We start from the raw sequence: 136,889 nt of genomic DNA on the forward strand, positions 1-136,889 counted from the left end.
AAGGTATGTATTGAGCTGGGTAGGATAGCTGAAGGGATTCTTTCAAAGGTTGATTGGATCCAATGGCCTATATACAGCATATATTTCCAATTCTAAAAAATAAAACAGAACTATCATGATCTGTGGTGACTTCAAAGATACTTAGATGTCCTCACTATGACTGTACAAAATGATAGGGTGCATCTGCAAATTTCAAGGAATTGCTTTTAGAGGGGGAATGACTAAAGCCTTAGAACTTAATATGACAAATATGAGTTCTTTAAAACTGGAATTACATATTGCAATGATATCATTGATCACATGACCTATACAAATATACAGAGAAAGCTTAAGAAGTTATGAATGCCCAAAGGCTGCAATATGTCAGGTACAATGCTTTTTCGTGTTTATCAATTATAACAGATTTCTGTCAAGCTTAGCCACTGCAATTAATATGTACTACCATTTGAACACTTTACTTCATGTGGGGAAGACACAATAATAGTGTAAACAAGTTTTCATGGAAGCAAAGAAATCAGTGATATTAGGTACAGTGGTCACAATTATAAACCACACTTACCAATGACATTGGCTTGTGATGCCTCATAATATAACTCTGCAGTAGATATGTTACACTTTATAAAAGGCAGCAATGAACACCCAATAGCTTTTGCATAATGCTCACTCACAGCTGCAAAGCAAAAAAATGCACTATGTTTAGTTAAATGTTTGAAGCAGTATTTGTACAGAAGGGAGTCTACCCTCATCACTGGTCATCAGCCACTACTGTCAATCTTTTGAGTCCACAAAAAGGATTCCTCTTACAGCAGCTGCTCAACTGCAGTGTTGGGTTTTGTTCCTTGAAGGGCACATTCAGAACAATATTCAAAAAGCTGCATAATCCCCATACCTGTGAGATAGGATAGGGAGAGAGAAAAAAAGGTGGGGGGGAGAGACAAACAGAGAGTCCTGGTCCAATAACTTCACCAATACAATACATATTGGTTCAAACAAATTTGTACTGGTATTACTAATGTACATTAGTTGTTCCCTTTCTTCTCATGTCAAGCAAGAAATCTTTTCATTATGCTATTTTGGTATCGTACAATAATTACACATTTTCTAAACTACAAGGTTCAGTTCCTGCTGCCAGAAGTACTCTTTTTTTTTTCCCTTTTCAAGGACACACTGATCATAGCCCTGAAGTTACCCTCACGTCCTTAGCAATGTATCCTTTCAGTAGATGATGCTGAACTGCTACTGGCAAAGCCCCACCCCTATTTCAGCAGCAGCATCCCTGCCTCCCTCCCTCCATCCCTGAGAAGGTTTTCATTCGAATTGTGCTAAATTGTGCTTAAAAATGCTGCAACTTGATGGGATGGCTTTCAGCACTATTTCAGAATTCTTTTCCTGATTGATCACGGCCTGCTTGAATGTACACATGAAATATGCATTTTGTACACCCACATATATCAATCTGCACTTCTTATAGTGAACTTCATTTGCCATTTTGAGGCTGTTTCCCAGTTTGGAGCAAGAGCGTGGAATGATAGGTAATCCTTTTTGATTTTTACTACCCAGAAAAGTTTGAAACAGCCAACAAGTTTTTTTAATCATACCACTCACCACTCCAGATTCCTTATAAACAATTTATTACAAAATACTCTTTGTAAAGGTAGTTTCAGCTTGTTTAAAAATGCAACAAAGATTAGAAATTCAGTATCAGATGTCAGCAAAAGGACATTCTGCTCCTTGGAGCAATGCAAAATGTTATTAGAATAACTCTCTATGCTGTGATGACATCCAAGACTGGTCTATATAAGTAATACAAGAGCACAGAATGAACCCCAGCCACAAATCCAATCTAGTCAGATGCAAGGAGTTTTCACACATTTTGGGACACTTTTCATGATTAAAGTAAAAATAATTTAATCTTAATTTTGAAAGAAGTTTTAATTTTCATTCTTAAGCAAGTTTTTTTAAAATATAATGTATTTCAAGTCAGAAAAACATGGTACTTTCTTCAACAATGATTTCAGGGAGAAACTGAACAAACTAAGGAATACAACTGGCTTCAATTACAGAATAAGAGAGGTAACCTTGACTGAAATATGCAAGAACCATTATCTAGGCCAGGGGTGTCAAACTCACGAGGACACGTTGTCATCAAATGACGTATCATTTTCCCCCTTCGCTAAACTGGGGGTGAGAGTGCCCCATGCATGACACATCCAGCCCTTGGGCCATGAGTTTGACACCCCTGATCTAGGCAAAGAATGCTGAACCATTCTTTTTTATCTTGGGAAACAAGATAACATTCAGAAGCAACTTGGACAAATCCCTCCTTGATTCACTGAGGTAGAAGAAGAAGGGAAGTACAGCACAACAAGATTTGCAAGATTCTGTTATTATGATCTATCTCAACAAAATAAAATTCTAATCTTCCTATGGGAGTGATTTTCTGATGTGATCTACATAGTAGTAGTAGAAGTAGTAGTAGTAGTAAGAGTAATAGTAGTAGCAGTATCAGGTCCTCACAAAATTTCTTCTTTTGCTCATTAAAATTGTTTGTCTAAACTTATACTCTGTCCTGATAGTAAAGGGGCATCTCTTATGCCCTGGCCATACAGTCCTGTCTCTCCCTATTTCTCTCTACAATTGAACCCTGCTTTACCATGAGTACAGAAACAGTACAGCAATTTCTGTGTCAGTTGCTCCTCCTCTGCTTTGAGAGAAGAGAGAGGGTGGGAAACCATTTAAATATGCAACTGCTATCTGCAATTCTACAGCAGAAGCAGATCGATCTCTAAGCCAAATGACCGCCACCCTATTTCCCAGGGTCATGACAAAAAGGGAGGGGCCAGAGAAGGAATCATTTGATTCAGTTCTCTATTATGGCAGCAACAGAGAAGCAACTACTGTGGTGATGTGTGAGCCAATGCTCTCTCTCTCTCTCTCTCTCTCCCCCCCTCTCTCTCCCCCTCTCTCTTTCCCCAAGACGAATAGAGGCAGAAGCTGAATTACTGAAAAATACAGGGCCTTTTCCTTTGCTGAGTGCTATCCATCCATATTTCAGTTGGCACAAATTATACTGACATGAAATTTCATGTCTGCACTAATATCTGTCTTACTTGCATTGTTTTCGTTGTGACTCACTGCCAAATAGTTATGTCCTTATCATGCATGTACAGGACATATAAAGTAAAGCTATTAGTTTAATTCAATGATTTTGCAGTCTCACCCATCTCAATCATTACCAGCTGGTAAGGAAACATCCAACAATCACTACGATGATGTGGAAATAGGGTGGGGTTTGATGTTTCGGAGAAATGAAGGTTAACCCCAGGGTAGCTATCATATTTGTGAAGGATGTTGAATCACACATGCATATATCTCACGAACATATCCCATGAGCTTCATATTTCAATAGCCACAACAGCACAATCACTAAACTACTCATCTCACACATCCATCATGATGCAGGAGGGAAGGAAAGAAACATTAAAAAAAATATTGGGTTGTGGCAGCAGTGCAGAAAGCTGTTGATTTCTAGTATGTATTAGAAAGGGATTTCGTAGCAGGATTTGAAAATTGGGGCAGACATGGCTCAATCAAAACTGTTCGTGGTTATGTAATATAGTTAGTGCTCAAATCACATTGTAATGGGCCTGTCATAATGGTTGTAAAAATCACACCAAAAGATTTTACAACTATTTCGTGATGGCTGCTAATTGAACATGGTGGTTATAACTGCAAACCCCTTGTTTACTATGGGAGCAGTTTTGCCAAACTACTTTTCCCAGAAGTTTTCAGCAAAACTGCCATAAAATGTGGTCATGTAACAATGGGATGCTGTAAATGGCCACAAATATAGCCATGTTGCTGAACATCTGAAGTGTAGTCATATGACTATAGCAACAACAGTCAGAAGTTTGGATCTGGGTCATAAGTCCCCTTTTTTCAAGTAGGTCATAACTTTGAATTGTCGCTAAGTGACTGGTTGTACATAAAGACTACCTGTAAACTATCAAGGTCTTTCATTTTTCTCCAAAGGACTCAAGTGTGGTTCTTCTTCAGACGAATCAGGAAGTGCTTAAAAAGTTATCTGGATTGAAACCACCGTTTTTCCATGAGAGCTCCAGTACAACAGAGCAAGGCAACTTATGGCCTTCGTGTTTCTTGCAGTTCCTAGAGCATTTTTTTGCAAACGCCAGAGCTTTCTCTTTCATCACAACACACTACTGAAATGTGTTAGCAAACCACCAAATAGAAGCACATTTTCCCACCAATTTTAGTGGGAATTCAATTAAAATAAATCATACTGTATTGAACTTTCCACTAGCCCCCCCCCCCCCCCCCCCTGCAGTACTACAGCTTATATTCTTGGATTTTCTTCTTCTCACCACCAATGTGATTTTCTGGAATGGAGCAGCTGGGTGTCTGTCTAAACTTATATTGTCTTGTTGGCAGCTAAAAGTGCCTACAGATTTAGTGCCTTCCCATTCCATACTGTGCTGCTAATCTTAACTTGGGGCATTCATGTCAACAGGTGCCTTCAAGAAAAGGAGGGATGTGGGATATTGGTACAGCTGGGGCAAGTATTTATAGGCTCTGTGTTGTTTTTAAAGAGTAAGCTTCTAGATCATATCTCTGTTAATATATGAAACTTAATCAGGGAAAATCCCTGTTTTTTTAATATATTCCACTGATACAGAATTTCCTGTGGAATCTTCTTCAGACCACAAACTTAAAACTAAAAATAAAAATAAACATCATTGAAAGCTACATGTGAAGTGAAAGATTGCAAACATGAAGGTTTAAAAATAATCTATCTTAAGCAAAATACTGATGAATTAATGATGAATCAGCAACCACTGTGTATGAAGTACAATTGATCATTTCCTGCCTTATTAGCATACTACTGAAGTTTTTGTCAAATCTATTCGCTAGCAAATGCTAAACGTTTCAAAATTGGAGCTGACTAGCATCAGCATCTTAATCTGTCTGTTCAAACTCAATTAAATAAGATGCAATTCCATTGCAGTCCATTATTCTACAAGTCCTTGGAAATCGTTTGGCATCTTTGTACAACTGTTTACAACACCGGAATAGGCTCAGAGTTTGGTGGGCAAGTATATCCAGTGGTGGGATTCAAGTAATTTAACAACTGGTTCTCTGCCCTAATGATATCTTCCAACAACCAGTTTGCCAAACTGCTCAGAAAGTTAACAACCGGTTCTCCCGAAGTAGTGCGAACTGGCTGAATCCCACCACTGAATATATCCATGTCCAATCCACAAATTGGTTTGGATCAGGGGTTCTATTCAGCAGGTTCTGACAGGTTCTGGAGAACTGGTAGCAGAAATTTTGAGTAGTTTGGCAAACAGGCAAATACCACCTCTGGCTGGCCCCAGATTGGAGTGGGAATGGAGATTTTGCAATATCCTTCCCCTGCCACACCCACCAAGCCACGCCCACCAAATCACACCACACCCACCAAACCACACCGACAGAACCAGTAGAAAAAAAATTTGAATTCCACCACTGGTTTGGATGGTCTCTAGGTTTCATTTCTAAATCAGGTTTTTTAGCTCATATATTCAGGTAGCAATGGATTTGTTCTCAGTTCTGACACGAACCTCAGTTTCAACAGATTTCTTCAGCAAAAACAGCAAAAGCACAATGCCATCCAAGGCAGCAGGCTGTCAGACTGGACATCAATTCATTTTTGTCCTCTAAGATCTTAGAGTGGTGTTGATTCAGGGAGGTGGGGATGCAGCCTGAATTTTTTGAACCTATCTTATTTTAGCTTGGAGAACATGTCCTTTGAACCTTATGTGCATGTGTATATGTGTGTGGGTGCATTATTCATACGTACAACTGTTGCTGATCTACTACGTAATTTCAGCAATGTGATCTTGGGGAACTCCAAAGGCCTCTAAAACAGGAAGTTGGAGGGTTGCAGATTGCTCTCCCATGATACACTGTCTGGCTCAAATTTGTGCAAAAAAAGCCAATTATCTCTTTCATAAATTGGTTGGTTATATTCTGTCTATTACAGAGATAAATCTCACTATGGGAATCATGTGCAGCTTTTGTCCTAGTTTCACATCGCTCATAAGAGAAGAACAGAAATTATATGAAGGAAATGACAGAGAATTTAGAGTCCCTCCCTATTTGTGGTTCTGGTTTCAGTCCCATCCACCAAAGGGGCCCCAGCTGGCCACCTCTGGGAGCATGTGGCTCTTTAAAAAGGGGCCATATTCCTTTCAATATTTTTAAAAAAACCAAAACACACACATCCAACTCTACCCCGACAGTCCCTTAAGAATATCTCCTCACATCCCATCAATATGACTTCACTGTTTCGCTAATATGTCCACTGCAGCTTTTGGCCCTCAAAATAAAAGGGTCCCCCTGGCTGCTAAAAGATTGCCTGCCCTAACATGCATGCAAGGTGGGGGATGACTAGGATAGAACTGAAATTACAGTGGTCATATGTCAGCCTTTCTGATATATTATCTTGGTTATGCCAGGAGCTGCCAGGAACTTTCTATTTCTCATGTTGGAGATTTGTTTCCCTAGATTTTTAATTGCTTTAAATTATCACAGGTTCTTCTTTTGAACCACCAATTACCAGACTGACTCAGATTCAACAAACACAAAGCATTGGAAACTTGGCAATTGATTGGGTTTTGCATCTCCCTTCAGTGGATGGATTGAGATTTTTATTTTACAAAAGGAAAGCTTACAGAATTCAATCTGTGTTTTATCTTTTTAAGTCTCTGCTTTCTATTTCGGTTCTGTCAAAGTTTTTGTTTCCTCTTCATCTTTTTTCCTTGTTTGATCCTGGCTGAGCTTCTTGATTCTTCTTCTCTTCTTCCAAATCTTTATTCTATCAGAGGGGAACCATTTGAAGAACTTTTACCTCACATCAGTCTGAGGGAAGGAGATAAATGTCTCTCTTCCCCCCAGTTTTCTCAGCTGCTGCTCCCTTTCATGTTGCCTCTTCTCATCTGGGCAGTCTATCTTTTAGTTTGCCTTTTTACTTTGACTCATGGGATTTGGCTGTGTTTATCCAGCCTATTTGTTGTGCTCATATTTGATTGTCCACTAGGACTCCAAGATTCCTCTCGCAGTTAATATTATTGAGCCAGGTACCATCTATTCTATACCTGTGCATTTGGTTTTTCTTGCCTAAATGTAGAGAGTTACTTTTCTCACTATTGAATTTCATTTTGTTAGATAGGGCCCAGTGTTCAAGTCTGTCAAGCTCCTTCTATAACTTGAGTCTGTCTTCTGGAGTGTTGGCTATTCTTGCCAGCTTGTGTTATCTGCAAATTTTATGAGTTCCCTTTCTATCCCCTCATCTAAATCATTGATGACGATATTGAAGACTGAATATTCTTTTCTATTAGATGTTTAAGCACAAAATTGCACCTGTGCATTTTCTATTTCTTCTAAAACTCATCTGCTCTTCTGCTAGTTGTGGTTCTACAATATAATTGGTCTTATTCTCATTTATATTATCTTGTTGTACATTTTCCCTATATGACTTGAGTAAGATCAGGGATGAAATCCAGCAGGTTCTGACAGGTTCTGGAGAACTGGTAGCAGAAATTTTGAGCAGTTCGGAGAACCGGTAGCGGACATTTTGAGTAGTTCAGAGAACCAGCAAATACCTCTGGCTGGCCCCAGAATGGGGTGGGAATGGAGATTTTGCAATATCCTTCCCCCAGGAGTGGGGAGGGAATAGGGATTTTGCAGTATCCTTCCCCTGCCACGCCCACCAAGCCACACCATGCCCACCAAGCCATACCCACAGAACCGGTAGTAAAAAAATTTGGATTTCACCACTGAGTAAGATGCCTCAATACTGTGTGCAATACTCAATACTCATTGCTTCCTTTGTTTTTCCACAGTGGTATTACTGCTTGTTGCCAACCAGTAAGTGCAGTTAGTTATGTCCATGCTGCGTTAAAGATTCTATGTATCTATCTGATGCTGCTTTCACCTGCTGCTTGAATTATTTCTGTTGGTAGCCCATCTATTCCTGGAACTTTGTATTTGGGTGACTTTTTAACAACTCTTACTATTTCCTCAATCAGTATTTCTGATAAGACAAATCAGTGCAGATTTCAATTTTTCAGATTGTATGTCAAGAATATGAATTAGCAGTATAAGGTTATCTGATGCTTGACAAAATTTTGTAAAACCACATTGTACTGGATTGGTAATAAAAGCAATTATCATCTACATGCGATGGTTGCAGTCAATATTTTGACATCATTTTACATTGAAATCTACTTTGCACTGTCAGCAGGAACCTTACTAGTCATCATCAGTTACACAAGCATTATTGTAGAAAGTCAGAGAAACTTTAGAGTATTTAAAAAGTCATCCTCTTGGACCTCAAATAACATTGGGACATAGAATTCTATAGATAAATTATTCTATAGGACTGGCGCATGGTTTTCTCTGTTTTCATAGATTTAACTGCAGCTAAAAAGAGTTTGATCGTATATAATTTTAGGAAGAACTAGAATATATAAAAATGAATTAATTTCTTTTTCCATTTACATTTGACTATCATAAAATAATAGACTAAACATTTAAAAGTTGATGATTGAGTCAGAATTGTTCCATATGATACCCTGCATATTCTTAAATATGCTGTACTAGAAGTGACTATTATTATATTGTGGCAAATATTTCAGTGAGATAACATTCCTAATTTTTTCTTTTTGTTTCCAATTATCTTTGCTTATATGATTCAATAAATATTTAGTTTCATATGCATGTTTTTTTTAGCACTCATAAAAATTTAATATAATTCTGGTAGGTTGTCTTGTATAATTGTGGTAACATGACAAACATTCCCACCTTAGTCTGTATAGCTTAATTTTTTCTATGTCTGAGCATATAACTTCTTCATATATCCTCTTCGTAGTCAACTGAACTGCAGGAAGATAGTAAGTTTGCTCAGTACTCTACCTCCCTGGATATATTGAAGCAGAAACTAAGTTGCTACCTATCATGGGCCTAAATGGCCTTTTCCAACTCTGTGATTTTATGGCTGATGGAGAGATAAATGTACAAAATAAGAGGTATGGGAAGGTATTTCTATACTGGTTCTTCAAATTTGTAGTACTAGTAATAATAATAATAATAATAATAATAATAATAATAATAATAATAATAATAATAATAATAATAATTATTTTATTTCTATTCCACCCTTCTCCCAAAGGACTCAGGGCGGTGTACAGCCTATTAAAACCACAAAGACAGACATCAATTAAAAATAATTAAAATTATTAAATAATTTCAGCTCAGATTTAAAACCCCCAAAATTTAAAACCCCCAATTTAAAATCATTACATTGATAGCCTGGCCTGGCAGAACAGCAGGGTCTTGAGGGCACAGCGAAATACACAGAGGTCGGAGATCTTACGCATTTCCGGGGGCAGTTCATTCCACAGAGCAGGGGCTCCCACAGAGAAGGCCTTTCCCCTGGGTGTCACCAGCCGACATAACTTGGCCGATGGCACCCTGAGGAGACCCTCTCTGTGGGAGCGGACTGGCCGGTGGGAAGCTATTGGTGGCAGAAGTCAGTCTCGAAGGTACCAGGGTCCTATGCCATGGAGCACTTTAAAGGTGGTGACCAGCACCTTGAATCGCACCCGGAAGACCACTGGGAGCCAGTGCAGCTCGCGCAGGAGGGGTGTCACGTGGGCACAACAGGTTGCGCCCATAACCACCTGCACGGCCACATTCTGGACCAGTTGGAACCTCCAAGTGCTCTTCAAGGGGAGCCCCATGTAGAGAGCATTACAGTAGTCCAGCCAGGAGGTGACAAGGGCATGAGTGACCGTGCACAAGGCATCCCGGTCCAGAAAGGGCTGCAACTGGTGAATCAGGCGAACCTGATAAAAACCTCCCCTGGCCATGGCCATCATATGCTCTTCTAAAGACAGCTGTGCATCCAGGAGGACACCCAGATTGCGAGCCCTCTCTGTGGGGGGCAGAGATTCACCCCCAATAGTCAGCGATGGCACCAGCTGACTATATCGGGATGCCGGAAGCCACAGCCATTCAGTCTTGGAAGGGTTGAGTCTGAGCCTATTCCTCCCCATCCAGACCCGCACAGCCTCCAGGCAACGAGACATCACATCAAGGGCATCGTTGGGGTGGTCTGGGGTGGAGATGTACAGCTGAGTATCATCAGCGTACTGATGGACTCTCACCCCAAAACAACGGATGATCTCACCCAGCGGCTTCACATAAATGTTGAACAGAAGGGGCGAGAGGACCGACCCTTGAGGCACTTCCCATGCGAGGCGCCTCAAGGTCGACCTCTGCCCCCCTGCCAACACAAACTGTGAACGGTCGGAGAGGAAGGAGGAGAACCACCGCAGGATGGTGCCCCCTATTCCTAACCCCCTCAACCGTTGCAGCATGATACCATGGTCGATGGTATCAAAAGCTGCTGAGAGTCTAATAGGACCAGGACAGAGGAGCAACCCGTCCTGAGCCCTCCAGAGATCATCCACCAACGCGACCAATGCCATTTCTGTGTTGTACCCTTGCCTGAAGCCCGACCGGTATGGGTCCAGATAGATAGCTTCATCCAGGTGCTGGGGAAGCTGTCATGCCACCACACTCTCAACAACCTTCGCCACAAAATGAAGGTTGGAGACCGGACAGTAGTTAGCTAATTCAGACGGGTCCAGGGAAGGCTTCTTGAGGAGGGGCCTCACCACCGCCTCTTTCAAGGCAGTGGGAAAGGCACCCTCACTCAAAGAAGCACTTATAATTCCCTGGAGCCAGCCTCGTGTAACCTCCCAGGAGGCCAGTACCAACCAGAAGGGACATGGGTCCAATAAACACTTGGCGGCACTAATCTTACCCAGAACCCTGTCCACATCCTCGGGAGCCACAGGATCAAACTCCTCCTAGATAATATTCTCAAGACCTACCCTTGTCTCCTCCCCTGGACTCATCCAGTCAGAGTCCAAGCCTTCCCGAATCTGAGTGACTTTATCATGCAGGAATTGCACAAAATCCTCAGCTCGACCCTGCAAGGGATCTTCCCGCACTCCCCCCCAAAGAAGGGAGTGGTCACCCTAAACAGAGCAGCTGGGCGGTTCTCTGCAGATGCGATAAGAGCGGAAAAATGGTTAGATTTCGCCGCTTTTATCACCACTAGGTAGGTCTTGATATAAGACCTCACCAGTGTCCGGTCAGAATCGGATTGACTAGTCCTCCAGATGCTCTCTAGGCATCTTTTCCAACGCTTCATCTCTCTCAGCTCCTTGGAGAACCAAGGAGCCAATTGAGATCAGCATCGGGTCAGAGGCCGCAAAGGCACAACGCGGTCCAAAGCTCCGGCGGCCGCACTCTCCCAGGCGGCCACCAGGTCTTCGGTCGAGTTGTGTGCCAGGGTCTCAGGAAACGGCCCAAGCTCTGTCAGGAACCTTTCGGGATCCATCAGGCGCCTGGGACGGAACCATCTGGTTGGTTCCGTCTCCCTGCGGCAGGGGGAAGTGGCTGGAAAGTCCAAGTGAAGGAGCGAATGATCTGTCCATGACAAGGGTTTAATGTCTAGGTCCCCTCTACCGAGATCATTCAACCACTGACCAGAGATGAAAATCAAGTCCAGAGTGTGTCCCCCTATGAGTGGGGCCTTGAACTAACTGGGTCAGGTCCATGGCCGCCATGGAAGCCATGAACTCCCGAGCCACCTCTGACGTCTCACCTGCGGATGGTAGGTTGAAATCCTCCATGGCAATGAGTCTGGGGGTATCAACCGCTACCCCGGCAATAATGTTGAGCAGCTCTGGCAGGGTCGCTGCCACATGGCAGGGAGCCAGGTACATAGTCAGCAAACCCATCTGCACCCCACGGCCCCACTTTACAAAAAGGGACTCACATCCGGCTATCTGAGGAACAGTGGTCTCCCTCAGACAAAGACTTTCCCTAATAATCGCCGCCACTCCCCCACCCCTCCCCTGAGCCCTTGGCTGATGAAATGCACAGAAACCTGGTGGGCACATTTCAACAAGGGGAACCCCCCCTCCTGGCCCAACCAGATCTCTGTAATACCTGCCAGGTCCGCACCCCCCTCCAAGATAAGATCACAAATGAGGGGGGCTTTGTTAAGTAGCTTTATTCATACAGTAGTATAATCAATTATAATTAAAATAAGGAGTTTCTAAACTAAAAAGTCCAGGACATATACTAATCCCTAAACATTCAAAATAAAAAATAAGAATGGATGTATTTATTTAAAAGGAATTTGTTCCTTGGGATTCAAATCATAAAAATACTGTAGATGCTCTAGATCAGGGGTCTCAAACTCACGTTGTCACGTGACGCATCGTGCCTTTTCCCCCCTTCACTAAACCGGGCGTGGGAGCGTGGCCCTGCATGACGCATCCGGCCTGCGGGCCCACAAGCTTGACAGCGCTGCTCTAGATTCTACATAACCATCTCATCTTTCATTGTCCCTCTTGTCTAGGAGATACTGTTTGTATATAGTTTTGCCCTTTTTGTTCTTTTAAACATGGAGATGTGATTGTTTATGAACTAAGGAAAATTAGTTCATAATTACGATAAGGTGGTAGATTTAAGAGGCAAAAGTATTTCTCTACCTAGGGTATGGAGTGCCTATAAAAGGCCCATCACAAAATGAAACGAAGAATAGTCTGATGTTTCTGCTTTGAAAGTTTGGCTGCTTATTAAGATTCCAACAATGCTAACTTTAGGAGAGATATGTGATTAAAAAGTTTCATTTTCAGATTTATCTAATATATAGGATGGTTTGGACTATATTGCATTACATTATATTTTTCCATTTCTTTTGGGAATAAGTAGTTTCCCCTCTGTTTCTCTTTTAACTGCATACATAATAATTGACTAAATCTCTGCACCACTACTTAAGGCTGGTGGTGATATATTAAATTGTTGGCTCCACTTCTTCAAACCATCTGGGAATCTTAGGAAATATTAAATTTCTTAAGGCAATAATAGTGCCAATTTCAATAAAGGAGACAATCAATTAAAGAATGATCATGGCATTATCCTGTTGTCAATCATGGGCAAGGTATTTATGAAAGCAGTAAAAAAATGCCTTCAGAAGAGAACAAGTCAAGAGTTTCTATCAAGAGGATGCTGTGTCCAAATTTTGTATTATAACAATTGCTTAAGGAACATACCAGAAGTGGAAAGCTCATAATTGTGTTAATGAATTGTAGGAGCCTTTGATAATGCCCATTAATCAACAGTACAGAAAGCACTCACTGCAGAACATATGCTTGCTAAAACACTATGCTTCCTGCAGCAGCTTTTTGAGGGATCATGAAATTCTCTTTGCATTAATGGCAAAATGTTTAAAGATTCACTGGTCTAAGACAAAACTGCATTGTATTTCCTTTGCTGCTCAACATCGTGATTGATAGAGTCCTACAGAAAATCCATGCCAGTTAGTGTGGTGTCAAATTTGGACAAGATGAATTCATCACAGATTGTTTGCCAATGACAATGTGATTTTTGCAGACAGTGAAAGAGATGCTTATGACATCCTACTCAGTATGGAAGCTTCTGCTTATACAGATGGCTTGACCATCAATACTGATGAGACCCACTTTGAAAGAGTTCATCTTTAGCAAGTTGAATTATTGAAATATCTTGGCTCAATTGTTCAAGAAGAGAATATAACTGCTACAGCCAATATCAGCAACTGAATCAGCCAGGTGCCTCAGCCTGTAATGGTGTCTAAACATTGTTATCAAAATGTGCATCTATCCGTGTTTCCCCGAAAATAAGACCCTGTCTTATATTTTTTTGAACCCTGAAATAAGCGCTTGGCCTTATTGCCATGTGCTCAAAAGCCCAATTGGGTTTATTATCAGGGGATGTCTTATTTTGGGGGAAACAGGGTATCAATCATTAACATTTACTGATGCTTGTATGGTGCAGGTTCTTGGATATTACGTCAAATGATTTGAAAAAGCTTGAAGCTTTCCAAATTCATTGCCTATACCTAATTCTATATAAGGAATTTAAATTTATAAGAAACTACATAATGAAATAAAGAATGGTGTTGTAACCAATTTATGATAGTTGATGAAATGTAGACGCACCAAACACACTGAATTGGATACATAAAAATCCTGCTATTATAGGTACCATTAGAGAGTTTAAATCCAAAATTGAATTGTAAGCTTTTATAAGCTCTGTAAAGACTTTTTAAAGGTGTTAAATGCAAACCTATACAAATGAAAGTTTGCTCATATTTAAAACAAATACACAAAGGAGAAAGAAAGAACACTTTAAAGCAATACCCAAGAGCATCAATGATTTTTAGAATCCATACTTTATAATTAATTTTGAAATCACATTTCTTTGTTATGTTGTATATATTTATATTTTCTTAATATAATGTTGTATATATTTATATTTTCTTTTATCAAGTAGTTTAGAATAATACAGAAGGGAAAAACATTATTCTCATGTTTTACTGTCAATTCCATCCAGTAGAAAAATCACATTATTGGTTTCAGTTGACTATTGTCAAATTATTACTCTTATTGTTATTGCTTCTTCTCTTCCTCCTCCTTTTAGCACAAAGATTGCATATTTCATTGCTGCAGAATATAGTAAGTTTCTTTCTACTAATGTTCAAGCTTATCAATAATTAATTTGTATTTAAACTCTTATATAGACTGAAATCATATCTTTCTTCCTATTATGAATGGAATCTTTGATTCCATATTAACCACACAGGAAATACAGTGTTGGTGCAATAACATGCCTGACTCAGAAGGTAGAGAATCCAAAGAGAGTGACTCGCCAAAGAGGACATGCTGTGATATGAACAGGAGACTTCTATAAAACAAGTTTGTTGTTTTTAAAACACGCTAAACAAAAATTATTGGCATGACTTCATCATCTTCAAAAGAAAAATGCTTAAGAAAAATTTAACCCATTGCTCTTAAAAGCCTTTAATTTACACAGCTTGAGTATCCTTCCTGTATATACGTTATGGGAAGTTAACAGAACATTATTAAACATCTTTAATTAAAATAATGATTTTGGTATGAAAGGAATTTATGCATAAAGTGCATGTACGAAGAGAACCGGTAGTAAAGCCGGTTAGAACCCACCACTGAAAGAGATGTATTTCAATTTACATTAGACTGCATGACAACTTATATTAGATTTACATTGAAATTTCACGCTGAAATAAAGAGGGGAACAAGTGAAATAAATATTTTTAATAGTGTATAAATATACTAAAGCAGTTATTTCACATTACTTTTGAATACTGGAAATATAAGCGTTCAGCAATTTCAATTACATTCATCTAGGTTTTAATGTCAAATTAACAAAAGTAAAGCTGGCAGACTCTTAGTGGGGATCATGTTTCTTATCTTGTATAAATTTAAGCTTTGCCAAAAAAAAAACCCTCTCTCAATCTTCATTTCTTACAATCTATATACCATGTACACCACCTTCTACTCTCAACAATATGTATTTCCAAGTATTTGATGAAATGTAGTACTGTATCCAATGTATAAAAATATACGTAAGATAAAGTAGTTAATGATGTATAATAGACCTTTTTTTCTTTTGTTGCAACAGACAACAATGTGTTTCCCTTTACTTGCCTTTGATACATCTGTTCTTGTTTGCACAGAACCAGCTATTGGCTGGGGTCATATTGTATTTCTTTTTGCCTCTGCAGTCATGGATAACTCACTATTGAGCAAGAAGGGAGAAACAAATACCTAGCAAGGTCAATATGGTAATTTTCCCTTGGGGGAAAAAGAGCCAGAGGTCCACTCTACAGAAGACCAGTTATGACTTAACAAAGTTTGAGATGAGTAAATGATTACACATTAAGAGAACTTCCTTATAAGATAATTAAGAACAGAACTGCAATTATATTTGCCTTTTTCCTCATTTGTAAAATTACATATACAGGAAAGAACAATTTCAGTAACATTTCTATTTCACTAGCTATTCTCAGAGTATGAAAACTGAATGCTGCAACCTAAATGGATGGGATATTGAGTAGTCAACTCAGCATTTCTATTCTACTAATAATTATACATATTAAACTAGCAAACTATTAAATGATACAAAAATTCAAATAGGGTGCTTGCTGGCACTATACAAATGCCAGCACTATTAATTGCCACTATTATACAATGTAGGTGGAAAAGTGTTTAAACAGATATTTCAGATGCTAGAATCACCTATGTATTTATACAAATGAATCCTTTGGTCCTTTTTTTAAAAAAAATTGCTGCGCATGAAATCAAAAGATAAAACAAATAGCCAGAGAAGGCCAGTGTGAAGAATGACGTTGGGCACTTGCATTTATAAAGCCCATTTAATAAAGCTATAGTGATAATTCACAATATGGGATTGAAAACAGAAAATGTTCCATATTTTATCTCACCTCTGCTTTTGTTCCCCAATTTTTCAAAAGCAGTATGGAGGGGATTTATGATCTTCAAATTTTGCTGACCTTAAAACATAGAACAGTAGCTAAGAGTCACTACCTCCTGACTGGATGGACATAGGGTTGCCTTCCTAATCTGTCACTGGTCTTAATTCATAGCTCCTCCAAGGACATTCTAGTATCTCTTTGATCCCATTCATCTACTTTATCCATTCTCTTCTCCATCTATTTCCCTCAACCCTGACAAGCATATTAGTTTTTCTAGGCCTTCATCTGCATCTATCACATGCCCAGATATTTGAGTTTCTACTTGTTGAGAGGTCATTCTTTATTTTTTCTAGGCTAAATTTATTCTAACTACCTTCTCTTACAATCCTGTCATTTTATAATCTAACCATTGTATATATTAAATAAAAGAGCATTTTCGTCTTGCTCCATCATCAACAATTCTTGCAACAGCTTTTCACTGTTTGCACATTCTCTTGTATCCCCCTTCTTTTGTACAGGCATATATACAAATCTTTTCCAATCTCAAAGCCAGTCATATTTTCTATGACACAGAGCTGTTAATACTTTAATTCCCTCTTCCTTTAGAGCTATAGGCATTTCAATGGGTTCTCTTCAGTAGTGGGTTGCAAATCCCGCCGCTACCGGTTCACTGGTGGGTGGTTGCGTGCTCGCGTGATGCTTCTGCACATGCACAGAAGCGTCCGGGCAGAGCCTCCCGCCACCGCCACTACTAGTTCACCCATAGCAACCCACCACTGGTTCTCTTCTATTTGACAGTATATATACAATGGTGTACTATATTTTTAAATTGCAGTAGCTTTCTGTTTGTTGCCAACACATACAGTATCTCACAAAATCTTTTTTGAGTAACATTGTCACATTACTCTTTCATGATGTGAAATGGGGTGGGGTGGGGGAGAGATATTGCCTAGGGAAGGGTCAGATAAAAGAGGGAGGAACCTGTAACTGAATGACAGAGAAAGTAAGTCAGAAAGGATCCACCCTAAATAATCAGTGGTAAAATGAAAGGTGGGAGATTTGTACTTTCAGACTTGTAAGATTCTGCTAATGCAGCCTTACAAAAAAGTAGAATTAGTTCATCTTGTGGTGTTTCCTGTCTGGTATATTTGGGAGGCTACACAGATGGACTCATGCTTTGTAGATAATAAGGACAGTGATCATGATGTAAATATGCAAGAATCGTTACTTAGACAAAGTGGTTGAAATGTTTTTTAAACCCCAGAAACAAAATAATATTCAAAAATCAAACAGACAGATTTATGAACGTCTCTGATTCATAAGGAATATCAGAAGGGAGGGAAATACAGCATAAGCAGACTTGCTAGATTCTACTGTTATAACTTGTCTCAATGAAGGTAGTTCTACTCTTCCTATGGAGTTGATCTCTGGATTTGGGTTACCTAATGCAGCTACCAGTTATGAATAGTGTATGATATTATGTAATTATTTAAATTAAAGTGGCCTATTTCAGTTTATCTAAATTATTTATTCATAAAATATCCATTTTAGCATGCTTTGCTTTTGCTTTGACAAATTCATTATTTTCTTAGTTTATGCTTCTCATATTCCATGTTCCTATTATGCGTTCTTGTAAAGAAAAAAACCTACCTTTTCAATAGTGATATGCTGAGTTGCATGATTTCTTTGTGGTTTAATATATTTTATTCCCTCCAGATCAATGTGTGGAGTTCTTCACTCTCCCCCAGCACTTAAAAGACCACTTTCCTATTGGAGGATGTCTCATCATTTACTGTCCAAATGCAAACCAAATGTTACAGCCATTTTTTTTACAATATTCTTGGCAAAGATATAGAAGTGATTTGCCATTGCTTTCTTGTGGGTTTGACTTCAGGGTTCCTTTTCATAGGTACAATGGTGTCATTCATGCCCAACATGTTATGACATATTTTTTCTTAAAAGACCAATTAAGCCCAGAAGCTGGGAAGCACAATGAAGTATAATTTAGAGGGAAAGGGGAAACCGGAGCTCCAGCATTTTAAAGCAAAGCTTCATGTAATGGCAGTTTGAAATATTCTGCAGGTGTGTCTTAAATAAATCAGATCAGCTACTGTCAAATAAGATCGAACTGAAATAGCTTTCAGAGTAGCAAATGCCTTACAATCTAGGAGTCATCAAAAACCGCTTTACATAAAAAATATTAGGATTAAGTTCAGAGTATACTTTAAAGGCTAATGTGGATCTACTTTTAATTTTTCTCCCCCCAAATTGTCATGATTTCAAGATCTACTAATAAAGTAGAGAGTGAATTTCTCAAGAGAAGGCAAAGCACTTTATACAATATGAAAAATACTTTTAACCATAGGAAGTAAATTTCTTATCTGTACACCTGCCATCCCCTTTGATAGATTCCAGAAGTCCTCAACAATTTTCAACCATAATATACTGCTACAATAGATATTATGTTCTGTTCGCTTTTATAGAGCCACCAGACACAGACTCTTGTCCGACACTGTGTTATGTTCTGTTCAAGAAAAAGCAGCTGACATTTCATTTGAAAATACGCTTTCGGGAAGAAAACGGAGCCTCTTCTAAAAGGATTCCCTTCCTCCCTGAACGGTATTGCCGATTGCAGCCACAGCTGCAACTCAGGAGAAACGGTCGTCTAACCTCGATTTAAATAATTCCAATGAAGATGAATCCACTATTCCCGAAGACGTTTGTTAGGGAACAAAAGCTGCTTTTTCCCCACTCATGGATACCGGGCTGCCCTCTGGAGCAGCGAAGACCAAGTCTGTCTTATACAAACCACCTTTTTCCAGATACTAAGAATTCCGGTACCTTTAAATTTCTCGTGTTGGAGGCTAATCATGGCTAGTTTTTGGGGGTTTTTTTCCCCACGTGCGATTTCCCCCCCCCCACTAATCATTCGCACCCAGTTCGGTTAATTAAAAAAAGGCTCGAAACCTTAAAAAGAGAATCTCAAGTTGTGCGGGTGCCTGGATAGACCTCAGAGCCTGTCAAAAAGAGGCTTCTCCTTTCCCTCCGCGCGAAAAGCGCTCCACCTCCAACGCCGCCCCCCGCCACCCCGCCAAAACACCTTAGCAACAAGAGGCGAACCAAGCACGCACGCCTGCGCTTGCGCCCTCGGCCTCCTCCTCCCCCTCCTCCCTCCTCCCCGTCGCCTGTCCCTGTGTGCAAGGGGCGGTCTCTTCCGGTTCATGTAGGAGCAGAGGAAGCCGGGCGGCCATCTTGGATCATCCGGGAGCGGCGGCGTTGTTGCCGCCGCCGCTGCTGCTGTGGCTACTGGTTGAGAGAGAGAGAGAAAGAGAGAGAGAGAGAGCCGAGGGAGCTGGTTTGGCGGCGGCAGAGGGTTCTCTTCTTACAGTGTTTCCAACCCGGCAAAGCCTCCAGGCTGTGACGGGAAGGGTCTTTCTCCTTGGGTCTTGAGCCTTCCCCTTTGGGATAGGGGATAGTAGGCAGCGAAGGAGTTGGAATTCTCCCGGAGAAGAAGGAAGAGGAGGGAGCGCGATTAAGACATGAGAGCCCGAGGCCCGGTGAAGCGATCCGTGTAGAGTTAGAAAACGGCTGAGGGCTTGGCCCGCTTCCCTTTGACCAGCTCTGGGTGGTGGTTCTTTCGCAGCCCACAGTGGTTGCGCGGAAAGCGGCGGCTGCTTTCCCACTTTTCCTTCCTCAGCAGCCTGCTAGTTGGGCTGAACCGTATTGCTGCAGCGCCCTGCACCTCTCGCCTTGCCCGCTCCCATCTCTCCCGGCTCCTCGCTTTTTCTTTCTTCTTAACGGCACCGGACAATTTTTTTGGCCCGTTTTTTTTTTTGTTTTTTGGTGCTCTGTGAGAATCTCCTCTAATCTGTCGTCCCCACCTTCTAAAGACCGTAATCTGTCTATAAGATGATACCTGAAGATTCCCAGGGGGATATAATGCTCCATTATCAGACTGGAAGATAGATGAGAAAGAGGGGGTAGCGGTGGTGGAGAAAAAAAAAATCACTCAAATTTCTCTTCCCCCCCGTACTACCTTTTCCTTTGATGGTGGCACTTGATAACTGCTATCATGCTGTAAAATCACATTTTTTTTGTAAATATATATATGTATATGTGTTCGGAGGGAGGGAGGTGTTAGGACTTTTTTATTTTATTTTTATATAATAAATAGTTGGATTTTGCCATTGCAAACGGTGCTTCAGCTAAGTGAATGAAAATGTCTACTAGAACTCCATTGCCCACGGTGAATGAACGGGACACTGAAAACGTGAGTGTGCTTAAGGATTCTTCATTAATGTGTAGTTTCATAGTAACTGAATACTATTTTAATAATTAATGTCAATAATAAGAGTATAAGTGATAATGCAGATCCTTAGATTAATGAAAAAAAACCTTTTGTCTTCAGTGGGGAAAAAAATCAACATAAAGAGATAGCATATAGAGAAATGGTCTTATGTTCATTTAAAAGGTGGCTTAATATTACATAGGGAATTTTCTACCGCAGCAACCTTTGTTTCATGGAAGCTGAAAATCTGATAATGGTTATTTTTTACAGGTTGTTTGTTGCAAAATGTCAATTGCAAGAAAAGTCTTATGAGGCCTGCCTGTTGTAATAATCTTCCTTTTCTATTGTTTTTGGAGTCCTGCTTTTTCTCTCACTTCTTTTTCAAAATAAGCCTCTCATGCTTAAAAATATGCTTTCAGAAGATAATGGAGAACATACATTCTTGGACATAAAATATATTAATTGCTAAAAAGGGATCATGAATACATATATTGTGAGAATGAATGGGTCATTTGTTCTGGCAGATAATGAACAGTATTACCTACAGTAAATAAACAACTAATTTGTATTTCCTTTAACTATTTAAACTTTGATACTGATATTCAGTTGGGTAATATTCAGTTGATTCCTTGGGTGGTAGTGAAGAGGAATTAGCCATCCTTAAATTGTACATTTCTTAATTTCATGCATATTGAAAAAAACACTATTCTGTTCTATTTTAGATAAAATCTGGTATTTTTAACAGTGTCAAGCAGCTTAGATAAAAGATGTTTTGTGGAAATTTAAAATGAAAAGCAGACTGTTGAACCCAAGCATTTGTCTTGGTCTGTCATTTTAACAGATAATCAAAGAAGTCCGGACTGTAGAAGAAACATGTTGATTGATAGAGATCTTAAGTCATAAGAAATAAATACCGGTACTTCTATCTGTATTTTGTTTGATTTCAAGTTAATAGTAAACTAGAAGCTTATTAGGTTTCAAGAAAGAAAAATGTTAAGTTCCATTAGAATTTTAAATGTAGGAATGCTAAATATAGCTGAATGTTTTATAATGGGTTTTTAATCAATTCAACTTATTAATCAATTCACTGTTATTAATTGAATGTGATTGACCCAGGTTTAGACACAAGAAGAAAATATGTTTAGAACAATTGTATTATCAAGGTTTTGTATTCACTATCATTGTTGATGAAACTTTTCTCCTTTGTTTACTTTAGCTCTTGATACAACCTGCAGAATTGTGTTCAGCAAAAGTTAAAATGCAAAAATTCAGCTATAGAACATTTTGAACTTCAGTTCAAGCTTTCAGTTTCATTTTAGATAAAATTGTTCAGAATTAGATATTTCTGTAAATGATGGACACTCTGAGAATTATTTAGTAGGATTATTCATATGGACTTTCCTTAGATCTTTCAGTGTTGTTTACATCAATCACTTAATGTAATTTAGAAGTCATGTATGAAGATTGCCCTTATTTTCTACTCCAATACAATTAATGAAGTTCCAGAGTATATGAATACTTAAATAGCTTATTAATGTACCATTGTTATTCAAAAAAGAACATTTGTCAGTCTGAAGTATGCATGTACCTTGAGAAAAAACATAGGGGTTTAGAAAATTGGGGAGCAAATTTTCTATGCTTCTTTGTTTCTCAGCATATTATCTGTAATTGTATTGTGGCCTGTATAAGAAGCAGTAGGCAAATCTGACTTGTATGAATGTAGCTAATATAATTTTAGCCTGTCTTTGATCAAACAGGAATAGAATTCACGATTCTTCTAAACACATTTTAAATTTCAGAATGTATATCTGTAATTTCAATTGTATATAAGCTTGCTTTTTTCCTTAACACCTAATGTTGAAATACTTCCTCATTGCAAATGTGGCAATTGTAGTGAAAAAGTTTTAAATGAAATGGATTTAAAATGAAAAGCACCTTATCAAATTCTTATGAATTCAGTACTTTGTTATTTAAAAGTTTGTCATCTCTGATGATACAGAAGCTATCCAATGGAGACTGGGTGGCAGTTTCCAAAATAGTATTCTGCAGCAGCTACTAGAAAATATGTTTATTACAATTGCATACTGATTTCTAAAAAAAATGCTGAATGAGCATTATTTTTGCTTCTTGTAGTACAATACTGGTAAGTAATTTTTAAAGTGAAATTGTTTATATTAGTGTAGCAGATTACTTTTTCTTAAAACATAATTATAGAAATAATTATTTCTATAAACAATTTCAGGTTTTGGTATTCTAAAATAGGATAGCTTATTCTGAACTTGTAATTTTTGACCTGACTTTCTGGAATTATTTCACTATGCTTACAAGCCAAGAAGAAACTCTTGAGTTTCTGTTTCTGGTTTCGGATTTTTATTTATGTTGTGTTGAACAAGTCTTTGTAGTATGATTCAGATATAGCATGAAATTATAATGAATAGGGTTGCACATCACACCAAGACTAAAACAAATAACATTGCTTAACACTACAAGTGAATTTGGCTTTTATTGTGAGATTCTATATTCAGTGCTTTCATTCATATTTTAACATGAATAAATGCTCATTTGTATTCTAGCAATATTTTTTCCACTTGCAACATCCATCCTGGGGGTGGCTTTCACATTTGATATTTTCCTTGCCAGCCATAGCTGTCAAACATGGGCGGGGGGGGTGTATAAAGAAACTTAAATTTAATGGCCAATCCCTCTTCCAGTTTGATACATTTTTGATACCACTGGAAACACCCCCACAAAATATTGGACATGACTATTGTATCCAAAGTAGGCTAGACAAGGCATTTTTAAAAATAGAGAACCTCCGTTATAGTTTATTCAAATGTTATTTGCATAATTATAATAAACGAGCATTTGGGAAAGATGGAGCCTCTATACATAAATGGTCTATTAGTCAAAGATTCATTTGATTGTACATGGAAATAACTCTGTTTTACACAATATTCTTAAGAATATTTAACATACCGGTACATCTATACACCCCATTGTCTTTGCACTGTTCCTAAAATAAACCTAATTTATTTTAGATTGAGTGTCAGTTTGGTGTAGTTAAAGCATCAGGCTAGAAACTAAGAAGCTGTTCCCATCTTAGGCATAAGGCCAGCTGGGTGACTTTGGGCCAGTCATTCTCTCCTAGGAAGAAGGAACTGGCAAGCTACTTCTAAAATTGTTGCCAAAAAAGTTACAGGCTGTTGCCAGGCATTCAAGACACAGATTTAGTTTGTTACTGAGTTTCTTCTAGACTATATTCTTGCAGTGGCTTGGGCCTGCTTTCCCTAGTCTGATATTTGCAGATGTTTTGCACCGCAACTACTATCAAGCCTAGTTAGCGCAATCAATAGCTATGCTGGTTGAACATAAGCAGAGTTGTAGTCTAAGACCTCTGGAGAACCCAGGTTGGATAAAATTGAATTGTGGTAATGTGGAAAACATGGTTCTTATAAGGCATGTGTTTGAATTGTATTTTTATGGGCACTGTGAAGTAACTACACATCTGGCTCAATTATTAAAAGACCCATTTGTAGTATAAAATAAACAGATGAAATCAGACTCTGCTATGGCACCATAAAATGTGCCATAGTACTGTATTTAAATTAAAAATAATAAAATGTAAGTGATTTATCAGTATTACTTTTTGAAAACAATGCATATTCCAACGTGGTGGTGCCTTTGCCGTGCCGTCTTTCTCAGTAGTCCAGAGTCTTCATAGTAAAATATATAGTATTAATTCATAAATCAAACTGCCTATGCTAAGTGACTTGTTTTAAATGATATGGTTTTAAATTATATAGTAGAGGTTAGGACATTGCTATAGAACAGTGTTTCCCAAACTTTTGACATATGTGTACCCCATCTATAATTTTCGTAACGCTGAGTACCCCTCATAAAAAACATATGCTTTAATAAAAATCAGTTACATAGTTCCCGTGTAAAAACTGCGATACGCGCCTATTTCTTTCCTTGTTCTGTGGGCGCAGCTAAGCACGGTGCAGTGGATATTCCCACATGATCCCCACCAAACTCCGGTGCAACACGTACCCCCACCAAACTCTTCCCGTACCCCTGGGGGTACGCATACCATACTTTGGGAAACACTGCTATAGAATGTGAATCAAGTGTATTTGCTGATGCATCTTTGTGAATTTATAAACTGCTTCAATCACTGGCAGTCACAACCAATAAATAATCACATATAATTTATTTTCATGATGCAGTGTTAATGGCTTTTTACTTGGAAGCAATTTCACTGGAGACCCAATTTGGTCTAATGGTTAAGGCATTAGGCTAGAAACGGGGAGATAATCAGTTCTAGCCCTTCCTTAGGCACGAATCCAGCTGGGTGACCTTGGGTCAGTCACTCTCTCAACCTTAGGAAGGAGACAGTAGTAAACCACTTCTGAAAAGCCTTGCCAAGAAAACTGCAGGGACTTGTCCAGGCAGTCTCAGAATCTGACACAATAGAACTGAAGAAAAACAATCCACTGAGTTCATTAGAGGTGGCGTTATTCTTATATAAATATTAATGCAGTTGTTTTGGGAATGAAAATCAAGCATAAATTATATCATCTTAGGGATTCTTAACAGTTATATTCACATTATCCAATTTGTATATTGGAATATGGAAGTTTCACAGCATTTTATTATTGGTGTTTTGGGTTTTTTCAAAAGCAGTTAAATAATATGAAACTCTCTCTCTCTCTCTCTCTCTCTCTCTCTCTCTCTCTCTCTCTCTCTCTCTCTCTCTCTCTCTCTCACACACACACACACACACACACACACACACATACACACACACACACACTCTTGTATAAATAAATAAAAAAATAGAGTTGACATTTGACCTTTACATTCCTAAATTCCCAAGTTAACATATCTTTGGGATTTTATCTCTAAGAGAAATTTGGGGGCAAAAATGACTTCTTAAAGTAGCCTTATGTTGCATAATGAAATTGAAATCTAAAAAAATATTTTCTAACACAAATCCCAGATCTTTGCCTATTGGATGTTATTATGGTTTCATACATAACTTCTAACAATAGCTGAATAAGAACTGACCTAGGTTGACAATATTATTGATGAATCAGGCTTGCCTATGTCTTACTCTTAAGTTACTATATTTACATTTAAGTGTTGATGACAGTAAGAATGTAGTCTGATCAGTGAACAGACTGATCAGTGAACAGACTTGGCATGATTGGGACAGTATATCAGATTGTGAAAAAAGCAGCATTTTTTTCTCTCCTGTAAGTAATAATGAAGCTAGAATGTTCTATGCAAAATAACTAATTTGTTTTAGTATTATTTATTTTGTGCAGTTGATCCCCTCAGTTCCTAACTAATTCATTATTTATTTTATGATAAATCCAAGTATCCACATCATGGGAAATGTGCATTTTGAGTATAAGAATGCCCATGGACACAATTCTTGGCATCTACCTAATCTCATTTGTTGTTGTTTTTTAATTAGAAAAATAATATTGTGAAATTGGCATGCTATAGAGCAGTGTGCCAGTATCTAGTAATATTCTAATTTGTAACATGGTTGGCATCCTTTTCCAGCATTCATGCGATTTTGCAAAATGGGGCAGTCATCCAAGTATGTAAAATTAAAAATAAAAATTATAAAAATTTCCCAAGATTTCAGTGATGAGATTCCATAGGAATATTATATTTTCATGTAAGAATGTAAAAGCCTCTTGAGAGTTCAACCACTTTTAATGGTATTTTTTATTATTCTTAAGGTGCAGGGCCCGCATACTTGAGGAGTGTTATAGAAATCTTGGTGGCTGGAGGTGCCATTCTACTGAATTGTGTCTTGAATAATGATTCTTAGCCAAACTTCCATAGAAAAAGTGAAAAGTAATAAGGTGGTCCAGAATGTTCTGTGACTCTGGAAGGGATTTCAGAGAGCACATTCATCAGCATGGTTTCTAGTAAATTGATATTATATAACTGGTCGTGCCCATTACAGTAGCCATTAACCACTCTCTGACATTGATCATGGTATGTGCTCAAATTTTCAAATACACTTCCTACCTCAAAATGGTTGCTAATTCTTAACTCAGGTATTCAGATATATGACATAATTTAAGTTTGAAATATGAGTGCTTTGTCATTAATAGTACCTAATTATTATATATTATTTATTATGACGATGTTATAGTATACCAATGACCAAAATTAAAATTGCTTCTTAGTTGTTGTAAGCCACCTAGAGTCACTTCGATAGAAAAATTTAATGAATAAATAAATTGATGCAATTAAATGAAAACTAAGAAAAGTATCTGCCATAATATGAATTTAAGGGCCATAGAAGCCCCTGGGTTATGAGGAGATACATAATGCAAATATTTAATGAATTATCACCAGTTTTTTCTCTTTGGCATAGTGATGCCCAGCTTTGTCATTCTTGTTCTGTCTCGTGATTGGCTATGGATAGTATTTTATATTTGGAATGCATGTTGTCTTTGACCTATGAAATAAAGTACACTGAGAGATGACAGGAAGGAGAACTCCATGTTGCTGAATCAGCTGCTTATTTTTATTGATCAATATTGCTAGCCTAGTGGTTGCTGAAAATGCTATTCCTCTTCTATTTTTTGTGGTAGTGCAGTAGTTTCCATTTAGATTTAAATATTTGTTGGGAAGAATTTTGTTAACATTTGAATATAGAAAAATATTAAAATATGTATTCAGAAAATTGAACTCTTGTTTTTTTTTGTTTTTTTAAAATTTGATTTATATGCTGCCCTTCTCCGGAGACTCAGGGTGGCTTACAATGCGTTAAGCAATAGCCTTCATTCTTTTGTATATTTTATACAAAGTCAGCTTATTGCCCCCACAAACTGGGTCCTCATTTCACCTACCTTAGAAAGGATGGAAGTCTGAGTCAACCTTGAGCCTTGGAGAGATTCGAACCAGCAGAAATTGCAGGCAGCTGTGTTAATAACAGGGTGCATTAAACCACTGTACCATCAAGGCTCTTTCTGTTCATAGTAAAGTGATGATCTTTTGGTAAATATTGCCTACTGAATCCGGTCAATTAGTTTAACAGTGTTTAATACTGTAGCTAATTGTACAGAAGACAGGGTGGATCCAGAGAAGGAGGTTATATTGTACTGGACATAGTTTTACTTTTTAAAATGGCTTCTGGTTACAAATTCACTGGCTGTTTCATATCTGTCTTATTTTGCTTTGTTTTCTCATTATTTAATTCCTATAGCTGCTCATCTCAAGCAAGTGAGTGTAGTGGTCCAATATGTATGCCTCTCTAGATATTTCCTTGAGAGATTACTTTATTTACAAAAGAAACTTTATTTTTATCCAAAGGGTAGATTTGCCCATGGGAAAAAGCTAAGTAGATAATTCAACTGTTCAGCAGAAATAAATAATTTAATGTTCTTCTGTATTAAATGCACCGCAAAATTTCAAGCCAGTATAGTATTTTAGTCCAACATGACTGAAGAGCACCTGATTAGAGAAGCATAATTGAATGCATAGAAATTCAAAGGTTGCATAGATTATTGCTAAAGATTATCCTACTAACATGATTCTGGTCTCATATTCTGGAGTTCAAGATAAAGATGATGATGTGCATCATTTGATTATGTTAGCAATCACATAGATTTTTTCCATAATGATCTTTCTCTAACTGATCCTTCCAAGTTCTCCAATCATGCAACCATCATTGCTGTAACTGAATCCATCCCCCCTTGCTATTGGTTGATTTCTTCTCTGATTTGCTTCTATCTTTCCTAGCATTAGAGCTTTCTTCAGAAAGCTACAGTAATATTTCATATAATGTGAAGTAGGTGAAGCCTAGCCATTTGTACCTCAAGTGAGTAAGTACTATGGGTTGATCAGGTGTGAATCTATATACTAATCCAAAACTGGCAACGTTTGATGTTATGATGTTGAAGTATCCCAGGCTTAATCCATAGCTTAAATAAATCTCACCGTCTGCTTATACAGAACATGTAAACATTGATAGATTGCTGAATGATTTGTAGTATATGGACAATGACTTCTTATTCCCAATTGTTCGGTAGGGTTATGTATGTATATGGAGGGGTGCTTCATGAAGCAACCAAACTACTCCTTTGAACCAATGTTTGAAATGTCCAGATGTCATGGCTTCAAAAGCTTGATGTAGTTGATGCAGGTCATTCTCACTGAGATTGCTCCAGAAACTGGCTCACACAATATGGGAGGTCCTTGAAGCGGCCATGGGAAACCTCTGAGAGGATATGCTGCCTCAACATTTTGAGCAGCAAGCTTGGACAAGCATTTTTATCACTTTGGAAATTACCTGCCAAATGTTTGTCACATGCCTACAATATTAAAAAGGCATCCTCTCCATTTTTTATAACCTCTCTAAAGTCAGTATTTGTAGATCCAAATAATTCCAGAATTATCTCAAAATAATAAATAATTTTGGGATTTAACAAAATAATAAAGCTGATCTCTAAAGATTGAAATCTGTCCATACCAAATCCTGGTAAGCAAGAAATGGAAATTCAGAGTAATTATATGTCTTGTAGAGCAGCGATCACCAACTGGTGGTCTGTGGACCACTGGTGGTCCGTGAGAAAATTTTGGTGATCCGCAGAAAAATTATTTGCATTTTTTATATTGCACTAAATTAGGGGTCCTCATACTACAGCCCCTGGGCCGGATACATGCAATGAACACTTGTGTTACTGCAAAGAGTCTCCCCCTTCAGGAGTGCTGCAGTGGCAGAAATTTCAAGGACCAGATCTAAGTACAATTCATTCAACAATTTCATATGATCACGGAATGAATACTTGTTCAGCGAGGACTATCTGTACCTGCTAAGGAGTTGCAATGCAAAAGAAAGGAATAATATCTAGTTCAGTATTTTTGGGACAACAGCTTTTTCCTAGAAATGTCATTTTCCATTCTTTCATGTTGCTGAGCTTATCTGCAGGAGAGACTGAGTATACAGTTCAGTAAGCAGAATGTGGGGAGGGCAAATATGGTTTTCATTGCCCAGGCAGAATGTGGAGGCACATACGCAAGATCCTTTCACAGTATTGGTATATTGATAAAAATTATCAATAATTATCATATTTTGAAGTAATTATGAACTTGACCTCTGGAGATGATTGACCATATATTCAAAGAGCTTATTATTATACCTGTATGGTTAGGATAATACATCATAGTCCAAATATATGGATTTTTTCTATCCAGCAATTTATGATAGGTAAGTGTTTTTATAAATAAAATTTTAAAGATGGACAATAAATACAAATTCCTATAAAATATAATGCATTTCCTAACCATTCTATGATAAAGTATTTTTTTTCTTTTAGCAGGTTTATAACCAACCATGTGTCTTAATTGTTAATCTCTTAGTATTTCTGTAGAATAGCCAGTAGTTTATCATACATGTTAATGATAACATCCTCTTTTAATCATTGTTAATGTGTCCTTATTATAACTTTGTGAAATATGTTTCAATAAAAAGAATATATAAATATCCCTCTAATAAAATTCAACTGCCCTTTTTGACAAGTTTATTTCTATTTATTTTTCTCTTCTTGCTTTCACTACGCCTATTTCTTAATGAAAAAGGATGCTGGAACATCTGTAGGGGAAAACTTTTGTGAAAAGGTGGGTTATATTTTTTTTGTCCAAAAAACAGGCTTTTTTCCTGTCTTTTGAATATATTAACTATCAAATTTATTTCTCTGTTCTTAGTTTGCTGATTTTATTGTAGATCACCAGAAACTAAAATTGTATCCAGTTGCTAAGAAGGAGGGAGGTAGTAAAATCACCAATCCTTTCCATGAATACTTTGTAAGCTTGGATGTTTTGAAATAGAATAGTGAAATAATTGTGAAATTTACAATTCTTATTTACCTAGGATTATATAATTTATCTACAATTTTTTACTTTGGATTCTTATAAGGGGAGTTTGTCACTTTTTATCTCAGCTACTTATGCTTCCCTACACTTTGCTGATTTCTCAATGTATGCTTACTTTAACTCATACTCTCTATACATTTTTCTGTGAAAAAATATTGTTAGAATATTACTTTTAATGTCAGTTTTCTATTCTGTATCTTGCTCTCTGCATTTTGACTTTAAGACTCTTAGATGTGCTCAAAATATTTTGTCACCGGTGGAAAAAGTTGGATAATATTTACTTAATTGAAAGTTAATAAGATCTATTGGAGGTGATAGAGATGTGCCTGAATCTTGTTATCTGGGGGGAGTTCAAGCCAGTTGTTATTGAGGAAATGGTCAGGGTCCTTGGAAACTGGTAGTTACTGGTAGTTCTGCCACCTATACTCTGAATCCATGCCCCTCCTGGTTGATTAAGGCCTCCTGGGAAATGACATGTAGTGGAGTCCAAGCAGTGATTTATGTCTCTTTGTAGGAGGAATGATACACCTCCTAAAGGACGTGGTTGTCCTTCTCAAGAAGCCATCCTTGCACCCCATAGTATTGAACAACTTTTGTCCAGTCTCCAATCTTCCTTTTTTGGGGGAAGTTGTTGAAGGGTGGTTGGTGCACAACTACAAAGGGCCCTGGATGAAGTGAATTATTTGGACCTTTTCAGTTGGGTTCAGGCCAGAGCACGGCACTGAAACGGCATTAGTCACACTTGTTGATGACCTTTGGAGGGCTTGAGATAGAGGTGGTGTGACCCTTCTGGCCCACCTGGACCTTGTAGCAACTTCCAGTATCATCAATCTTGATATCTTTCTGGATCGGCTTTAAGAGTTGGGAGTGTGAGACACTGTTATGGTGAGTCTTCTCCTTTCTCCATGGCTGGTCTCGGTGTTGGTATGGAAGGAATGGTCCCTTCAATGTGAGTTTTCCCAGGGCTCCAGCCTTTAATAGCTCCTTTTTAAAGTGAAACTACTAAAGGAGATCATCCATTGGTACAGGATTCAGTATCATCAGTATGCCAATGATATTCAATTATATATATATAATTTTGCTATATATATATATATATATATATATATATATATATATATATATATATATATATATATATATCCACCCCTAGCCAGACTAGTGATGTTAGGGCCTTTTCTATGGTAGCCCCTATACTATTCCCTGGCTTTTGGCAGGTTTCTATCCTCCTAGCTTTCCATAAAGCTTCTGAAGACCTGGTTTTTCCCTCAACTACTGGGATAAGATTAAATGATTATGCATTTAAGCTTCTGAAGACCTGGCTTTTCCCTCAATTACTGGGATAAGATTAAATGATTATGCATTAAAAGTTTGACTTGGCACCAGGTTTTGTTGTTTTAATGTTTTAATGTATTTGGTTTTATAATTTTAATATTGTACAGTGGTACCTTGGTACTCATTATTAATTGGTTACGGGAGCTGCGATAACAACTAAAAACAAGGAGTGATAAACAAATCACATGTTCTCCAGCGCGCTGCTTGGAGAATCCAAAAGCGAGGGTTATTCAACAGTCTAGCAGTCAGCCCTGAGTGTATGTGTCTTTAAATTTCTTGGACACGCCCCCTTTGCATCAGAGGCTCAGTTTTTATTCACTCAGTCAGCTAATCAGACTTGTTTTACTCATCTCTGGTGTCTAGACCTTGAATAAATTCTTTGCTTTTGGATTCTTCTATTCTGACCTTGGATTGGACTTGACTTTGATTTGGATTTCGATTTGGCACTTTCGAATTGGTTTGGAAATAAAGGGAGTTTTCCCTTTATATTGCTTCTCTTTGGCGACTGCTGGGTGAGTCTTCTGGCCTACACCCTGTCTGGCCATATATATTTACAAATAGATAAGAAGCCCTGCCTTGCCAGGGAACCTTCTTCTAGTTTAATTTTCCTGTTGTGATTGTTGGGGCAGCTATTGAGTCCCTGCCCTGCTCTCAGCGGCACATTCTTCCTACTCACTCATTTTCCTGGGGTTTCAGAGGCCGCCATTATGTCGGAGCACGCTTTCCGCTCTTTTTGACCATTTTCTGCCCGCAACAGCTTGCGCAGGTGCAGTAAGCCTCCTGATTGGTTTTTGCTCAGGAAAAGGCTGAGCAAACGCAGACTGCATTCCTATTGCAGTTCTATCCGGCAACAGCACTGCAGCTGCGCAGAGAGCTTCCCTGCGCCATTTCTTGCCCTTACAGGTCTTCTGTAATTAATCACCAGCACTTAAGAGATAACTGAAAGGGAATACTCAGTGTGTGTTAAGGGCCAGTAGTCGGTGGCAATGATTAAGCAGCCACTCTGGTGCCCTCTGCTGTTGGAAGGCTGTCTGCGAGTTACAGTCCTTCTGGTATTTCCTATATCGGAGTAATCAATGCAGCCCACCTTTATATATGATTGCTGGTTGCCTAGCTGGTGTTTTTTTTCCTTCTGGCACAGCTGCTACCCCCAAGCAACCTTCTGGAAATAAGAATAAATTACTGACATAATTAAAAAAAGGGGGGGGGAATATTAATAATAATAATATAAAATAAATAAAATAAAATAATAAGCAAAGGGAATATGGAAAACATCAATAAGAGCCTTGATAGTACAGGGGTTTAGTGCACCCTGTTATTAACACAGCTGCCTGCAATTTCTGCTGGTTCGAATCTCTCCAAGGCTCAAGGTTGACTCAGCCTTCCATCCTTTCTAAGGTAGGTGAAATGAGGACCCAGTTTGTGGGGGCAATAAGCTGACTTTGTATAAAATATACAAAAGAATGAAGGCTATTGCTTAACGCATTGTAAGCCGCCCTGAGTCTCCGGAGAAGGGCGGCATATAAATCAAATTTAAAAAAAAAAAAAATCCATAGGACATGTATTTTTTCTCATTTGTGCCAAGCACCTGCTTACCTTTTTTTCTACTCATGTCTTCAGCACTTCTCAGCATGGATGACTGTGAGCTTTCTTCCGACTTGGAGCACAGCCCTGGACCTTCTGAGGCTCCAGCTTCCCCGGGCCCTGCAAAGAAAAAGCCAAAAAAGCAGGATACGCACGAGTCTGCCACAGCTCCGGTTATTTCAGCGAGGAGCCGCACAGCCTCATCAGCTGCTGCCAAGGATGCCAACAGATGTCATAAGGCGCTCGAGCGACAATTTGATCGGGCTTAGCGACAGGCTCAGTCAACGGCCTTGCCTGCAATCATTCCAGCTGCCGGCCCTGTAGGGGTTTCTGCCCCCCCTTCAGGGATCATGCCTTCTGGGTGCCAAGGTCACTCTCTTGTGACCGGTTCTTCTCCAATGCCCGCAGCGGTGAATTCTCCCGCTGCCCTCTTGCACGGCATAGCAGTTCCGGTGGATTTGTCTCGTACACGGCCTTCTGCTCAGCGCCCTCCTCCGGAGGTTACTTACACACCCACGGCCGCGGGGCTCTGCCTGGGGGGGTCCTTCACATGTCGTGTTAGCATGTGACATAGAGAATCTCATTTCTCAAACTATATCCAGGACTTTGGCTGCTAGCGCACACCAACCTAATTTGTACAGACCGATTTCAATGGCTGCACCCCCTCCACCTCCTCCTCCTCCTCCGCCACCTTCACCGCTCCGCCTCCTCCTCCGGCTCCTCAAGTCTCTCACTATGATGATCAGGCAGACCACTGCTCGTCTCAGTTGGACTCTGCTCAAGCTGAGGACTCCTCTCTGGAGAATGAGGAGGCCCAAAGGGACATGGAGTTTTTCGACGATGATGACCTCCTTCCCGACAGGCCGGCGTTTACTGGTCTATTCCGACCATCTCTATTTAAGTCCTTATTGCACAAGGCAAAGTCATTTACTCATTTGGCCACCTCGGAGGGGCTCTCCGATCTGCCAACAATGTCGCAACTGCACGATACTCTATTTAACATTCCTAAAACGGAACAAACCTACATTCAGTGTCCTCAACTTTTCACGGAAGTTGTGCAACATTCTTGGAACCTGCCGTCTTCCTTACCGGCACCTACCAGTCTTGACCGTAAGTTATACTGTTCAGCCCCGTCTCTCCAGGACGTCTTGGCATTACCAGCAGTGGATACGCCTGTAGCGAACTTGACTTCGTCTGCCACGCTCCTGTCTCACGACATCCCCGACAGCCTTCGGACAGAGGACTGGAAGGCGGAACTCACAGTCCGCAAGACACACAACCCGGCGGCCTGGGCGGTCAAGGCGGCGACCTCGGTGTCATTTTTCAACAGGGCAACCCTCATTTGGTTGCGCCAACTCCACCTGCCACCGGAGGACACGAGGGTCCACCAAGACATTAATAAGATTGTTGCGGCCACAGAGTATTCTGCTGATGCTTCACTCAATGCCACCAAATTCGCGTCTCGTGCCCTGGTCTCGTCTGTGACTTCCAGGCGCCTGCTGTGGCTGAGGCAGTGGAGAGCGGACATGAAGTCAAAGTGGAGACTTGCATCAGCCCTATATAAAGGGACTCATCTCTTCGGGGAGGCGTTAGACCCGATTCTTGTGGAAGATAAGGACAAGCGCAAAGTCATGCCCTCATCCTACCGGCAGACCGAGTGCAAAATACCTTCATACAGCCAGAGGCAGCCCTTTCGAGCTGAACCCGGACTCAGCAGGTCCTTCGCCACAAGACAATACTCCCATGGATTTGATCGTCCCTATGACAGATCTTCCTTCCGGGATCGTGGCAGGCACTCGGCCCACCCAAACGCCCTTTCAGAGGTGCGGGGACCTGTGCTTTTCGAAGAGGCAAATGACGCTCTCCATTACCTTCCCATTGGTGGCCGCCTCCAGCACTTCGCAGCCCAATGGGAATCGATAACTTCGGACACACGGGTACTCCAGACGATCCAGTTGGGATTGATCTTGGAGCTTCGATCCTGCCCCCACAACATGTTCATCCAGTGCCCTGTGTCATCCAACCCAACCAAATGTCGACTGATGGAGGCGGAGATACAACATCTCATCGACATTTGTGCCATAGAGCCGGTTCCCACAGAACACCGTGGGACCGGTTTTTATTCAATCTTTTTCCTGGTTCCAAAACACTCCGGAGGCTGCCGGGGGATCCTGGACCTCAAAGAACTGAACAAATACATCCTCTATCATCAGTTCAAAATGCAATCCCTGAAATCTATCTTGGGATGCATCCAGGAGGGAGATTGGATGACCTCAGTGGACCTCAAGGAGGCCTATCTCCACATCCCGATCCGGCCTTCTCAACGTCGTTTCCTCCGCTTTTCTTACAATCATCGACATTTTCAATACAGGGCGATGCCTTTCAGACTTTCATCCGCACCCAGGACCTTTACAAAGCTCCTGTCGGCCATAGCTGCACATCTTCGGCAGATGCCAGTCAGAGTACTTTGTTATTTGGACGATGTGCTCATCTTGTCATCCACACAGACCCAAGCCGCACAGGATCTGGTCACAGTTTGCCACTGCCTTCAGCACCACGGCTTATCCTTGAACCTGCCGAAGAGCCACTTGTGCCCCACTACCAGGATCTTACACCTGGGCTCCGTTATAGATTCCAGCAAGGGGCTGGTCTTCCTGTCCCCAGACCGGTGCCGCAACATCCGGACACTGATTCGTCAAATTCTCTCGCTCCAATCCATCCCTCTCTTGCTCCTGTCTCGTCTTCTTGGGAAGATGATTTCCTCCATTGTCCCGTGGGCGCGTTTTCATGGTCGCTAGCTTCAATGGTTCATGCTCCCATACCAGCGTTCCCGCTGCAGCAATTCCACGGCTCGGGTATCCCTCCTGACAGAGGTTCACGGGTCTCTCTGCTGGTGGACTTTGTCGGCTCTAACGAAGGGCTGCGCCTTTTTGGAACCACATTGTCTCATGATAACGACCAATGCCAGCTTGACCGGCTGGGGCGCTCACATGCATTCCCAAGTTGCTCAGGGCAGTTGGTCGCCGGCGGATCGCCAGAATGAGATCAACTGGCTGGAACTTCGCGCGGTTCGCCTCGCCCTCCTCCAGTTCCAGTCATCGGTGGAGGGTCACCATGTGCTGGTCCAGACGGACAACGTGACAACGATGGCACACGTGAACCGCGAAGGGGGCACCCGCTTGAAACCACTCATGGACAAGGCATCCCGGTTGCTGACTTAGGCGGAGTGCCACCTCCTCTCCCTCCGGGCACAACACATCTCTGGGACGATGAACATCACCATGGACTGGTTGAGCAGAACGTAGATAGACAACTCAGAATGATGCCTTCACCCGGACATCTTCCGCGAGCTGTCCCACCACTTCGGGACCCCCATCATCGACCTGTTCGCCCATCGGGACAACGCCCAGCTCCCTCGGTTCTTCACTCACCACCCTTGTCCGCAAGCTGAGGGGATCAATGCACTCACAATTCCCTGGCCTCTGGGGCTGCTATACGCCTTTCCCCCGATTCCGCTTATTCCACGACTCGTCCGCAAGATCCCGGAAAGTACAAGGACATGTAAAATAGTATGAATTATTGTAAAATATAGGAAATTAATTGTAAAATATTTTCCCCAAGTGCTGGGATAAGATTATGACTGCACATATAGAAGTTGGACTTGTTACCAGGTTTTTGTTGTTAATGTTTTAATGTATTTAGTTTTATAGTTTTACTATGATTTTATATGTTGTTTTAATTTTTGATTGGGAGCCACCCAGAGTTGGTTAGAAGATGGGCAGCTCTATAAATGTTTTAAATAAATAAAAATATAAAGGAAATACTAAATGTAAATATAAGGAAGAATATGAAGAAACAATTATGCTAGAATATTATTGTAAAGAAAAGAAGATTCATGATATAGTACATATGGCAGTGCCACTTTATTATAATTCCAATAATAGAATCAAAATTGTAAAGTTTTGCATACGATATTGCAATGGCCAGTTATGTTTACAATAAATTATCTAATTTAGATTATTAAAAAGCTGGGGAAAATATTTTGACCATATAGGTATGTTTATTATATGTCTAAAGCAAATATTTCACTTGTAAAATAAAAAGGTGTTTAACACTATCAGTGGTAAAATGATAAATTACCAAATTATTGTTACAACACTAAAATAATTCATTAAGAGAAACTAATAGCTCCTCCTAAAATAAAACTTATTTTGTCATCTTAAAAGCAAGAGAGTTTTCTGAATAAATGTGTTTTATCCTGTCAACAGAAGGATTACATAGATGGAGCCTAGACTTCCTTGACTGGGAATAAAATAAAAATCACTTGACAAGTGGGCAACCATATAAATTGAAGGAAGGAATAAATAAATAATGTAGTGTTGATCATTAATGAAAATTCCAAAATCCAAGGTCATACAGGACATGTATTGGGACCAACCTAATGTATAAAACTGTTTCAAGATTTTGAAATTTCTTCTTTAAGCAAAGTTTTATTTAAAAGTGGTTGTGGGGAAGAAGGGAGGACTTGACTTTCTTTGGAAATCATGAAGTTTGCATATCCAATTATTTGGTTTTGGGTTTATTTCTTTTTGCAGACAGGACAAAAGTGCTATAGTTGATATTATCAAAGATTTTAAATAATTATGCAAAATATTGACTTTATGTGTTACTAAAATATGAAATATGGTGGAAACCAACAGAATCTCCATATCATTGCAAGAAATGCCTATTTTGTATTACTGATTTAAACTTTTCAACAAGTGTGTGTGTTCAGTAAAGATACTATTACGTTATACTGCATTTAAATTTTTTTTTTTTTTGTTTAGAAATCAAAGTATGAAATCCATGTGTAATCCATCTTGTTCCCAATAGCTACTGAGATTGTTCAATAGGCAGACTGCAAAAGTTGTAAAAAAAAAAAGAGAAAAAAAGAGGTGTTTGCTTTTTGGCTTTTCCAAAACTATTAACAGAAACATTTTCTGTTTAAATATCAAAGTTTTAATTTGACTGTCATAACTTATATACTTAAACTGTTTTAAAGTCACCTGAATTGATGGCTATCACCAGCTGTTAACAAAATCTGTAGTAGTTGAACATAGTGCAAAACAATATTTTGTTCTGTGTCTCTTAATCTGATATCAACTTAATTATGAGTTCTAGAGTCTATTGTGTCACAGTATATCCTAATTTTTTCTATTTTTATTATAGCATACCTCTCACAGTGAAGGACGACAGGAAATTTCCTCCCGCACTAGTCGGTCTGGGGCTCGCTGTAGGAATTCTATAGCTTCTTGTGCAGATGAGCAGCCTCATATTGGAAATTACAGACTCCTTAAGACAATTGGAAAGGGAAATTTTGCAAAAGTGAAGCTGGCCAGACACATCCTTACTGGCAGAGAGGTAAAGTCTTGTACTGGCATTTTTGTTTTTAGATTTTGCAAGATAAATTTCCTAATATAATAATTTTTAATAATTAAAATAATGTGAACTTTGCATAGAATCATATAAATTTAACAGGATGTGTTTTTTCTCTATAATTAATACTAACAAAATGTTTTTATTTATTTATTTATTTATTTATTTATTTATTTATTTATTTATTTATTTATTGGTTTGATTTATATGCCGCCCTTCTCCGGAGACTCAGGGTGGCTTATAGTGCGTTAAGCAATAGCCTTCATACTTTTGTATATACCTGCTTAGTAGGGCTTTCGCCCCCACCCCCCAGCAGTTGTCTTTTTTATACAAAGTCAGCTTATTGCCCCCACAAGCTGGTTCTTCAGTTTACCTACCTCGAAAGGATGGAAGGCTGAGTCAACCTTAAGCCTGGTGAGATTTGAACTTGCAGTAATTGCAGGCAGCTGGTGCTATTTAACAGCACTTTAGTCTGCTGCACCACTAAGTCTCTTAGCTTAAAACAGTACAACTAAAAGGTTGATTAAATGTTGCTAAATTAAACTGTGGTTGTTCAGTCGCTAAGTCATGTCTCACTCATTATGACCCCATGGACCATAGCATATCCTTCACTATCTCCTGGAGTTTGTCCAAATCTATGTTCATTGCATCAGTGACACTATCTAACCATCCTCTGCCATCCCCTTCTCCTTTTGCCTTCAATCTTTCCCAGCATCAGGATCTTTTCCAATGAGTCCTCTCTTATCATTAGGTGGCCAAAGTATTTCAGCTTCAGCTTCATTATCTGTTTTCCAAAGGACAGTCAGGTTTATTTCCTTTGGAATTCACTGATTTGCAGTCCAAGGGACTCTCAAGAGTCTTCTCCAACACTACAATTCGAAAGCATCAATTGTTCAGCACACAGCCTTATGGTCCAACTGTCATTGCCATATGTTATTACTGGGAAAACCATAGCTTTGACTATACAGACCTTTATTGGCAAGGTGATGTGACTGCTTTTTAATATGCTGTTTAGGTTTACCATAGCTTTCCTTCCAAGGAGCAAGTGTCTTTTAATTTCATGGCTGTGGTCCCCATCTGCAATGATCTTGAAGCCCAAGAAAATAAAATCTGTCATTTCTTCCATTTCTTCCCCTTCTGTTTGCTAGGAAGTGATGGGACCGGATGCCATGATCTTCGTTTTTTTAATATTATGTTTCAAGCCAACTTTTTCACTCTTTTTTTTTTCATCCTCATCAAGAGGCTCTTTAGTTCCTCTACACTGTCTGCTATAAGAGTGATATTGTCTGCATATCTGAGGTTATTGATATTTCTCCCTGTGATCTTAATTCCAGCTTGTGATTCATCCAGCCCAGCATTTCACAAGATGTACTCGGCATATAAGTTAAATTAGCAGGGTAACAATGTATAGTCTTGTCATACTCCTTTCTCTATTTTGAATCAATTAGTTGTTCCATGTCCAGTTCTAACCATTGCTTTTTGCCCCACATAGAGGTTTATCAAGAGACAGGTAAGATGATCTGGTACTCCCATCTTTTTAAGAACTTGACACAGTTTGTTGCGATCCACACAATCAAAGGTTTTAACATAGTTAATGAAACACAAGTAGATGTTTTTCTGGAACTCCCTTGCTTTTTCCATAATCCATCAAATGTTGGTAATTTTATCTGTAGTTCCACTATCTCTTCAGAACCCAGCTTGTACTTCTGGTAGTTCTTGGTTCACATATTCCTGAAGCCTAGCTTGTAGGGTTTTGAGTGTAACCTTGCTAGTGTGAAATGTGCTCAATCGTACGGTAAATTCTTTTAAGTATTCTTTGGCATTGCCCTTCTTTGGGATTGGAAAGTAAACTGATCTTTTCCTGGCATATTGAGTGCTGCACTTTAAGAGCATCATCTTTTAGATTTTTAAGTAGCTCAGTTGGAATACTATCAACTCCAGTAGTTTTGTTATTGGTAATGCTTCCTAAGGCCCACTTGACTTCGTACTCCAGGATGTCTGATTCAAGGTGAGTGATCACACCATCGTGGTTATCAGGGGCATTAAGATCTTTCTTGTATAGTTATTCTGGGTATTCTTGCCACTTTCTCTTAATCTCTATGCTTCTGTGCCCATCTTTACACGAAATGTTCCTTTGATATCTTCAATTTTCTTGAAGAGATCTCTAGTCTTTCCCATTCTATTTTTTTCCCTCCATTTCTTTGCATTGTTCATTTAAGAAGGCTTTCTCCTTGCTATTCTCTAGAAATCTCTATTCAGTTGGGTATATCTTTCCCTTTCTCCCTTGCCTTTTGCTTTCCTTCTTTTGTCAGCTATTTGTAAAGCCTCATCAGACAGCCACTTCACTGTCTTGTATTTCTTTTTCTTTGTAATGGTTTTAGTTGCTGCATCTTATACAATGTTACTAATCTCCATTCCTAGTTCTTCAGGCACTCTGTCTACCAGAACTAGTCCCTTAAATCTATTCATCACCTCCATTGTTTATTCATAAGGGAAATGCTTTATGTCATATCTGAATGGCCTAGTTGTTTTCCCTACTTTCTTCAATTTAAGCCTGAATTTTGCAATAAGAAGCTCATAATCTGAGCCACAGTCAGCTCCAGGTCTTGTTTTTACTGACTGTAAAGAACTTCACCATATTTTTGGCTACAAAGTACATAATCGATCTGATTTCTGGCAATGTCCACATGCAGAGTCAGCTCTTGGGTTATTGAAAAGTTTGCTATGACCAGCACGTCTCTTGACAAAACTCTTAACAAAAGAAAATTTGCTAGCCTTTCCCCTGTTTCACTTTGTAATCCAAGGTCAAACTTTCCTGTTATTTCAGTTACCTTTTGAAAATGTATCTCCTGCTTTAGCATTCCAATCTCCTATGATGGAAAGGACATCTTTTTTTTTTTGGTGTTAGTTCTAGAAAGTGTTGTAGGTCTTCATGGAACCAGTCAACCTCAGCCACTTCATCATCAATGTTTGGGAATAGAATTGGATTACTGTGATGTTGAATGGTTTGCCTTGGATTCAAACCAAGATCATTCTGTCATTTTTGAGCTTCTACCCCAGAACTTATTTTCCCATACTTTTATTAAGGGCTACTCCATTTCTTCTAAGGGATTCTTGCCCACAGTAATAGATAATGTTCATCTGAATTAAATTCGTCCATCCTGTCCACTTTAGTTCATTGATTCCCAAGATGTCGATGATCAATATTGTCATCTCTTGTTTGATCACATCCAGCTTATCTTGATTCATAGCTCTTATATTCAAGGTTCCTAAGCAATATTGTTCTTTATAGTATTGAACTTTCTTTTCACCATCAGATACAGCCACAGCTCAGCATTCTTTCGGCTTTGGTCTAGCTGCTTCACTCGTTCTGGAGTCACTTGTAATCACCCTCTGCTTTTCCCCAACAGCACATTGGACACCTTCCAACCTGAAGGACTCATCTTCTGGCATCATATCTTTTAACCTTTTGATACTGTCCTTGGGGTTTTCTTGGCAAGGATATTGGATTGCCATTTCCTTCCCCAGTGGACCATATTTTGTCAGAACTCTATGACCTATCCATCATGGGTAGCCCTGCACAATACAGCTCATAGCTTCATTGAGCTGCAGGAGCTCCTTTGCCATGACAAGGCAGTGAACCATGGAGGAGAATGATTGATTAAATTAAAATTTAATTAAAGTAAATTAAAGTAAAATTAAACTATTAAAATTAATGTTCTTAGAAATCCCAATAAATTGTATTCATTACGAGAAGCTAAAACATTCTCCTTTATAGAAATATTGGTTTGACATGTAGATTTCTTTATTTCATATACAGTGGGGCAAAAAAGTATTTAGTCAGCCACCAATTGTGCAAGTTCTCCCACTTAAAAAGATGAGAGAGGCCTATAATTGTCATCATAGGTAGACCTCAACTATGAGAGATAAAATGAGAAAACAAATCCAGACAATCACATTGTCTGATTTGGAAAGAATTTATTTGCAAATTATGGTGGAAAATAAGTATTTGGTCACCTACAAACAAGCAAGATTTCTGGCTCTCACAGACCTGTAACTTCTTCTTTAAGAGGCTCCTCTGTCCTCCACTCATTACCTGTATTAATGGCACCTGTTTGAACTTGTTATCAGTATAAAAGACACCTGTCCACAACCTCAAACAGTCACACTCCAAACTCCGCTATGGTGAAGACCAAAGACCTGTCGAAGGACACCAGAAACAAAATTGTAGATCTGCACCAGATTGGGAAGACTAAATCTGCAATAGGCAAGCAGCTTGGTGTAAAGAAATCAACTGTGGGAGCAATAATTAGAAAATGGAAGACATACAAGACCACTGATAATCTCCCTCGATCTGGGGCTCCACGCAAGATCTCACCCCGTGGGGTCAAAATGATCACAAGAACAGTGGAAAATAAGTATTTGATCAATATCAAAAGTTCATCTCAATACTTTGTTATATATCCTTTGTTGGCAATGACAGAGGTCAAATGTTTTCTGTAAGTCTTCACAAGGTTGGCACACACTGTTGCTGGTATGTTGGCCCATTCCCTCATGCAGATCTCCTCTAGAGCAGTGATGTTTTGGGGCTGTCGCTGGGCAACACGGAGTTTCAGCTCCCTCCAAAGGTTTTCTATGGGGTTGAGATCTGGAGACTGACTAGCCCATTCCAGGATCTTGAAATGCTTCTTACGAAGCCACTCCTTCGTTGCCCGGGCGGTGTGCTTGGGATCATTGTCATGCTGAAAGACCCAGCCACGTTTCATCTTCAATGCCCTTGCTGATGGAAGGAGGTTTGCACTCAAAATCTCACGATACATGGCCCCATTCATTCTTTCTTGTACACGGATCAGTCGTCCTGGTCCCTTTGCAGAGAATAGCCCCAAAGCATGATATTGTCACCCCCATGCTTCACAGTAGGTATGGTGTTCTTTGGATGTAACTCAGCATTCTCTCTCCTCCAAACACGATGAGTTGTGTTTCTACCAAACAGTTCTACTTTGGTTTCATCTGACCATATGACATTCTCCCAATCCTCTTCTGGATCATCCAAATGCTCTCTGGCAAACTTCAGACGGGCCCGGACATGTACTGGCTTAAGCAGGGGGACACGTCTGGCACTGCAGGATCTGAGTCCCTGGCGGCATAGTGTGTTACTGATGATAGCCTTTGTTACGTTGGTCCCAACTCTCTGCAGGCCATTCACTAGGTCCCCCCGTGTGGTTCTGGGATTTTTGCTCATCGTTCTTGTGATCATTTTGACCCCACGGGGTGAGATCTTGCGTGGAGCCCCAGATCGAGGGAGATTATCAGTGGTCTTGTATGTCTTCCATTTTCTAATTATTGCTCCCACCGTTGATTTCTTCACACCAAGCTGCTTGCCTAATGCAGATTCAGTCTTCCCAATCTGGTGCAGATCTACAATTTTGTTTCTGGTGTCCTTCGACAGGTCTTTGGTCTTCACCATAGCGGAGTTTGGAGTGTGACTGTTTGAGGTTGTGGACAGGTGTCTTTTATACTGATAACAAGTTCAAACAGGTGCCATTAATACAGGTAATGAGTGGAGGACAGAGGAGCCTCTTAAAGAAGAAGTTACAGTCTGTGAGAGCCAGAAATCTTGCTTGTTTGTAGGTGACCAAATACTTATTTTCCACCATAATTTGCAAATAAATTCTTTCCAAATCAGACAATGTGATTGTCTGGATTTGTTTTCTCATTTTGTCTCTCATAGTTGAGGTCTACCTATGATGACAATTACAGGCCTCTCTCATCTTTTTAAGTGGGAGAACTTGCACAATTGGTGGCTGACTAAATACTTTTTTGCCCCACTGTATATTCTTGGCAATATTTATGCAAAGCATCTTTATATATTCTTTAAAAATCTGCCATTAAAATGGATTTGGATTCTGTTGCTCAGTTAAGAATACAAGAGTACTTCTACATTAGGACAAGGCCATTATTCCAATATCCTCTTCTATTTTGGCCAACTAGATGCCAAAGGATCTAAAGAATATGAAGAAAGCGGCCCCCTACACAACTGTTCCCTAGCAATTATAGAATACTAGAGGTGGTTGCATATGTAGTGGACAATGTGATAGTAGCCACTATCCATTAATGACTATATCACCTATGCACTTTTATAATCGTTTTCTAAAATCATCTGTTGTAATCATTTTTCATAAACAGATGACTCCAATTCATTGTTGGTTACCCTTTTCAGCTTCTTTCTGCAGCTGTAAAATATCTTGGTGCTGCAACCAGTTAGATTCAGATATGTAATACATATACAAAGGTTGATACTTTATGTTCATTTGTCTTCTTTCTTATCTCCACAAACAACAAGCACAGTCTCTGTTGCCCAGGAATGTTTTCCAGAGCAGGCAATCATATCTGTTAATATGGGTGAGATACTTGAACCATATTACAGTATCTAAGCTGAGAAAGGCCTTTACTAGCTCAATTTAATATTCTTCCTTCAGTCATTTTGGAAGGCAGATACAAAAATATTCCATATGCTGCTTGAGTATGTCCACGTGATACAGATGCTGTAGAATAGAGTTCCCCAACCTTTCCAGCTTTGGGACCAATTGGGAGGAGGGGGGGAGGGGATGGTTTTGCGCAAGCGGTGGGCAAGCATCCATGCGCACATCTCCATTTGTGCGAGTGGCAGGCACACCTGCCATTGTCCATGTGCCCAGAATCACTGGCAGCTGAGTGCCGTATATATTTAATATATCATCATCCATTATTACTATTACTATTGACAGTACATTGATTTTGTGCACTGTTTGTTCATTTAGTAATGTGCTATTAACAATCAAATATTTCTGCTTTGTAATATAGCTACAGTTAAGAGAAATCAAACAATTGTATTTTTTCTAGGTTGCAATAAAAATAATTGACAAAACTCAATTGAATCCAACTAGTCTACAAAAGGTAAGTTCATTAGATGTTCCATCTTTTAAGTATACTACTTTGTTTAGAATATTCTTTTCTGGCACTTCTGTCTTCCATTTTTAAACATTGTGGGTTATTTTAAGAATAATGATTTCATTTTAATCATACTTATTTTCCCTCCTAATGGATAGAATGGAAGGAATCGTGTAATAAAATTAGTCTTGATCTGAGCTCAGAATTTTTATCAAAAATTTGAAATAAGTACTATACCTACATTTTCATACCCAAATCTGTGGTATAAATGGAATTGTGTCTGCCATTTTGATTAATGGACAAAAATTATAAAAACAGCATCTTCACAGATCACTTTCAAACATTTCAAACTGATTGGGAATCTGAGCAGTGGAGGAGATATAAGCTATGCCTATAACTTCCCATCACCCAAAATGTTTCCTTGAGTTATGTAGCAAATTCATATCAGGAATCTCCTCTGTAGAAAAGCAACTGGAGGAGGGAAAGATGTAGGAGGAAGTGTAGGAAAGATTAACCAGTGTATCTTGCCCATTGTTTCACTATTGAACATTCCCTGCTGCATTTTTATGTTTCCAGCACTGAGATGGATTTTCTATTGAATGTATATTTCCAAACTATGAATGATGCTATTATTTATTCAGTAAATTTTATATCTGTTTGATGATTGTTTGAATGCTAATTTCTCGTGATATTTTTCTAAAAACTCTGTTCTATCCACAATGAAATGATACTTTGGAAGCATTATCTCTGAGGCAATAAAATAAAACCATTTGATTGCTCTGCTCCTTTCTCTATTTAGAGCAGAAAATAACAAAGCAAATGTTTGGAGTGTCAACTTGAAACCTTGGTTACTTCAAAAGCAGAGAAAGGAAACCATTGTGCAGATCATGCAGTTCTTAGGAATCAGTCTTTGCTTTTGGAATCTTCCCAACTGAAAATCCCAGCTGTCAAATGAATATTGTTTACTTTATTAACACCTTGATGAAAATATCTTACTTTGAGTTGAAAATAATCTAGCAAGCAGTTTAGTTTCCCAGTTAATGTCTATATTATAATAGGTGTGAATTCAGTTTAGAACAATCCAGTTACACATTTAAATAGAATCTTACATTTTATAGGAAAAAATAAAAAAGGCATTATTTATTATACCTAAATGTCCAAAACAGTGCAAGTGCTTTCACAGAAACAAGTAAATACAAATGCAAACCTTCTGTTGTCATGTTCCTTATTAAATATATGAAATAAAATTATATAAGGGAGAAGAACAAAGCTATTATTGAGTTATTATGAACCTTTAATTAATGGTAGTCATTCCGGTGATTATAAATGTCTGCCAGTGGAATGGAGAGGTGATTTTTAGAAACCTTCTAATTCTTGCAGTGCAGTGCATATCTGTGGAATGAATGTGGACAGGTATAATGGGCTGTAGGGAAAAAAATGGCCAAGAATATTTTACAACCTTGTTTAGTTGAGGGAATTTTCCAACATTTGAATGACTGTTATAATTTACACTCTATAGACAGACTTCCCAATGTAGTGGCTAAGGGTACCAATATATCCAGGGAACTTCCTTTGCCACTCACCAGGCTCCTTCTCTCATTGAATTCTGAATTTTTCCATTAAAAATGAGAAGTTGGAGAGGAAGCTTGAGCACAAATGAACATGTACACATAAGTGAGGAAGAAATTCCCAAAGTCAAGACAAATCACCTTACTAGAGTCCCAAAGTTTTCATGTTCAAAGCGGCACACGAAAGAGTTGTCAGGGAGATCTTAGAACTAGTTTCCTGGTTTCTAGCCGGGTGCCTTAACCACTAGACTAAAGTGACTCTCTAAAGTTCTAATCTAATGTTCAGATTAAGAAAACCTGAAAGAAGATTGAATGTTCTTCTGAAATCTCTTTAGTGTTAAAACTTGGTATTCAAAGTATGCTTGCTTGTGTAGGGAGAGAAGAAAAGCTCTTATATCTTTTTTTCTAGTATACTTGTAATTTTCTAGACTCTTCAAATATGATTACAGTTGTAACACTCTTACATGCACTCTTACATGTAATACTAACTTTTTAATTTTCTTTTCTAGCTGTTTAGGGAAGTAAGGATAATGAAGATTTTAAATCATCCTAACATAGGTAGAGTATGATTTTAACGTTCTCTTTTTGCATAGATCTATTTATCCATTCAAATATGTATTTTTAAAATATATGTATAAATGTACATTTAACATCTTCATAATCCACATGATTTTTTAAAGCACATCAGTCATTCCTACTGCATTCAGTATCTTCCTACATTTTCACAGTTTCACTCAACTATACTCAAAATGTATTTTATTCATTTAAAATCTAAGGTCTTAGTATGCAGATTGATCACATAGTTATCTCCTGTATGTGAAACTTTTCTATTGGGCATGCCTCTTCCTTAATTATGTGCTGCAAGGCAGAATTAATGTACTTGTCATAATATCACCAATCGTTCTGTGGTATATTGTGAGCAGGTATCACAAATAACATTGGCTCATCATAACTCAAGTAGTTGCAGCATTCTGCAGGGGAAGGCAGTTTTCAAAGTCAGAAGCCTTCTGGATGTAAATGAATACTTTATCTTGCCTGCAGTTTGTTCCCTTTCAGAGGAAGCAATTGTATATATATCCATTATAGCTGATAATCCAAATTTCTTCTGGAGCATATTAAAGAATATTAATTGTTGAGATATGGGAACGAGTGGATTAGATAAATCTTGAAATGCTTTTCAATTGAAAAATCTGCTTTCTGTGGTTCATTCTGCCCTGGCTTTGTCTTTCGTACGGCTGTCTCCTTATCTTGGGCACTATTCTTCTTTATAAGTGCTCAGACATGCTCTATTACATTAATTCTTTCTGGAAAAGCTTGAGCTGCTCTGAGCAAACACTCAGCTATGCTTCTGTTTTCTCCACCTCCAATAAGCCCTCATTCACCTGGGTAACATATGTTGAGGAGCTTCAGACTAACAGGAGAGGGAGAGCGCACAGGAAAAAGGAGTGGGAACAATAGAGTATAAAGCAAGGAGGGGAACAGAATAAGACACTGGGGAGGGAGAAAGAAACGGATTAGAAGCATTGCTAGAAAAAAGGAGGATGAAAGAAATATGGAGGGAATTTAGGCGGAAATATGAATGGATGCAAGAAAATGGGCTTCCAGATTCGGACAGAAAAAATATATAGATGGCCACTGAATTGCAGTAAAATATTTTTTTGCAGCTCAGATCTAATAGCCTTAATAAATGGAATGGTGTGTCCCAAAGAGAGTTTGCCTTTGGTCTTGTCTGCTGCTGAGGTACAACTTCTGGAAAGAGCTGTGGTGGTGCCGTGGTTAGAATGCATTATTGCTAACTTGGCCCACTTCCAAGAGTTCGATCCTGACTGGTTCAAGGTTGACTCAGCCTTCCATCCTTCCTAGGTCGGTAAAATGAGGACCCAGATTGTTGGAGGCAATACGCTGACTTTGTAAATCACTTAGAGAGTGCTGTAAAGCACTATGGGGTGGTATATAAATCTAAGTGCTATTGTTATCCATAAAATAATTTGTCTTATTGTAAACATTTTCCTCAGCTTCAGGGGACTCATCATTTGTCCTTAAAATATTTGGATCTGCTGCAGCTCTACAGCATTCAGCAGTGTTGCACATGCTAAATTTATAACCCAAGTACACATTTATTTTCAAATGAGATTATATCAGTTTTTTGTAGTTTGGATATTGAAGAGAATAAAGCAGTAACTAGTTTGCAGCTGCTAAGGACTATTATTGTTGGACTAAATTCTGAAGATCAATCAACACTGATTACTTAAATCTCAGGATTTTTTATTGGTATGAACAGGTCAGAAAAAAAACATGCTTTTCTCTTTTTTTACCTTTTAAAGTAACATCTTTTTTCTCAAGATGTGTAACTACAACACAATTTTTTGGCACTGTCACGATAAAGAACATCTAGTTAAAAACACATACACTAAGTAATAACTCTGTTTATATGATTCTAATTTGACAGAAGCGAAGAATGTTATATATCTTTTGGGATGTCATCTGAGTATATGATTCAGCTGTGAATATTGATTTGAATAATTATTTGAGAGGAATCATTTTGAATCTTGTGTGTCTCTAATCAGCATAATTCATTAGCAATGTTTAGTTCTCAATTAGGAAGACATGATCTTTGATAAGAATTATAAGTTCACCAAAAATTGAATAAATATTGTAATCTTAGCCTGAGGCAAAGCCTTAACTAACCAAATGTAATATAGACAGAAGATCATAATTATAGAAAATTGATTTATTAATACAGAAGTCTGCCTTAATTTCTGTAAATTTCTTCCAGTAACTATATGTGCATCTCTATTCAAATTAATCTAAAAATATCTATCACTTCACTATCTAAACATAAATAATATACTAGCATGAATAATTAAATGATATTATGTACCTATACAGTATTAGGAAACTGAGTAGTAATGTTTCTTCCTGGTTTACTTCAAAGGCCATTTTGATTTCTTTCAAATGATAGTAATATGCTTTTGAAGAAGAATCCTCATGCAGCAGCTTCTAAATATTTTCCAAGAGCAGTTCCATGTAGTATAGTAATCTAAATGGGAGGTCAGTAAGGCATCAGTAATTTTGAGATCCTTCATCCAGGAATGGCTGCAATTGGTGCACAAAATGTAACTTTACAAAAGTCTTTGCCACACCTGCTGCTTGCTGATCATTTACTGAGCCCAGTAAGACTCTCAAATTACCATATGAAGCCCCTCTGAATGGAGGAATATAATTTCCATATTTTATATATATATATATATCAGCATTTTACTTTTTCCTAATTAAACTTTCTACTCAAATCCTAGTCAAGTAAATAGAACACATTTTTCTGACTTTCTTAAGAAAAAAGAGTAATAATGGTAAAGGTTAATTTTCAGATTTTAAAGTAAAACTGTTAGCATTAATCAATTTGTATGCTATCTTGAGAAGACGTAAAAGCAAATCTTGTTATTTGATTTTGATTTCAAGTGAGAATTGTGATGTATACAATGGAGAGCTGGGTTATAGTTATGTATTCCTGTATGATTGTTAATAGGTAATATCTTATTTCATTTCTATTGCTTTAGCTTGCTTATTTGAATAAATTTAACTGTCTTATATATTACAGACTATAATAAATGTTTATATATCTACTGTAGTGTATTAAATCTCCTGAATGTGACTATGAAATAACAGGATGGACTCATTTAAATGTTTCTGCATTAGCCTTTGATTTGTTGGGGGGGGGAGGTGGCTTCCTAAAATATAATCAATTGGTGCTTCCTGAAACTACTTAGAGGTCTGACCTTTAAGTGGTTTCAGTACTGCAATTTTGGTCTGCATCCCCTAATAAAATGCTATTGCTACAATGCAAAGAGCTTTTTTCAGCTGATGTTTAGCAAGGCTTTTGACATTTTTCTGTGAATACTTATCTCTGCCTGTAAACTGCTTTTGAGATTCCCCTGTGATTTTAATTATAGAATATGCAGTTCATCTTGAGAGGCTATGACTCAGTGAAAACAACATACTATGTAGATTCATTCTTTAGCATTTCTAGCCAAAGGACATTAAGTAGAAAATTGGGATGGCAATTTGCAAAAGGAGCCAGGTTTCTCATGTTTAGCAATGCCTTGCTGTTCTTGTATTCCAGGGAGAATTTGATTAAAATATGTATTTTGTATTTGATATCATTCACTGGAATATCAGATAGGAGAATGAAATATATTTATATTGTACAAGTAGATACATATATTTGATAGCATCTCTAAACTAGTTCTTTCTCTTTCTTTTTTTGGTTGCTGTTATTGTTCCAGTTAAATTATTTGAAGTAATTGAGACTGAAAAAACACTCTACTTAATCATGGAATATGCAAGTGGAGGTAAGTTCAAACACTTGCAAGCAAAACGCTTACCTAGCTTCTGTTTATATAAAATTTTATTTTTGAACAAGATATTTAAGAATTATCACTTTGTAACTATAAGAATACTTAATTATTTTCAGTAATTATTTTCCCCTTGTTATTAAGCAAGGACTATAAAGTATCTAGAATAGGAATCCAGAACTTTAGATGTCTGTGCTTTCAAAAAACACTAGTACTTGTTAATTTATTTGCCCGATTTAAATAATTATATTTTTGTTATATTAATAAACTCCCTTTCCAGCCAGTTGGGAAAATAAAAATTGTAATTCGTGAAATGTGTATTTTTCCCTCTTCTTTTTTATGTCCTTGGTGCTTTATATATTTCCCAAATAACATGTTAATTTGCAAATAAACAGTTTTTACATTGGCTTGTCCTTTGTACACAGTACAGTATATCACTTGCAACTTTCTTTTTTATCTGTACATGATAAAACATTTTATATGCAGACTGTTACGATTAGCTATCAAAATAATAAGCCTAAGAATTGTCTGCAAACAAGATAATTTTATCTTCATTACTTCCTCTTTACTTTGCATTTTGGAAAACAAAATGAAATCTCAGTCACTAAGAGTTATAAAAGAGATCTGATTGTTCATGGATACAACAATTTATTTATATTTAGCAGGTAAATACTCATAGTGTAAAAAATGGTTGGACAGATTTTTTTTATTTACATAGAATAGCTTCCTTCTACTGAATGATAAAGAACACTGGTAAAGAACACTGATTAGCTTAACTGGTGATTAAAGATTAACTATGGGAAAAGTTTATATTCATATTTAATAGATTATAAAAGAATTTTAAAATGTTTTTCAAAGCATCAGAACTTAAATTTTAACAATAGTTTGATACTTTTATCTCCTCAGGAATCAGTACTTAACAGTTGTTTATTATTTTAGAAAGAGCTTCCCCATATCCTCAGTTATTTCTTAAAATAATTTTGTGTTTGTACATTTCATAGTTAGTTTTATTTACTATTTAACTATTCTAAAAGTTATAAATGAATTAAATTTGGTCAGGATGACCTTTATATTGGGCTTCAAATCACATTTAAACCCTTGTGGTTTTACTATGATTAGGAGATTGATTAATTTAGTTGCTACTTCAATATTTTCCCCTATCTTGGCTTAGTCATACTTTTAATTTTTAATTTAATTGTTATTAATATTCTGGACAGTCCCAATATTTGATGTCATATTGTGTTCTGAAAATGAGGTGTTTTATTGCTCTGATGTTATCATGCAGTTTGTCTTGCAGATAGGAAAAGACATATTTCAGTGATAGCTACAAGCTGAAAACTATACCATGTCTTCCTTTTTTAAACAAAAACATACATACAAATCATTTCCTCTCTATAAAATCTTACTACCATCTAAATAAGGCAAAAGTTAACCTTTTCTAGACCATTGGTTGGCTAAGTCCCAACAGTCAACTTTGAACTGTGATTATCTACCAATTCCATTGATTTTCTGTTATTTTTGGGTTCGGTATGAAATACAGTAAATGTTTTTTAAAGCACTTAACGGTCTTGGGCTAGATTATCCAAGATCAATTTCAGTCCATTAACCTGAACAGCATTGAAAATAATTTCAGAGGCTTACTAGAGATAAGATGGACAGGTACACGAAGGCATCTATTTTATTGATGATGTTAACACCGAGGAATATTTTTTATGCCTGGAAAATCTATAGCTTTTCCCATTACTACTGATTAGTATTGTTTTTGTGGTGGTTGTTGTTGTTGTTGTTGTTGTTGTTGTTAAAAACCTTTGACCACTCAAAGCAGCTAATGGATTCGTCATTCTCCAAGCCCTCTTTCTATCTAGCCTTTGAATTCAGGAGTTTCTCTAACAGGGCCTCTCCAGCCAATCTTCCCATCTGGATAGATGGTAACTCAGGATTCTGTTTATCTGTATTCAGTATTTAACACATTCAATTAAATGGGGTGGGGATGTTCTGCTACATGTAAAAATTTAAAGTAGATTTGCTGTGTTTCAGTTACTGTATTGTGATTTGTTCTCTCTCCTGCTTTTGACAATAGAGCATATGGAAAAGTAAGTTATCAATAACATAATCACAGTGCCTAGTCTAAAATGAATACTAGCATTAGATTCATTAATGTTTGGCTAAGTCTAAAAACAAAATAGAACACAATTCAACCACAGTTCAGTTCTATATTTGGTTACACATTACAGACAGAATCTTGCCAGACTAAATCCTTGCTGTTCTCGGCCTAACAGATATAACCTGTGAGAATCTAAGGAGTGGCTATCTGAACACACTATCAATTTCCAGGCTCTGTTGCCTGTTGTCTCCCTCCCCCTTTCTGGAATGTACTCCCTCTTTACTGGGAGGAAGTACATATATAAATTATTTAAAATAGTTGAGCCTAGAACCTATAAAAAAGATTAGTTTCATGAACGGTTTTTAAGATTGACTATACGGATAGTTCTCTGGTATGACCATATGTTCAATAATTGTTTAAAGTTATGAGAATGTTATAATGTATTCATTATATGTTACTGGAAGTGGAAGCAATACAGGTAGTCCTTGAGTTACGAATGTAATGGAGCCTGCCTATTCCATTTGTAACCCAAGGATTCGTGGGAGTGAATCTCATACCTTGAATGAGATCACTCTAGTGGTGAAATCTGAACTGGTTTGCCAGCGGTTCACTGGCCGTGCGTGCAGTTCGCTGGCCACGTGTGTACGCATGGGCAGCGCGTGCCAAACATTCGCTTTGTGTGGAAAAAGAAGACTTCACTAGGTAAGTAGAACAGTGAGGGGGGGGAACAGCTGTGCCGTGCGATTTAGCTTCACTAGAAAGCAGGATTTCCTGCTTTCTAGCAAATATAAACCGTGCGGCACAGCTGATCGTCGGAAATACCGGTTCAGACAAATCGGTAGCTATTTTTTACTACCAGTTCACCCGAACCGGTAGTTTTTATCACTACCGGTTCGTCTGAACCAGGTAAAACCAGTAGCATTTCACCCCTGGATCACTCCCTCCTTTTGCCCACACATTTGCTAATCAAATGTGAGGCTTCTTAAGTACACATGAGGTATTTCAGGATGAGGAAGGCCATGGGGGGCCTTCCTGATGGAACAGGCCACCTGCCTAAAACCACCCAAGGCCTCCCCAGCCCACTGAAATACCTCATGCTCCCAATTGCTTCTCAAACCTGCTGTGCCGGGTCACTTACCAAGCAGTCTCCTCTCCAGCCTCTCAGCTGCTTGTGCCCCTCTGCAGTTCTGTTTGGACCTCCACAGGCTTCACCCAGCAGGTTGCCTTCCTAAATGGAGCTTCAAAGGGGAAAATTTGGCCCGCAGAAGCTCCATTTTCCTGACTCGCTGCTCCGATATTCCCACACATGGGTATTCCTCACTCCCATTGGTTCGACTGAGTGCCAATCATTTCCCTCTGTAGCTGGGGTCACGCCCACTCCGTTTCCGAATGCACAGTCTTTTCACTCAGTTGTTGGGAGTCAGACTTGAGTGCCTTTGCTCTTCACAGTTATACTATTTCTTGTTTATTCGTTTCTTTATTTTTTTCCAAATTTTGGCGCTTTGCCTTTCTCAAGAGTTGTGCTTCGTGGGAGTAGCAAAAACATCATACGTGGCGATTTGCGAGTGGGTGTTCCCGGGGCTCCGGGGCACCAGCCGCCGATACGTATATTTAAACTGCAGCGCTTCTGAGGCTTGTCTTGGGACGCCACGCACAGCCTTTTGCCGGTGGTGAAAGAGCTGGTTGTCCGGCGTGCCAGCAACCGCCTTTCCCCTTGCAGCTCTCGGCGCCTTAGTGGCATAGCAATCCCTGCCTCTTGAGGCATACTTGGCTTGTCGGGAGGACGTTTCGCGGCGGTTGAATCTTCCCACCATTTTTTCTCACCTGACAGTTCGCGGCGCAGTGGACTTGCAAGCTTGAGCAGAGCATTTTGTAACGGATTGTTTTCATTGCCTGCGGTCTGCTGAGGGGATTGCCTACTCGCGACCACCATTTTGGGCCGCTTGTCGCTCATCCCGCCATTTCATGGGCTTCGGAATTGGGCGGTTGATTTCTACAGGCTCTGGACTTGATCTATCAGAGCTGTGAGCGAAGCGACGGGCTGAGGACACGGTCCCGGCATTGCCCTGCCTCCCGCCATCGTTCTACACCTCACGCCTCTGCTACCTTCAAAGGGAAGTGTGCATTTTATTCTATTTTCTGATGGGGCCATATTGCTGTGTTAGAGAGTCCTATTTATGCTCCTTTGTCACGCATCACTACCCTTAAGGGCAATGGCAGATGCGGAGTTGTCTTCGGACATTGATCAGGATCCCTCCCCACCCAGGGCTACATCCTCCAAGCCTTTGAGGAGCAAGAGGGCACATTCGTGCTCTGCTAAGCCCGCTAGGTCAACCAGAGCAGCTACTGGGGTTGATAAGGATGCCCAACACCGGCATAATGCCTTAGAGCGTCAGTTCAACAAGGCGCAGCGACAAGCGCAGCCTGGCTCTAGCCTTACCCAACTAGAAGCTACAGTGGCTCAGCAGTCTGTGATTAACGTTTTGCTCCTCAGGAGGCTGATAATGTGGCATGGCCACTGGAGGACCTTACATACGAGACTCAGGACCATAATTTGGCCAGTGTTCAGGGAGGACCTGATCCGCCTATGCCCATTTTTCGGGTCCTACGAGCCTACCCCCTCAGATACCTCAGACTATGCCGGAGGCCATGTTCACCCCGACTGCTGCCGGTCTCCATGCAGGAGAGGGACACAGCTGTGGTCAGTCCTTGGATTTTCAATCATTAGTTTCACAAGCGATCACACACATTTTTCAGGTGGGGTTACAACAAACCAGCGGTCATATCCTGTCTGAGGGTGCACCAGGGCGCAATGTACTGTTCCCATGGCTCCACTTCTACCTTCAACCCAGTCCTATGGATACTTGGCAGAGCCTGTCCGAGATGAGGATTGCCTTGAAGACTTTGAATTCTCAGAGGATGAAGAAATAGTGCTGGATAAACCAGCCTTTCCGGGGTTATTTAGACCTGCCTTATTCAAGTCACTTCTACATAAGGCTAAAATGGCTACCAACATGGGTAAGGGGCTTGACCAGTCTTCTCCCTCCCAAACACAGGCTGATCCCAATGGGAATCTGTTCATGTTGCCTAAGGAGGATTATGACTTTGTGCCATGCCCAGACCTTTTTTCACAGGTAATTCAAAAACCATGGGGGCATCCTGGGTCCCTCTCGGGTCTTAATAGTTATGACAAGAAGCTGTACTGTCCAGCACCGGAGCTTGATGCCTTACTCCAGTTACCATCTGTGGACGAACCTGTGGCTAGTCTCACGTCATCATCGGTTCTAGTTAGTGACATTGGCGAAGTTCTCAAATTGGAGGACAAAAGAGCTGAGATGGCCTTTCGCAAAACCCACCAGGCAGCTGCCTGGGCCATTCGAGCAGCAACCTCAGCGTTGGTTTTTAACCGGGTGTCACTAATCTGGCTCCGCCAACTCCGAGACAGGTTGCCTCCAAAAGAAGCAAGATTACACCAGGATGTGACTAAGATTGTTGCAGCGGCCGAGTATTTGGCGGATGCTTCACTGGACGTGGCTCTAGCATCCATGGTGACTTCTCATCGACTTCTGTGGCTCCGACATTGGAGGGCCGATATGAAGTCCAAATGGAGGCTCACGGCGGCCCCCTATAAGGGACCTTCCCTTTTTGGGGCATCCCTGGATCCTGTATTGGTTGAAGGCCAGAATAAGGAAAAGGTGTTGCCTTCATCGTATAGGAGACCGGATCGCAGATACTCACCGTATCCGCATCAGCCCTTTCATGCCAAACCTGGGCCCAGTGGTTCCTATTTTCAACGTTCGATACCCCAAGCATATCCCCCTTCTTCAGATCGAGCTTCCTTTCGTGACCATGGCAGACGTCAGTCAAACTTCAAGCGGCCATTTCGAGGAGCGGGTTCCCATTCCTTCCATCGCGGCAAGTGACTCACCACTTCTCCTTCCCATTGGCAGCAAGCTCCAGTCCTTTTACCACCAGTGGGAACTTTCTACGATGGACACATGGATTCTCCGCACTGTCACTTGTAGCCTCACCTTGGAATTCACCTCCACCCCTCCGAACCGTTATCTCCAGTGCCCATTACCCAGTCAAGCTTGCAAATGGCACCTCATGGATCTTGAAATCCAACACTTCTTGGAGGCCATCGAGCCGGTCCCGGAAGATCAGGTACGGACCGGATTTTATTCAGTATTATTCCTGGTACCAAAGAGTTCGGGGGGCTGGAGAGGAATTCTGAATCTGAAACAACTGAACCTCCGTGTGTTGTATCAACGCTTCAAGATGCATTCGCTCAAATCCCTCCTCAGATGCATTCGCCAAGGAGATCTAATGCAATCAGTAGATCTCAAGGAGGCATATTTACATGTGCCAATTCATCCGGCACACAGGCAGTTCCTCCGGTTTGCTTATGCAGACCGCCATTTTCAATACAGGGTGATGCCTTTTGGACTCTCGTCAGCGCCGCAAACTTTCACAAAACTCTTAGCGGCTGTGGCAGCGTCGCTCCGAGAACTGCCTGTGTGTCTAGTCTGTTACCTGGACGACATCTTGATCCTCTCGTCGTCTGTGACCCAAGCAAACCAAGACAGATGGATTGTGCTTTGCGCCTTGCAGAGTCACGGGTTCACGATCAATATGGACAAAAGTTATCTCTGCCCAACGACACGCATCTTACATCTGGGTGCGATAATAGATTCTATGCAAGGGCTGGTTTACCTGTCTTCAGATCGTCAATCCAGTATAAAGGACCTGGTGACTCAGGTGCTAATGCACAAGAAGCTTCCCTTGATTCTACTGTCCCAATTACTGGGCAAACTCATTTCTTGCATTGCAATAGTGCCGTGGGCACGCCATTCACATCAACTACAATGGTTCATCTTATCGTTTCAGAGACAAGGCCGGGGTGATTCTCTAGTCAAAGTTGCAGTTCCGCCTCGGGTGAGGTTGTCTCTTCGATGGTGGCTTTCGCCAGCAATTCGAGCGGGATCACTATTTCTGGAGTCAGAACGTGTCACGTTAACCATGGACGCAAGCCTTTATGGGTGGGGTGCCCATCTGGATTCCCAATTGGCACACGGCACCTGGTCCCACTTAGAAAAAACACACAGCATCAATTGGATGAAGTTACGAGCAGTTCGCTTGGCGTTATGTCATTTCTACCTACAAGTCGTCAACAAGCATATACTGATATTGACCAACAACATGGCCATGAAGGCCCATGTCAATCGACAGGGGGGCACTCGCTCCAGATCGCTGATGGAAGAGACAGAATGGCTAATGTCCTGGGCAGAGAGACATACCCTCTCGTTGAGGGCGGAACACATTTCCGGCTCAGTTAATCTACAAATGGACTGGCTCAGCAGGGGATGCCTGGATCAGTCGGAGTGGAAGCTGCACCCGAGGTTTCAGGACCTCTCTCACAGGTTCGAGTCTCCAATTCTCGACCTTTTCGCCATGGCCCAAAACACGCAGCTACCGAGGTATTTCTCCTGTTTCCCGGCGTCAGGTGCAGAATGCCCTTCGATCTCCGTGGCCTCGAGGTCTTCTTTATGCTTTTCCTCCGATACCAATCATTCGGAAGATGATTGCGGAACAAGCGGACCTTCTGTTGGTGGCACCGCATTGGCTGCACCGGGTGTGGTTCGCTGATCTGATGGACCTATCTGTCGAGCCACGGTGGAGGATTCCTCATGACCAAATTTCTCTAAGCCAGGGAGTTGTGCAACACCCAGAGCCAGAATGGCTCCAGTTGACCGTCTGGCGCTTGAAACGATCCGCTTGACAAAAGATCACCTTTCCAGCGAAGTGATATCTACCATTCAAGCGGCCAGACATCCGTTGACAGTACACATTTACAACGCATCTTGGAAAGCCTTTGCTCAATGGTGTGCTATGAATCACGTCGATCCTACAGCTGCGACTGTTCCCAATGTTCTTCAATTTCTACAATCTGGTTTCAAAAAAGGGCTTGCGCCCTCCATGCTTTGTTCCCTCTGCAGCTTTCGGTATCCCACTACTGGTTTGGTGGGCTATTCCTAGCCGTTTGGTTCTGGTCCAGTAGTCTTCTATGGAGTACACCTTCGTGAAAAGACTGCTCATGCGGAGACGGAGTGGGCGTTACCCCAGCTACAGAGGGAAATGATTGACACTCAGTCGAACCAATGGGAGTGAGGAATACCCATGCATGGGAATGTCATCGCAGCGAGCAGAAAAGGGACGTTCAGGTAAGCCAACATCCGTTTCGGCTTGCAACAGGCCAGGGGAGGACCGAACAGAGTGTCGGAGGGCGGAATGGGATTTTTCGCCTCCTACCCTTGGCCACACCTGTTTCTCCACAGGCTTCCGCCTTGAGAGATTCTCCTTTAGCTTTTCTCCTTAGCTAACACGCTCTCGCCCATTCGCCACAGCCAGTCAGCCACAGCCCTTCAGTCCCACACGCTTCGGCATGGCCCATTCGATGCCACACTGTTCGTCCTTTTAGCCTCCCAGGACAGTTAGCCATCAGCCAGTCGTCGGCTAGTTGCCATTGCCGGCAGTGTGGGTGGGGTTTGGGGGAGTTGCTGCATCCAAACAGTCTCAGGCACTTGTTAGGAGAAGGAAGGGGAGGGATGGAAGGGAAGAGCGGGGATGGAGGTGTGGATAGCTTCATCCAAACGAGTTTTTGTTTCAGGTGGGTATCCTAGCCTTAGAAAGAGATAGGGAAGGAGGAAGGGAAGGGGGGGGGGGAGAGAGAGAGAGAAGGGAGTCAAGAAAGAAAAGAAAGAAACAAAAGGTGGGAAGGGAGCAGGGAAGGGAACTCCCCACCCCCATCTTTGCATTTCTGGCTGCCAACATTGGCAACTAGCTGATTGGCTGGTGGCTAACCGTCCTGGGAGGCTAAAAGCCTGGGAGGAACAGTGTGGCGTTGAATAGGCTATGCCGAAGGGTGTGGGATGGAAGGACCGTGGCCGACTGGCCAGGGCGAATGGGCAGGGGCATGTCAGCCGAGGAGAAAAGCTAGAGGAGAATCCTACGAGGCAGAAGCCTGGCAGAGAAGCAGGAATGGCCAAGGGTAGGAGTCGAAAAGTCGTAAACCCGTCAGAGGACTGGATTTGGCCCTCCAACGCTCTGTTCGGCCCTCCGTGGGCCTCCCCTGACCTGTTGCAGGCTGAAATGGAGCTTACGAGGACCAGATCCGGAGACACCTCTAGACCCCCAAACAGCTTCTGAGGGACGGATCCACCACCCCCTCCGAAGTTCCATTTTGACCGACAACAAGCAGGACGAATGTTACAGAGCCTCTGTTGCTTTTCATAAGGGCGAACAACTGCTGTGATGCTGCAAGATTCATAGTTTTGGACCTTGTTCGCAAACGCTAGGGGACGCTTATCGCATAACTTTGAACGTTTGCTAAGGGAACACTCGTAACCCAGGGATTACCTGTACACATCCAATTCCCTTGCTATATTGCTGCTGCAAAGAGAGAACAAATTTATTACAGACACATAAGAACAGCAAAAGTTTAGAACAAAACTCAGGTGGGGTTGTTGGGAGTGGGGGATAATCAGTAATATCCCTAATTACACCTGAGTTGTTCCTGACTTCAGTTCTCAACAGCAAATGAGTATATTCTAGTATATACTATTTATAACACAACCAATTCTTCCCTTGGAGGAGTATGTTAATAAATTATAAGTAACCTTTTCATTTTTTCACTTGCTATTTTACTTTTTATTTGCATATTATGCTATAATATACTTCATTTGCATATTAAAATAGGGAGCCTTCTTTTATTTTTTCACTGTAGCTGGCTTGAAAAGATCTTAATTTGTATAATATAGGAAAGCATGGTTTTGTTAGCATGCATGTTCACTCACTCTGAACAGATAAAAATTTCTTGTATTGCATTATAGTTAGGGTGACTTATTAATTGGATTTTCTTTAATCCGTACATAGCTTTTTGTTCAGTTGAAAGAATATTATTTTTCTTTTATTATTTAAATAGTTTCCAACCAATTTTCAGACAGTATGAAGGTATATCTTGTCTGGCCATATACTAAAAAAATAAAGTACCTGAAGATAGTAAGCAATTGACATTTTCTTACATTTCCCTTACTGCTATTCTTTGTACAGTCAACGGGGGGGGGGGGGGGGGATTTTAAAGTAGTGACACAGTGACAACAACTATATTAGTGGTTGCTGGCTGATTATTGATATGGCTGTTACAGATGCCTCAGGTGGGGGGAAGCCTAGCCCAGATCCACCTGTCCTTGGCCTCCCAAGGCTCCCCTCCCCCAGGACACTTCCTGCCCCTTGGTATCTTCACAAGTCTTGGGCCTGCTTTCCACTCCATCAGGTCCCACATTCTCCTCACCCCTTGTCACCAATCACTAACCTATTCTCTGTAGAACAGAGATTGCATTGGTGAAGGAGAGTAGGCTGTTTTGCCACCTGGCATTCCTGTTAGCTTCGTGACAATATCCAAGGATCAGGCACTATAAAATGATGTCCATTTCCAGGACAGCCATGCAGCCTAGGGATGCCAAGAAGTGAATCAGCCTGCTTTTTGCCTCCAACACAAGCTTCTGGACTTCCAGAACTCTACAGTAAATAAGTGAGCAATCAGTGATGTAGTTGGGGAGGAGGATCTGGGACTCAATGGAGTATGAAAGCAGGCCCAATGCCTGTGGAGCAGGATTGCAAGAGAAGTGAGCAGGAGGTTACTACAGATCCCTGCTGTCAATCATAAGGGAAAATATGACTGCAGGGGCGCTGCAGTGATTATAACTTTGAAACTGGGTAATGAATAGCTTTTCAGGAGTCCATTATAACTTTGAACTTAGTGACCAGTCATAACTTGTGAACTACCTGTAAACAGAAACCTAGAAACTTCTGGAGGAGAGAATGCTTAGTTGGCTTAAATCGGATCAGCCTATTTATTGTAGTAGTAGTATTTATTCTCATGCTTCCAAACTGGAACTAGTATGGAGATTTTTTTTTCTGTGGGGCCTAAATAGTTGGAAGTTAAACCACCATTTTCTAGACCCTCAAAAAATAGGGTTGTGAAGAGCTTTCCCATATTTTCCAAGATGAGGGATTGTTGCTTTGGCATAGGTTTTTCTTGAAAACTCCAAGTGTGAGAAACAGTTATAAGGATCTTCCTTGATGCAACTCTCTCAAGTACAGAAGCATACTAACCACAGTCTCTGCTTCTCTAACTGCAGAAGTAATTTCTTATATATATATACATTATGGGAGAGCTTTAAAGGAATGCATCATATGTTATCCTGAACTTCTTTCCAATTCTCTAAAAATATGTGGACTATATTTGTTATAGGTTGGGAAAGCAGCTCACATAATATCCTCAAAGCCATCTGCGGATCACTATGTGCAAAAGTTCAGGAGAGCTGGAGGCTCTAAATATGAGGCTACAGATGATGGAAAATTGCTAGTAACTGGGGAGAGGAATCTTTCTGTGGTAGTATAAGAAAATTCAATTTGATTCAGGCAATTTACCCCTTCTTATTATATTCATGTATTTACTTTTCATTCTAACACAAGATACAAGCCATTGTAAACCTCTTCAGTTTCCCACCATTATTGATCTAAATTTTTGTGATATTGCTGCAACAATAATTTTGACCTTATTTAATATGCAAACATTCTCAATATTTGAACTGTCCTATAGGCTATAGACTACAGCGTGGGAAAAAAGAAAAAGAAACATGATCATGGCTTACCGAATCATATGCAAAACTAAAACTAAATTATATGGTATAAAGAATAATAGTTTTTTCTTCCTTGTGTTACTAGAAGTTAATTACCCAATGCCATTTATTGCAGGAGATTGAGGACAGACAAAATTATCTCTTTCATGCAATATGCAGTTGAATTATGGAATATAGTAATCTAAATGAATCACCATTTTGGATCAACATTAGATATGGTGTTATTTATTATTGCTGTCATGATTATCTTGCTTCACTAAGATTACAAAAAGCACGATTGGAATACCAATTCCATTATAAGTGAGAAAGAATCTTTCTGCTCTGTTCCTGCTGTCATTTCTTGTAAATATTTGGTTTACCTAATACAATTATACTCCAATTATCCTCCACAGAGTTTCAAAATGTTCACAGTAGTTGAAAATTAATCTTAATGTAAAATGATAAAATGTAAAGCATTAAAAAATAAAACCAAAATAATAAAAGGTAAAGCAGTTTATAACAATTCTGAAGATGTTTAATAAAAGATAACATGAAATCTAGAAGATTACACATTAATGTTCTGTTTGTTTCTAATTATAAATTTATTGTCACAGTGAAGAATAACTTATTTTATCATTAAGTGGTCTGTTTTCCTTTTGTATGCCTTAATTACAGGGGAGGTATTTGATTATCTAGTTGCACATGGAAGAATGAAGGAAAAAGAAGCAAGAGCAAAATTTAGACAGGTATGAAAATACTTTGATGTAAAATATTTCAAGATGTTTTCCTGTTAGTGATTGATCTCATCCTTAGCATATAGATAGATGCATTTGTTCATGGTGGAAAATACTGATAAAATTGACTTCAGCAATGTCACTGCAGCCCACCAATTTTGATGCTTTAGTTATATGATACAGCATTAAGGGAAGGTAACTCCTACATAATTTGTTGTTTCTACAAGAAGTTAATGAAGAATAATAGAAGAATCCAATCAGAGCAGGAAGAGACTGTTTAGGCAATTAAATCTAATCTCAGTCCTATGAAGGAACCTAAAGGCATTGACAATTTATGTCTGTCTCTTTTCTGCGTTAGTATGTCAGGTAAAGGGAAGCAAAAACATTGTAGAATGTTTCCTAATATTGAATTAAGAGTGTGCATTCTTTATCTTAAATTGATGTTTATGCCCTGTGGGATGAGAACAGGTCTTGGTATCTTCTGTTTGACACTTTTTTCCAGATATTTCAGATATTTAAAGAATGCTGTCATAATTCCCTCTTGTTTTCAGGCTAAATATCTCCATTCTTTCAATATTTCTTCATAGGACTCAATTTCTAGCTCCCTGATAATTCATTTTGCTGTTCTCAGAACCTGTTCCAGTTTGTCTAATTCCTTTTTGAAGTATGATGCCCACAACTGGGCACAAGCTTTGAGAGGCGGTGTGATTAGCCTAGAAGGAAGTATTGTGATTTCAATATGTTTTTATTGCGGCTTTAAATTTCATTTTATGTTTATGCAATAATCTTATTGTTGGCTCATTCTCAGTTTGCAACCAACTTGTTTTTGAAGACTTTTTTCACAAGTGCTATTACCATACCAGATGTTCCTCATCTTATACTTGTGCACTGATTTGTTTTCCTAAGTGAAGAATTTTACTTTTGTCTCTATTATATTTCAATCTGTTAAATTTTAGCTCATTTTTGTAAGTTGTGAAAATAGTTTGTGAATGGGATATTAATATTCCATCCAATGTGTCATCTGCAGATTTGATAAGCATTTTGTTCATTTGCTCAGTCAGATAATTAATAAAAATATTAAAAGAATAGGGAACCCAAAACAGTTCCTTTGTGGCATTCCACATGATTTCTGTCTCCTGTTTGATGAGCACTATCTCTGCACCACTCCCTTCAGAGGGTTATCCACAAATGTGACCAACTTCACTCCCACATTCTAGCCTAAAACCCAGCTGGAAGAGATTCTATAGACCTTCCTATTTCTTTTTTGAGCAACGTTTGTTCTCTACATTCATCTGATACTTCACTACCTGATCAGGATTTCTCCAGCAGAATTCATAGAGTTTCAACTGGATTATCAATAAATTCCCTTACTTTGCATCTGGCTCTACAGAGTTCAAGTTATTCATATTACACTTCTTCAGTTCCATGCTTTTGACTTGCCCCTTCATTCTGCTCTTTGTAATTGCCAAGAGGAACACATCCCATCTTACTGAGGAAGATTGAGCAGAAGCTAAAATTGAGTAATTTATGTTTTCCTTCACTTTTTTTTGTCTGCTAGTACTTTATAGTCTTAATTAAGCAGATGATATGCTATTTTTTTCTTGGTTTTGAATATTTCTGAATGAGTTCTTTTTAATTGTTCTTATTATTTGCCAATCCGTGCTCAGTGTAATATCAACTTTATGGACTGTCTCTGTGCACTCTTCCTTGGTGGTACATTGCTCTTTCCTCCACCTATATGTGTCTTTTATATGTGCTGTTTTAATTTTCAAATTTTCACTGAGCATTTTGTCATGTAGGCTTCTTGTGCAATCATGCAAATTTGCTTTCCTCCTTAAAACTGGTTGTCTTGGGTTTTTTGTTATAAATCCTTGTTTATATTATTGAAACAGTTTTTTTGAACTCTACAATGAATTACTTTTGTATAACTATGTTATCACCATTACAATCTGCAAAATAACTTTCTTAGCACCCAGATTCCTAGTTTCACTTCATTTTTAAAAATAGATTTTTATTTTTGAATATGGGGACTAACATGCTACAGAGCAAAGGATGAACCTTCATCATTTTATTTCAAGAATACCTTTGGGCACATTGGGACCCATGGGAATTACTTAGAACATTTTTTAAAAAATTCCATTGGGTTGCTAATGAAGGATTAACATTAGGCAATGTAAATAATAGGCTTGCCTTCAGTCTTGTAGTAAATACTACTATTTGAATAATTCTTACTAATTTTGACAATATATTTGAACCAGCACCCTTTAGCATTCATAATATGTCTTGTATTGCCTTTATAACTTTTCTTAATTTTAAGCACAGTTGCTAGAATATATGACTGCAAAATCTGATTCTATAAACAATATTTTTATCATTGAACTTGTTTTCTATCCAGATAGTATCTGCAGTGCAATATTGCCACCAAAAGCATATTGTTCACAGAGATCTCAAGGTAAGAGAACTATAAAGAATTTTATGTGACAATAATTTGCATTTTAGCTCATATTTTTTTACTCTTGCATTTAACTTTGGTTTAGTCTGAAAAAATAATGGATTACATTCTGTGCAAAAATGAACTATTGGCATGTTATTGGCATGTTATTAAGGCAAATATTTGGCTGGCATTTTGAACATGTTTTGAACATAGAAATAAGTATGGTTTTTAATACTAAATAAGGCTCTGTTGTACAAGTACAAGATGATTGTAAATGCAAAAGTAGAAGCAACACATCTAATTTCTCACTTTAAGCTTTACATAGCCTCACACTGTCTATGTTTCTTATTCCATCACTCCTTGTCTCTAGGAAAAGTTGTTCATACTCAATGTGATATGATCTATTTCCAGACCATAACAGCAGCAACATTCCACATTGCGCATATTTTAATATCCTCATAATTCCATCTTTGTTTGGACTTTCAGCATCTTTGTTTAATTTCCCTTATTTCTTCAGTTCTTCATGTGCTGTTCCAAGATTTTAAACCTGTTTCCTGGCTTTCCTTTCCTTCTTCAATGTCCACATTTAAAACTCTGTTTAACTGTTTCATTTTAATTTCTCACTGCCAAAAGCATATGGTATAAAGAATAATAGTTTTAACCCTTAACTTTCCTTTTTTCCTCAATTCTAAACAATATTAATTCGAAAAAGTCATTATGAAACTTCAGGTTTTGAAAAAATCAGCTCTTTTTGCTATCTTTTCATAAAGATGATCGATCAATATGAAGCAATAAATATAATTGGGTATATTTTACGTTCCTTATTTGTTTTCAGTTTCCAGATAATGTTCAGCTGTTTATCTATTAAACGTTTAACCGTTACACCAATTACATAAACTACATCTTGAAAACCAGCAAATAGAGGAAGCTGTTTATTTTTTGTGGCAAGAACACCTCCCCCCGCCCCTCCTGCACAAATCTTATCGCATTATTTTTCCCCTCTAGGCTGAAAATCTATTACTTGATGCAGACATGAACATTAAAATAGCCGATTTTGGTTTTAGTAACGAGTTTACAGTTGGTAATAAACTGGACACATTTTGTGGCAGCCCTCCCTATGCTGCTCCAGAACTCTTCCAAGGCAAGAAATATGATGGACCTGAAGTAGACGTTTGGAGCTTAGGTGTCATTCTATATACTCTTGTGAGTGGATCTCTGCCTTTTGATGGGCAGAACCTAAAGGTACGTATCTAATTTATATTTAAAAAATGAGGGAGGGGAGACACTTCTTATGTCATTTCTCATCTGTATCAGCCTACTGACTGCTTTTTGTAATTTTCTATCACTATTGATTTAAGGAACTCAGAGAGAGAGTGTTAAGAGGAAAATACAGGATTCCTTTCTACATGTCAACAGATTGTGAAAACCTGCTAAAACGTTTCCTGGTGCTAAATCCAACTAAAAGAGGCACTCTTGAGGTAATAGCATACTCAATAAACTTACTCTTATTTCACTGTAGCACATTTAGTAGACTTACTAATTTTTACATTCATTTTTGCATAGATTATATTCCTTGCTAACTTTTCATCTGCTGGATCTCCCAAGTTGTTTTTCAATTGCAGAAAGAGAAAACATATTAGGTATATTAAAATGCATGCAGCATATTTTATACCAGATATAATTAATCTACCTCCCATGCCCTCTCCATTACATGAGAAACTCAAATCTTGTTGCTGCCTTATTGCATATTGCATGATGCCCCGAAAATCGGGGCACCATGCAGTTGACTGAAATCATTGTATTAACAGTAGTAAACTCTGTCTTGGTGTTTTTTAAAGAGGTTTGTGAATTTTAAAGAGGAAATTTAAAGGGGTTTGTGAATTTTAAAGAGGTTGTGTTCCACCTGAAATGTTCTTTGTTAGTCTGAATATAACTGAATGACTTATAACAATAATTTATATGCCGATGTTGTCCTTTCTCCCTTAGAAAGCGCTTGTTTAAAACAAAAATCAAAGTGATTTGTGAACATGCTTTTAGAATCAAAGCAGAGATCTATTTAAAGTATTTGTTTCAATGGTAGCCAGCAGTCTGTCTCTGAGAAGCCCACACGCAGGACACAAATCACTTTGATGTTTGTTTTAACCAATTTTTCCTTTGGTTTCTCAACAACTAGTTCTGATATGTTAGAAATAATATATAACCAACTTGATGAATCTGTTTTGTTAGCCGTTTCTTTAGTCTAATGAACCTGGATTGTAGAAATTCAGAAAGTATCTACTCCATTAGTGAACCCATCTGGTTGTCCAAATTTCTGCAACCGAAATACTATTCTTCATGTTAGTTATATTATGTGAAGGAATCTTAAGTACCAATTATGTGGTATACTGGTAATTGTTTAACAACTGGCTCTGCTAGATCCATTGCTGCCATTGCTACACTGAACAGCTGATCTGCATGCTTGGCATAGTAGCTTAGCTCTGCTCTCGGTCAACTAACAAAATTCCAGAAAATTTAACAATCACCTCTTGTGAGCTGGAACAACCTGGCTCTACCACACCACTATACCATACTATCTAAGAATTGAGGAGAAAAATGTAATAAGCTAATTTCCTCCACAATACCAATCGTATTGGTAAGCTGTTGGTGAAAACAATGTCTGGTAAAATGTCTGGTAAAATACCCTTGGATACAGCCTTTAGTGTTTTAGAGCAATGGGAAAAAGGCATACATGACATTATATAGTGAATCAGCAGACTTTTTGAGACTCCTTGTGAGAGAAATGTCCCTATTCTTTTGTACAAATTCGCCATTATGCAAATAGCAAAAAAGAGAAAAAGTTACAGATAGAAAATATTTAAGGAAAGGACTATAGCATACCTGAAATTATAGTGAGTCTCTTTGATTGAAGCCAATCTTTTAACTCTCTACTATATAATGATAGAGGGTTCTTATTAGTATGCCTCTCCTACTTTCTTTTGTACTGTGAACACAGACATTATAATCACTAAGACTTGTCTGTTTTAGCAGCAAGCATCTATCCCATCTTATTCCTAGGAAGAAGTCAAAGATTGCTTAGATAACCATACTTTCCCCTATTTCCTTTGAGGGGACCACTTCTTTCTTTCTTTGGATCAATGTAAGCCTATATACCAGAAACATCCTATACTATCCTTCCTTCTTCAGTAAGTGTCCGATAGAAGGTGATTCAGTAATTAAATTCATGGGGGGGGGGGGATGTTATGGATTGTAATAGAAAGGCTAGGTCACAGAATCATGATAATTTCAATATAGCCTGAACTAGTTCTTAATATGGACTTACTTTAGATATTCTAGCTTTCCATTGCTAGAATTTAAAATTTACATCTGGTGCGTTGTATGCAGAATGAGAAAGTAAGATTTGGCAAAAATAATTTTGCCACATGTTAAAAAGATATACTATTCATTTTGCTGTATAAAGGACGAGGGCAGTGTTAGTATTGGAAGGAAAGGCAAGTGCCAGTACTTATTTCTCAAATAAGGCAAGCTTACTTGCCTTCAGTTATCTAAAGTATTAAGATGTGAGCTTTACTAGAGATGTTTGTTGCTGTTGGAATAATATAAAAAATATAAAAACTTTTTATTTGCAGCAAATAATGAAGGACAGATGGATCAATGCAGGACACGAGGATGATGAACTTAAACCTTTTGTGGAACCAGAATTAGACATCGCAGACCAGAAGAGAATAGGTAACTAATGAATTGAGATAGGAAGCATCAATAATTAATAAAATAAATAGAGTACATTGTAATACGGGTACTGCTTTGTTTAATGGGCAGATTTATACAGGACAAAGATATTTGCCATAATATGTCTGTAAATTGAGTTAAATGTTTTATTATACATCTATAATTAATTTAATATGCCAATCAAGCTTGAAAATTCCTTTTTTAGATATTATGGTTGGAATGGGATATTCTCAAGAAGAAATTCAGGAATCTCTCAGTAAAATGAAATATGATGAAATCACTGCTACATACCTACTACTGGGGAGGAAATCATCAGAGGTAAGTAAATTTTGCAAACTAACATTATAAGCTGAATATAATCACAAAGCATATTATTTTATTAATATTTCATTAAAATTAGTATCATGTGTGTGGTCTATGCGTGTGTTCAGTATTTAGCAGCACAAGTTGATTCCCATATCAGTTGTGCAGCAGTTCTTTTTAAATAGATGCATGAATTTAAAACTTGAAACAGCTTGTTCTCATCGTAAAAAACTAGGATGTAAGATATCTTAATTGGCTTATATACCCTTGAATATAAAAACAAATAATAGTTTCCAGATGCTTACATAACAAGCATCTTAATACACTTGAAGTAGTAAATTTAGGAGAGACAGTTTGGTGTTATGGTTGAGGCATAAGGCAGGAAATAATCCCTTCTGGAACAGTGGTGCTTCCATTTAAGCAAGATTTTACATTTTCTCTCTATGCTTCTGTTATTTTACACGTATTTGTTTTCTTTTTATAAAATGGAAGAGAAAGGAAATCACACACACACACATACACACAAAGCATTTTCAGTATTAATAAAGTAAAGATAATAGTTCTAGAAAGAAATTACCAGAATTATTTACTGATAAATAAATATTTACTCTTTACATTGAGTCTGTGATCAGGGGAGATGCAGATGCAAATAAAAGGTGGCCATCTTCATTTTAGTGCTATTGAAGTATTATAAGCTCTGAATATTCATTGGCAGTTGCCAACTGATACCAAACATGCAATGATAGCGGAAGCACTAGAGAATTTTATATTTCTCTTATAGCGGCCAACATTTTTAAATGAAATCTGTCTTCCCCCTCCCTTGTTTCTAATTGGAATTAGGGAAAAAGAAAATAACCATAGCAGCTAAAAATGTTGAATCAAATTATTGATTATGCACCATCAAATCACTGTAGACTTTTAGCAACTACATAAATAGATTTTCTCCTTGACGAACTGTCTACCCTAGTTTTTCATGTCTTTCAGTGATACACTGATCACTATGGAACTGAATCCATCTAGCTTGCTGGTAGTCATCCTGGGTTTTTTTTTCCCTTTTATCTTTTTTAATATTAGAGTCTTCTTCAGAGATTTGTATAATGCAGGTGAAGGTTTGTTCTCTGAGCTTGTGGGTTGGTTTCTGAAGGTTTCATTAACCAGGCTAGGTAACCCCTAAACTCCACTGAAGATATTAGCCTGGTAACAAAACCTTCGGAAACCAACCCACAAGCTCGTAGAATGAACCTTTACCTTTATCCTACACCCAATCTACAGATATTCACAATTTGTATTATGTATCCAAAGTAGGATAATTTGAGCCTGGTCATTTGTGCCTAAAGTGAGAACACTGGGTTGATTTATTCAATGAGTCTTTGATTCTCAGGAGTTTTCTCCAACATTATCAATATTCTTCCCATCCTGCTTCTTCAAAGTCCAACTTTCATTTCTCTAGAATGTCACAGGGAATCCCATGATTCTGATCTTAAAATGCTGGATAGCTTTGGAAACTGATAATTCTGGGCTTTGTCAGTTTGAATTAATTTCAGCTGAATGAATTATGGTAGAATGTCTAAAGACTGCTTGCAGCCTCCCACCACACTGCAGTTGTGTAATCAGAATCCAAAATGGCCTGTTTGCAGCTTTTTTTTTCCAGATTTAAGATAGGAAGTAGAGCAGGAAACTCTGGCAGGCAAAACACTCATATCCCCATTTTTGATCTTCCCAACCACACCCAACCAGTAGCTAGGAATAGAATCACAAATAGTAATTTTAATCTGATTGTTTTTTTCAGGAGTATTAAGGTTGAGAAAATTCTTACAATACGAACATTTTCTACCCCATCTTGAATTATTTTAACTATGTTTGGTGGAATAAGCTATAATGACTAGCTTCATACATCACACTAATCCAAACCCCCTTCCTCCCTGTATTATAATTCAGCATGATGTGTAAAGACAGCCACAAAAAACTAGATTTAGTTTTCTTTATATTCTTATTGAATGCTGATCCACATTGCTAATGACCTAACTTTGTCCTCTCTATTTATATTTAGTTGGATGCTAGTGACTCAAGCTCTAGCAGCAACCTTTCTCTTGCTAAAGTCAGGCCAAGTAGCGATCTCAACAATAGCACTGGACAGTCTCCACATCACAAAGTTCAAAGAAATATATCTTCTAGCCAGAAGCAGCGAAGGTACAGCGACCATGGTGAGTGACTTTTCATTGTCTCAGAACTCTTCTGCTCTAGAAAACCAACACATAGATGTAGAGGTTGAGTCTCTGCCTCCAGAGAAAAAGAAAAGACTGTGCCAACAATGAAGAATTTAGCATATGGCTAATCAGAAAGTTTTGAATTTAATGGTGGAGGCCAATTATGTACTACAGCTTCTTTGGCTGCAGATTTAACTATTATTCAAGACAATGGATTATAAATGTTGATGCCAAATAAATTCTAAAAACTAATAAAGGGATGTTTGATGAATTTCTATTCATTATGAAATACATATTGGGACACATTGCTATATATTTACACCCAAATACCTTTCCATTATAGGAGTTTATTAGATATGGTCTATTAGCTTATCTCTTGCTATTTCCATTATCCACAGCACAATTTTAAAACAGTTTTTTTTATACTATATAATTTTACTTAAAGCTTATCAATAAGAAAAAAAATATCGAATAGCATTCTTACCTAATGGATACGTTTAATGAGCACATTTTTTTCAAGATTTCTTCCCACAAAACATGTTTCCTTCTAGTTCTGTTGTCTGATGGTATATGTGTATGCATGCACATTTGTGTTTTTGTTTTCATGAAGAACTTCATATTTACTCTTACTTGCAGAGAGTAAGTAAGTAAGTAAATGACAGATTTACTTTGTGAAATAAAGTAAATTTATTTACTTTATTTACTGTCATTTATTTCACAAAGTTTCTAATTATATATGGGGTGGTGCAGTGGCTCATTGGTTAAGATGCTCCATTGTCTGCTGGAAAGCTGGCAACCAAGTTTCAATACCCGAGTGCCACACACCAGGGTGAACTCCCATCCTTGCCCCAGCTCCTGCCAACCTACAGTTTGCAAGCATATAAATGAAAGTAGATAAATAGGTACCAGTTCACTCCGTGATGTCATGCTAGCCACATGACTGCGGAAATGTCTTTGGACAGTGCTGACTCAAGGGCCTTGAAACGGAAATGAGCCCTATAATTAGCAACAACTAGCAGAGTAAAATCCACCGAAATTCCTTTACCTTTTTTTACCTTTTTATATAGAGCAGCAATTCAATCAAATTTGCTCTGTATGATGTAATAAAAGCAGTTACTTCATTTTTTAAGACAAGGGTATGTTGAAGTTTTTAAACTAAGAAAAGAGTAGATATATTTAGATTCGATGGGAAAGCATATGTTCTTTTGTTGCAAAAATTGTGTGTCTTTGAACATGGGGATGATATGTGTGTGTGTGTCTGTGTGCAGATTAAGTTATAATAACCACCATTACTGACTGCATAAAAGCAAAATTATGTTTAATTGTATAACATTTTAGCTTTGCTCCATCTGAGAATGAGATGAGTGGCACCTAAATTTGACAAATAAATAAATAAATCCTCATTGTTTTAAAAGAAAATAGCTGCAGATTCTGTGACAAGTTAATTTGCAGCAGAAAGAAAAATCTGTAATAGTCATCCTGGATACAAAGTGGAAAAAAGGTTGCATTATTTTTTGTGTGATGTAATAGTTAGGATGTTGTACTCGCATTGAAAGTCCCAGGCTCTAATCTACTCTTAGTCACAGAAGTGCTGTAGGACAGTCATTTTCCCAGCCTACTACAAAGGACTGTTGTTGTGGAAAAAGGGGAAAACTCTATATACTACTTTAAGCTTTTGAATAAAAGGAATGGTACAAATTTCACAAATACATAAATTATTAAATTCTTTCTGAAGCTCTTGCTAACAGCTGCAAAAAAATAAACATAGCTTACTTCTTTTCTTCCAAAAGAGCTAATGCAATCAGGTGTCTAAGAGTGTTTGAAAATTAACACACACACACACACACACACACACACACACACCTTCGTCCATCAAGTGATTGCTAGGAGCACTACTCCAATGCTGGCATCACTAGAGGTCACCAACAAGAGTGACAGTGACGTTTCTGTTAAGCATCTAGGCCTGAATCTTGGATGGAAAGGGCCCAGCAAGTACATTTTATGCAGGAATCTGTGAAGCTGTAGTGCAACAACCTTACTAAACAGGAAAAGTTGGAGAATGGCTGATAGTTGTCTAAAACAGAGGAGTCAAATGATAGCATCTTAAAATGGGGAAGGACATAATAATACCCCTTCCAAAGCAGGAGGTAACACACACACCCTCACCCACATTCAAGCTTGTTCTTAATTGAAACTATCTTCAATCTTACAAGAATTAGAACATGTCTCTAATTTTTTTCACTTGGGTTTCAGAAAGAAATGCTGCACTAGTAGTAAAAAACAAAAGAATTGCCCTAGAGAGTGGGCAAGTTAAGAAAAGTAGATGTATTGTTGGTAATGTCTTCACTGAATATTTCTTAGAATATAGGTGCTTATTTCTTAGGTATTACATTTTCACGGATATTTTGCAATCATAAAATACAACAATTCTATGTTGTTTTTTTCAGCCGGTCCATCTATTCCTCCAGTAGTAGCATATCCTAAAAGGAGCCAGACGAGTACTACTGACAATGACCTCAAAGAAGAAGGGATTCCATCAAGGAAGTCCAGCAGCAGTGCAGCTGGAGGAAAAGGAATTGCTCCTGCTAGCCCTATGCTTGGGAATGCAAGCAATCCAAATAAAGCTGATATACCTGAGCGTAAAAGAAGTTCTGTTACACCCAATGTAAGTTGTGGATTTTCTTTAAATTATAAGACTATCTTACTCTTCAATCAACCTTATTTATTAGGGGTAAATTTGGGGCAAAACACATTTTTTTTATCAGTAAGAAACATGGTATCTCAGGTCTATTCTGTGCTGTATTTAATTCTGAACTATCTCACCATAGATTCTTAGTGTGGGTATGATTGTGAGAATCTATTGATTAGGTATTTTTCCTCCTGAGTCAACTTTGAGCTTAGGGTGAACTAAGTCATTGTTATGGTACTGACACAATGTTTTTAATTATTTTTGGACTGGCTATTAATGTGGAATTCTGTAAGGGAAATGGACATTGACCCATTTCAGATACATGATATAGTTTTCCAAAAGTTGGAGAATTACTACCTTGTATGTTGAAACTTTGATTGTGGAAAGTGAAAATGCTTCTGGTAATTAAATGTGTTGCTTTAGAGTCAGGTAAGCTTTCAGATTTAACAGGTGAAAGAGGTGAATGAAATAGAAATGGGGAAAAATGCTCAGCTTAGTATCATCTGGAGATCTGATCTATGACAGTGAAGACATCCTAGTCATGTCCTCACAAAATCAAGTGCACCTTCTCTCTTTCCCAGTTCTGGCTTTCTCAAACATAATCAGTCTGGCCATCAGCAAATTTCCAGTCTGAGTTACAATATATTTAGTCCCATAAATTTAAACTCATTTATAGTAATACTGAGAACTAGTTTGGTGTAGTGGTTAAGGTCTCAGGCTAGAGACACGATTAGTTCTAGCCCTGTCTTAGGTACAAAACCTAAGAATGCAGTGACAAACCAGTTCTGAAAAATCCTGCCAAGAAGGCTGAAGGGAGCTATCTAGGCAGTCCTTGAGAATCAGATATAATTGAACAGAAATACATACATACATACATACATACATACATACATACATACATACATACATACATACATCTTAAGCTTCATTCCTGGGAAGTTGCATACCATTTTGTTTGAAGAAAGCAAGTCAAAATAAGAATTTAATAGCTGTGCCTTTTCTTTGTATTTTTTGTATTCTTATTATTTTACCATTTTCAGTGAGTAGCTGTACACGTTTTTTTTTTAATTTGGCACATAGTTGAACAATGTTTTCATTAAAATCCACTGTTTCGAATTACAAGATTCAGGTGTGATTCAGCTTGAATATCCCTTAAAATCAAGGACTACAAAATTAGCATGGTCATTTTTCCCTGGCATTCCTGCTTCTCCTATAAGTCAACAAAAAAAATGTCCCATCTGTTAATACCCAGTTATGGATAGATGATCTTCTTGTAGTTTCCTCTATCTTCTGAAAGAAAAAGTTGTCAGCAAAATTAGTTAAGAATTCTTGAAAGGTCATGCTTACAGATTTTATTTTCCAATCAATGTTAGAATAATTTTCTATGGAGATTCTCAATCATCCAGATCATGGTTGTCCCAAAGGTACTTTTTCAAGACCTAACTGGACTTTCTGGTTTTTCTTTGAAGATGTTTCGCTTCTCATCCAAGAAGTTTCTAATTATCCTAATTATTTTCCTTAATTATTCAGTTAGAACAGAAGAGAAAATACATACGGATGTTTTGTGTTCTTAATTATTCAGTTAGAATAATTAAGAACACAAAACATCCTTAACATATACATCTTCCACATCTAAATTCTCTCCCTGATTAACAAGCAGTAATCAACAATATTGCTTTTATTCATTCTTCCACTTATTTTAATTCAGATACTTTCCATGGTATCACTAGATTGTTTGGCTTTTTGAGCAAGAGTGGGTGGCGGAGTGGTTAGAATGCAGTATTGCAGGCTTCCTCACTGCCCGGAGTTCGATACAGACTAACTCAAGAATGACTCAGTCTTCCATCCTTCCGAAGTTGGTAAAACGAGGACCCAAATTTTGGGGGGCAATATGCTGACTTTAAACCGCTTAGAGAGGACTGTAAAGCATTGTGAAGCACTATGAAGTGGTATATAAGTCTAAGTGCTATTGGCTATTTTTAACATATAGAGCAAGTCCTCCTCCCATCACTTTTGTTCTTTTTTAACACATGCTCTTCAATTGCTATCTTCCAATCATGAATGCCATACCCTCAGGTCTCCATTATAGCTATTAAATCATATTTGCCTTCCTTTACTAAGAGTTCAAGCTCATTTAGTGTGCATTTAGATTATTTCATCTTGACTTTACTTGGGGTGATTCTTGAAAATGCTTGGATCTAAGCTGCTGAAAAATACAGAATAGCATTATCATTTTTCCTTAATAATGAAACAAACACAAACAAAATGTTATTTATAACATTCACATATATTATAAAATGGTAATTAAGACCCATCTTTTTAACCTTTACTTTTAAAATGCATTTGTTTTCTGCTGCTATCATGATTGTTTTGTTGTTGTCAGCATGGCATTTTTTTCATTATCTGTTTTAGTAACTTTTATATGAAAGCTGTATAAAAATAATAATAATAAATGAAATCCATTAAATCAATAAGCTTCCATCACAGTTCTGTATAGAATAGCTGTCTGTTACAACTCCTGATTTTATTCTTCCAAAAACATCTATCTCCATCTTTGTCCAGTTATAAACTGCCTTGAGATTTTTCATTTGAATCAGCAACATTGTTCAAATAAATACATAATGCAAGATACTGAGTATTGTGTCAATGTTTTGCATTGCTTAGCTTATCCAAGCCTACTAGGCAATCATAGAATTATGAAGTTGGAAGAGGATCATGTAGTCCAAATTCTTCTTGAAAAACCTTCAGAGTTGGAGAAGAAGTCCATAGATTGGTTCATACTATACTGTCATGAAGTTCTTCCTAATTTAAACAAAATCTGTTCTAAAATTTAATTTATTCTATTTCCATAGCTACCCATCTGTCAGGTGCAAACAAGCAGACCCATAATTGAGTTCAGTTAGCTGTTTTATTGCTAAAGCCTCTCACCTGGATGACACTAGACAAAGTTCAAGGGCTTTTGGGGGGGCAGTTCTGACTTTCACCCTTTTGTGCCCACATACGGATTCCGACAATTCCCCATTTGACCCACTTCCCTTGGGTGGACTAATATCTATACTAGCTCATAAAAAAGACTATAGATAGATACATACTTTCAATGTGCTGCTATATTATACATCTAATTTTCCTTGTCTTAACAATGATATTAAAAAAAAAAAACTTCCCACAGTTAAATGGAAATTACAGTTTCTGTAATCTGTTAAAAGTCCTACAGTAGATTGTATCTATACATTAATTAGTGTATAGCTTAAGCAAATTCTTAGTGAAAACAGCCATTGCAAAGCCATTGCATTTGTGACTTCATAATTTCTCGAAATTTAAACAGTTAAAGGGAATCATAATGGAATGGCTTATGACATTTCTGGCCCACATTCTTAATTAATTGCATTACTCAGAGGGGGAAAAATCAAAACTTTCCAGCTATTATTGTTTCCTCTTAAGTCACAATGAGTGCATGTTGATTCCTGATAAATAAGCCCAATAAGCATTGTTTATTTGCTGCATATCTCTTTTTAAACAGTCATATCTGATAATTCCAAGCTCGTTGATGGAAAACTGTTCATGACTTGGACACATTGTTTCTTTGGAAAGTAAGAGGCAAAATAATTGTTTAATTTTTGCTTTTGTACTGTTGTCCCTAAACAAAATATTTTAAATGGGCTTGTGGTTATTTTTTCTTTCTGTATATTTGCATCCATATTTCATCATGTATTGTCCAGTATTTTTGCCTAAATCCTTTCTGTTCTTACTTTCTTTTCTATTTAACTAGACTTTCTTTGCAGCTGTTACAAGTAGACATTATATTTGTATTTTAATCTAAGTTACATTTTATACTAAGATTCTGCAATGATCTCTTCCTTAGGTAATCAATACAAATATGCTTTTTCTTTATCTAGAGCAACACTACACCTGGAGCTATGACACGGCGAAACACTTATGTTTGTAGTGAACGAACTGCTGCAGACAGACACTCGGTAATTCAAAATGGCAAAGAAAGCAGGTAAGAGTTTCTGAAAGGAGGCTTAGGTTACTATTTCAGGATTATTGAAAGCATACCGGTAAAGGCATGCTTTTTAGTGAAGAAGATAAGCATGAAAAAAGCAAATAATACAGAGACAAAATTCTATCCTAGGCATACGTAGAATGTTCTGGTGTTTCCCAGAATGTTCTATTTTTCTCCTGGAATATGCCAGATTGGGAAATTCCAGGGGAAGAACAGAATACTGTTGAGAACTTTAGAATATTTGGTGCTTGGAATGCAGTTTTGCATTAAATTAATAGCTGAGTTATTTAATTTTGTGATTATATACTTTAGTGTTTCCTGATTTGTCGTCATTGAAAATAAAATACCTTATTACTGTACATATATTAAAAAGAATTATTACTGTAGGATAGTAAAATATAAATATTTACAAAAATGTCTGCCTTTGAAGACTAACATGCATATTATACCTCACCATATATTTATTTTCAGTCTCTTCTGAACTTTCAAAACATTTGAATAATTGTTTTCTCTGTGAGTTCACGTTCTATTATGTATCAATATATAATACAATATGCTGTTTTTTATCTCTACCTAAGTTTAGAATGTAACTAAACGTTTTAATATTTATATTGGCTCATAAATTCTAAAGTGTAAAAACAGGTGACAAGTAGTCCCCCCTTTCTCTCTTAGCATATTGTCTAGAACCGTGATGGCGAACCTATGGCACGCATGCCCGAAGTGGCACCCGGAGCCAGGTCGCCTGGTACATGTGGCGCCGCCCGTTCCTCTTCCGGGTTTCTGGCACATATGCACACGCGACGATCAGCTGGCCTTTGTGTGTGTGGCAGTGCCGGAAACTGGATGAGCTGGTCTGTGAGCCGGGAATGGGGCTTCTTCGAACTTCGGAATTGGGAGTGTCCAGAAAGAAGGAGAACCAATGGGAATTCTTCATTCTTCAGCGTCATCGGTCTCCAAGGAGAGTTTCATTTGACTTCACCCACTGGAGGAGAGAGTTCCGTGCAGAAAATAAGCCCAAGTTGGTTATTCATGTCAAGATCCCCACTCCCACTTTCTCTGCTTCTCTCTCCCCGCAGAACTGTCTCTCCTCCTTTAGGTGAAGTCCCAAAGGACTCTGCCCAGAGACCGATGATGCTCAAGCAGGGAGAATTCTCATTGGTGCTGCCCCTCGTTCTGGCCCCTCCCATCTCAAAAGTCCAAGATAAACACTTGTTTTCTCCACAATCTTCTGTCTTATATATGTATAGGGTGTGTGTGTGTGTTTTTGTTTGTTTCCTTACTTGCTTTTTGCAACTCAATAGCTTGCATGTTTATAACTAGTTAGTTGTATTCTTTCTGGCTGTGACCAGCTCTTTATACAGCTTGCCCTGATACATATTCCTATTTTTGACTGTGACACCACAAGTCCTTGTCAACATTAACTTTTTTCTGCATGTAAAAACAGTTTTTTCCTCCAGTAAAGAATAACAGGGATAACTTCAGATGAATATACTAAACATTTCTTTAATATCAAACTAATTGGCATCCATTATCTAACAACTCCCCACCACCACCATTTTACAGTTGCCTTGTGGAATAATCTTTTCTTGATCAATATTTTAAGTATTCCTTACTCCTTTAGGATTGACAAAAATCCTTTTAGCCTTCTATTATAGCCAACTTTTAGAAAATATTAGAATTAACATTTTCAATTAAAATGTCTGATGTATTTTTCTTCTTCAAAAATACTTTGAAAATCATTTAAGAGTTTTCTTTGTATTCTTTTTAGCCTGTTTTTAATCTATATAAAACCTTTTTTTCCTCTAGATACAGATTTTTATTACCATTTTGCAATATGTTTGTGTTGTAAAATGTACAGTATATAACAATATAGAAAAATAATTTTCTACAGTATAATCTACAAATCTTTGTATGCTATAGTAGTATATTATGCTGTTTGTAAACACAGCTTTGTAAATGATTGAGGTTATACAGTTGAAATGTTTAAGATCCCTTTGGCTTTATTCTAGTACCATTCCTGATCAGAGAACACCAGTTGCTTCAACTCACAGTATCAGCAGTGCAACAACACCCGATCGTATCCGATTCCCAAGAGGAACTGCCAGCCGTAGTACTTTCCATGGTCAGCTTAGAGAAAGGCGCACTGCCACCTATAATGGACCTCCTGCGTCACCTAGTTTATCTCATGAGGCAACACCACTTTCACAGACACGAAGTAGGGGCTCCACTAATTTGTTCAGTAAATTGACTTCAAAGCTGACTAGAAGGTATGTATTTTTTAAAGAATCACAAACTGAGTTATAATTACTACAGGAATTTTCAGTACTGAATAGTTACACTTATATACATGTGGCATTTTTATGTGTCAAATGATTTTTTTTCTGTAACTATTTTTAACAATTAAATATTGACTATAAAAGTATCGAAATGATAGATCCGGTTTAGGAGCATTGCTTTGTAAGGAGCTGCCTGCATTTTCTCTCAAACAAATGTTACCCTAAAATGGATAACACAGTAGGTTTTCATCCTGCAAAGAGAAGTGTAGTTGTGGAAGCCAATTAAAACGACCCTTTTAAACAGTGTGAACTATGATGTAGAACATCTGCTGTAATGCGGCGTATTTTAATGAATAGGAGTATAGAAACTGTTCCATGTGCCTGGATCAGTTGGATTCAGGATTAGCTTTGACGGAACTGATTGAAACATGCACGTTTCCGATACTTTGGTTCATGCACAGTCAACAGTTGATCAGGATAGAACTGTATAGTTCCAGATAAGGAGAATACTGTTCATTAAAGAGAGGTAGGAGGAGAAAGTGCTGAGAAGATTGGGGGATGGCAGGGCAGGGAGACATACCAAGTGGTGATATTGGTGTTGGCTGAAGGGAATCCCTAGTGAGATTGGGAAGCAGACAGGTAAGGGAAATACGTGTGCCAAGTTGTAACAGGAAATCTTACCAACAGAACTTTTTTTCGGCTAACGTTTCTGAAACGTTGCCTCTTTGCTGTTTATCTATTTAGTGGTTTTATTGTGATTCAGCTCTAGCATATCACAAGAGAATGAGAAGCATTCTTTATAGGAACTTTTCTCAAAATGCACAACATACAGGACACAAAGAATTAACTATAGGTACCATGTTAATCTTCAGTGCTTTAACCTTGTAGAGACAGAAGCAGATGGATTGGACAGTATAGATGCTATATAGCCTCAAAATGAAAATTTGTATGTTCCAAACAACATATTTTACACCTTTTTGTCTGCTTTCAAATAATTAAAGTTACAGTTGCAGATTTTACAAGAAATGTGAGAAAGGATTGTTTCTGTGGACATTTATCTTTGTTTGGAATTATTGATTACTAGGAGTTGCACCTCCAATGTTTCAGGGGATCCCAGTTGCAATTAATTAAGCAAAAGGGTAAAGTACATTCCTTAGTTGTAGAACAGGGCTGTCAAACTCCCAGCCCGCAGGCCAGATGCGTCATGCACTGGCCTCACCCACGCCCAGTTTAACAAAGGGGAATAAAGTCCCGATACATCACACGATGCCACCGTGACGACTTGAGTTTGACACCCCTGTTGTAGAAGATGTTTTGCAAGCAGAAGATACCAAGTTCTACCTTTAATACTTCCATGTAAATTTGGATGTCTGGGATACTGCATATAATTTGATTAACTGAAGTTCTTGTGTTTTTTTCACTGAAAAATCTCTGACTGCTCCTCAGCTGTTTTCTGTAAGAGAGGTTTACTGTTCCACCATTGCTTAGATCATTTTTATGATGCCTGATTAGGGTTTAAACCAGATGTGCAATATTAATCTTTGCCTGTACTAATGCATTAGATATCCAATACAAATCTTATGACTATTCATTTGGTAGAGGGAATTTGGACATGGAGTATGGATAAAGGAGAATGTTTCGAGTTCTGTTAACAAAAATTAAGAGCTCTGTGGAGGATTTTTTGGGCCATCTAGTTAATTTCTTTCACTGAATACCAGAGGTTTTACTTTTTAAAAGTCATTTTAGTCCAAAACTGGAATGTGCAAAATTCAACAATTTGGGAATTAAATGTTTTGTTCCTGAGTAGGCAAATATTGTACATCCCTAGTCCAAAATATTCAAATACTTACGTGCGTTTCCATTGTATCTGAATTTTTTGAAGAATGTCTGTAAACATCCTGAAATGTGCATGATAGTTACCTATCTGCTCAGTATTTCAATCCACATATACACTCTTGAATCATACGTAAATAGTTCTATAATTTATTGGCATACTTTTTAAGCAAAGTCCTTTTGACTAGTTAATCATATTTGTAGAACCTTGTTTATAATGTACATATATGTTGCCATGTTCAGAACGGATTCCTAAAATATGTACATTCAGAAAGTAGTATTTTTTATATGTAGTTACTAAAGATGTAATATGTGCATTATTTCTGCAAGTGATCAGAGTTATTTATACAACTGACCAAATATTTAACTTTCACTCCAGAATGTAGTATTTTTATGCTTGGAATGATCTGTACATATTTCCCAAACCATCATCCTTTGCTTATGTATTTTTACCCTACAATAATGTTGTTTAGGCATTTAAAGTATTAAACAAAATATGGGTGTTTTATCTTATTTGAAATATTTGTGATTCTGTCCTTGGAAAAATAGAAAAAAGTAGTAGATTTAGGTCATCTAATGGGGAAATAAATTGGAAAAATACATTCTTCTTTTTTTTTCAAGTCCCCAGTGCTTTAAAATATACTGCTTTAAATGTAGATATTCGCTTATAGGGAGAAGCAGGCAGAAATGATTAAATCACTCCTATTAAATCACCTGATTATTTGTCTCAAGCTCAGGGAATGTAGAGGAAATTCAGAAAAAAACTGGCAAAACTACTTGTCAGTTTTTTCCATCCAGTTTTTGATGACCTTTTTCTTCTTGAATGCCTAGTGAGATCTTCTGTTCTGATAATATTGTAGAGAGAATCCGCATTTGTGGGTTGGTGAAGCAAGTCGTCTTCCACCTGCCCCCTCTGAGGGCTGATATCCTTTGTTTTTATATTGTCTTCCAGAACATGTGCATACTGTCAACGGTGATCTATTACAATAGTATATAGTAATACACTGTCCTAATTTAGCTGTTTTTGGTTAATGATAAAATGTAGAAAGCAGAAGTGACATGAAAGGATTCTCTGCTGCCCAGAAGATGTCCCAGATCAACTGTTAATAAGTACTAGGAGCACACAGAGAAGGAAAATGTTGAATTCCTCTTATTGAAAGGTTGTCCATTTCAATAACTATTTTTAATTTAATTAATGAATTTGAAGTGTTTCCATATTTCATTCAGCTAGACTTATTCTGTGTCTCACACAATGAATAGATTTTCAGTTTATTTCATAATAACCCATTTGTTAATTATTATTTTGGCTTTAATTTCTTTTAGAAACATGTCATTCAGGTTTATCAAAAGGTAGGATTTTATTCATATTTTAAGAACCAGCTCTTGCAATTAACACCGAATTTGGCTTTCTAGCCTTGATTTTTCTTTTTTAAAATGAAACAACACTAAACCTTCTGCTGAGAACTAAATACTTTTCATGAACCCAAGAAAATAAAATAAAAAACTTCATATTAACTAATGATAATCCCTGTGGACTCCTGAGTAATGAGATGCAAAGCATGCCTTGTGCGCTTTACTTACTTCAATAGTTCCAAAAATAATTTTATTCTTTATACTAATACACTTAGCATGCTTGTGATTGGAGAGTGATGTTTGGTGATACTGATTTAAACGAGTAGTGTACAAGAAACAGGTAAGTAACTCAGAACTTGCTTTATTATTCACATTTTAGTTTCAGTACCTTGCAAATTTCCACTAATAATACATTCAGAAGCGATTTATGATTTGCAAATAAACTATTAATATTGATAATGACAGTATTAAATATCTTCAAGATTTTCAGAAAGTAAGTGTGTGTGTGTGTGTGTGTGTGTGTGTGTGTGTGTGTGTGTGTGTGTCGGTAAAAATGGAAGGTGGTATTTCTGCTGTTTGTTTGTTTGATATTGATGAATATGTTGATAGAAAAGGAGAAATAAAGAAGCTGTTGCTTCCTATTTTAAAAGTGGAATGTAGCTTACTGCATATATGTGTAATTAGAGCTGGTTAATTCACAGTCTTTGCCATTTGCAAAATTAGTCATCAGTTAGCCCGTACTTGTATTTTTTTGTTACTACCTTCATTCTCTTCAGCCTCTCTTCATACGCTTTGCTTCATGTTCTTCTCACTGAGAGCTTCTCCACTTTCATATGGATTGCACCCACCCAGTCCATATGCATTATAAGCAGAGTTTTCTTATGCAATAGGAGTTGCCTTTGCTTTATTTCCCTTCTCCTGGCTGCTAGATAGCCTCCCAAGTACTACTGAATAGGAAGAAGGGAAAATTCATTCTATTGGCAAATACACATCCAGTGTTTGATAGATACAATATTAAGACTGTTAGACTATTTTGCATGTATACTTGTCAGCTTGCAGTGGTCTGTATTGTTAGCCCTTGAGGTTTTCAGCTAAACGTAGGTAGTTTAGTGACTATTCAAAGTTACAACAGTGCTGGAAAAAAGTTACTTACAACAGGTCCTTGCACTTCCAATCGTCACAGTATCCCTGCAGTCAAGTGATAGCAATCCAAGCAACTGGCAACCTCCTCGGATCGAGCGATTGCCATTTTTGACCACCTTAGCTGCCTTCCAACAGGCAAAAACTACAAGGAAGCCAGTGGCAAGGTTGCATGTCAATCATGTGATGTCTCACTTAACTATCACAATGATTCACTTCATGACTATGGCAAAAAATGTAAAATTGGGTGCAGTCACATTGATGCCTCACTTAACCACACCACTTAACAGCAAATTTTCTGGTCCCAATTGTGGTCATCAGTTGAGGACCACCTATAGATTGAATTCAGCCATTGTTCTTGCAGGCCCAGATAACGCTGTAAGAGTTGGATAATTAAAGTTGTTGTCAATGTGTATCCCAAGAGGTATAGGTGTTGCTCATTTCACACAAGAAATGAAATGCACAAGTCTTCAGTAAGAACAGTATTCCCCAATATTTGCAGTTCCATTCAAAGTCGAACTTAAGTGGCAGCATGTTTTCTGTAGACATTGCCTACTTTTATTTTTCTATGAGAACACCTTGGTTAATTAGGCCACTGGGTTTTTGGAATAATCTTGAATGAAAGTATATGATCTTTTTGAGACATTTCATTTCAGTTTTTGAGACAAAAATATACAAATGTAATGTTACATTCCTGCACATAAAACTGCTACTTCTTTCTGTAAAATTACTTAAGACCTCTCCCCAGTAGCAGAACCATTTCAAATACAATTAAAATTTATTTTGCTTTAATTTGTGTTGTCTTCCATATATTTCCCCAGTGGTGTCTACATCATAACAGCCTTGTCTGACTTTTAGTGTAGTTTTATACAGCTGTTTTGGTAGTAGCAAATAGAGGCATATTTGTTTTGACTTAAAAATAATACATTTTATTTTGTTAATAGAGTTTAAACCCAGTGAATATTTTTGCTTTGTTTATAACTTTCTAGTACTCTTTTCCAACCACCACCCCCAAATGAAGTAATAAAAATATAAAAATCTATTAAAACATCTTTTTTAAAAGAAGCAACAGAACAGCAGTAGAAACAATTCAGGCACTGATATCACCAAGAGAAAAAACTGTCTAAAAAGCACTTTTGATTATGTATTGATTATTTATAACTTTAATTTTAGTACCTTCTGCTTGCATTGGTGTCAATTGCAGCTTAATTGACAGCATAAAAGCCATCTGGTTTTGTGGCTGCCATATGCCAGTTTTTCAATTATAAATTCCTATTAGGTTGTTCTTACCATGTGAGTTTACTGCTTAATTTATAATGTTTAGGATATATCTTGTATCACTATTTTAACAAACTAACAGAATTTACCGGTACAAGTGCTCTTGCATAACACAGTGCCAAAACAATAAATTAAAGCCAAAGTTATATATCTTATTTCACTTTTGCTATCTTTCAGTATATTTTCCTTTTCTAAGACACAGTGCAAATTAATGGAAGAAGTTATATTCCTATTGTTATGTTATGTTATTAAAGTACTTCTAATATTAAAACATTAATTAGCCTTTTAATTGTTCTATAGAATGCTACTTTCAAATGGTATATAGCTGCAGAATTGGACTTCACATTTTTATGGAGTTCTAGATTATATAATTATAAATCGTTATAGATGAAATACATAGTGCACTGAACTGCAAAAAGAAATAAGTTTATTTTTCACAGATTTGTGAAATAATTCAGACTTTCATATCAATCAGCTTTATTTTCATACAGCAGCCAGCCAGCCTCTTTAAAATATATTTAGACACTGCCTTGCAGCCTTGTTTCCTGTACAGAATATAATGTAGAATTTCACCTGAATATGTTGAGCCAATCAAATATATATTTTATTGTTACTATATTTTATACTGACTTTTGAGGTAAAACTTTCTATATCAGTCTGACTAAAATTCCACACAAAGCTGTGGCAATTCCACAATTAGGGATTCAGATAAGTTCTGTATAAAGACTTTGCCAGCATACTTTCAGTCCAGTATCTCAGACTTCTAAAAATGATATAGATAGCTCTGAACTTACAGTGCCAAGAAAGGATTTCTTTTTATTACTCTGTTAGCTATTTATCTATCCATTGACAGCAATTTTGTCATAGAAATTTATTTTGAAAACTAGTTTAAGTATATGTCTTTTTAAAACCATACATTAATTAGAAAATATAGGTTAGTTGAGATTCTTTTCACATCTAGTTTATTTTCATATCTTCCTGAGAGTATTTATCTTGTATTATTTCTATTTTCTTTAAAGATTTATTGTTAACAAATATGCTAAGTACATGAAATTACAGAATAATAAAATTTCTAGCTGAAAATATGGATACTGTGAACAGCAATTATCAAATTGGCTTAAAATTTTCTTTACCAAAGAAATGCTGCTAAAATCCTGGGAAGAATAAAACACAAATATAAGGTGTTTCTATTAGCTTATCTTAAACTGAAATTAATTTTTATTGCTTTAATTTTTTTCCTTCCTATCTAGCATCTTCCTGCAAGTAATTGAAATCTTTCACAACCAGCTTGTTTCTAATATCTCTAGAATATCTCAAACAGCAAATGTCTGAGGCTTCTCAATATATTTGAACAGACAAAGACATGCTTTATATCCTGAATGTACTGATTATTTCAGTGAATTGCAATTAAATTGAATGAGATTTCAGTGTGCAGTGTTCTGCAATCATTATTTGTGCTAGTGTAAGATTTGTCTTCTCTTTCCTGCTTTCTTTGTGCTTCGGCATTGTTTTCATTGAGGCTCCCGACTGAATATGAGAGGAATGGGAGATATGAGGGCTCAAGGTGAGGGAAAAAAATGTTTTTTGCTTAAAATTTTAACTTAGATTAGTATGTCTCGTTCTCCCCTCCTTCAAGATATGTAAGGGTGTTGGTGGTGTTGGTGGCAGTGACTTAAGTATTTGAAACCCAAAATGCCTCATATCTGCAAAACTGTGATTGAGTCATTCAAAGTACATGATTCTGATTTCTCATGCAGGTCTAGACCTACTTCCACATCCTTAGAAAGAATCCATGATCTTAGCTGCAATGTAATAAATCAGCTCTAAGAGATCCAGCAGGTAGTTTGCTGCTAAAGAATACTCTCTTATTTAGCTTCAGATTGTCCCAAAAGGATGCTACTTTCATTGCCAGATAAAGAAGGAGCTACATGCTGAAATTGCCAGTTCAGATCCTAGGATGGGAAAACATCCTGCTATAGAAGCAGTTTCATGTGACTAGGACTTAATCACAGAAATTTCTGTTACAAGGGCGTTGAATAATGAGCTAATATTTTTTACATAAATTCATAGATTTTATTGGCCTTAAAAAAACCCAACCATCACCACTTCTGGGATCCTGTTAGAAAATACCACATGCTGGGAAATTAAATGAAATGTAGTTGTTTTCTTGAATGCCACAGTGTTATCTCCAAAGCATTTGATGTAAGTTTGATTCCATGCACAAAACTTAACAGTACTAGATTAACTTTATTTTTTAGAATTTAGGTGATTAATACTTTTCAGAAGGGCATGGCAATTTTTCACAGGATCAAGAAGCAGAAGAGTATGAACTTCTAAAAATTCCTGTGACCTCATTTTCTCTTAGTTTATCCCCAAAGAGTAAGGGAATTGGGTTGGGAAAGGAATGAGGCCATTTGTCATACAGAACTAAATGTATTTTTACCCAGAAGACTGTAGTCCAATAAACAAAAATCTTAACAGCTGCTGGTGTAAATTGAACCAGATCACAGTTTATAACTTTAATTCTAATCTATCTGTATATACAGTAATACAGTTTTGGAATATCTGTTAATTTTGCTGTTTTTCTGGAGCAAAACATAAATGGCAATTTTGACCAATACAAATTATGAGTGATAATTTATAAAATAATATGATGAACCTGTATTACTAACGTAAAACATGGAAAATTATCTGTTTATTTTTTTTAAAGAAAATATAAATTTTTTAAGTCTGAAGTCATCTTCTAGCAATTACAAACTTTTAAGGAGTCTTTTCTAATAGGTTCAAAGTGCAGCACCAACTTATTGTGCTCTCCCTAAAGAGTTGTTCCTTAAAAACCCCAATTCCCAATGTTGTATATTTCCTTCAGTATACTCTATAAAATTTAGCATAGGCAAGCCTACTTGTTTGGTATTTTGTGAGGATAGGAATATGACCAATAAGGGGAAAAGATTTGGAGCAGAGAAGTGGCAGCAAAGTAATATGCAATACCATAGTCACACTTCCATTTGCAGCCCCCAGCCCACCCCCATAACATCTGCTTTCGGGAGGAAGTAACTGTGGCTTTAGCTTTATAAGGCTCTGTCTAATTCATGTGTTTGCTAAACACTAACCTAAGCTTTTTAATACTGATAGAAGAATGTTTTTAATAATGCATGCCTCAAAAGACAATAACTTTTACTAACAGCAATTTCCAGGTTCATCCATGAATACTGAAACTTGATTTCATTTCAGTCGTAACGTGGCTGTTGATCAGAAGGATGACAGCAAGGAAGCCAAACCCCGTTCACTACGATTTACTTGGAGCATGAAAACTACCAGTTCAATGGATCCTAATGATATGATGAGGGAAATTCGCAAGGTCCTGGATGCCAATAATTGTGACTATGAACAGAGGGAACGTTTCTTGCTTTTCTGTGTCCATGGGGATGGCCATGCAGAAAACCTTGTGCAATGGGAGATGGAGGTGTGTAAGCTACCCAGACTGTCCCTGAACGGAGTTCGCTTTAAACGGATATCGGGAACATCCATAGCTTTTAAAAACATTGCTTCCAAAATTGCCAATGAATTAAAGCTGTAATGAGAAGAGCAATCGAGTTTGTAAATTAAGTAGCAAATTCAAGTGTTTTTGTTTTGTTTTTGAGGACACCAATGGTCATGTATAGAATACTTAGGGCAATAACTTCTGCATCTTCTGGATCGTGATATTAAAACAAAACAGTTCAGACAAGCTGCTGAGCTGGGAGGGAAGTTGGACTCTTTTTTTATAAGTGCACTACAGCATTAAAGTTGCCTATGTAAAATATTCCCTTCTGCTTTATTTCCATTGCTTTGAGTCTTGACAAACAATCTGAAACACACCATGTATACATTTGGATATTCCTCCTGTTGTGTGGATGTGTGAATGTACAGTATGTGTGTATAATTATAATATAAAAGTATTATATGTAAACAATTCATTTATAGCATCAGAACTGTATCAGTACCTCTTCCAGGTTAATTTTGGTGCTAAAATTGAAATGGCCAAGGTGAAAGCCCTTAAAAATACTAAATAATCGGTAAACACAAGTTTCACAGTTCACTGTTGTGTTTAAGATTATGAAGGTTTGGTTTGTGGGTATGAACATTATTCCTGTGTTTTTTAAAATTAATTTTCATGACATTTTAATCCCCCCCCATTCATTCTTTTCTTTTGCCTATTTATTATTATTTAAGTCTGAAATCAATTTAAATTACGTAATTATGATAATGAAAATTGTCGGGGAGATGCTTCAAGGTTACATGTTTTTTCCTTTGCTAAATTGGTTGAGCATTTTATCCTCACCTTTTTTTTTCTAGTACACATTATAATTTTACTTGAAAAGTTTGTTCTCAACTCCTATTCATTTCAGTGGAGCTGGTGCAGGGAAAATTTGTTGCTAATGAAATACTGTAGAAACAGCCTGAACAATTGATATAAATTTTGCATTCAGGCTACCTTATAATAATGTATTTTGAAGTAAAATAACATATTCAGGCATTTCTAGTGTGAAAAAAAATCCTATGGCAAAATAACTGGGCCAGATCAACAAAACAAAAGAGAGAAAATTCTTGAATTCCAGTAATTTAACTTTCTTGTATGTATTGTACAATGACTGATAATGTTAATCATAAACAAAACACTATCAGCATAGTTTATAAAAGTGAGAAAGTATGACCTGTCCAGTCAGAATTTATATTTTATTTTGTCTTTCCCAATTGTTTGCTGTCCAGATTTTAAAATTGGTTATGCAGGCTGGGAATTATGGGAATGGTAAAAAAATTTTTTAGCGAGATTAGAGGATTAAGTCTATCTCATGTTTCAATTTTGTCAGAGGCTTAAACTTCCTTAAAGCCTTGTTGCTGGTCCAGTCTTCCTTTATCATCAATTGCATCTATATAGCAAATTCTGCCCTTAGAGACAAAAAGCTGTTGAAAACAGGGTGGGTGGGTGGGTGGAGAGGATTGCCTGCCAAGTGACATGATAGCTCATAATTTTCATTTGGAAATGCTTCTGTAAATCCAGACAGGTTTATATGCTTTCTTGCACAGCTTCATATTTAAAAATATTTTAGTCACAATGCATTGGAGTTTAGAAGGGGGTTGTAAATGGCTTAAATCTTTGTTGTTATGCTGGCTACATAAATCCAATCCCTGAACCTTTATCTAAACTTCTATTTTCTAAGCTTGTGACAAAGCTTCAGACATTCAGTGTAATTATGATGACTAAAACACTTTTCAAGAAGGCTTGCCGATCCTGCATTGCAGGTGATACTAAACAATTTTAGGGTGTACTCTACATGAATTGGCTGTAACTATCTGCCTTTTTCAAACTGCTATCTCCACTCCTGGTCCTTACTAAACTGGATATGATTTGTCTAAATCAAATCATAGGATGATATAATCTTCTGCTGCTGACTGAATCAATGCCTTTTGATTCAAATTTGATAGGAGCTTAAATTATCATGTTAATGATAATTTTAGATATTAGATATATGATCTGGCAAAAAACTTCATTTAAAATGTAGTGAATTGAATTATAATATTTCATTTGGAGGCATCCAACTAAAATTCTCTCCAGAATGGTAATACAGAATACTGAATGTTCCAGACATTTTTCATCTATGTGTAATTCTCCCTTGAAACTTTGTAAAGATGTTATATTAATCCTACATTGCTGTAGTATAGCACAAAGTGACTGACTTTTGTTTTTGTTTTTGTTTTTTTAAAAAGAAAAGAACAGTATTCTGTATAGAGATATAATTATAACAATTGTTCAACAGTGGCTGTAGCAAGTACTGATTCTCCATTTTGTCAAAGCAATAAATAACATTTCAGGGCAATTATTTAAAATTTCAGGTGAGTATCCATCTGTCCTGTTATCTTTCCTGTTTAAATCTTTTTAAGCTAATTGAACTTTTTAATGCATAAAAATTGCCCATTTTTATATTGTTCTGAAGAGAGACAGGCCAAAAGTGAGAAGTAAAAAGGATGTTTCAAGATGATAATATATATTCTTTAGAGTCTGCAGACTTGCTGAATGAGATTTTACCATGTTCATAATTTCTGTGCTGAAAGGTATTCTGCAATACAAACCTTCCGGTGATGCTATAGGTTTTCTAATAAATTTGTCACCTGCCATAACTTGTTTCTATTTGTCAGTAACATATATTGTACTCATCTTAATTTTGAATTCATTCAAAGGTTTAGAATTTTAAAGCACCTAATTAACTAAAGGTTCTATTGTTTACTTCATAATTCACCCAATGTACTAGCTACTGTTTATTCTACCAGGGGATACATTGGGATGCAGTATGATGGAGTCATCTTATATACATAGACATTGGAAAGGAAAATAGCTTCTGCCTATTGTAAGAGCATTCTTGCTGAGGCACTTTTTTGGAAATGCTATTATTGCCAGAGAAACTCAAAATCTTGCTTACACTACCACTGTACTTTCTTTTTCTGGGCTTCCTGTTTCCAATTGAATCCTAAGTGTAGTTCAAATGTTAATAATAATTTCCAATTTGCTGTTTGAATATGTGTTAAATGCCTATGTTTAGTTGATCCATACCTGATACTGCTTGGGATATATAATTTTCAGAACAATGAGATAATATTGCTTGAAACAAATAATTACACTAAGCCAAACATTTCTTAATACTATTTCTACTTTAACTTTATACTGTAGCTATATAGAAGTATTGTTTCCTATAAAATATGAAAAGCTCTGAGGTATTCAGTCAAGAAACTTACCTAGTTTAGTTTCCCACAGTGGTCAATCAATTGTATAAATCTCAGTGGCAGGTATAAAAACAACAAATGTTGATCACTATCTATTAAGTGCTGGTATTCTGAAGCGCTGCCTGTCTCAATTTAGTTTTTATTAGACACTATGACTATTAGAATATTCTGAACAGTATATTGAACATAACAATATACTTGTTTTTTTAATGCAATCATAGCACTAGAATGCAGAAATGAATGCAAAAACCCAGTATATTCCAGAATTTAAATACCTATCTCCTAGTGTTAAGGCTAATGAAGGTTTATGCAAAAAATCCAAAACACCTGAATACTGCAAGTTGTCCCTAGGTATCATAATGCTTAAGTGAAAATGGATTTTTCTTATAAATCTGCACTTTATAGGTTTCTTGTTCAAAGTCAGTTTGGATTTTACCTTTTTAAATAGGTGTCCTTCAATGATTTGGTTACATCACTACTCATTTCCAAATTCATGTGGAAGCTGGATGGCTTCCACATGTAGAACTACAGTAGCATAGTCAGTGATCCAGGTCTCAACACATGAATTAGAAAATTTTACATTTATGTTGTAGCATCTACTTAATTACTCCGTCTACATGTTCCTTAGATATTGCTTTCTTGGCAGAAACTACTCCAATTCCTTTTCAGCAGATCTTGTGTATTGTACCAATAAAAGAGAATATAAGTAGCTCAGGGTTGAACTATGGGGTCCTTGGCACTCTCTGAGCTTGGTTGTTTGCTAGTAGACATTTCATTGACTATTACTAGCACTGATAATAGCTAGTCTCAACATCTCAAGCAAACAACCCAGCTCAGCAAGCATCAAGTATTCCACTCATATATTGTGTTTTTCCAGAAACTTATGTAGAGCAGGCTGGAATATTTTTAAGGACAAGATATTTTTCAAAAGATGTATCTTTTTATTATATATGCAGATCTGTTGTGTCTATGAATAGCAGTAAACCCTATGCATCTTGATTTAAAAATAAATGTTATTAAATTCAGGATAAATAGGATAAATCGACTGAAAGGGCGAGAATAAATCCTTAAAATCCCAGCTATTAACCTGGAGGCAGGGAGAGGATGCTCCCAAAAAAGATATTGAAGACTTTTGAAAATGAATGGTATAATCAGTCTGTTGTGAAGTTTTTAAGAAGTCTATGCATTTGGAAAGATGTCAGAGGGATCATTTAAGTGTTCTTGTAACAGACATAAAGTAATATAGTAACTCTGGAATTTATACCTAACTGAGGAACAAAGCTAGGTCCACAAAATTGTAATGACCTTGGTGGCCACACGATGTCTCTCAGGTGCAGAAATAGAAAAAAAAATTACATATACATTCTGGTGGTTATCATCAATAGACAGATCTGCTGAAAGATGAATGATGAAATAATAAATAACAGATTCGTGGTTAATTTGGTTTGATGACAGATCTGTTAGTTTATTTTTAAGACTTGTGGGCTTTTTTTTCAGAAGAGCTCTAAGGCAGCATGCAAATAAAAACAGAAAAATAAAGCACGCAAAAGAAAAGCCTAATTTTATATTTAAAATTAAATATACAGTAAAATCCTCAAGTATTAATAAGTGGCCCTGCTGTATTTCAATACAACTCAAAAGGAATGCCATTACCAAGAAAACCTGAAGGTATTTAATTCGTTTTTATTCTATTTTAAATTTTTGTATTTATGTGTTTTATTCTGTGGCTGTACACCGCACTGAGTCCTTCGGGAGTAGGGCAGTATATAAATCCAATAAAAATAAAAATAAAATAAAGGTCATATCTACAAGCAGCAGAACCTTCCAAATAGATGTCAACCCACATATTGGTTAATAGTAAGATCACTCCCCTTTTAATTACTTGGAGGCTAAAACCTTGAAGGCTTTATAAATTTGACATGACCTCTGTAGCTCAGTAAGAAAAATGTTAGGGCTAACACACTGCAGTTGCATTTATGGGCACTGTAGTCCAGTATATCTGGAAGATGTCAGCTTGTGGAAAGCCATTTCTACAATGTTTCAAGAACTCAGGAAAAGTAAATATGCTTAGTCTCAGCAAGGCATCTTTTAAATTCCAGTCTGGTGTTAGCCTTTGCAAAAGTCTCTACTATTAGGACTTAGGAAATGTAATTGCACAGGAAGTCAAGATAACTACCCACAGACACAAAAAGCTTCAAGTGAGGGTTACAGGAAAGACTGGCTTGATACTAAAACCACAAAGTCTGCCTTTAGTCACTTTCTTAAAATGGAAGGCAGGAAGTGGAGCCTTACAAACAAAAAGTTGCAGTATATCTCCTTAACAGCTATGTAATTATGTGAAGGTGTGACTGAAAAGAGTAACGTAAGAAAAAAAAGCAGCTTCAAATTTTTGCTCTGCATGTGAATTTGTTTATTTAAAACATTTATATAAGTTGCCCATCTAAGGTCAAATTCTGAGTAGCTCCTAATCATTTAAGACAACATCAGTAAAAACAACATAACATAAATCTATTAAAGCCATAAACATTAATAACTTGACACCAAAATTAAACTTCCAACATTCTTATGAAATCTCTGATCCACTTCACCATATTCTAGTGCAGGGGTGTCAAATTCACGTCATGGTAGCGTCACATGATGTATTGGGACTTTTCCCCCCTTTGCTAAACGGTGTGGGTGTGGCCAGCACGTGATGCATCCGGCCCATGGGCCAGGAGTTTGACAGCCCTGTTCTAATGATTGGAGGAAAAAGCCAGGTCTTTAAAAGTGCCTTGCAAAAGGCTAAAAAGATGGAGACCTGCTGGACTTCATCAAGGGAAAGGGTATTCCAAGGCCACGGCTGCCACAGTAAAGGCCTGCTTTATAGATTTCATGAGGTGGCAATGTTTAAGGGAAAGGACTAGGAGTTGTGCCCATTCTTTCTGATCTGATAGGAAGGGTAGATGTGCCTAGGGAGAGGCAGTGATGGTGGAGATGAGAGAGAGAAATGGAGGATTTATAAATGCAGTCAGTCTCTATGCAAGTAATTACAGCTCACTTTGGCTAAGAGGACATCTAAGGAGCATTTGCTTTGCTACCATGGGGGGAGGAAGAGACAACTGACTTTTATTGGGAATTAAAGCTGATCTCAGCATTGCTGCTGCCTAATAAGTTTAACAATGGATTCTATTACAAGTCTCTGTAATTAACTCTTGTTTATAGCATAGTCATCCAATCTGCCACTGAATATAATGTTCCACTAGCTTGCCTTTTATTCTCTCCACCTGTCTTACACTGCTGTAATGAAAGCAAGCATTAGGATTGCAAAATTGTTTTACTCCTGCCATTGCAGTCCCAGCCTACAAATTGCAATGGGGGGAGAGGGTCTAATTCCTTCAGATATATTATAAACCATTGGAGACTGGACTGTTATATTTAGTGTATTGCCAAATAACCACTATTTGTTTTCGAATTTCCATTATCAGAGTTATTTTTAAAATGTCTCATGCTGTGGAGGAATCTCCCTCTAGAGTAGGGGGAGGAGTGAAAAGACCGGTGAACTTGGACAGAATAAAATGATTTTTCTTCATCTTGGCAAAATCAGGTAAGTGCATACTGAAGTAGGGAGACTCTTTTGATCTTTAACCTGATTAAAACCAGTATCTTAAGACAGCAAATTGCCAACAACTAAAATGTGTCTTTTAGCTCTTAAGATCCTAGCTGCTTCATTTTAAAGTAGCCCAGTTTAGTGTAGTGGTTAAGATACTGGCCTAGAAGCCAAGAGACGCACATTCTGGTCCTGCCTTAGGCATAAAAGCTGGCTGGGTGACCTGGTTCAATCAGTCTGTCAGCTCAACTCACCTAACAGGGTTGTTATTGGAGAGAAAATAGGAGGCGGAAGGACCAATGTTGCTTTTGTGATGTCTACCTGGGGATCTAGGACTACAAAGGAGCACAAAAGATTCTTGTGGATCAATCTGAATATCAACCTGTTCAGCTTTTTAATGACGCCCTAAACAGTTCACAACTAAGTCAATGTGCAAATAGCAGGAAGAGATTCCCAAGAGTAAAACTGTCAACAATAAGAGAAATAGCATTTGATAATTTAATTTAAGATCCCCTAGTCCCAACTCTGATTGCAAAATAATAAAAATAAGACTGCAGGGGGGCTAACTCAGGGCCAGCTAAGCACTAGGGGATGTAAGCATTGTCCCTTTGCAAACAAAACAATTGGTCTGAAATGGGTCTTATTTGTCTAGTTCCCATAGAAACAAAAGCTGCACCCTCTGGCTTCTCTGTTTCTTCAGATGATTAAAAAGTAAAAAATCTAGCTCTTGTTCACTCACATGTTCCCGACAACTATGAGTCAGTCAAATGAGAATCAGTTGGCATTCCCAGTGCATCTGCTCCGTACTATTCCTGCTATGCAGTTGAAGAAAAAATGCAGCCACACAATTGGGTGTGTGCTTCAAAATGTCTGTTTTCTATTATGAAGCTAGTCAGCTACCAGCTAAGGCCACATCTGATCAGACAGCAGAACTGAAAGTTATAGATGGGGGAAGCAAGGACAAGTTTGGGCTGGTTCGCTGGAAAAGAAACCATGACCACAGGAGGGCTGTAACTTCTGGTTCAGAAAGCAGAGGCTGATTTGCTGAAATGAGGCTAGCAAAGAAAATGCACCCAAATGCAATTATTTTCTGTTGTATGAGAAAAAAATTGGAGAAAAGGGCATCCACAAAAGATGTTCTGACCTGGGTCCCCCGGCAAGTGCAGGTATCAATAAAGTCTGTCTGTTGCACAGCTACTGTGACAAGACAGCCCTCGAATGGTGTAAGTAAAGCTCTACCCCCAATTTTCCCTGAAGGCAATCATCCATAGTCGGGGCAACCCGGTCCCACAAACTAGATCCAACAATCACCAGCATCAATTCACAAGGCAAGGAGGAAGTCCACAAACAAGGTTCAGAGTTCACAAAGCACTGTCCAAAGTCCACAAAACACAATCCGAAGTCCATGAAGCAGGGTTTATGAGAGCCATAGAAGTGTTTGCTGAAGGAAATGGCTGTTCCCAACAAATGTGAGGAGGGGCGGGGCTTTCTGCTTACCTGATAGCTGTTCATGTTCGCAAACCTTACACATTTTTGCTCCATCTAAAACCTAAGAAGGCTTTCTGTCAAGGCTTTTCCCGAGCATCTTCCTGACTTTTTCATGGAATTTTACAGGGAATCCAGAGGATGTGCTTCAACAGCTGAGTTCAGACCAGAGATCTAACCAAAACTATGCAGAGCTTTGATTTGGCCTTTACTGCCCCTGCCTCATTTACTATCAATCTGGTAATATGGGGAAACGGACCTAAATAAATGAGCATCTCTACTTGTTGACAAGAAAAGAAACACCAATTCAGCTTTGTTTAATACAATGCAGTTCATGCTAATGACCTTGAGGAATGATCCGTTCCCTTTGTGAGGCCTTGTGTTTTGGAGATTAATTGGTCTCTTTCTGTAAACGGTGTGAACAGCTCTCAGTTCTACAAATCATTTTGGCATATAAATTACTTCCACCTAGGGAGCTTGTATAGTTTTTTTGAGTTCCCATTAATTTTAATTTACTTGTGATTAATTTTACAAGTGAACTAAAGCATTATTCAATTCAATCTAGTAAAAAGGACAAAAACAATGGGTGTGGGGTTTTTTTGGAGCGTAGCAAAGAGACCTTTTGAGTACTGTGTGATATCCTATATCTCAGAAATCAGTGAAATTAAGATTTGTGTATGTTCTGAAACTAAGCTAGGCAAAAATTACATTTTCATTCCAAATGAAACTGATTTCCAGGTTATGTTTCTTGTGGAAAAAGAAATGATGATCTTCAGAGATTAATGTCTGTTGCTTAATATTTGTTTCTTGAATATATCTGTCTGTATTTTCCATTCCTAGTGTTAGTCCATTCGTTCATTTTTAGTGGTCCCTACATTCTGTTCCATAATTAATTGTTCATAATTCTTACTGCCTTCTGAAGTTCAATTATTTTTTTATAATAATAGTTTATTAAACAATTGTACAGAGAAAATTAATACAAAGTATAACAAAGAAAAAAGGAAAAGTCCAAAGAGAGGAGATGAAGATTTTCCTCTTCATTCCAGCAAGTATAAACAACTTTAAACTGATCACCATATCTTAAAATACAACTAACAGTCTTTTCATTCCATATCTCACCACATTGCTTATAAATCTTTAAAACCTCATCAATCCTAATCAGCAAGGATCCATTAAGGGTTACCAAAAATAACCTATTTTAAAAACCTGATCTTATAAACCCACTTGACTTTTTTCCTTTTCCATTTGTATCTCCTTTTCTGTGATTATACATCTCTTTTTCTATCATTAAACAAGTCTCCCAAACATTATCTTTCAACTCTAATCTGTAAAAATCCAATAAAAGTTTACTGAACAACACAACTGTTTTAACTATTTAGATAAATTTAAAAGACAAAAAATAAGTCTCTTGTAAATCTAATTTAGAAAAGTTATCCAAGACTCTCTTCTAGTTCATCATTTGTATGTTCTTTTTAGTTACCAAACATTCACTGGTTTCATTTGTATAGCCAACATTTCATCTTTTTCCACATCCTTCTTGTAGGCAGTCATTTTTAAACACACATTTAAATTAACTTCAGTCTTATCCAGTAATACTTGTTCCTCTTCCATAGCATTATCAATAATAGCAGAGACCTTTAAAACTAACTTCTGAACCCATTGTTCACAAATATCTCTCAATTATCTATTGTTAAAAGATTTTGCTTCATTCTGCATCATCAGCTCACATTTAAGTGTTCTTCCCCTCTAATTATAATTATTTCTTCTGTTAGCATGTCTTTCCTCTGAATGCAAAAACATGAATAATTCATGTTTTTAAAATCTTTTATTTAATTTCAGAATCTTATTACATTCAATTTGGACCCTGTTTATAACTTTATGAAATCAGCTCTCTAGTTATTCTTTTGCTATTAATTCTAAAAAAAAACCTTAAACGTAGTTAAAATTCATTTTACAAAGGACGGATGGAAGCTCACCCAGTGAATGCCATGAAGCTTGCCATTGCCGAAGGGTCTCATTATTTAAAGAGCAATAAAAAAAATAATTCCAAAATGATTAAGAAATGAGGATTGGCTGAACCTCATGTTCTTAAATATTACATTTTGCCTATGAGCTTCAAATGAGGACATGGTGAACTGAAGATGTTCCTTAAAAAAGTAGAGAGGACATTTCAGCTGAAATTGCTGGTCAGAGAAAAGAGAGATTGTGAGATTACCCGCATGTACTCCAGTGAGTGATTCCTCATTAATAAATGGCAGGAACTGATGTTTTTGCAATTTGTTTGTAAGTTGAGCAGTTGGGGAATTGGAGATTCCATCAAAACTCAACTCACTTCTTCAGGAAAATTAATATATTTGTTTAACAAATAAATATTCATCAAGAGGTAAAGAGAAATCTAAATTGATTCAGCTCTTAGGAAGGAACACTCTTCACTTTCATTAAAACTTACTGTCCATACTAAAGTGTGAGACATTTTTTGTTCTTAAGATTTGGCAACTAATATTAAAAAAAACTTGGCACAATGCTGTGTCATTATGGACATTTTCAATCTGCCCATGTGTCAGCCCTTCCAGGGAGTCCAGACAGAAAACCAAAATCATGAATATGAATACTACCTTCATTATAAGGTTACAGTAATAGTCTTGCAAGTCTGTATGTTTCTCTCCCTTCTCTGCCTTTATGTTCCACAGAACTAGGGAGGGCCAGTTCAAATACACTTATTCAGATTATATCCTTGCTTTGGGCTCAGATTTCATTTTATCAGATTGGCCCCAACCCTGCTGGCTGGGTTTCACTTAAGACATGGCTATTTGTCTAGCCATGAAGATCATGAACCAAGTACACTAGCCTACTATTTCTCTTTTTAATTTGACATAGAGGTTGATATTCAATACCATGGGAGAGTTCATGCGGTTTTCCAATATGCTATTGAATGGGTTGATTCTTTCTTGACTACAATCCTGTTGTAGGGTTAAAAACTTAGTGTCTATGGAGATTTTTGGTCATCCAGGTCATGGTTGTCTCCCAAAGGTGCTTTTTCAAGAGGCAACTGGACTTTCTGGTTTTCCTTTGAAGACATTTCACTTTCCATCCCAGAAGCTTCTTCAGCTCTGCCTGGATGATGGGGAATGGAAGGATTTATACTCCTTGCAGACAGCTGGAGGTTTATCTGTGTCATCACCTGTGCCCCTGAGTGGTGCAAATGAAAAAGCACCTTTGGGATTAAAAATTTAGATTGTTGGTACAACATAAGATGCAGTGTCCCTTATTAGAAATCTTACTCTGTGAGAGAATATTGGGTAAAAGTACTAGAGGAATTAATGAAGTACCTGTCACAGGCAACCCTTAAGTTCTAGAATCCACTATAGCTTTCAAGAACCACTAAAAGTCAATATCTAGGCATTTTATGCCCAGGTTTTGGAACCTGAGGCACAACATTCTCTTGGGTTAAAATAATGGGCAAAATTCATGACTCCTATATATCTTCTTGATTTGTTCCTAGAACAATATTCATTCCTCCAGTTAGCAGATGTGGAGATCCTCAGATTCCATTATTGTTGTCCATGTCTGAGTATTTATTTATTTATTTATTTATTTATTTATTTATTTATTTTTATTTCTATACCGCCCTTCTCCTGCGGGACTCAGGGCGGTATACAGCTGAGATAAAACATTGCATATAAAATTTGGTATTACTAGGATTATAGAGAGATTTGTAGTAAAAACAATGATCCAGCATTACTTCTCAAGCATTTACAAACTAGACCATGAGCAATTGAGGAAGCATGGCAATTCATATAAAATTTGGAGCTAAGCTTCTGGGGGGGGGGAAGCAAAATAATGAGGAACCGGGTGTCAAAAATGCAAGCCAGGTGGAATCTTCTTAAGGGTTTAAGTGGATCCAGTGAAAGAGATACAAGGCTTGGACTGGTGCACTTTTTAATTAATTCTACTTTTTTGGAAGTCTTGTATGAGCCATGGGCCTTTACAGCTTCCCTTCTGACCCATTTGAGCAATCCATCCTGTTATGACTCAGAATTTCTTGTTAGAGACACCAAAACAAGGGTGGGGGATATTCCCAGGATGCTAACCATCAGCAATGATCAATGATATAATTGCACCATCTTTGTTAAAAAGTCAGTCCCTTGGCACTCATTAGACATGAGCAAGAAAGGGAAGATAGTTGGAAGAAAAATCCAGCAGCTATAGATATGCTTATGTAATACATCCACAGTGAGATAGGCAGCAAATACAAATGTAACAAATTTTCATATAATCATTTAGTAAAGTGGTTGCACGAGTTTAGGCCTTGCCCCCTTCTCAGCTCAACAAATATGAAGTTTGTGCAACATCTGAATCTATCTCCAGAAAGTATTTTGGAAAATGCAGGAGTACAAAAAAAGCATCTGCTTTAAGGAATGCAGACATGAGCTATTTCTCCTCTTCCTCTCCCCCTCTATAATGGGACTGGTCACCACTGAGTAAAAGAATATTGGATAAACGTGGTATACATTTATTTTATTTATTTATTTTATTTTATTCATATTTATATGCTGCCCTTCTCCCGAAGGACTCGGGGCGGCTTACAACAATAAAACAACAAAACAATAAATTAATGCTAAAATAATCCAATTAAAATCCCCAACAGTTAAAACTAAAAACTGCCAGCAGATCAGGAGATTTGCTGAAAAATGTCTTCAGGCCACCGCGGAAAGAGCGGAGGTCGGAGGCTGTCCGGAGCTCAGTGGGTAATTCATTCCAGAGGGTCGGTGCGGCCACAGAGAACGCCCTCATCCTGGGCGCCACCAGCTGACATTGTCTGGCCGATGGCACCCGGAGCAAAGCAGCCCTATGTGAACGCACTGGGTGGTGGGAGGCCGGTAGAAGGTGATCCTGCAAGTACCCCGGGCCCATGCCATGTAGGGCTTTATAGGTAAGTACCAGCACCTTGAAGCGGATCCGAAGGACCACCGGCAACCAGTGCAGCTCGCGCAGGAGAGGTGTAATACGGGAGTAATGGGAGGCTCCCATAACAGCCCATGCAGCCGCATTCTGGACCAGTTGGAGCCTCCGGGTGCACCACAAGGGCAGCCCCATGTAGAGGGCATTGCAGTAGCCCAGGCGAGAGATGACGAGAGCATGAGTGACTGTACGGAAGGCAACCCCATCTAGGAAAGGTCGCAACTGGCGCACCAGGCGAACCTGTGCAAAAGCCCCCCTGCTCATGGCCGTCAGATGGTCAACTAAGGATAGCCGCGAATCCAGGAGGATGCCAAGATTGCGAGCCCTTTCCGAGGGAGTAAGCAACTCCCCTCCCATCAAAAGCGATGGGGATGCTAGATCAAGGGATGCCGGGATCCACAGCCACTCCGTCTTGGAGGGGTTGAGTCTGAGCCTGTTCCTGCCCATCCAGACCTGCACCGCCTCCAGGCACTTAGACATCACGGAAAGGGCATTCCTGGGTTGGTCTGGGGTGGAGATGTAAAGATCAGCGTACTGGTGATACCTCACCCCGAAACTACGAATGATCTCACCCAGCGACATACATGATGTCCATCCTAGGGGGTGGGGGGGTGGAAAGCAATAGGGAAAATAGTTGTGTTTTTAAAAGACCTACCTTTGGTAGCTGCTTGAACTTGTCTAAAGGACAAGCGACAGGCCTTATAGTGAGAAACCTTCCACTGAGAACCCTTCTATAATGAATATTTTCTGATTGGAAATAAGACCAAAACAGCAACTCACGAAGAAATACCACAGATGTTTTCGTGATCCTAAGATTATCCTGCAGAATTCTTAAGATATACAGGCTGACTAGGCAATTCTGGGAGTTAAGTCCACACATCTTAAAGCTGTCAAGTTTAAAAAAAAAAAAAAAGCTATCGCTATAGACATTGGCCCACTCATGGCGGTCAGTTGACGTAACGCTTAGTCTGTGCTGCTTCTGAGAATCTTCCTTTAAGCTCTTGCAGCTTTAAGGCAGCTGTAAGAGTGTAGCTTTAGCTACCTTTTATCATTCTTTTTTAACCCAATAACAAAATCAAGATACTTTTCAGGCCAAATGATTTTTTTTTATTTCAGTTTCTCAGTGATATTTCAGCCATCAAAAAAATAAACTCTAACACATGTGGATGGAAGACTTTCTACAATGTTACTAAGTGGGGAAAAAATCTCTTGTGACTCCATGATTTTGATCGGAGCGTCATCTTATTTTTGTGTGTATAATTCATCCAATAAGTTAGGAAGAAGCATGAGGAGCTAGAACATTAAAGTGCTTTTCATTTCTGAGCTGGGATCATATCATTAATGCACTGGCCCTTTTCAAGGCGTTTCTCCATTTCAATCAGCAGCTTTACTCCGTCCACTACCATCTGCACCAGCTCGACTTCAGAGAAACCCAGACGGTCAGCATTGGAGATATCAAATACTCCCCCCACAGCCGCTGTGTCCACACCACCTAAAACAAACCAAAACAGAAGTTAGGAACCCAAATTAAATGTTCTATGACAGGGGTCTCCAACCTTGGCAACTTTAAGACTTGTGGACTTCAACTCCCAGAATTCCTGGGAGTTGAAGTCCACAAGTCTTAGTTGCCAAGGTTGGAGACCCCTGCTCTACAATACCATGAATATACTGTTAAGTTGGGATCAGAATTCAAATTCAAATAATTACAGTATACACACATACACATTTCATTCCAGCATGTTTGAACAGCGCTCCTTTACAAACATCCAGTCAGCATATTTATCTTAAAAATTCTGCAAGATTGTCTTAAGATCACAAAATGAGGATTAAATCCAATTAAATTGCTTATCTAGGATGTGCCTCCTTTCAAACGGCTTCTAGTAAGGAAAAGCAACATGTAGTCCCTAAATTCCAGAAGTGAATTGTGCATGTGAACTATCGGACACTATGGGAGTCGTATCATTTGGGCCATGCCTTTGAAATATCCGACATCAAAACTAAGCTGCCTTAGAATAGACCTCGCCTCCACAACAGCGATCTTGGAAAGTCAACCTTTATGTTTTTTCAGTAGACTCTACTTGCCAGATAGGGTCATTCCTGCTATGAGGCAGAATGCAACACTAAATTGAGTCACGTTCTTTTTTTCCTGTATTCTCACAATCTACCACCAGCAGCGCTGTTTCACTCTGCCTAAAGTATTTGGTTCTCCATAGCAGTTCTGCAGTCCAGTCCTAAACAGCTGCCCTTCATGCGTCACTGGAGTGATTTCTCAGAATGTTGGACACCGTGAAAAAAAAACCACGGAGGCTGCCTGAACATGTAGCCGACATAGCTACCTCGCAACATGGCATAAAGTCTGGTTGCCTGGGGGACTATTTACCTTTGATACCACTGCTTAGTATCTGCCTGGCTAATTTAATCTGACTGGGGTGGCCTGTATTATAGATTCCTTCAATTAAACCGTTTCAGTATGCTAGAAGCTTCGGAGCACCACTTGCCCTGCAGAATAAGGTTGCTCCCCGAGATCTGGATGGCTCTCGCTCTACTAGTGTTTCAATTCTAACCCTGCCTGTTCTTCCAGGCCTTTGGGAAGAGCGGGTGAAACCCCCTGGACTCTTTCTTTCCATTCCAGTCAGGTTCTGTCATCTTTTTATCTTTTCTTTCTTATTTTTGTTTTTAACTGTTTTAGTGTTTATCTGTAAGCCACCAAGAGTCATTGGGAGTAGACTCTTGACCAGGGGTCTCCAACCTTGGCAACTTTAAGACTTGTGGACTTCAACTCCTAGAATTCTTTGCTGACTGAGGAACTCAGCTTTGCTGGCTGAGGAACTCTGGGACTTGAAGTTCACAAGTCTTAAAGTTGCCAAGGTTGGAGACTCCTGCTCTTGACAAACTAGATATAGAGAGATAGTGATAAACAGATCCTGCTCAGAATGATGCCTAACTAGTGCGAACAGCAATGCTGTTACTGCTGTCTCAGGAAGGCAAAAAAATTGTCTTCCTGTCTTAAGTGGGGATTCATTTCCATGGACTTGGAGAGCACATTTCTTTGGGCAGCTACATTACCAAATATATTGGGGCTACAGAATCCCCAGAATTCTTGGCCAACATATCAAAATTCTTGTTGTAAAAATCTGCCTAATGTCTGCTAAGATTTCAAAATTGAGGGCTGTCGGAATGAGATTCTAAGACAATCTGTGCTTAACTATTAATATCTTGGCTCGGCTGAATAAGTATCAGTCAGATGGCATTTGCCAACTGGAGGAGCAGAAATATTTCTTAAATACAGAGGTATGACATTTTTCAAAATTAGGGATGTCACCCAAAGCCAAACTCTCAAAGTTAGAGAGAAAGAAACTGATTATAACTCAAAGTGATGCCAGGATTTTGCACTTTGTAGCTTTTACATGGGAAAAAAGTATTCCCTGCATACAAAAGCAAGATTGAAAGAGAATATTTATCTTTTAAAAATCTGCATCAAAGGCTCATTTGTTTGTACTATGACCTTCCCCCAGCCATTTTGTTTAAACTTTTTGTTACGTTTTAAAATGCCTCTCAGAAGTTGTTTAAATGGGTTTTATTGTATGTTTATCATTCATCATAATCTGGCCCATGAGTCCTGGACAAAATGGTTCACTGATTTCAATCAAATAAAACAAGCACCACCCATGCTTCCTTTCTCACCTGTACCACGTTTCTGCAGCCTAAGCCTTTTGAGGATATCTCCAAATTTCTCATGTTTGCTAAGATTCGGCAATTTAACATGAACTCCACCCCGGAGACCTGTGCCAAGGTTGGATGGGCAAGTCAAGATGTATCCCAGATGGGAATTCCACATATATTCATAGTTTTGGGCTTTGAAGAGTGATTCAAGCTAGAGAGAAATACATATAGTTATAAAGAGCTTCTTCATTTCACAAGTTGAAGAAAACTGAAGAGATCTTTCATCGTCAACAACACAACTTAAAGATATCTGCAGATTCCAACATTAAATAATGTCAGCCCTGAAGCTGGTCTGATTGAGGCCATTTTGAGACTTCAGCACTGACACACTGTAGAAGAGGGACAGGGAGGGGGGAATAGAGATAGTTGGGGTTTGTAGTCAAAACAAAATACTTTCTCTTGGGAACCAAGGACATTCCTGCAGGTGCTCAGGAGGAGGAGACTGGAGTCACCTAGCCGTATCCTGATTGGACCATGTGACTGATTGTTTAGAGAAAGTGAAAAACTTTTATTTTTAATTAGGTGAAACCCATGGGAATAGTCAAGAGTCTGTTTTCACCAGCCTGTGCCAATATGACATATCCAATAAACTTATTCTTTGAGGAATTCAGGAGTTTTGTTTGTTACGAGTATGTTACTTGGAACCCTGACAAACTATGGCCATCACATTTATATGAGATTAGACAAGAATCCATGTAAAAATAATTGAATCTTTGGCATTGTCATGCAACAATCAGTGGCTCAGCAGTGGGATTGTCATGATCATATAAAAGATTGTTTTATAGGATGAAGGTAATTTAGTTCTTTCAGTTCTCAAACATAAAAGTGGAAGGAGAGATAAAGCCTGCACCATACAGTAAGAGCAAGACATGCAGCAAGGTTCTTCGTGAAAAATAGGTCTCCCACTCTGCATTTCTCCAAAGTAGAACCTCAACTTGATGAAAAGCAATACTATTGGCATAGGATGGCCCAAATCAAGGTCTCCGGCTTAAATGAAGACCTCAAATCTTTGGTGAAACCTACAGAGTGGATTCAAAGACTGCCATCAAAATGTAATCACTTTAATATGCCATATATAGTATATGTATGGGAAGTAAATTATATCACTTTGTTTCTGAATTTAAATAATCAAAAGTACTACTTCCCCTCCTTTCTCTCTGTCCATTTGCTGAAATGCAGTTCCCAGTATATCACTAGAAAGTAAGCAGAGCCCCCCCCACACACACAAAGCAAATACAATATAGAGTTTCTTGTTTTATCCTTAATAGATGGCTAGAGCTAATACACTTTCATCTTAAATGAATGAAAGATGAAATTTTGATTCTGTGATTCACTAATTGCTATTTCTTTACTGTTTAGAAACATATTACCATTTTAGGCAACCTAATGTGCCCAGAGAATTTAGGAAGTTACTGTATAGATTACAAATAATTAAAGAGACTTCCCCCAACTTCAACTATGGTGGCATACCACAGCATAGACACCATTATGTTAGAAAAAGCAATGGCCAAACCTTATTATAAACTATGCTGGGACTGGAGACATGCTGCGACTGGCCCTCTCTGCTCTTAGAAACTCATTTCTGAATTTGCATATAACTATCTGTTAGTACAAGACAGGCTACTGAGTTACAGAATGGCTTAAATCTGCAAGTCTTTCAAGATTTCTGGCCAGAGACATAAGGGAATATATACATTATACATCACTATTATTTGACCTCTGTTCCTTCAATAAACAGGGAGAGTGATATCCAAGAAGTCTCCATGGCAGGAAGGATCTGTATTTGTATTTTCAAGATCACTGTACCGCTACTTCTGCCTAAACAGATAATTTGAAACACATCCTGATATGTTTGTCCTAAAGTCTGTACTGTATTTAAATCAGCACTTTGAGTTGGATATTGTAGAGAAGGCTGCACCAACTTAGATCCCTGGGCAAAGTCCACGTGCCTCCATTATATTTACCTGGGTTAGCCCAGAACAGAAGCGAGCAAAAACTTCTTTCATATTTCCACCCTTTTGCATGGAAATAATTCTAAGGTGATCTTCCTCATTGATCCACACAAGGAAAGTCTTACTGTCATTATGCCTAAGAAGACAAAAATGAGTAAGTTCCACACTCCTTTATGTCAAACATAGAATAAACATATATAAGTTTACATACCAAAAAAGCTTCCAAAGCTTCTATAACTTTTAACTACTTGCAATCCCTTCTTTCCCCACCCAACATCAGCCACCTGCTTGCTGGAAGGGAAGCCAATTTCAAATACTTCCTGCTAGATTCTCACTAGGGATCTCAATGGGGAAGCTAGCAGGAATTCAGAAGTCACTCCTGCTCCCACTGCATTTTTGCCCACCCTTGGATTATTCTGTTTCTCTGAAAGGTAAGAAAATATGTCTGAAACGCTAATTCAATCGACTAGGCACAGGTTGCCTAGTAGATTAACAAAATATACTAAACACTTCCAAGCTTGTAACTATAAATGGGAAATCTGCACTCACTACAATTATGCATTTGTTCAGAAATGGGTATATCAATAGTGAGCAATAGCAATAGCACTTAGACTTTACAGCTCTAAGCGGTTTAGAATCAGCATATTGCTCCCAACAATCTGAGCCCTCATTTTACCGACCTCAGAAGGATGGAAGGCTGAGTCAACCTTGAGCAGGTGAGAATCGAACCCCTGACAGTCGGCAGAATTAGCCTGCAATACTCCATTCTAACCACTGTGCCACCATGGCTCCTTGAAATGTTATACTGCCCAAGAATAGTTAGTCATCAATCAATTCTTTCATCAGAATATAAAACCAATTCATTAGGAGTTAATGAATACATGCAACAAATGAAGGCATATGTTAACTGGGAATGAAACAACTGATGTCTAAGTATGAAATGTGGTATCTACATTGATAAAGGTGTGCATTAATGTAGGAATCCATAGCCTGTTGATATTTGCATGTAATGTTCCAAGGAATAGAGACAATAGGAAAAACCAGCTATGAATTATGGAAAAAACTCTATATTTTTAATTCATGTGATCCAGGAAGAAAAAAATATTCTTCTAGGTGACCTGGATGGATGAGTAGGAAAATATATATAAGAAAAATGATTGCTGCAAAAAATGAGGGATGAGAGACATATGTGTAAAGGATATGGAGAGCACAAATATTTATTTGCAAATGTAACCAAAGACAGCAAGATAAATTAAATGAAGTAAATTAAAATATCAATATATGAGAATCAATAGGTGCTGAATTATTTGAATTTAATACAAAATGAATGATTGGCCTGAAAAAAAATATGGTGAGGGAATGAATGAAACCTGAACTGGAAAACAAACATGAGAAGAAAGAATGAACAGGTTAGGGTAAAGAACCTGAAAAAAGTCATGGTTGGATAGAATAAATGAGGTCTTGAGAAAGCAACAGGTAAGAAGTTAAGAACAAAAGGTTCTTTAAAGCGTGAAAGGATTGTTTACAAGGGCAGAAAGGAAAGAAGAGAAATAATTAATGATGTTAATATAAGCTAGCTTTAATTATGTTTCTTTATATCATTCATGCCTTTAACTTCTTTGGTTAACACCAAGTTATTGTGACAAGTATTATTTTGCACTGCAGGGATTTTTAATTAATTTAAAAAAAAAATTCATCAGAAAAAAGTATGGGTCAGGAGAGAGAATCCAAGTTAATTCTACAGAACTACGGGATCTTATCAGGTAACATGAGCTGCATCTTACGTTAAAAGAGCTTCTGTCTTCCAGCAAGTCTCTAATATTAAATTACACATGTTGCTGATCAACTCACTGACCAGTTTCACACGTAGTTGGAATCCACAATATTGTGAAGCCACCTTTATTGAATAAGCCACAACTGGATGGCTATAAGAATTTACAAATCGCAATATCAAGGTTAAATGAACGGCTCAATGTTCAAGACGCAACTTTGCCTGGCAATACTCACCAGATGCCCCTTCCATCAGGCCAGTCACGGGCCATTCCAGAAGCCAAGAGCAAAGGGGAAACTGGTTTATCGAAAAGGAAGTGATCATCAATGAGCTGCTGCTGTTCGGCGTCTGTCATATTCTTCAAAGCATAGTACTTCCCACTGAAGTCCCCTTCCAGGCTGGCCAAAGCTGAAGGAAGAATAGGGAGGCTTGTAGCATTGAGATTGTTTTAAATGAGTTATTTAATAGAATATGCATTTTCTGGCCTACCATTCATTAATGCCAAGACAGCAAAAAAGGGTAGTTTCGGCTTGACATGCTAACTTTTAACAATTTTCTAGCAGAGCAAGGCACTGGGCTGTTTTCCAGAGTCTTGAGGCAGGAATGGGTAGAAGAATGCACCCTTCACTCAATGTAGCTGCTTTTTAGCTGCTCCATTAATTAACATGCAGTTATTTGATACGCATGAAGTAGTATTTATTTTCAGGAACATCTTCCAGCAGGGTTATCTGCAAAACACACTCATGTCAAGATGGTGGCTGCAACAATGTGTTTAAAGCTCCCCACATGAGAACACTTAAAAAACAGAGAGGAGCTGTAACTGTAGTTACTCTGTTTCCCTTGCATTTACTTGAATAAATACAAGTAAATGCAAGGGAAACAGAGTAACTACAGTTCAATTTTCTGCTGCAGGCAAGACTTTTTCAAAGGTGCATTCAGCTACAGCAGTGGTGGGTTGCCCCCGGTTCGGTCTAGTTCTATAGAATCGGTAGTAAAACCAGCGGGAGGCTCCGCCCATCTGCCACCCATCATCATGGGTGATCTGCGCATGCGCAGAAGCTTTTGCACATGCTCCCGTTGCAAACCGGTAGTAAAGGTAAGTAGAACCCACCCCTGAGCTACAGGTATGGTACATCTTTCTAGCTGACACAAAGGAGTTTAATATGAAACAGCCGAGAGATAGTTCAATCATACTCACCAAGTGTCTTATTAAACAAAACAGTCCTCAATTTATGACAATTGAGACCAAAATCTTGGTTGTTGAGCGAGGCAGTTAAGTGAGATAGCATGTGACTGTTCACATGACTGCTTTGCTCAATGACTGCAATCCCAACACTCATGGTTGTGATTGTTAAGTGATTGCACAGGTCATTAGGTAGATAGGATCCCAGGTAAGGAGTGTGGGGTGCTTGTGGGGGGGAAATAGGGAAGTCCTGGGAGGTTCTGCTCAGGAGCTGAAAATCCTCCCTGCCCATATCCAAACAGGATTTTCAACCCAAGTAGAGAGAGACTTACATGTGTTTCTGCACTGGGCCTTCCTCCCTCATCTAGGGTATCTCATGCTTCTTATTTTACCATGCACTCTGCTTAGTTTTCAGCTCCATCTTGTCTCTGACTGAAAAATCTGCCTACCAAAGCAGTTCAGCTCCCCTTCATGCACAGAAGAGAATTCATTCAGTGGTATGCGAAAAAGGGGCTAAAATCTATAGGATTTTAGCTCCGTTTCTGCACCCCATTAAAGGAGTTCAGCTCCTCGGGAGGCAGCTATTTCAGCCAGCCCCTAAAGCTAGGAGTCCTCTCAGCAGGAGTGGTGATGCAACATTTTGTGATGTCCAGATGTGCTTTATGGGCCATAAAGCACCCTTTCAGAGGCCATAATTCCAAATCATTGTCAACAGTTATAAGTTAAGGACTACCAATAATGCAAAAGGCATGGGTAGTTCTACCCTATTATATATCTATTTGTTCTTTTTGATTATCAGACCAATTCTACTTGTTTTGGGATTTATACAAAAGCAATGCTGAATTTTACCTTCCACAGAAAGTTTTTCAATTGCACGTCTCTCTCCTCTGCTACAGTGGGGGGGCAGACAGAAGCCACGAATGCTCCTACCAGTTCGGACACGTGAACTCAGAACATAGTTGGGGTCCAAATCATCACCACCCTATAAAAAGAAAGAGCTTCATTATAGTAGTAAGAGATCCAATAGCAAATTCCATCTAGACTTACTCTGTAAATGAATGGCAAACTCAGAGTTACATTGGACACATATTTAAATGCAAGTGATATTAAATCTGTATTTTCATTTAAATTTTATCAAGAGAGAAGCAACCTGGAATTAAGTATATATTTCCTAACAGTGAGAACAGTTAACCAGTGGAAGAGCTTGCTTTCAGAAGTTGTGGATGTCTTATCACTGGAGGTTTTTAAGTAAAGACTGGACTGTCATTTGTCTGAAATGATATAGGGTCTCCTGCTTGAGCCGGAGGTTGGACTAGAAGACCTCCAAGGTCCCTTCCAGCTCTATTCTGATTGATTTATTGACTTGGCTGTACAAATTGCAGCCAGTACCCAGTTCCCAACTGCTTCTACTTCAACCTTTTACAGCCAGCCTTGCTGATAAACAACGCCATTCCATAATTTTCCTAGCAGATGTATTAAGCAAGGTCAGGACTTATGCTGAAAGAAGCATTTTAAACCAACTCTTGTCATTCCTATAGATAAAGGAAGTGTGAGATATTGTCTTGGAGAGAAAAGCCCATTTTTAGGGGGCATCTCCATTCTGGAAATGGGATACTGGCAATCAAGGGTTTAACTTTAGAGCCAAAAATATGCCATTCTTCTGCTGCAGGGGCTTGAAAACAGGTAAAGTTTCAATTTGCTTCATTATTATTAGTCCTTTACCTGTCCTTGAATTGAGTCTAATACATGGAAGGAAATCAGAGCATCAATGCATTAATCTCTCCAATATAAAGATGACTTTCTTCCATGAACAGGCAAGCTCAGCTCACTAGCCATTTTTTATATTGACAGACATAGTGATAGAATACTTTTCAATCCTACATGTCATAATAGAAGTGATTTATCCATCTCCACTGCTAAGGCATAAAGGACTGAACAAGTCAATTTATCATGTTGTTTGTTGCCCAAAGGATTCTAAATGAATGTTCAGATGTACAAACATTCTCTCCTGAAGAATATGATCTTTCTACACATGAGAAAGAAACCTAATAGTGAGGCCTAAGCCAATCCTAAACATACCTGTGCCATTTCTATTACAACTCTTCAGCAACAGGAATCTATTAAAATTTTGAACCTGGCAACATAGATTGCAGCCTTCGTAAATGTCACTCAGTAAACATATTCCATTGCTGCAGAAATAATTCTAGGTTAAGGAAGCTACCAATGGGTAGTTTTTAACATGCCCTACCAGGTATGAATAAGAAGGTACAGCATCAAAAGAATAAATTAGCAATCTGTTAACATTTGCCAATAAAGGAGAATATTTGTAGCTCAGAGTTGAAATGAGAGGTCCCTGGTGCTCTCTGAGCTTTCTTGCAGACATTTCACTACCATAACTAGGTACATCATCAGTGCTGATGTTTTGGCCACCACTGATGATGTTACCTAGTTAGGGTAATGGAACATCTGCAAGAAAGCTCAGAGAGAACCAAGGAGCCCTCGTAAATACTTCCTTCTTTTTAAAAGACTTCTCTACCTCCAGGTTATCAGCATTCAAGTCAGTCTTATGTTGATCCGTAGGTTTGTAGCCTCCATGTCGATCTTCAATAACTGGGTCAAAGAGTTCACAGAATGTGTCATACGAGTCCTCATCACCAGCTACGCATCCTACTGTCTTAATGAAGGGATGGCCTATAGGAATTAACAAGCCAGAAGAGCTTTGGTTTCAAAGTTCCATTCTAGCATTTGGCATTTCCAAACACATTAGATTTTGCATGTCGTTAGCTTTATAAGTATAGAGACATTTTTGATACAATTGAACAGAGTTCTCTGTTCAATTAGACTTTGTAGTTTGCTCATAGGTTTGTGTGAATGTAGCACACTTAAAACTCTCTCCCTCTCTCTACTTACTTTCTTTGAAAGTAAAGCTGCTTTGAATATTTGGTTTACCCTGAATGCTCCAGAATTAGGCAAACCTAAAACCTTAGTTTCCGTTAATCTGTATATTTTATTATTATAAAAATACACAGAACTATATATATTTTCTGTGTAGGTATCAAACAGGCAGTCCAAATTCTACAACTGGCACACATTACTCAAACTGAAAACAAAGTGGGGTGGGTTCTTTTTGGCAAAATCCATTCTGCAACACATACTTTTGCAAAATAGAATCACAGGAAAACAAGCACCCACATGGTAGTGAAGGCAACTCCATTTTCTCAATGGAGAACTCTTATTTAGACTTTTAAAGTGAGATTTCAAGCAGGGCTAATTTCTCTAACCTGCCAACCCTCAGTAGTGCAAAACTAACGTTATCCTTAATCTGCTAGCCAATGGTTCCCATGGGCGTTGTAAAGTAATCTGTCTGGAAGGTACCAGATTGAGGAAAACTAATCAATGCCTGAAAAAAAACAATCACCAATCAATTTCATAATAAACCAGATACTTCTCTTCTGGCAATGCCATCCCTTAATGGACCAATTTCTATCAGGCCTACAGGAAAGTTGCCTGATGCTCAGATGCCTAATGCTCAGAAATCACTAAAACTGAATGCAATCGTTATTTATCAAATTTGGATATCATCCATCTCACTCGCATTATCACATAGAGACTAAGCATCTCTGAAGATGTTCACATTTTCATCAGAGATCATTATCAAATTATAATTCATCAGTGACTGATGCCCACAGACTTTTTATAACATTCGTGAGTTTGGTATCCAGTCCACAACAAATGACTACCGAGGTGCCTCCATAAAACTTGCAAATAGGATGTCAAGACTACAGTTGTCTCTGAAATGTAAGACCACAGAGGCTCTATTTATCACTATTGTTTTCATTAACATGTATTCAGCAGTCTATTTCTAGAAGTAGCCCACAGCAGCTATCATGACTATGAGAGACTTCATCACTTAATTCAACCCCCTTGTTAATGGTTAAGAGAAGTTTATGGTGCTCCCTTCATCACATCTAACGGTTTCTAAAGGACTGTTTCCAAGGCATAAAGGGCATAAAAAGCAATTTTAAAAGCTCTATCATATACTACAGTTAACCTCAATTAACCACCATTTCATCTAAATCAGGCTTGTTTCAGCCATTTTGCATTTCCATAGCCACAGTTGATTTCATGCCAGAGCAAAAAGCCTGTATCTGCATTAGCCAAGTTCACCAGCTCAGGGCTTTGGCAGGACTATCAACCCCAGTCCGAATGACATCTTACAAGGAAAAAGACTGTCTCACAATTTCTAGCTCAGATTCAGGGTTAGAACGTCAGCTACATGACTCTTGGGGGAACTTGACTATGGATGGTCTCACTGGAAGGCAGTTTCTAATTATTAAAGTTCAATATTGCTAGAGAGTAACAGGAAAAACGCAGTAATATCCCCACTACTAAGATCTGCTTCTACTTTATTTGCCAAAGAGCAGCTATATTTCTTAATCAGGGTTTCATTTTAAGAACTACAATTGTAAATTATATATCTTTAGAACTAGAGCTTCCTGGGAGGGGAAGGGAGTTTCTCATTCAACATTAATATTTGTGGGGGGGGGGAGGAATCAGCAGAAGGAATCAATAGGTTTGTATTTGTCATAAATAAAGCCATTCTGGTTGCAAGATTCTGCACAAACACTTTGTAAGATTTTTTTAAAAATACGTAATACTCTTGAGGCTGCAAGGAGATTCTCACAGACGGCGTGTTTTGTAAAGCAGCACAGCACTTCCTTGTTAAATGAGGAAGAGAGAGAAATTAAATGAGCAGCCATTTTTTCCTTTACCTGGGTTGTCAACCCCTGTCTGAATACAATCATCCACGGTAAATCCACTAGAAGTCTTTTTATTCCTCAGCTTTGAATATAACTCCAAGGTCAGAACGGAAGCCATGTGATTGTTATGGAGACTTAGATCCGGATACTCATCTTCTGCAGAGTAATTCATCTTGCAAAGATTGTGGCTGTTTGAGAAAGGCATAACTGGCCTGTCTGAAAGGAGCTAAGGGAGGGAGGGGGGAGAAAAAGAAGAGAGGGAAAACATCATTTTGCCTCCTGCAAGGTATTCACTTAGCTTCAATTGTACAGGAAAAGGCTGGTCGGGAGCAAGGTCACCTTGCAGCCTCTCCCTGACCTGCTCAACTCCACGCTTTGTCTGCAGAGCACCTGCAATTGTGGAGGGTTGCCAAATATTACTCAGCTCCTCCCCATACCTCTGTGGCAGGCAGGCAGGCAGGTAGGCTGGGCCAGCGCTAAGAGGCTTGCCCAAGGTCAAGGTGCTCTATCTGTGGCTGAGCAACCAGGAATAAGAAGCCAGCCACCTAACTTCCCCCAGGAGCTCCTAAGGGCTTCTCTAAGAAGGCCTCCCTCCCTTTTCCTTGGGCCCAGAGGTCACCTTCACCTCCAGGAAGCAGACATTTTGCTGCAAGACAGAAAAGAAAGCGAGGGCCCTCCCTGTGGGGGTTTTTTTCTCCCCCAGCCACGGGTTGGTTCCCTTTGGAGAGCAGAGCCCTGCAAAAAGCAAGCCGAAGGAAGCAGCCAGCATCTCCATTCCCTAAGCCTTCCACTTCATCGGGGCTGCCTCGGTTCCGCGCCCCCAGGCACCTCCTCCTCCTCCTCCTCCTCCTCTCTGTTGCAAGAGAAGAGAAGCCGGTTAGGGATGCGCAGCGCTTTGGCACAAACAACCGCAGAAGGAAAGGGCCCGCGGGGCTCTTAGCTACCTACGACTCTCCATCGGATCTCTCTCTCTTCGGGAGAGGCGCTTCGGAAGGAGCAGGTGGCGGCCGCGGCGAAGGGAGGGGGAAGAAAAAAGAAAAGCAGGGAAGGCGGGAGGGAGGCTTTTTTTTTTTTTTAAAGCGGATCACAAAAAGGGCGCTGGCTGAGACGATCGCAGCCGAGTCTCTCTCTCTTCTTCACCCCCCCCCCATCTCTTTCTCTCTCTTCCTGGCTTGCCCAAGCCTCGCTCCGGGAAGGGAGCCGCGAAGGTCTCCTCTGGCAAGAGCAGCCTCGGCTTGAGGCGGGCGAGCTGCAATGCGCGACAGCTCCGGCAAGGCTGACTCACTGGGGAGCAAGGAACCAGGAGGAGGCAGGGAGTTGGGAACCCTGGCTTCCCTCTGTAGCCCCCCTCCCCACACCCGAGACAGGGGAAGGGGACCAGCGCTCTTCCCCTACAGCCCTGCTTTATAAGGACAAGAACCACAAGCGGGCTTCCTTCCCTCCCTCCCTCCCTCCGGTGCACTGCCAAGAAACGGGCTTGCTTTGGGGGGCATCTCATCCTAAGGAGAAGCGGCGACTCGAAAATGAAACGGACCGTCATTACGTAACAAACTCAGATGAGGAATGTGGCTAATTGCTCTGCGCGAAAACCCCAAGGACTCTAGATGCGGAGAGGGGAGGGGGGAGCCGTCCGAGCATCGCGCCCCCAAATTCGAAAGGAGTCGAATTAAAAAAAAAAGGGGGTAAAACCCGAGGAAGCCCCTTGCAAGATCGAAACGTTATCTCCAGCCCGAGCTCTCCTTTGGACACGGCCACATCCTGGACGTGGCGATTCCATCTCTGTCTCTCTCTCGGTCCAGAAAGCAGCTACAATCGTGGCGGCGTGAGACCAGAACCCGAGCCTCCTTTCCTCTCGCCAGGGCGAGATGCTGGCTTTAAAAGAAACGCCAGTTCGCAGAAAGAGAGAGAGAGAGAGGGCGAAAAAAAAAACAAAACCCTGGTCTTTCGTGCCTTAAAAAATGCCTTTTTCCTCGGAAAAGCAGGAGACGCCGCAGAGCCGGGCGTCCAGCTCGCCAACACGGCGACTTCAAGCTCTAATCCGAAGCCCGAAGGCACCGCTTGCCCTGCGCACTTACCGAGACTTTCAGAGGAGCTGCGAAAGGAAAGCGCTCTCAGCCTCTTGCAAGCTCCGCCAGAAAGACCTGCCTGAAATGAAGCCTTTCCCTCCACCTTCCCATCCCTTTTATATACACCCTCAGCCGGCTGCTTATTGGCTGGTATTTATATTCCATTCATTCCATTGGAGATTTGCTTCCAGGGTGGGGAAGACTTCTCGCCTTGCTTGATAGCTAGCTCTGGTCCCCCCACTTTGCTGTGGGGCCTCCTTGTTAGATGCCCGGCCCGTGGAGCGGAGTCTCAGACAGCCGCAAAAGGCTTTCAACAAAGGGGAAGGAGTCACTTGAAGGCATTAACTGTGGGGAATTACGAAGGATGCCGCCGCCAGCCCACCCACCCACCCCCTCCCTCTCTTCTCCCCGAAAGGGAATGAAGCACCAACATGCCTGGGAATCAGGAAACCGCTGCTGATGCAATTCTTGGGAATAAAGCTCTGCAAATGTGTTTTATTTCGTAAAGGATGAATAGAGACTCTCAGATAGATGCGATGAATACCTGTCTGAGTCAAGGTGCTTCCCCCCCCCTTAATTCACTGTTTTTTCTTCTTGCACCCAGTGAAAATGAATACAAGAATATTCAGTAGAATGGAGAGAAATGTAGCCAAGAGCTTTAAAGATTTGGTACTTGGTTGATTGTAAATTCTCTGCGATTGGATTTACGTAACAGCTGTGCTAAAGCAGACATTGCTTAACCACGATTCATTACTTAGTTGGATTTTCATCACATAGTAAACTACCAAGAAAACGGTTACAATTTCTCAGTTTTTGACAGGATTGTTCTGCACTGTATTATCTTAGCAACTGCCCATAGATTTATCTGCTATTCAGCAGATACCTGGAGACTGTAGCTTTCTAGATTCTAGGCCCAGATATAGCCCTGGGGAAGTCTTAAGAACTGCAGCCTTAATGTAGGAGATTCCAAACAGTTCTAAATTGAGTTCTGCAGACCAACTCTAAACCCATTTCATGTTTGATTGAATAGTAAGGCTTAGTACCAAAGGAAGTAAATATACTTAGGAGTAAATGAGGTTAATTTCAACAGGATGAACCCTATCATGAGTCTAAGATATTTTAAATCTTACAAAGATTGGTCTTTGTCAAGTAGAATGGAACCTGTGCCCATCCAACTGTTGAACAATTGCAATGTTGCCATTGGCCACACGGGTGCCATAGTTTAGCAACATCACGAAAGTCAGGAGTCCTTCATCCCTAAATTTAATTCAGTGAACTCTTGAATTTAAAGACAGTTTGGAAGACTTGGCCTTACAAGAGCAGAATTTTTATTTCCTCTTTTTGCTTATGCTTATTTTGCTTATTTGTCTTTATGTATTGGAACAGAAAATGAAATTCTATCAGAGATGGCCAAATGCAAGTGAGAAAAACAGCATTTCAACAGGTGCGGTTACAAAGTCCTTCAGCAATAATGTTTAACAAGCTCCAGATTGCTGGGGGCTCCATGGATGCTGTCATCTCCTTAGCTAAAAAGGCAGACAAAACGTTCTTTTAACTCTTTATATGCTGTGTGAAAAACAGTCAAGCTTTGTTATTCCTAACAGAATTTCCTTTGCAGGTTTTCCCTATAGAAAAGAAACCCAGCCCTTTTGCCCTTGTCTGAACTCTGCTCAAAGCACTCAAAGCTTTTTGTTCTTGTTAGTTTTACTACTTCCATGCGTAATAAATTACACGGGGATGGGGGGGGAGAAAGTAGGTCAAAAAATAGGCTAAACTAGGTATTTTCTACTCTAAATTTTAACTGAATTTGAACAAAAGGCTGCATACAGTTTATTTATATCTCGCTTTTATTATTTTTACAAATAACTCAAGCCAGTGAACATATCCAACACGCCTTCCTCCTCTTCTTTTCCCCATAACAACAACTCTATGAGGTGGGATAATCTGAGAGAGAATGACTGGTTCAAGATCAACCTTGGACATAGATATTGTGGCAGGTAGCAAGTATACTGGCTAGGAAAAGGTTTTTTTTTTTTTAATATATTACACCCATCTTATCTTAAAGAGAAAGTATCAACTTACCACTACTTCTGAATTCAACTAGTTTGTCATATTGCATGAGATAACAGTGGGTCATTGAGTATTTTATTGTCATTGATTCTACTTTATGTAAAACATATATATCTAGCCTTTTTGAGAAGTTGAAAACAGGTTTGTTTGTTTTTTAAAATTTGATTTATATGCCGCCCTTCTCCGGAGACTCAGGGCGGCTTACAATGTGTTAAGCAATAGCCTTCATACTTTTGTATATTTATACAAAGTCAGCTTATTGCCCCCCACAAACTGGGTCCTCATTTAATCTACCTTAGAAAGGATGGAAGGCTGAGTCAACCTTGAGCCTGGTGAGATTCGAACCTGCAGAAATTGCAGGCAGCTGTGTTAATAACAGGGTGCATTAAACCACTGTACTACCAAGGCTCTTTAACGCATGCAATAGATAGTAAAATACAGACAAAACTTTCAAAATAGAAAAACAGATTCACACAGCAGTAAACCACTAACCAAATTGATGCGACATGCTAAATCAGTGATAGACCTTTAATGGCCAAGAGCCGTGCTTAACTTTTTTATTTTTGTTGAGGGCCACGAAGTGGCTGGATTTATATTCTGAGTGGAATTTGAGGATTTACTTCTTTTTCTCAGACTTGTGATTCAGTATCTGTTTCCCAGCTGAAAATTATGGGAAACTCTGCGGGGGTCAGAAAGGTTGGGGAAGAAGGGCTACATAAAATGGGAACTCATAAAACGTTAGTTATCTAATCTGTATGAAGACAAAACGAAATAAGTTGGGTTGCAGTTCAAGTCAATGTATGTGAAACAGGCCACAGCCAAAATCCAGTAAGTATGCAAGTCTTAACTAAGATATTTGAGGGGAAATGTTATGGCTTTGTACCTAATATTTTATCAACACAATTTTCTGTGTTATACTAAAGTTTGGCTGAGCTTTTGCAATATACTAATCTAAAATGTAACCGGGTAGTTTTTGATTCAGTATGTTATGAGAATACAATCCATAATAAATGTGTACAATTATGATCATATAACTTCTTAGAACATTTTTATTTAAAATGTAGAGATGAAAATCAGAAACCAGAACAATAATAGCATAAGAAAACAGTAGAAACACCTTAACAGCTGCTCAGCAAAATCAAAAGGCAGGTGAATAATAGGGATATAAGCCAGCAAAAATATTATTTCACTGGTTCTTATTTTTTTCTTTAAAAATAAAATGAAGTTTTAATTCATCTTATTAAAATTGTCAGATGTAAATGCCTTATTCTCTAATGTGTAAATAATGTATATATGGAACATCAGGGGTTAACTTATTACTTGAGCTTTAATGTATTCATATTTTACCACTCCCATTCCTGGCTCCGCCCCTTGTATATAAAAGGAGCCATCCTCCCCATTTTCCTTGCTTCTATCTTGAATATTCAGCGAATATAGAATGCCTATTATGATTAAAGAGAATTATATTTAAACCTATAACTTCTATTATCTTTATTGAGTCTGATCCTAAAAATATTGCAACAAGCTGGTAGCAGAGGATGGTTAATTGACTCAATAAGTAATTAAAAATGTCCAAGAAAGATAGGCCCAACACCAGGGCCTACAGCAAAGAAATAGAAACTGATCAAGAGATGATCAACGAATCCAATAATGCGATTTCGAGAGAATCCGAAGAATACACCACTGAAGAAGAAGAACTGATGAGTGAAAATAACGACCAGGAAGAAATCGAGATAGAAAATAACGAACTCAGGTCAGAAATATTAAAAATACTAAAAAGCCAAAAGAATGATGAAAGCCTCATCGCGGACCTCCAGGAGATGCTGAGGAACAGCGGAGCAGCGAGAGAGAAAAACATCATTAAAGAAAAACCCAAAGATCAAAAAACTGTGAGTGAAATGACTACTGAGAAAATAGTTGTAAAAAAGAAAAGATGTGACCCCGCGCGAAATTTTGAACGGCAGCCATCTTGGTTTCAACGAACTTCAAAAGAGAGTGAAGCAGAGCCAATCAAAACGCTCAGTTCAAAATTTCTGGCGCGAAAAACGCTATCAGACGAAGAAAGTGAAAAAGAAGTCTCAAACTCTTCAGATGAACCAAAATCAGAAAGTGAAGACGATTTAACAAAGTCTCAAGTAGAGTCAGCAATGAAAACACTTTTTGCTGCTTTTGGGCCAAGATTGAAAATTTCTAAGACATCAACGAAGAAGCAAGCAATCAAACCGACAATTCAAGACCTGCACGCTCCCATCCTGACTTCGAAAACGACGACACCCGAGCCCAGAGAGCCATGCCGATTCCGTCCTACACCGCAGACAGAATCGAGTGCCAGCACACACAAGAGAAAGAGAAGAACCGCCGCCATCACCAAAGCCCCAAAAACCGAGCCAGAGACCGACTCATCTGAAGAGGAGCGGATCGAGAGAGCTGAAATGGAGAGAACCTTCCACAACGGCGCCAAAGAAGAAATGAGCAACGCGCATGTGCAAAACTACGTAGACGGCCCCGAAAGACTTGAACTGGCCAGAGAACCGCGCAGACTCGTTACAAGCATCCCAATGCCGTTCTGTAATTTCCTGCACTTGAGAGACCACGGACTGCCTCAGGTTGTAAGTAATGGACAAAATAATGTGGGGAACTTACCCAATGACTTCCCAAAACTTAGAGTTGATGGCATTAATTTACAAGAGTGGTACCAACAGCTTCAGGTTATTTATATGAAAGAAAATTTACTATTCTTTATAACTAGTCCTCCAAGAAGACCTTGGACTTTAAAAATAGACTGTTTACATCATAGAGCATTTTTCATAATAATTTCTAGCGTGTCTCCTGCAATGTATCATAGCATCAAACCAAACCTAACTGTATCAGAAATAATTCAATGCATGTTTAATCTATTTCACAGCGATAGCGTAGCCACAACCACAAGAATGTCTAAGGATTTCTTTTCTTCTAGAGTGAAACCAGGGGTTTCTATAAGTGAACATTTGATAAATCTAAACAAAATAAGAGCTGAGCTGCAATTGAGGGGGGAAGTGATTTCAGATCAAACTATGAAAAGTGTTATTATCAATTCACTTGATCCATCATGGGATAGCTTTATGTCACACTTAGATACCATTAATTTGGGATATTTATCAATAGAAAGTCTATCTAACAAATTGATAGCAGAAGACAATTCAAGAAAAAATCGTTCCAGTAACCAAACAGAACACAAATCTTTTAGGAAAGTAGTCTTTCAAGATAAATATAATGAAGCCTTTAGATGCCACAATTGTGGATCCAGGGAACACAGTAGAAGAGACTGTCCCAAAGTCCCAAGGGAGAGACATAGGCCAGAATATAGGAGCAAATACAATTACAGACAATCTTCCACAGATAGACACAAATATAGGAGTCCACCAAACTACAGAGAAAGTAGAGGGGGTAGAGAAAATTCAAAAGAGAGAAAATCTGGGTCACTAAATGGGCTAAATAAACAAGACAGCACCAAAACACAACAAGATGAGAACAATAATTGGCTTATTGATTCTGGTGCAACAAATCACACCACTAATAACAAAAGTATATTATCTTCATTTACAGAAGATAAGTTTGTGATAAAGGTAGCTAATCAAGAAAAGGTTCAAGTATTAGGCAGAGGAAATGTGACCTTGCCTGGTTTAGGGAAAATAGAGGGGGTATTATTAATCCCAGAAATACCTCACAACATACTAAGTGCTATAAAACTAAGCAGAGAATCTGACATCAATATAGTTTTCTCAAAGGGGAAAGCAACTATAGAAAAGAACAAAACAAATGTAGGCACTGTGATGATAAAAGGGGGTCTACCCTATCTGATAACCAAAGAAAGATGGTTACATAACATTGATTCAAATATGGAAGATTGTATTGAAGCAGATGATGAAAATGTCAGTAACAGTGACAATGATGAATGTAAAATAACTCATGATAACAAAAATACACACAATGAGAAGAAACCAAAAATAGGTAAACCAATTCATGATGAGTGTGCTCATATCTTACATAGGAAGTTAGGACATGCAAGCTTTCCTGTAGTACAAAAAATGACTGAACACGCAGAAGGTGTAAGAATAAAAAATTGTGAAAATTATTTAGAATGCTCAGTATGTAAATCCACCAAACTAAAAACCAGTCCTAGACCAAAAAAATCTAACAGATCAACTAACAATATTTTTGATTTGGTACATATGGACTTAGTTGGTCCATTAACTCCATCAATTACCTATAGAAAACGTTACTTCCTAACAATAGTGGATGATTACAGTCGCTATGGTTTTGTTTACACATTAAAGCACAAGGATGAAACCTTTCAGAAATTTAAGGAATTCTACAAACGCATAGAAACACAACATAACATCAGAATAAAACAAATTATGACAGATAGGGGATGTGAATTCATGTCTAAAGAATTCTCCCAATGGTTAAAGGATAGAGGGATGCTACATTTCACGTCCAATCCATTTTCTGCCTTTCAAAATGGGATTGCAGAGAGAAAGAACTCCACACTACAAACCATGATTAGATGCACATTAGAGGATGCTGGTTTAGGCAAACAATTTTGGTCAGAAGCCTTACATTATTCAAATTACACTCAAAATAGAACATGGTCCAGTATTGTGAATAAGACACCATATGAGGTGATGTACAATAGAAAACCTAAATTAGCACACATGCACATATTTGGAGTTACTGCAGACGTGCACATACCTAAACAATTGAGGAGAAAGGGAGAAAACGTATCCAGGAGATTAAGATTCATGGGATACGAAACTGGAACCAAAGGGTACAGATTCATCGATAATAATAACAAATTTATAGTATCCAGAACAGCTGTGTTTCATGAGCAGGCCAATTGGTCTAAGTTGCACCTTAATGAAATTTTTCCTAATAAAAGCAAAGATAATATATCTTGCAAGGAAGGAACAACAGAAAATCAAAATATTAACAAAAGTAAGAACAAAACCAAAACTTGGACAAATAGTCAGCATAAAATAAAGACAGACACATTAACAAAAAAGGAAGCCAGATATTTGCATGACAACCATAGCAAACCTGAAAGAAATATTAGAAATAATAGAAACCAAATACCAAATAAATACAAAGATTATATTATGCATATGGATAGAGAACAAATAACACCTAATACATATGAGGAAGTATTGAAACTCCCCCGTGAAGAAAGAGAAAAATGGGAACTAGCTATGGAAAAAGAAATGAAAAGTTTACAAGGATTAAATGTATTCACACCTGCGATCGCACCTAAGGATAAAACAATTATAGGTACCAGGTGGATTTATAAAATTAAGAATTTAGAAGGAGGTAATACCTTATACAAGGCCAGACTAGTTGCACAAGGTTATGCACAAAAATATCCAGAAGACTATACTGACACATATTCACCCACAGTGAGAACAGAGAGTGTCAAAACAGCTCTTGTAGTAGCATCTGCACTCAATCTAGACGTGTTTCAATATGACATACAGACTGCATACTTACATGCAAAATTAGATAAGGAAATATATGTAAGAGCACCACACAGTCAATACACTAATAAGAACGAAATTTGGTTACTAAATAAGAGTCTGTACGGATTGAAGCAATCTGGCAAAAGATGGTACGATTGTTTGGTAAAAGTACTAAAGACCATGGATTTCAACGCCACCACTGCTGATAACTGTTTCTTTGTAAAAAAGAGTAATGATCATATTGAATTTGTATTAATTTATGTGGATGATATTTTATATATTGGAAAGCATAAAGAGAGCAGGGAAATCTTTGTAAATAAGTTAAACGAACACTTCTCATTGAAATCACTAGGTAGAGTGAATAAATACCTTGGTGTACAAATTAACAAAACAAAAAGGGGATTCAAACTTACCCAAAAAGATAAAATCATTGAACTCCTAAACAAATGTAACTTAAATAATGCCAAAACATGTGACACACCCATGCAAACTGATTTTCTTAGAAACAATGATGAATCTTCCCCTGAGTTTAAAGACAACACATTTTACAGATCAGTTATAGGTTCACTCCTTTATATATCTAATTGGACTAGGCCAGATATTGCATTACCTCTCAATTTATTGTCAAGATATGTTAGCAAACCAACCTTGTATCATTGGGAAGCTGTCAAAAGAATTTTAAGATATCTGAAAAGTACATTAGATTTTTGTTTAATATTGGAACCCAATAATGACAAAGAACCAAAAATTACTTGTTATGCTGATGCAGATTGGGCTGGTGATACATCATGCAGAAAGAGTACCTCTGGTTATGTTTTTCTATTGAACGATTGTCCAGTTTACTGGTATACTGGTAAACAAGAACTGGTAGCCACCTCTACCACAGAAGCAGAATATGTTTGCTTGTCTAAAGCTGCAAATAACCTTGTATGGTTCAATGATTTGATCACAGATGTTTGGAAGAAACCTACTTTACCATTTATTATGCATGAAGATAATAAAGCGGCCATTGAAATTTCTAGATCCGATGCAATTGGACAAAGGTCCAGGCATATTGATATAAAATTTAAGCACGTGAGACAACTATCTCAAGACGGATTCATCAAAGCAATACATTGTGATACTTCTGAACAATTAGCTGACATATTAACAAAACCCTTACCTTCTAAACAACACAAATATTTAACTTCTAAATTATATGTATTATATTGTCCTGAATCTGAATATAACTGGTGTTGTATAACGAACCGGCATTTAGAGGGGGATTTGTCAGATGTAAATGCCTTATTCTCTAATGTGTAAATAATGTATATATGGAACATCAGGGGTTAACTTATTACTTGAGCTTTAATGTATTCATATTTTACCACTCCCATTCCTGGCTCCGCCCCTTGTATATAAAAGGAGCCATCCTCCCCATTTTCCTTGCTTCTATCTTGAATATTCAGCGAATATAGAATGCCTATTATGATTAAAGAGAATTATATTTAAACCTATAACTTCTATTATCTTTATTGAGTCTGATCCTAAAAATATTGCAACAAAAATGTTGCTCTAATGTTGCCTTGCTTGCTGCTGGCTTTTCTGTGTTACATAAATTGCTGTGGGGACCTTGTCAGGGCTGAAAAGTAGCATGGAACCCTTTAATAAATTATTATAGATCAGGCCATCTTGTAGTTGAAAATTCCATGTGATGGTTGCAGCCTCTGAAAAAGGGGAGAGCAATCAAGATACATTATGGGACTCTTGGGATCAGGGCAACAACAGGACCTTCAACAACAGTTACAAGAGGCAGGAATGAACAGACATGCCAGTCTTTCTCTTCATGATGCAAAACTTCAGCTCCTAATTTTCACACATAATTCCACTGTTAAAGCAAAGCTACAAGGGTTATTTGTGGGGGGAAAAATACAAACCTGTTTTGAAGAGTGGAAAAGCCTCATCAAGTCCTTGGGTGGTTTTTTTACACAAAAGGAAGGGAAAAGAAAAAAAAAAAGAGCCTGTATCCCACAAAGATTAGAATTTTGTATAGTTCTTTATTGTATGTAATGTCTTCAATAATAAAACAGAAATACCCCCTTCAGATATTTCAGAAATGTTATTTCCAATACATAAATATCCGCATCCTGTGCTGAGTGATATTTGAAGTGACTGGAATCCATGGCATGTCAAGTCAAGATGGTGGCTGAAATCATACAATGCTCTGACCCCCCCCCCTCTTTTTTTTGTTTTTTGTTTGTGCTTCATTTGTAGTTGTGGCTGCCAGGTTGAGTTTTTGCTTTTGACTTTTGCAATCAAGTCATGAAAACAAAAAGTAGGAGGAAGACTGCAGATAAAGGGCAAGTGGAATGTGAGACTCACCCATGTGAAGGGAAAATTAATTAAAATTAAAAATTAATATACAGGCTCTTTGAGATTCAGACAGATTCCTTGGAACAATATGGGCATAACCTTGTGGTGTTTTTTTTTTTTTAAATAATGCAGAAAGAGTTTGTCTTCTTGTTTAAAAACTTCTCAGTGTAGCTATATCCTGGGTATTACCTAGTGGTCTCCTATCCAAATTCTTACCTGCTCTACTTTCCTTATGATTTTTTGGCAGGGGCAGGGAAAGAAAATAAGCAACTAATTGTGAAGTACTCTTATTTTTCTGGATAAAGTTTTAGCACATTTTAAAAGCAATGTCTTTAACACCATCAAATATCAAAAGTCTTTGGGAAGGACTCGATAGGTAGATAAAAATGCCAAATCCAATCTATACATCTGGCTGTATGACCAATCATAGTAATAATATTGAATGTACTCTGACAACTCTCCTTTCAGCTTTCCAAGCAAAGGTTATCTTAGAAACCAATCTCACAATATACAAAGTTACAGGTACTTTTGTTTCTTGAGTATGCAACTAAAGTTCCCTTTCATATGAACAAAAGAAAACCACAGGGAACAAAATGTGGATCACAGCATTTTGCAAACATTGCTTAGTAGTTACACACATGGAATGATACTGTAAATTGATTTTAATCAGTGGATAATAGACTAGGACTTAATCCAAAAATATTTATGTTGTTCTTGAGTCTTACAGACTAATATAAATTTAAAAAGGAACAATGTTTCTGTAACTTGAGCAGAACAGCTGCTGAAATTCCTCTTCTACTCAATTATTAAAGTCTTCATTGCTGCTGGCAGAAGATAGTAGTGAAAAAGCCATTGATTTCCAGGAAAAGCCAACCAGTGCTGTGGCCAGTCATAGATTATGCTTAGAGTGTGTGCATTTGGCAGGATTTTAAGGATTTTAAAGGTCCATGACTCTCATTCTGTTACCTCAATTTACAGGTTGCTTCCATTGAATCATGGAACCTCTACATTTTTCCTAGGGTTTTTCTTTTTTTATTACACTCTGCTTGCATAATTTTAAATAAAATATTTTGCAAAGACACCATCAGTCTTTACGGCTCTTTTATCCAAAAGAAATTAAATCTCATAACAATATTCCTGGAACCTATTCAAGGTACAAGTGAATATGTAAGTTTGCAATTTTAAAGTTATGACAGGAGCTCTGTTTCTTTAAACATCAGAGAAATTCAATCAATGCCGTTTTTCTTGTCATTGCTCCTTAGAGCAGGAAAAACCTGGATTATGGCTAATCTGCACTATCCTTAGTTAAGAGGCTAGAATTTGACTGGAAATAGCAAGAGGCTACAGAAGGAAAAAAGGAAGGAGAAACTTCGAACCCTCCATTCATGTAGCTCCCTAAATGGCTTGATGACATTCAAGGAAAAGCTTTCATGTATAAGAACATGAAATAGGCAGCTTCTTTAATTTAAATAGGGCAATAAATTAATTAATGTTTGTAGAACTAGTTCTTTGTCCAAGATGTAGACCAGGATATGGCATTATATTGTCAACAATTCTAATGAATCATTTCATGTGTGTTGCAGCGAAGTTACTCTAAAATGCAAGCTGGCTGATGAGATTACAGCTACATTCATCGCCAAGTCTTCTGCAGAATCAGGGCCAAAAGCTTTAGCTAAAGAGCTCCCTAAGTGACCTTGGCGTACTTTCTCTAATCATTGCCTAATTAATCTGGATTTGCACAACATGCAAAAGACCTACTGGGGTCACAGCCATACATAGCCACATTATAGTCAATGTGTTATGTGAATCCAGAAAATAGGGTTTATTTGATTAAACTGTGACTCTGTTAAGTATGGGTAAACATATCATGGGAACACAGCATATGAGAAGGGTGCATATACACCCATACATACACACACCAGATTTGGTCTGTGTTAAATTAAGAGTCCAACCTGATGGACATACTGAGATGATAAATAAAGAATACCAGATGAATACTCAAGAGTTCTCTGTCATTAATAGAAGCCTGTATGAAAAAAAGGACAGAATGAATATTTGAATGTAAGGTGTTTAATTAAAGTTTGTTTGTTTGTTTTTGTTTTTTTGAATTTGTATACCGTCCTATTCCCGAAGGACTCAGGGCGGTGAACAGCCATAGAATAAAACATATAAATACAAAATTTAAAATAAAGTAAAATGAATTAAATAATTTGGCTGAAAATTTAAAACCCCAATAATTTAAAACCAAAATTTAAAATTTCCATTTAAAAAGGGGAAAAACTTAGGTCAGGTCAAAGTAGTTCCTTTCTTATTCAAGCAGCAGACAGAAATGCCAGCAGAGGTGAAACATCATCCATTAATGCATTCACAGGCAGGAAAAAAGTTTGTACATTGTTTTTCAGCTCATGATAGAGCAGCTAAGCTACTGTACAGACTCTCCTCCATTAAGGGAAAAAAATCCAGTAATAGCCACTCTTCTATTAACTCTTAACTCTTTACTTCAAGAATGTTGAGGTCTGTAAAAAATAGACCAAGCTGAAGAATTTTCCCACAACTTTTTTTTCATCAAAGGAACACAAATAGACCCTATCTCATTAGTGTAGCTCCCGCCATGATAATTTCCTTTAATTCCAGCCTTAAAAGCCTAGTTTTATCTTAAATTACATTAATTTTATACTAAAGTAAAGTATTGTGCTCCTGGACCTTTCCTTTTGTGGGTTTGCTTTACCATAAATCCTTGATGCCTCTCACCAGTTACAACTCAGTTTGCTCTCTAATGCAACTCAAAATATTTCTTCTCTTTTACTAGTGATTTTGAAAGTACAGGTAGTCCTCAACTTACAACAGTTCATTTAGTGACCGTTAAAAGTTACAACTTCACTGAAAAAGTGACATGAGACTGCTTTTCACACTTATGACAATTGTAGCAGCCTCATGGTCATATGATTTACATTCAGATGCTTGGCAGCTGACTCACATTTATGACGGTTGCAGTGTCCTGGACTGACGTGATCACCTTTTGCAACTTTCTGACAAGCAAAGTCATTGGCGAAACCCGATTCACTTAACAACGAGTTACTAATTTAACAACTTCAGTGATTCGCTTAACAAATGTGGCAAAAAAATTGTAAAATGGGGTAAAACTCCCTCAACAAATTTCTTACTTAAAAACATACATTTTGGGCTCAATTGTGGTCATAAGTTGAGGACTACCTGTAATGTGTCCTTAACTTGTAATAAATAAATCTTACTACTTACTCCATGCAAATAATTCTTCACCAGTTTAATTTCTGGCTGTGAAATTATTTTTAAAAGTTCAAGGCCTACTATGTGGAGGATACAAATTATTAATGCTTCTAAGCAGCAGTAATTTTCTATTTGGAATAGTTGAATGTACCTCTTCTGGTGGGTTGCTGTCCAAGAATGATGGCTACAGGCCGTACGTCCACCCAGAACACATCCTTGGGATTTCAAGCCAAACCTCCCTAATAGTTGTCACCATCAAAAGAAATAATTCACAACATGCCTCCTAAGTATAACCTTACATTATCCTTTCTTCATCATGTAGCCACAATAAAAATGACATAATGCATACAAGGTTTTATTGTTAGGCGCATCTTATTAGACAGTATTGGCTGAACCATGATTTATTAAAACATCTACAGCTGATTGGAGACACAAAAGGCAAGTTTAAAGCAAACTAACTATATTGTAATTTAGTGTGGAATGAGAATTTTAATAGAAATGAGGAAACCCTGGCTACCTCCCTCTCACGCTTCCCCCTCCCAAAATTATGGTATTTTTTTCTTTAAACGGATATCCGAATGCAGCTTCAAAGAAAGTAGGCAGTAGCTGTGTTTACATAACATGTTTAGTCATGGTTAACTTAAAACTGATGGACCTGATGGCTGTGTTAATCACAGAGTCAATTTATTATCCTAAAACCTTCTTTCTCTCTAATAGCAGAGTTACCAGCTCTTTTTTAAAATTCAAATTGCAAGAGAGGAAAATATATAATTTTCCTGTTCATTTAGGATATAAATGGCTGGGAAACATTAAAAGCATCCTCAGATGTAAACTATTGTGTGAAGAAAGCTACAGCAATTGTTTAAATTCAAGCCTTCTACTCTGCTCCATAAAACAAAAGGAACAAAATAGGATGACTGCAGGAAAAAAATAAAAAAGAGGCAAGCTTCCAACAGTCAGAATTTGGGCAGTCAATTGTCAGCAAATAAAAGTGATATCTCATTTAAAGTCTGCCTTACAGCTATCAAATATAGCACCCCTTAGATCTAGGTTTTTGGCATTGCATGCACATGCCAACATTTTAAATATACTAATGCTTTAGCTACAGTTCAGTGTGCAGTTATGTAATTTTAGAGTCTGGCTAGAATAATTTGATACTGACATTTTTTAGACACAGCAGATACCGGTAAATTTATTGGTAAGGCTGTGTTGCTCATACAGGATTTGCCAAATGGGGACTCGGCTCGGAGTACCCAGAGCAATGTTCTAATGGCACCCTTGTGAATGCAAACTGGCAACTTTGTCCTTGAGATCATGAACAGATATAAGGATCTGCCTATTTTCTCTTACATCAGCCCATCCGTTTCCCCTGTGGATTAATTACCACTGTTGTTCTCTGCTTCAAGAAGAGTGTGATGCAGACCACTGTATTTGGGGAGTTTGCTGAGAAATGACACTTCCACCATCTCACCATCTCTGAAATTCATAAGCAACAGCTCTGGAGGAGAAGGTAAGCCTTATATACTACCATGGCTAAGTTTTTAAATACCTTGTGGTGTTACATAGCCCAAACATAAAGCAAAAAGCAAATATTGAGGCTTCAGAAGTAATTGCTGCAAAGATTTCCAGGTTGTACTGTAGATGAGGGAAACAGAAGAGAATTTACTCTAGGGCCAGGCTAGGAGTTTCCCCAGTGGCTTAATTATAAATTCTACAAAGCGTTATGGGAAAAGAAGCTTACAGTTCTGAAATGTTGCAAGAGAATCTAACAGTCTATCCAATGTTGAATGTTAATGGATTTTGGACATGTCTTTGCACAGAAAGAATGTCATAGCTTTGGGGACATGAAACTAACACATTTAATTGTGTCACATGAATGCACAATTTGTCTTCAGATGTTGACAAACTTCCCAGCATTCCTCATTATTAGCCATGCTGGGTGGAATTGTTAGGAGCTATGGTTCAGTTACATCAGGAGAGCTGCATATGTTATGCAATCATGCTGAAGTTATATTCCTGAGACCAAGAAATATAATGATGGTTTGGTTTATTGGTTCAATTTATTGTTTATTGGTTCAATTTATATGCCGCCCTTCTCTGGAGACTCAGGGCGGCTTACAATGCGTTAAGCAGTAGCCGTCATACTTTTGTATATACCTGCTTAGTAGGGCTTTCGCCCCCCCCCAGCAGTGTTCTTTTTTTATACAAAGTCAGCTTATTGCCCCCACAAACCGGGTCCTCATTTTACCTACCTCAAAAGGATGGAAGGCTGAGTCAACCTTGAGCCTGGTGAGATTTGAACTTGCAGTAATTGCAGGCAGCTGGTGCTATTTAACAGCACTTTAGTCTGCTGCGCCACCAAGGCTCTTAGTTGCTACAAAAATAGCAAAATGATTTACATTTCAGCATTTTCCTTATACTTGTCAAATGGCCAGCGCTAATACCGCTTATCTTAAAAAGAATTATTAACAAAGCTTAGGTCAACTTTTTATTAACTTTCTTCATGCATTTGTTATTTAGTAGGTGCATGTAGTAGGTGGAATTTTCTCAAGTTATTTTAGCAAGTGGAGCTTTTTCTGGCAGAAAGGGAAAAGCAACAGGCAAAGCATTTGATTCATACCCAGGTTGTCAGGTTGCTGTGAAAATACATGGTGACAGCCATTGCCAACTTTTCCACTAACTCCTATAGGTGTGATATGCAAAAATAAAAACATCAGAAAAAACCATAATCACATAAAAATGTGGGACAGTGAAGGGCTACCACAGTGCTACAAAGAGCAATTGAAAACTTACCAGGCTTATTAGGTATCCTAGATCTGTGGTGTCTTATACTCTTGAATAGCGTGCTAAACTCTTGTCTCTTAAGGTTCTCTGCTCCTTAACAGTAATGGGCCACAATTCAATAGGAAAAATACAATTTTCATCATGGCAATTCCCTTCTACAGGTAAGGATAAAACTTCTGTTTATGAAGGTGTTAAACTAAACCTGGGAAATGAAGGAATTACTAACCATCATCTCCAATTATCAACCATCATTTCCAAACCACTAAGAAAACACATGACCAATAAATTATACACTATTCATGTATATTATTTTATATGGTTTATTAGGTGGATTTCCTTCAGTTATTTTAATGAGCGTTGAATTTAACTATACACACAGAGTCCTTGGGAAATATGGCAGTATAACAATACAGCACATACCTAAATTAAATAGATAAGATTTAGTTCCCAGGCTGCCACCCTCTTATTTATTTGTAAGCTAACTTCTTCCTAAACCCGATGAAAGCTGAGTATGCTACAATCATGTAAGAATGTAATATCTGAAGATGTAAAACTTATGAGTTTTTTTGTCAGGATGCTTTCTTTTATTATAAGCAATTTTTCTCTTGTAAGAAAAATATGTCGTAATTTTCCCTGAATGTTTGGAGTTTTTTTAAAAATGGGGGTTCACTGTCAGTGCTTCTCGGCCTCTGTTATTTAATCAATAAAATGCAATGGCTTTGAAGATAAAAGGAGTTAGTTTTCACACAGATAATGGGATCTGTGGCAATCAGAAGACAGAGAACGGTTCATCCACATGATCTGCATAAATCAGATGGCAGGAATCAGTTTTGGAAGGATAAAGAAGACTGTTTTTTATGGCTTGTTCCCAAGAACAAAATCCCTTTTTAGAAAACAAAGTATGTGCAGAATCTTTGCACTGAATTGCTCGGTGAACTAAGAGCTATTCTTCAAAATATTTCCCAATCCTTATGTCAGGAGTTGGCTAAGAGCTTTCTTTAAGAGGCTGAAAAAACATAAGAGCAACATTATAGGAGCAAAGTAATAATTTGCATTGACAAAGCTATTCTTATGTTTGTCATGTTAATTTTGTTTACACTATGTGTAAACTTGCTCTGTGAA

General features: G+C 38.2%; 2 protein-coding genes across 6 annotated transcripts; one reads left to right on the forward strand and one right to left on the reverse strand.

Moving 5' to 3' along the window:
- Positions 1-19,693: 19,693 nt before the first annotated feature.
- MARK3 (microtubule affinity regulating kinase 3) lies at positions 19,694-91,385 on the forward strand. 5 transcript variants are annotated; one of them, XR_011600299.1, is made up of 18 exons: positions 19,694-20,708; positions 38,757-38,948; positions 45,846-45,899; positions 47,971-48,019; positions 51,745-51,810; positions 64,276-64,346; positions 66,730-66,786; positions 67,774-68,010; positions 68,127-68,246; positions 70,395-70,494; positions 70,700-70,812; positions 72,848-73,001; positions 75,452-75,669; positions 79,590-79,693; positions 81,706-81,963; positions 85,129-85,155; positions 88,827-89,140; positions 90,811-90,863. XR_011600299.1 is itself a non-coding variant. In XM_070942160.1 (18 exons), exons 1-18 carry the CDS (start codon positions 20,652-20,654, stop codon positions 91,154-91,156), a joined length of 2,268 nt encoding a protein of 755 aa, XP_070798261.1. In that variant the 5' UTR covers positions 19,703-20,651; the 3' UTR covers positions 91,157-91,385. The 5 variants fall into 5 exon arrangements, 4 of the variants coding, with proteins under 4 accessions (XP_070798279.1, XP_070798270.1, XP_070798285.1 ...); XM_070942160.1 differs by having other exon boundaries at positions 19,703-20,708; positions 89,096-89,140; positions 90,811-91,385; XM_070942178.1 differs by lacking the exon at positions 88,827-89,140 and having other exon boundaries at positions 19,702-20,708; positions 90,811-91,385.
- Positions 91,386-105,468: 14,083 nt separating this feature from the next.
- Positions 105,469-119,902, reverse strand: CKB (creatine kinase B). The gene is made up of 8 exons (XM_070931572.1): positions 119,836-119,902; positions 117,773-117,986; positions 115,537-115,691; positions 113,850-113,982; positions 112,054-112,225; positions 110,059-110,182; positions 108,056-108,245; positions 105,469-105,863 (listed from the first exon to the last, which is right to left on the reverse strand). The coding sequence occupies exons 2-8, from the start codon at positions 117,963-117,965 to the stop codon at positions 105,685-105,687; spliced, it is 1,146 nt and encodes a 381-aa protein (XP_070787673.1). The 5' UTR covers positions 117,966-117,986; positions 119,836-119,902; the 3' UTR covers positions 105,469-105,684.
- Between the last annotated feature and the right edge of the window lie 16,987 nt (positions 119,903-136,889).

The sequence above is a fragment of the Pituophis catenifer genome, unplaced genomic scaffold, assembly GCF_029215685.1.
Source record: "Pituophis catenifer annectens isolate HBS135680 unplaced genomic scaffold, rPitCat1.0.hap2 SCAF_1, whole genome shotgun sequence".
Lineage (NCBI taxonomy): Eukaryota > Metazoa > Chordata > Lepidosauria > Squamata > Colubridae > Pituophis > Pituophis catenifer.

Coding starts and splice junctions, on each gene's coding strand:
- MARK3 (XM_070942160.1), top strand. CDS start 20,652: ATGAAAATGTCTACTAGAACTCCATTGCCCACGGTGAATGAACGGGAC. Junction 81,964..85,128: donor ACTTCAAAGCTGACTAGAAG/GTATGTATTTTT, acceptor AATTTCTTTTAG/AAACATGTCATTCAGGTTTA. Junction 89,141..90,810: donor GGGAGATATGAGGGCTCAAG/GTGAGGGAAAAA, acceptor ATTTCATTTCAG/TCGTAACGTGGCTGTTGATC.
- CKB (XM_070931572.1), bottom strand. CDS start 117,965: ATGCCTTTCTCAAACAGCCACAATCTTTGCAAGATGAATTACTCTGCA. Junction 115,692..117,772: donor GACAGGGGTTGACAACCCAG/GTAAAGGAAAAA, acceptor TAATTCCTATAG/GCCATCCCTTCATTAAGACA. Junction 105,864..108,055: donor GCTGCAGAAACGTGGTACAG/GTGAGAAAGGAA, acceptor GGTTTGTTTTAG/GTGGTGTGGACACAGCGGCT.